The sequence below is a fragment of the Heteronotia binoei genome, chromosome 1 (assembly GCF_032191835.1).
Source record: "Heteronotia binoei isolate CCM8104 ecotype False Entrance Well chromosome 1, APGP_CSIRO_Hbin_v1, whole genome shotgun sequence".
Lineage (NCBI taxonomy): Eukaryota > Metazoa > Chordata > Lepidosauria > Squamata > Gekkonidae > Heteronotia > Heteronotia binoei.
Window position 1 is genome coordinate 243,944,042 of NC_083223.1, and position 144,179 is coordinate 244,088,220.

Consider the following 144,179-nt stretch of genomic DNA (forward strand, 5'->3'; position numbering starts at 1 on the left):
AACCCCTTCTTGAAGGTGGCTATGCTTGCGGACGCCACCACCTCCTGTGGCAGTGAATTCCACATGTTAATCAACCTTTGGGTGAAAAAGTACTTCCTTTTATCCGTTTTAACCTGTCTGCTCAGCAATTTCATCGAATGCCCACGAGTTCTCGTATTGTGAGAAAGGGAGAAAAGTACTTCTTTCTCTACTTTCTCCATCCCATGCATTATCTTGTAAACTTCTATCATGTCACCCCTCAGTCGACGTTTCTCCAAGCTAAAGAGCCCTAAGCGTTTCAACCTTTCTTCATAGGGAAGGTGTTCCAGCCCTTTAATCATTTTAGTTGCCCTTTTCTGAACTTTCTCCAATGCTATAATATCCTTTTTGAGGTGCGGCGACCAGAACTGCACACAGTACTCCAAATGAGACCGCACCATCGATTTATACAGAGGCATTATGATACTGGCTGATTTGTTTTCAATTCCCTTCCTAATAATTCCCAGCATGGCGTTGGCCTTTTTTATTGCAAACGCACACTGTCTTGACATTTTCAGTGAATTATCTACCATGACCCCAAGATCTCTCTCTTGGTCTGTCTCTGCCAGTTCACACTCCATCAACTTGTATTTGTAGCTGGGATTCTTGGCCCCAATGTGCATTACTTTGCACTTGGCCACATTGAACCGCATCTGCCACGTTGACGCCCACTCACCCAGCCTCAACAGATCCCTTTGGAGTTCCTCACAATCCTCTCTGGTTCTCACCACCCTGAACAATTTAGTGTCATCCGCAAATTTGGCCACTTCACTGCTCACTCCCAACTCTAAATCATTTATGAACAAGTTAAAGAGGATGGGACCCAGTACCGAGCCCTGCGGCACCCCACTGCTTACCGTCCTCCACTGCGAAGACTGCCCATTTATACTCACTCTCTGCTTCCTATTACTCAGCCAGTTTTTGATCCACAAGAGGACCTGTCCTTTTACTCCATGACTCTCAAGCTTTCTAAGGAGCCTTTGATGAGGAACTTTATCAAAAGCTTTCTGGAAGTCAAGGTAAACAACATCTATCGGGTCTCCTTTGTCCACATGTTTGTTCACCCCCTCAAAGAAATGTAACAGGTTAGTGAGGCAAGATCTTCCCTTGCAGAACCCATGCTGAGTCTTCCTCAATAACCCGTGTTCATCAATGTGCCTACTCATTCTGTCCTTGATAATGGTTTCTACCAACTTTCCCGGTATTGAAGTCAGACTGACTGGCCTGTAATTTCCCTCAGCTGCCTGCCTCTGCCCTCTATGGACCCGGATCCCGCTCCTGCCCACCATGTGATGCTTCTAGAGACTCTACCCAAGAGGCCACTCCACGCCAGTGAGGTTGCTCAGGCCATGGGCAGAGACCGCATCCTCGCACACATTTTAGACTGGGTGGGAAGGGGGTGGCCAGTGGGCAAACTGGACACAGAATTCAGGGCGTTCACATCTCGCAGAGAAGAACTGTCCATACACAAGGGGTGCATTCTCTGGGGTAGCAGGGTGGTGGTCCCCCCACCACTGCGGAAGCAAGTGCTGGAAGCCTTACACAAAACACACCCGGGGATAGTGCGTATGAAGGCCCTGGCACGTAGCTATGTATGGTGGCCAGGGATGGAAGGTGCCAACCCTGCCAAGAGTCCCGGCCATATCCGCCCAGTGCACCTGTCCACCACTGGGAGTCCAATAGGAGGCCGTGGTCCCGGCTACACCTAGATTTTGCAGGGCCATACCAGGGCCAAATATTCTTTATTCTAGTCGACGCGTACACTAAGTGGTTGGAGGTGATTCCCGTAGCATCAACCTCCACCGCGGTGGCGGTCAGAGCCTTGCGAAGGGTCTTTTGCACCCATGGGATCCCCGAGACCCTTATCACGGACAATGGTACCGCTTTCACCTCCTGGGAATTCCAGGAGTTCCTGAATAGGTACCTCATTTAGCACATTCGGTCCGCCCCTTTCCATCCATCCACCAACGGCCAAGCAGAGCTCATGGTGCGCACCACAAAAGAGGCCCTGGGTTGCATTGTACAGGGGGAGTGGGACCACCGCCTGGCAGCCTTCCTATTTGGGAATAGAATCACCCCCAACCCCGTCACTGGGTTAAGCCCTGCCGAGTTGCTAATGGAGAGGAAGTTGATCACTAGGTTAGACAGGTTGCACCCTGACCGGGCTACGGACCTCCGCAGTTCCCCCAAAACTCGGGAAGCCACTAGGGGATTCTTTCCAGGGGATCCGGTATACGCAAAGAACTTTGCAAGCAGGCCGGAGTGGGTAGCCGCACGGGTGCTGCAGGTCACCAGGTCCCATTCCTACGAGGTCTCGTCAGAGGGGGGGCCAGATCCTAAGGAGGCATATTGACCAGCTGCGCTGCCGCACCTTGCTGGAAGAACTAACAGCGTTAGGGGGAGCGGGAGAGAACTATCAGCAACACCCCCGGGAGCTACTCAGCCTATCCCGGCCACGCTGATTATGCGGGCAGAAGAGCACCACAGCGGAGGGAGCGACCCCCCCAGAGTGGAGGTTCCAAAACAGCAACAAGTGGCGGACAGCCCTCTTCCGCCATCACCTCACCACGAGGAACCAGCAGTCCTGCCAGCCATGGTGGCCGCTCCAACTCCCCAAACAACCCTGAGGGGTCGACCAGGGAACGCAGGGCGCCAGCTTACTTGAAAGACTTTGTGTCTTGAACTAAGGGGGGAGGAGTGTTGTGTCTTGCATTTCAGTCCTGAAATTACAACACTGGGATTCCACTGGTCACCGGACGTAGCTCGCAAATATGCTCCGCCAATCAAGATCTGTGGCAGGAGGTTTAACTGGCCAGGATTGGACCTGGCCAGGCAGAGGGTTGTTCCGGGTTGTGTACATAATTAGGGACCCGGCCTGCGTTCCCTCTCTTGTGATGTACTCGCTAATAAAGCATGCTGCCTTCAACACGTCTTGTCATTCAGTACATTACAACTCCTATGAGAGCTATGGCTGACCTAAGGCCATTCCAGCAGCAGCAAGTGGAGGAGTGGGAAATCAAACCCAATTCTCCCAGATAAGAGTCTGCGCACTTAACCACTACACCAAACTGGCTTTCTCTTGCTGGCACTCGGTGCTGCACTGCCTGCCCCCATCGCGCTCACCCTTGCCACCGCAGGCACAGAGGCAGGGCAGCTGTGGGGTGTCTAGAAACCTTGGTGCCGGCCCTGGTTGTATGCCTGACTTATAATTGTGTACCAAATACATTTTTAAAAGTTACAACGTATTCATCCCCCAAGGAAGGAGCTGTAGTTCAGTTGCGGACTGCACACACTGGATGTGCACACACTGGTTGACAAATCGTACCCAAAGAGTGCTTGTGAATGGTTCCTCATCCTTTTGGAGAGAAGTGGCAAGTGGAGTGCCTCAAGGATCTGTCCTGGGACCTGTTTTGTTCAGCATCTTTATAAATGATTTGGATGAAGGAATAGAGGGAATGCTTGTTAAATTTGAAGATGATAACTAAATTGGGAGGGGTAGCAAATACAGCAGAAGACAGAGTCAGGACACATGATGAGCCTGACAGGCTGAAAAACTAGGCTAAAACAAATTAAATTAATTTTAATAGGGACAAATGTAAAGTTCTGCATTTAGGTAGGAAAAATCCAATGCATCGTTATAGGATGGGGGAGACTTGTCTTGGCAGTAGTTTGTGCGGAAAGGATCTAGACGTCTTAGTAGCCCATACACCAAACCTGAATCAGCAGTGTGATGTGGTAAAGGTCAATGCAATTTTAGGCTGTATCAACAGAAGTACAGTGTCCAGATCATGTGATGTGATGTTATCACCATACTCTGCTCTGGTTAGACATCATCTAGAGTATTGTGTTCAGTTTTGGGCACCACAATTTAAAAAGGATATAGACAAGCTGGAATGTGACTATAGGAGGGCAACAAGAATGGTGAGGGGTCTGCAGACCAAGTTCTATGAGGAAAGGCTAAAGGAGCTGGGTATATTCAGCCTGGAGAGGAGGCAGCTGAGAGGTGATATGATCACCATCTTCAAGTACTTGAAGGGCTGTCATATCGAGGATGGTGTGGAGTTGTTTTTTGTTGCCCCAGGAGGTCAAACCAGAACCAACGAAATTAAATCAGAAGAGTTTCTGGCTAAGCATTAGGAAGAACTTCCTGACAGAGCAGTGGAACAGGCTTCCTCTGGAGGTGGTGGGCTCTTCTTTGGAGGTTTTCAAACAGAGGCTAAATGGCATTCTGACAGCAATGCTGATTCTGTGAACTTAGGCAGTTCATGAGAAGGAAGGCAAGGATAGGTTACATCAGTACTTTGTTCTCATGACCCTTTCTTACACGCCCAGGAAATTGCTGTTTACCACTTTGGGATCAGGCAGCCATTTTTTTCCAGGCCTGTTTGGCCAAGGCTCCTGGAAAGTTGTTTTGTTTTGTTTTTTTGCCATCTTTTGGGCTTGGAGCAGGGGTCAGTGTGTGTGTGTGGGGGGGAGGTACTTGTGAATTTCCTACATTGTGCAACAGATTAGACCAGATGACCATGGAGGTCCCTTCCAACTCTTATGATTCTATGTTGAAGGTCCAATTTACACATTACAATGTCATTGTGTCCCTCATGGGTCCTTTGGACAAATGTATGATGGGAGTTCTGTGCTTGAAACTTCAATCCTAGGCATGTGCAGATCAATTCTAGGTCAGACTCCTATGGATCTGGGAATTTAAGTTCCAAGCATGGAACTCCCAGAGCATGTCTGAGAACAAGAGGCATGGGGGACATCAGAGGGTCATGAGGACTTTCTTACTTATAAATTTTCCCTCAGTTTCCAAGTTAAATTTTTAGCTAGCCAAGAAAAAAAAGGATCTTCATTAGCACTAGGCTCCACCCTGAGATTTCAGAGAACCATTGCTAGCTGGAGTTGCTGTTGTGATACAGCAGCCAGGGAGATCTAGACTAATATCCTTGATGGTGGGGGAAAGTGCTGTCAAGTCATAGGTACCTTATGGTGACCTCATAGGGTTTTCAAGGCAAGAGACAAACAGCGGTGGTTCTGCTGTTGCCTGTGTTTGTGCAGCAACCCTTATTTGGAGGTCTCCTATCCAAGTACTAACCAGGCCCAGCCCTTCTTAGCTAGTGATATCTGATGAGATCACGCTAGCCTGGGCCATCCGGGTCAGGATACAAATTCTTACTTTGTGAATTTCTTGCATTGTGCAGGGGGTCAGACTAGATGACTCTGGAGATCCCTGGAGGTGCCTTCCAACTCTATGATCTTACTTTTCTATAGACCTCCATAGACCTTGTGCCAGCCATTCCCTCCCAGGCTAACGGGCTTTGTGAGGATAAGATGGAGGAGAGGAGAACTATATATGCCAGTTTGTTGGACAAAGGACTGAACAAATACGTGATATTACGTGGGCATGATGAGTCAGTGGAACGTATGAAAACATCTTCCTGTGTTAATATTTGATTTGGTATAGTGACATACTACGCTTCAGCCTCAAGGTCTTGAGGGACTTCCCAATCCAAACAACAAATAAAAACCATTCAAAGTATTACACAGTAAAAAGAGGATCAAATTAGAAAAGGGATGCTCCTTTGAGCTCCTTGGAAACAGGGTAGGATAAAAATGTTCTAGATAGATAACAGCCGCCCTAGCAATAAAAAAATTGAATAACAAAGAGTATCGAAGGAGGCAAAAAAAGAGAATCTGCAGAGAACAATAAAACCAGTAAATCCATTAGAATAATAACATGGGAAAGAAAGAAGCAAAGGGAAAACAAAGCATTTGTTGACCTCAAGTACATTGTTTCTAAGTCAGCGATTTCTGAAACGTGTTTTTCACAAACAACTCCAAAATCACTTAAAATTGTTTTCCCTGCAAAGCTTTTATAACATCACAACCACTCTAGCTGATTTGCATTACCTACATTCAGATCAGCGAAGCTTCAACCTCTGTAAAGGACACCACATACTTTTCATGTTCATGCATGACAATTGGTGGCTGTTTGTATGATCACCCCCCCTGCACTGCCGCCATTTCAGTCTTAACATTCTATTAATACTTACATGACTGAATCACCTTGAAGGTGCAGTCAAAATGCCAAATATAGTTTTGAGCAATGACATAATCTGGAGGTTATTTTTTATAAGTAATGGTAGATGGAAGACTAATGGTAGTGCTTCATGTATAGAACACATATTTAGAGGAGAAAGTACACAGAGGTTAAAACCAGCCAGGAGAGGCCATGGTACAGTGACAGAACAGGCACGTATGTTCTTCCCTGGAATTTCAGCTAACAGCTCTGGCTAGCTGAGACCCTGGAAAGTTGCTGCTGGTCAGAGCAGACAATACTGGGCTAGGTGGATCAATGATCTGACTGGGCATATGGTAGCTTTATATGCCTCTTTACATGTTCTGTCTTGGAGTAGCATGTCAGGGTGACTTTGATCAGCAAAACAAGAGTGGAGGTTAAAGGGTTAAGTCCTCTTTCCTTTCCCAGCATGGCACTGATGCCAATTGAGACTGTGGAAGGCTGCAATTTGCATAGATGGTTGGGAATGTGTTATTTGTGAATTCTACTTATCTTTTTTTTTTAGTTTATAATAGTTTTAAATCATCTTTGTTCAATACTGCTACTGGTAGAGAACAAAGGAGTCAGATATGAAATGGACACTGTTACTAAATTCATGTAGGGGTTTTTTTTTTTAATTCTGTGACCTCCCCCCTCCCCTCTTTGTCCTGTATCATCCCTGTGCTCTAAGTTCTACATGTTCCTTCCCTCTCTTTCTATAATGGGTTACTTGCCTTTGAAAAAACCTTTGCTTGAGAAACCTGCTCTTAATACTTGGACCCTCCCAGCTTTAGGACAATGGTGATTGATTAGGCCTTGGAAAGTATCCAAGATAACACTTTGTGAGAAATTAAAAACACCTCCTTGTCCACAGATCCTGGGGGAACTCATGTACCTGAACAGCAGGCATTTTAACTTTTGGAAGTAATTTCAATAACACAGCACCTGTTTGCCTCCCACTTTGTATCTGCCCCCTCCTGCAGCCCCTTTGCATGCTCTCTACCTGGCAATGCAGTTGAAAGGGAGCCAACTTGCTTTGACTTTTACAAAATCTTCAGTCATAGTCTTTACAGACTTTTCAATCCTAGCCCAAATGTCAGACAAACATCCCAATGACTTTGGAGAGGAGAAAATTCCTCACAGAACTTGGTTGGAGGCAAAACTTCTGCTTTGGGCACCTTTAGAGGACTGGCTTTTCCCCTTCCTATATTGGGGAGCCAGTTTGGTGTAGTGGTTAAGTGTGTGGACTCTTACCTGGGAGAATCCAGTTTGATTCCCCACTCCTCCACTTGCAGCTGCTGGAATGACCTTGGGTTAGCCATAGCTATCGCAGGAATTGTCCTTGAAAGGGCAGCTGCTGTGAGAGCCCTCTCAGCCCCACCCACCTCACAGGGTGTCTGTTGTGGGGGTAGAAGGTATATGAGATTGTAAGCTGCTCTGAGTCTCTGATTCAGAGAGAAGGGCAGGGTGTAAATCTGCAGTCTTCTTCTTCTTCTTCTAACAACAACAGCAACAACAACCGGAATACCCTCTCAGTTTGTTTCCAGGCCGAATACAAAATATTGTTTTTGTCAGGGAAAGCTGTTCTGTAATTTCAGTAGAATTGGCAGAAACTGCCAAACTGGAAGCCCTAACTACAGCCATGGGTGATGCTCATGCTTTACTAAGGTAGGTTGCTAGCATTGTCTTTTCTTCCCTGGATCTCCAGGTGTTACATGCCAGATATTATGCTGTGTGCTGTTTTTAGGCCCATGCTTCTATTTCTCTGGTTTTTTAAAATGCTGTTAGCTTTGTTGTTGTTAGCCTCCTAAATGTAGTGATGCATTTGTAAGGCTAATGGAGCAGATAGTCTATGAAGTATTTACAAACCAGGTTTGGAGAGGAGTGAGTGTGTGATTGAATGGATGTGTCTGGATTGTGTTTGTTTTGCAATTGCCTTGCAGGTAACTGGGATCAAGGTGGATCATACAGCAGACCCCATAGGGGCACTTGTCAGTTGCCAGGAGAGTAGTCTCTTCTCCCTAGAGGTTAAACACGCAATGGAGCATTAAAAATGGAAGTTTGCTAAGTAGATCCAGCCTGAAACCATGACATAGCTGACTGGGATGTGAATGATAACTTGGTGTCTAAACCATGCAACACAACGGGGGCATCTGTTGATCTGGGTCAAGTAGGCTGCCCACCTTGAAAGGGGATCCCTCCCCCAGAGATTAAAGACTTGGATGAGGGCATTTGCACAGTGAAAGTCCAGAGAGAGAAAGAGAGAGAGGGAGAGGGAGAGAGGTTATATGGCAAAAATGAGGGGGGAAAGGAAAAGATGCTATTTTTCTAGGAGCCTGGGATTGGTTCTTGGTGAGATATTGTACTTTAGAAAAGGGAAATAAGGAAGGATTCTATTCTGAAAAGAAGGCATGCAAACTGACTGGTGGGATACTCTATGTTTGGAAAATAAAGTGGAGGGATTCTGTTGAAGAGAAGAGGGTTTTGTTATGATAGTGTGATTTTTAAACTGGTACTATGGGAGGACTGTCAATTGATAATAATATTGATGTTATTATAGTGGGAGGGGCCCACAAAGGCAAAAGTCATAATGCGGCCCTGGCTGCATTATTCTGAACGGCCCCCAAACAAAAAGTTAGAAGCAGTCACTCACTTCTGGGAGGACCAGCATGAAGAGAAACACAAGAAAGCAGATCTCTCCACTAAGCTCATGGCTTTGCAAATTCAGGGATACAAAACAAAGCAAGGCTCTCAGAGAAATAATGGGCCCCAACAATGTCCACCATCACAACAGGGTGCACCGCAAACATTTCCTAACAGTAGACAGTTGCAAGACATGTGGAATTTTGGGCCATTTTGCTCATGATTGTAGGATGAAGAAAAGAGACCACCACCAGTGTCAGCCCAAACAGCCGGAGGCAGATATGCAACCTCTAGCACCTGCTTTCCTGGAGCCTGTTTACAACATGGCACTGCTGACTGACCTATTGTGACTTTATTAATTCTCATTATTTTCCTTGTCTAGTGGACACAGATGCCTCCTGCACTACAATTCATCAGCAGAAGGCATTACTTCTTGCACCAAATTTTTGGCATAGCATCTGGTGCCTCTCCTCAGCACTCCCCCCCCCTCAAAGTTTAAAAAAGTTTGGACCAGGGGGATCCAGTTCTATGAGCCCCAAAAGAAGGTGCCCTCATCCTCCATTATTTCCAATGAAGGGAAGGCATTTAAAAGGAGCGTGGTCCCTCCCTTTAAATATGATGGCCAAAATTCCCTTTGTAGTTCAGTTGCGCTTGTCACAGCCTTGATCCTGGCTCTACCCCCAAAGTCCCCAGATATTTCCTGAGTTAGACCTGGGAACCCTAGGTCTAGTCATCTCCCTATTCCTACGGCACCAGTTTCTGTTTCTTTAGAACCATACAAGGTAACAAGCCATGTCTTAATTTCCCTACTTCCCCTGTTAATTTGTGAGGTTGGGATTTGTTGTGCAAATCTGATGCCAGGTTGTAAACTGGATGGTTTGCTCAGTGTGGCCCTGCAACCATCTGATTTTGCTCAATGATTTTTTTTTTGCTGACTGCAGCAGAAGCAGAGGCTTCAGAGGAACCTAAGTATCTTATGAATACCTTGCCTGCCTCCTTGTGGGCTTCCAAACCTCATGATGTTGGAAGCTTGTGAGCAACCAACTCTGTTAGAATTATAATCTGGCCCACTGTGAATTTCCCCAAATATCCTTTATCAAAAGAACAGACTGAGGTAATCACTCTGTTGTTATAACAGGGAATACTGATTGAACTGCCTCATGGGTCTGCCCGTAATACTCCTATGGCCTCTCTCGCCTCTGCTCCTGCATTTATTTGTCAAACCATCCTCCCTTGATCCTCATGCATTTCTCTATGACCTGCAACAGTTTGCCCCCACCTGGGAAAAGGACTTTGGGGGTCCACACTGGCACAGACCTACATTCCTTTCCCATGTTTCTTGTGTCTGTTCTCTTGTCTGTGTTGCTTGATGGGTGTGCAGTCTGCCTACAAAGTTTTACAGTTTCAACCTGTCCTCTCAGACATTGCATGCCATGACATCCACCTTGGAGACTCCAGCTGAGTGAAGGTCTACAGAAAGAAAGCAGCCTTAGAGATTGTGGGAAGCCCCATACCAGGTCCTGCTGGCACCAACATAGCTATCCGAGTGGCAGAGAGAAGTTTCTGGATCCACACATAAAAGGCACCTGGCACAGAGCCAGAAGACCAGCACCTAATTTGAATGCAGGAGTGGGAAGTCGCAACAAGGGGAACAAGCAACATGATCCAGATGGATTCCTGGCCCTTCAAACCAGACGTTGTCCTGAGAAAGGGGGACAAGGAGCTCAGCACTCCCAGAATCCCAAAGTACACAGGTCCCAGAGGCCAAAACTGACAAGTCAAAGATCTTATACTCACATGCATCACTTTGAAACCCCATACAAATGACTGAGCCATAGACTCAGGATATGTGTGCTCAACTTCTGTTTCTTTCTATTTGCTGCCTCCCTATACTGTGTGGAACCTACAGCAATATTAATGAAACACCCAGCCGTTCCACAAATCAGATGTACATTAAGGCTCTTAGCAAAAAGATGCATTTTGTGATTATTATTTTTAAGAGCCAACCTTAGGCTCAAAGGGGCAAATGTTAAACATATTTTATTACATTGTTAAGAGTTAAGCAACTTTCGATTTGTGGAGGGCTTTTTTTTGTAGAAAAAGCCCAGCAGGAACTCATTTGCATATTAGGCCACACCCAACACCAAGCCAGCTGGAACTGCATTCCTGTGTGTTCCTGCTCAAAAAAAGGCCCTGGATTTGTGAGTCTAAGGCTGATCTTAAATACCTTTAGGATGCTTTTTCCTTTCTCCTATCATTGCTCAAAAAACAGTTATTTGATCTGCTGATTGCCAAGCAGCCTTGTCTCAATCAAGAGTATGTTCTATCCTTATCTCCCATGGAAAAAAAAAGGTGTAAAGAGTTTATTTTCCTTTTCTCCCTAAAAGGAATGCAAAGTGTACTTCGAGGGAGGGGGAAGTTAATTGTTTGGAATTTTAGACCCTGACCTTTTGTCTGTTTTATACTGTTAAAGAAGAACTTTGAATCTTGTTCAGTATGCCAGCTTGCTATCTTGTATGCTCTGATAAAACCTTAGGTGAATTTTTTGCTGTCCTAGATAGAACCCAGGAAAAAGGGGCTTATACTAGAGTTTTGAACACTCCTCTAACAGTTGTATTGTTGTGATTTGCCCTGACTAGTAAGTCAATAATAAACCTGCTGCTTCATGTTTGGAAGTTCACATGAGGCTAATCTTGAAGGACTGATAACAGATTAAAGTACAATTACATTTTTAAAAGCATATATTTGCCTGTTGGACTGCTGTGAATCATTGGCCTTGGTTTAATTTCTTGTGCAAATAATGCCTTGAAATATGCATTCTTTGGACAAAGAAGCATATTCTTTTTTAAAATTTTGAAGAAAAGAGTATATGGAGACTAATTAAATTATAGCACACAAAGCATTTGTCCTAGCCCAGGGGTGGCCAAACTGCGGCTCTCGAAGCCCCCATCACCTTGTTGGCTGCCTTGGAGAAGGGGGGGGGGGAGAGAGAGAGAGAGAGAGAGAGAAGGCAGTTGTTTCTTGAAATCACTTCTCCAAGTCAAAATAGCTGATGGCTTGGAGAAGTCATGTAAAATTAAATTTGTTTTCTTTCTACCTCTCCCTCATCTATATATGCTTTCTTCCCTCCTTCCTTGCGGCTCTCAAATATCTGATGTTCATGTCTTGTGGCTCTCAAACATCTGATGTTTATTCTATGTGGCTCTTACATTAAACAAGTTTGGCCACCCCTCCCCTAGCCTGTTACTGTCAGGCCATGCTTCATTGAAGTCTCTTTGCTTTATGAATGTATTTAATCCCTGCTTACTAATATTGTTATTGAATAAAATTCTATGCTACTAACCTATGTGTTCCGCAAGGAAAAGAGGAGGGCTGGGAATGGAGGCTGCCAAGACTCCAAAGGCCAGTAGGGCCTTTGAAGTGCAAAGCGCCCAGCTAGCCTCCCTGGCGCCTCGCGAGCAAAGCAAGGACATCACCAAGGGGGGGAATGTAACCATCACCGGTAAAAGATAAGCGGGCGTGTGAAAGTGTTACTTGCAGGAACAACTGTAGTTTTATTATGAGAAGTAGTTTAAAGCCCAAAGCCTTTGAAGTGTATTCATAAATGCCAATGGTTCAAGCTGTCTGTTATCAGTTTCAATGAATCCATGTAGAGAGTAACATTGTTGTAATCAATAAATGAAACTTAGTTTTTAACAAAGACAAGTCTTATCATTTTGAAACTTCAATGAACCCTTTGCTGACATTTTATGGCTGACATTTTATGGCCGTATTTAAACTTGTTTAATTTTACACTAATTTCTGTTAAGCAGAGTACAGCTTTCAAGCATCCACCAGCAATCCTTGACATGAGCATAGAGGTATTATCTATCAATTCACAAAATGCATAGTCCCCCTTTCTCACCTTGTCAGGGCCACAAAAGCAGTTTTTAGATTTTAAAAACACACATAATAAAAACACATCTGAAACATAATTGAAACCAAACAAAAACATGTCATTCAAACAATTAAGATGAAGATATAATATTAGTTAGTTAGTTCAATTTTTAGACAACCCTTCCTTGTAAAACAAGGCTCAGGGTGGTGTATCAGGAATCTTACATTATTAAAATCATAACTTAAAACTGTAAGAAATATACAACAATAAGTCACCAATGGATGGTGATAAACTGTTGGAGTGCCACTGCCTCGTTTTGGGGGGTCGGGGGGGGGAGGCAGGGAAAGCAGGAGTGCCAGCGAGATGGAAAAAACATCTAGTGGAACAACCAAATGCCTAGTGGAACATCTCTGCCTTACATGCCCTGTGGAACCTCACAGGTTCTGCAGGGCACAATCCAGATGTCATTCAGCAGAGAGTTCCATGAGGCCATGTGTAGAAAACACACGTTTAAAAAACTGGGTCAGGAGGGATCATTAAGGGAGAGCCAGACAAAACAGAAGATTCGTCACCAGAAGGAGGCAGGCACCAGTGTTCCCTCTAAGCTGAGTTAGCTTGAACTAGCTCACACATTTTTAGCCTCCAGCTTACAGATTTTTGTCTTAGCTCAGGAAGGATGACCCCAGAGCACACTAATTTATTTGGTAGCTCACAACTTTAATGCCAGTGGCTCACAAAGTAGAATTTTTGTTCACAAGACTCTGCAGCTTAGAGGGAACATTGGCAGGCACCATAGTTTTAGTGTTACGAATGAAAAAGCACTCTCCTAGATTCCTACCTGCCTAATCCGAGAATGTGGGGGCACCCAAAGCAGGATGACTGAAGATGACCGTAGCAGTCAGGTAGGTTCATAAAGTTGTAGACAGTCCTTTAGGTATGTTGGTGCCAGGCCATGTAGGGCTTTAAAAGTCAACACACAGACCAGGTGCCAGTGTTAGATGGACCAGCACTAGAGTAATATGGTCCCTATATGACTCACTCGGGTCAACATCCAGGCTGCAGCCTTGTGCACCAATTGAAGTTTCCAAAGACTTTTCAAGAACAGCCCCGCAAAGAGTGCATTGCAGTAATTAAATCTAGAGGTAACCAGGCCATGCATCACAGCAACCAGGTCTTTTCTGCCCAGGAAAGGCTGCAGCTGGCTAACCCACCAAAGGCAAAAAAAGGCACTCCTGGCCGCAGCTAACTCTTTCATATTCAGCTGTAGGTCTGGGTCCAGGAGAACTATAGACTTGTTCCTTCAAGGGGAGTGTAAACCCATTCAGAACAGGTGCAACTTTATATCCTAGTCAGACCAGCCCGCCAGTAGCTCTTCTATCTTATCAAGATTAAGCTTCAGTTTATTAGAGGTAGAGGTAGTCCCCCTGTGCAATCACCAGTCATTTCCAACTCTGGAGTAACGTTGCATCGTGATGTTTTCATGGCAGACTTTTTTTTACAGGGTGGTTTGCTATTGCCTTCCCCAGTCATCTACACTTTACCTCCAGCAAGCTGGGTACTCATTTTACCAACCTCAGAAGGATGGAAGGCTGTGTCAACTTTGAGCTGGCTACCTAAATCCAGCTTCCGCTGGAATCAAACTCAGGTTGTGAGCAGAGCTTGGACTGCAGTATTGCAGCTTACCATTCTGTGCCATGGAGCTTTTTCAGTTTATTAGCCTGCATCTACTGCAGGTGTCCCTGTTTTCATATGTGAAATACTAAAGAGTCTGCCTTGTATTTGGGGGGCATGGGTCTCAGAACTGAGTTTGGTTCAGTTGTTTACTGATTTTATTTTTAGACAAGCTCCTGCTCTGGTTGAGTTTCTTTCTCATGCAGAACTGAGCTGTACTGGAACAGCTCTTTCCAGTGCTGAAATCCCACTTACATCACATACTCCCCCATCCGTTTCTCTCTTGGATACGCATACAAAAGAACACTTTGGGAAGGATACATTTTGCATGTGTTTTTCCACCTCCACCAAACCTGTTGGTGTTATTTATCTTCCAAATGCCCAAAGTTTTAAAGGGAAGAACAATGACACACACACACACACACACACAAATCAATCTCTTTTTTTGGCTTGTTTTATTTTTGTAGTTTAAACATCTCTGCGAACAAAAATATACAGATAAAAAAAATAGCAAAACATGATTTAAAAAAAAATTCAAATAGAAGAGGAAATCCAAATTAAGGAGTATGCTTGAAAGAGAAGTGCCAGAGTTGGGGTGTGTGTGTGGATTGGAATCAGCCAGAAAGAGAAATAAACATCTTTAAAGGGGGATTAGATAGATTCATGGGGGATAGGTCTATCAGTGACTACTAGTCATGGTACTGAGGGAAACCTTCCACATTCAGAGGCACTAAACCTCTGAATCCCAGAGCCAGGAGGCAACCTGTGGGGAAGGTCTTGGTCTCTATGCCCTGTTGTTGGCCCTCCAGAGGAAGTGGCTGGACACTATGTGAGACAGGATGCTGGACCATTGGTCTGATCCAGCAGGGGTCTTCTTGTGTAAAGAGAGGCAGCAGTGATAAGCATTTTGAGGGTTGTTCAAACAGACCAGAATCTGCAGTTTTATAGAAGCAGGTAGAGCCCTATTGGTTCCTAGCGTCACCTCTTGATCACTGCAATACCACCAACTTCTGCAGTGGTGGAGGAGCTACCGCATTGGAAGGAGGCAGATAAGCAACAGTTTACCAGTTGCTGTGTGGTGAGTGAGGGAAGGTAAATGACATTATAGTCTGATGTTGTTGGCTCTTGGAAGCTAAGCAGCATTGCTACTTGAATGGGCGACTGTCAAGGAACACTCTGTAGAGGAAGGCAATGGCAAAACCACCTCTGCTTTGAAAGCTCTTTGCTGAGGTCATCATAAGTCAGTTGCATTTTGATGGCACTTACATACATGGGGTAGGTGGCATTTATAAATATGCTCTCTCTGAACATAACAGTTCTATTTTAGCTATTGTGGCTAATAGGAGAGAAAAAGAAAAAAAAAGAACAAAAAAGGCCTCAGGTACTTCTGGAAAGTTTTGGCCATAGATAGATCCAGGTGGGCAGCCGTGTTGATCTGAAGCAATAGAACAAAGTAGGAGTCCAATAGCGTCTTTAAGACCAACAAAGTTTTATTCAGAATGTAAGCTTTTGTGTGCATGCACACTTCTTCAGACGAGGAAAGAGGTACAGTGAGCAGAGCTACATATAGCTGGTGGGCAGTGGTTTAGAATGCAAAGTTAAAATCCAGTGGCAGAAAAGTAAAATTAACAAATTGAGAAAACCTTTGATCTGGGTAGCATTAGTGTGCAAAACCAATAAAGCAGTAACATGTCAGAATGTGAGAGTTCCTGACAATTCCTAGAGATACCCAGAAGTGACAAGGGTAGTTCTAGCAATCACCAAAACTCCATGGTAATCTTCAGGGGTCGTTTTGTAGGAAAAAAGGTGGTGGAGCTCAACCAGGGATTGTTATGCAGCTGCACCTACTACTCAATGGACAAGGTGGGAAGGAGGAGGTGGAACTCTCAGAAAGGTTCAGGAGCTGTGTTCCTGTGAGCTCCCACTGAATCCGAGGCCTGGTAATCTTACCTCTTTGTTTTTCACTAGCTGAAAAGCTGGTTGGATTCAGCTCACTGTATTATAGTCTTCATATTTTCTCTTATTCCTGTAATACATTTTCAGGTGAAGGGATAGAAAAGTCATAGCCCACAGTGCTTCCTTAATACGACCATTTAGGTTTGCAAACTGCTGGAGGAGATGAATTCCCTTAATAGGTGGAAATGGGCAGCTGAAACTTTTCAAGGCATTGGGCTAAAATAGCATCGTCTGGCAAATAACATCCCATTAAGCCCATATTAAAGGAGCAGGGCATTTTTCTCCAGGCCTCTTGATAACCCTGTGAATGTTCTATGACACAGCCTGGCAGTCAAGTCAAATGAGGCCCTTCTGCATCTCTTGTAGCATTCTTTAGCCACTTGGCATTTCCCAAGCCCTGGGGCACAGGCTACTCTTTGGGAAAACAGATGGAGAGATGCTTGTAACAGCCAGATATTCCCAAGGAAGATGCTACAGCTGTGGTTCAGGAGGAGTAGGGGAATCTAAAATAGTAGTAGCAGGTTGTGGCAGTGAATTCCAATTTTTCAGTTTGTGAAATTATTTCTTTTGTTTTAAAGTATTAGTAGCATTGATGCTACTGCCTCCTATTCCAGTTTGGCTTTTGCATTGGGCCATTAAACCCAGCTCATTAAACCAGTGAGATTATCCCATGGGTAGGTATGGTTGCATGTCTGGTATGGTTGGATGGCATATGGTACAGCAGCCTTGTAGAAGCTAAGCAGATATGGGGATATGGTCAGTACCTGAGATAGGGTGGCCAACTCTGGGTTGGAAAATTCCTGGAGATGTTTGGGTGGAGCCTGTGGAGGGCAGGGTTTGGGAAAGGAGAGGGACCTCATCAGGATATCACACTATAGAGTTCACCCTCCAAAGCAGCCATTTTTCCCCTGGGGAACTGATCTCTGCAGTGTAGAAATCAGTTGTAACATCAGGAAATCACTAGGCTCCATCAAGAGGTTGGCAAGCCAGAAACCCAAGAATGAGTTCCTGGATGGATGGATGAATGGTAGTCATTTCTCAGCACTTGCGGAATGTTGAAAGCAAGCTGCTAGATCAACTTTTCAATAAGGGTTGAAGAGAGAGCTGCCAATTCCAGGCTGATCCATAGGCAAATTAGCCACCTCTGTAGTTACTACACTTTAGAATGGTTTGCAATTTTTCTATAGCTTTTTGAATCATTCCTGGCTTGAGCAACCTAACAGTAAATGCTACTTGAGTAAAATGAAGGTTGGCCTGGATTTGGGGAGTTTTGAGCTGTGTGTAGGGTTGCCAGGTCCAACTCAGGAAATATCTAGGGATTTTTGAGGGTGGAGCCAGGTGCAAGACAAGCATGATTGAACTCTAAAGGGAGTTCTGGCCACCACATTTAAAGGGACCACATTCCTTTTAAATGCCTTCCCTCCACTGGAATAATGGAGGATAGGGGCACCTTCTTTAGAGGCTCATAGAATGGGACTCCCTCTTCCAATTTTTGAAATTTGGGGGGCTTTTTTGAGGAGAGGCACCAAATGCTATGCTGAAAATTTGGTGCCTCTACCTCAAAAAGAGCCCCTCCAGAGCCCCAGATACCCACAGATTGATTCTCCATTATATCCTATGGGAATTGGTCTCCATAGGGAATAATGGAGCGCCCAGCAGACATTTCCCTCTCCCCAGCTTTCTGACAACCCTGATGTGGGAGAAGGGCCTCTAAACTGCGGGAACCTCTGCCCCCAACTGGGGATTGTGTAACCCAAAAACAGAATCACAGCACAACAGGCAGGGAAAACTAAAGCAAAAAGCTCCCGTGAAATCCAGCCTCCAATAAATCAAGAAAAATAAGACAATAATCATAAATCAATGTAGAATATATTTAAGTCACCAGGAAATGAAATCAATCAATCCTATATAATCCAAGGAACGTGTCCACCACCAATGCCAGTTCCAACTTCTCAGCACATCAATGCAGCAATTCTTTGGGAAAGGTGGGAATAAAAATAATTCAAAGATCCATTTCACAAATGTGTACAGCCAGCAGTCCAAAAAGCAACAGGCTTGTACTATTGTTCCTGTTTTGCAAACGCTTCTTTGAGCCTTTCATAAAGCAATTAATATATCAGGTAAAAACGCCGTCAACTTTCAACTATGAATCATCATCCAGTTGAAAGTTAACGGCATTCTTACCTGATATAATTAATTAATTAATACCTGATCCCCTCTGATGAAGTGTGCTTAGAGAGCACATGAAAGCTTTTGTTCTAAATAAAACTTGGTTGGTCGTAAAGGTGCAACTTGACCCCTGCTTTGTTCAACTGCTTCAGACCAACACGGCTGCCCACCTGGATCTATTAAATAGTCAGTTCTCCACTGAACTAGAGCAATTTCCACAGCCTTCCCCACAGTGAGTTGAACAAACTGGCACGAAATGCAATTTTGGTAGGCCGTTTCTTTTAACTTGCTTCTCTGAATGCCTCTGATTCTCCATCTGCAAATCTTGTGTTATCAAGTCTACAAAGGTTTTAGTTTGGGTCATGTTCAGGGTGCTAATTGGGACAGTCCTTATTTGCCTTAGGGGCCTAAGGTTGGGGTTTGAGGGCCATTCTTTAATGAGATTTTGTCAGATACAAGGAATGAAAAGTCTGTCTTCCGTATCACCTCTAGAGGGAGCTACAACTGCTGTAATTTGAGTAAACTTTCATCTGCAAAACATTTCATATGTATTTGTATTTCATTAGGACATTTATGTGCCTTATGATATATAATAAATGGTCTGTGCAAAATCAGTGGCTGTGTGTGTGTGTGTGAAATAGTGCAAGAAATTATATCATGAGTCGCCCTACTGCTAAGCACTGAACCTAAGACCTTTTGCATGTGCCAAGCACGTGTCGGTGAATTGTAGCAATACACCCCCTAATCTCTGAACATAATATTTGCCCTCCTGGGTCAGTTGAAAGGTTCCTGCTATTTCCAGCCACCAGCCCTGAGATCATCACAGCCAGGTCTATTCTTACCTATTGACTTGAGTTGTCGGTTTGTCTGCAGAGAGGTCACTGCAACAATTATGCTTTGCAAAGACAAAAAATGGAGTCTTGTGTTATATAGTGAACAGATTTACTGAAGCATAAACTTTTAATAGGCTTAATCAGATGAATTAAGTGAATTATCTTTCAGTGTATGTACACTGCAAACATTCTGAGCAACCTATTGGAATGCATCAATAGGTTGAACTGTATTAACCAGAATTTAAACTGGGGCTGGGATGGTGGAATGGTATAGCCCGATTTCATCACATCTTGGAAGCTAAGCAGGGCCGGTATTTGAGCTGGAGACCACCAGGGAAGGCTTTGCAGAGGAAGCCAATGGCAAATAACTTCAGCTTCTCATTGAAAGCCCCTTGCTGGAGTTGACATGTCACTTTTGACTTGACAACACTAACACACCCAAACAGATATGACACTTTTCTTAGTTTTTGCTTAATGTGTTATTTATTTAGAGAATTTCTGTGCCGCCTCTGTAGTCATTGTATCCAGGGCTTTTTTTGTAGAAAAAGCCCAGCATGAACTTAGTTGCATATTAGGCCACACCCCCTGACACCAAGCCATCTGGAACGGCATTCCTGTGTGTTCTTGCTCAAAAAAAGCCCGGATTGTATCCAGTTACTCAAGGGGAACTGATCTCATAAGTCTGGAGGTGAGCTGTAATTCCAGGATCCTACCTGGAGGTTGGCATCCCTAGCCTCAAAGGGGAAACATTCCATTGATGAGGTGCCACTATAGCCCTGTTCCTGGCTGCCACCTGCCTCACCTCTCAAGGCAGGGACATAGTGAGCAGGACTTAAGAAACAGATCTTAACTGGTGGGCTGGACAGTATAAGGGGAGATGGCCCTTTAACTATCATGGCTCCAAGCAATTTAGTACCTTCAGGGTAAGAAATTATCACTTTAAATTGTACCCTGAAGCAGGTGGAGGGCCAGTATGGATCTTGCATTACCTGGGTGATACCATCCCTATATCCCACATCTGGCTGCCACATTTTAGACCAGCTGGAGTTTCTGCACTGTTTTCAAAGGCAGCCGTATGCAGAGTGAGTTACATTACTAATGTAATAAGTAGGTTGTGTTATCACCAACTACAGCTGTTGTGGTCACTGTGCTTATCTTGTATACTGGTTATATATTGAAATGTCACAAAGTTATCTGTATATCTATTGCATTTCATAGCCTTTTAACCTCACTGTCCTCAGTTCCCCGCCTTATTGTATATATATTTCCACTGAATTAGTTTTCACTTCATGCAGTTGATAAAGTAGTAGTCTCTAGCACAGAAACATTTCTGCTGTAATAAATGTATTAGTCTTTAAGTTGCCGCTAAACTCCTTGGGGGAAAGGGTGTTGTTGTTGTTGTTGGAAGTACCTGGTGCAATGTCCCTGTGTCTCAGACCTCCAGAAGCCAGTGACCACAGAGTAGGTAAGGTAGTCAGGCACATGCTAAGCTCCTTCCTGTTTACTCTCTATTGTCACAGTCTCCCCTTGAGATGCAGATGAGCACTCCTAAGGAAAAGCAACTTCCTTCCTGTTTTCTCTCTCTCTCTTTCCTTCTACCCACACATGGATACTCCCAGCCCCGTAGCCAGGATATGAAGAATTGGGGGGCCCGGATTTTTTTCAGGGGGCACATAGTGACCCCAACCTCCATGGCCTTCTCTGCTACCACCGCTGAGGAGGAAAGCTGCCAGCTCGCTGCCATACAGCCTCCCCCCTCCCCACAGCTGCCCCAAGGTGATCCCTTTCCACCCCTTTTCCAGCAGCTCTGATGGGGAGCCACTCAGAGGTTTAGATACGTGCCACACGGTCTCCTGCCCTTACCTGTAGCATGATCCAGCTAGCCAATCTCGGTGGGACAAGGGGGGTGGGGGTGGAAGGCACCACCAAGTCGCAGCTGACTTCTGGGGTTACAAGACCTCCAATTTGGTTTTCTTCCCATCAGAGGGCAAGCCGAGGCTGCCCAAGTGCAGCTCCCTCCCTCGCTCGGGTGGCCAGCGAGACCAGGCCAGAAAACCCCTGCAGGCGAACATCACCTCTCCACTGATCCCCAGCCCCAGACTGCAGCTGGGACCTCCGCTTGTGTGCGCCAGCCTACCCTGCCCTGTCTGGCAGAGAAAGCCTGTAATGAAGCCATCCGCTCCCTACCCCCGCCGCCCCGCTTGAGGGCCAGAATGGCTGCTGCTTCCAGGTGCCTTCTAGCCCAATGCAGAGCTTAACTTTCAGTTCTGGGCGCTGAAAGTGCCCTGTTGTTTCTACTTGCTGAGGGGTCAGAGATTTCTTCCGGCCCCTAAGCAAGCAGAAGCAACGCTGAGCATAACTTTCAGTCTTGGGCGCTGAAAGTACCCGTTGTTACTTTTTGCTGAGAGGTCAGAGAATTCTTCCGCCCTCTAAGCAAGCAGAAGCAATTGTGTATGATCACATCCCCTAAGCAAGCAAAAGCAACTGTGTATGATGACGGAAGAATGGAGAAGGATGCAGACGAGGCACTGGAGGCTGGTTAGGGGCCCCAAGTCAGGGGCCCCCCACCGAGTAGTCAGGGGGCTGTGCCCCCACAGGCCCCCTTGTAGCTACGGGCCTGGATACTCCTTTCTGCATCCATCCCCATCTGGCAGGTAGATAGCATAGGATCTTCCTCTATCTCTTATTCTTCACTGTTCTAGAATAAAGCAGGTATTATTTTGTTTCAACTTGAAAAAGTGGCTCTGTGTAACTTTGCGACCACATGGTCTGTTTTGCTTCAATACAAGCACCTCTGTACACTAAAGAAGGATCTGGACCAGATAGCAGCTGTAATACCTAACCTGGCAATTCCACTGGAATTTTGCAATGGCTTCTGCAACAACAGATCCCACTGAATGGTAAAAACTTACTTCTCTTGTCTAGGAACAAAATATCTGTAAGAAAACATTAATCTTACCTGCACTTCTGCTACCACTACACCTCAGTCGGAATAAACAGATAAATTGTAAATTGCTAAAGGACATAGAAAAATGTTGTGCCTTGCTAGTCCTGTTGATGTAACCAATGTCTTCAGACTTTTGTGTTTATGGTTTCTGACATATGTGGAAGTGCTTGTCAGACAGAAATAGGTAAAACTCATGTTAGGGTGTTATATCTAAACTGCTTCAATCAGTTCTGGCAACTGGCATTTCTAGTTTTTAAAAAAGAAGAATTTCTCTCTTATTTTTTATCCTGCCTTTTCTCTAAGGCCTTTTGAGCCTTTAAAGCTCCTTTGCAACTCTGATATAGCATGCTGGACACAACCACAAAATGGCTACTACAAAATGTCTTTCACAGAAGATGGAGCCAGCAGCAAAACAGCTGCATGAGTTACTTTCAGGCACACAGGGAAGTTCCTTGAACAGTGGTGAAAGCTGCTGCCAAAGCAATGTTTTTTGTTTTTTTTTAAATCTGCACAGTCAATCAAATCTCCAGTGGTCAATCAGAAGCCAAGCTTCACCTGGCCCCATTCTACTTTCTGGGGTACTAGAAAATGTGTTGGTGGGCTCCATGTTGGGGAACCCTGCTCTAAGAAGCTCAGGGCAAAATGCATGACCCTATTTGTCCCCCATTTACACTAATAACAAGCTTTTGAACAGGGCTTTTTTTGAGCAGGAATGCAGTTCCAGTGTAAGAAAAAGCCCCCTACTTTTCATACACGTGGACATTGTGATCACCAGTATGGTTGCCAGGATGCCTGGAGTTTTGACTCGCACACATCTGCTTTAAGAAGTGGACTTTGCCCACAGTTTCTAAGGGTTATGTGGATACTATAAGCCTCAGCTTTGCAGCAGCATTCTGCGTCTCTGAATGGCTGTTAGCCAGAACTACAGACAAGCCTCCAGCCACTCCTTGCATGCACAGTCTCGGCTGTTGCAGTGGAAGAAGCCACACCGCTATGAACTGTACAGGGAAACAGTTTCCAGCCTGTTTCCATGAACCAAAGGCTAACACCACCAGAACCCATCTTGTTTTCCTGACTCCATTACAGCAAAGCAAGAGACTCACGTATCCAACAGCTGCTTCAACTTCTGCATAAGGCAATCAAGCTTATCTTAGTTGTGGATCCTGCCAGACTGCCTAAACTTTTGTCCAACGGAACTCAAGACAAAGGATGGTGCCAGCAGAGGAGTAAAGAAGAGGAAGAACAGCTTTACTTAGAGCCAGAGTTCTTTGTATAGATCAGGTGTCACCTTAGGTAGCAATTTGGCCCTCTATTGTCACCTTTAGAAAAGTTTGATAGCTGTTTAATCACCTCCACCCATGCCCTGCCCTAACTGTCACACTGGAGCCTCCCCCTTGCCCATTGTTACCTGGAAGCCCAATCAGGTAACCAGGGCCAGGTCCACTCATTGGCCAGGTATGGGTATCCAATCAGGTGCCCCCAATAAACTGGCCATTGGCTACTGCACAAGTCCAGCCCTTATGGTCATTGCGGAGCCTCCCCTTTTTCTGAGGTCATGTACCAGCTGACCACCTGTCATCCATACCTGCGCCTCCTACCCCCTAAGGGTTCAAGGTAGTCCTTATAACCTCTGGCCCAACTCCCCACAGGTGTGCATCTAGCAGTACCCCAGTTCCGCTGTCTAGATACATCCCTGATTCCTGATCAGTTGAGGGTCCCTTCCCCATAGTCCTCGTTTGTCGCCATTGGAGCCTTCCTTGAAGACTACGATCGGTAATTATCACCCTGTTTGTCCATCCTGATGTTACCTCTATGCATTTCTCTCTATTTTTATTAGGACTGTATGGGTGTTGTACGTATTCATTACCTTGTATGTGTGTTCTATATTTTTCTGTAATAAATTCATGATTGTTTTACTTAATTAGTGTCCTTGGTAAATTTAGCAATAATTTCTTGAAGTGAAATCCTGTATACATAGATTCTAGATCCTTTTTTTAAGCCAAAGGTGCCCACCTGTCAATTCCCCAACCTCTTTTGAGGCTTGGCATCAGGGGTGTGTGGCCTAATATGCAAATGAGTTCCTGCTGGGCTTTTTCTACAAAAAAGCCCTATGGGAAACAATAGTGATGCCAGGGGGTATGGCCTAATATACAAATGAGTCCTTGCTGGGCTTTTTCTACAAAAAAGCCCTGCCTTTGCGGTAGGTTAGGCTAAGAGAATGAATAGCTATTGTGAGCTTCATGGTTGAATGGGGATTTGAAACCAGTTCCAGGTCTGATATTCTACTGACTACACCGCATTGGTTGTTTAGAAGTGAAAGCTGTAACTCCTTTCTCAAAAACTCCTCCATACATATACCACTGCCAGACCCTTAATATTCCAGCTCAGCATTTGCTTCTTCTGCAGTCCATTTCTCTTGTAGATCATTCCCAAAATGAAATGGTCCTTTAAATATACACGTTCATCTCTTCTTACTCTTGCTTCTCTCGCCTGCCTGATGTTACTCTGTAACTTTGGCATTCCAAGCTGCTTGGGGCAAGGAGCTGAGTTTTGTTCATGCCGCTCTGCAAAGCACCGCATACACCGGTTGTCCAATCAGAATGAACTGACAGCCAAAACTTTCTCTTTCAAAAAAAAGAAATATTTGAGCTTTATTTTATATTGACAGGCATTCATATGGACTGCGAATGAGTATAATTGGCGGCCCATCTAGTTGTAAGGGAAGAGTTAGCCCCCCCCCCCCCTTTTTATCAGTGTGTGTATGTACTTTGGTTATTATTATTTAACGAATGTTCAAGCAATATATACATGTAATCAGATTCATGCCTATGATACATGACTATAATGTATACAATAATTGTTGTTATTATAAAATAATAAACTTTAAGTTTTAAAAAAAATAGTATTGGAACTGGGCCCTTGACCTTGGGGAAATTTGGTCACGAAACTGCTTCTGAGAACTATTGCTCACACCCTTCTTTATAACTGCCGTGAAGCCTGGTAATGTAAACATGAGAAAACAACACCAGAAATATGCCAAGGTATTAAAATTTACTGTATAACACTGCTGGTATGAGAGCAGGAAATGAGCACTTCAACATGTGGGTAATTCCCACATTAGGACCAGAATACTTTTGCAGTGTTGTGGTCCTTTGAGGCATAGCAGCTCTCTTGGCTTGATATGGTGTGCTATAAACCCCCAACAAAGATACTCAGATGCTGGTGTCATTTCATAGAAAAAGAGGTGCCGGAGCTCATTAGTGCAACTCATTTGCATATGCCACGTACCCCTGACATTGCTGGATAGGGTTGCCAAGTCCAATTCAAGAAATATCTGGGGACTTTGGGGGTGGAGCCAGGAGACATTAGGGGTGGAGCCAAGATCAAGGCTGTGACAAGCATAATTGAACTCCAAAGGGCGTTCTGGCCATCACATTTAAAGGGACGGTACACCTTTTCAATTCCTTCCTTCCATAGGGAATAATGAAGGATAGGGACACCTTCTTTTGGGGCTCATAGAATTGGACCCCCTAGTCCAATCTTTTTGAAACTTGGGGGGTATCTTGGGGAGAGGCACTAGATGCTATACTGAAAATGTGGTACCTCTACCCCAAAAAACAGCCCCCCCAGAGCCCCAGATACCCGTGGATCAATTCTCCATGATTTTCTATGGGAATAAATCTCCATAGGGAATAACAGAGTTCCCAGCAGACATTTCCCTCCCCTCCCCCTGCTTTCTGACGACCCTGAAGCGGGGGGAGGGCCTCCAAACCGGGGGATCCCCTGCCCCCACCTGGGGATTGGCAACCCTATTGCTGGAAGGTATACTAAATTATAGCAGCTCAGCATCTACCTTAAAATGCTTCTTGAATTATAATAAAACCTTACTCCCATCATACTTTTTAAACTACTTTCTTTGTGGCCACAGTGGCATGATGAAGATTTCCATCTGTCTGCTTTATACATTTTGGTTATTTTCCAGTTTTTTGTGGGGGAAAATATTAGAAAGCTTGTCAAATCATAGAGTTCAGCGAAATTCTCACAGGGGGGCTGAACAGGGGGGCCAGAAGCAATTATTGGGGGGGGGGTGGGGTGGATAAGAAATAAAGAGCACAATAAAATGTAGAGGTTATGAAGCTCTGTTCCTGTGAACTCCTGCCCAAAATGAGGCCTGCTCAAGTGGCTTTTTCTCTCAAAGTGTTGGCTTTTCAGTCTGGTGCTTATCAGAGCTTGGACAGTGAAGGGAAGAATCCAATTTGCTTTTTTTAAAAAATTCCTCAGCAGAGTTGGCCAGGGTTTGCTCTCTGGTTCCCTGAAGTTCATCTTGTTTGGCAACATCCAGGTGTCATTAACTCAGCCTTAGGCCAACAGTTGCCGAGTCCATCATTAATTATTGTGCTTATTATTAATTCATTCCAGTCAGTCATTCAAGCTGCTCTTTAGAGAACTGTAAACATAAAAACCACATAGCAATGTGTGTCTCCAGGTGCTCTGGTGCCAGATAGAAACAGGGACTTGGTTGGAAGAGAACCAAAGAAGGTCCGATGTGTCACTTCTTTGCATGTATTTTTTAAAAAAATGTCTGAGGGCAAAAGAAGAGATTACATGCAGTTACGCGAACACCTCCCCCCTAATAGGCAATGCCATCCTAGCCAAAGTTACACCCTTCTAAATCCACCCAAGTCAATGGATATAAAAGGGTGTAATTCTGTTTAAGATCACACTGGAAGAGGAAGCATTTCACTCTTCTGTTTTCCCATCAACAATCAATGTCTCTAATCTGCTTTTCTATTCTTCCAGGGAAATATTGTAGGCTGTAGGTAGCAGTGGTCCACAGAGGGTGTGTGTGTGTGTGTGTGTGTGAAATCCAAAAGCAAAAGTTAGGTGATATTTTTGTTAAGTTCAGCTACAATATCAGGAAACACAGTACCAGCTTTTGTGTATCCCAGCATTCCTTACCAGGTGGGATGTTCAATGCAAAAAAAGAAGAGGGGTGTATTTGAAAAAATACTGAGGCATAGTGGGAAAGGTCTGCATCTGCAGATTATAGGAAGAGGCTTGCAGATGTGTCTCTTTCAGAGTTTTGCAGCAATCAGGGTGCCTTGTGCTACACTTGGGCCAGGTTTCAGCTTCATAGCTCATCTGATTATAACTTAGTCGTTTGGTGGCATCCTCTGAGTCCCTGGTTTTGAAACCGAGGCTGTGGTCACACTACAGGTTTGGTGCGATCTGGTCGTGCTTCTAATTACACCATTTTATTTTGTAAGAGAAAAATTTTGATCAGACATCCCAACCTGAACTGGCTTCACTGTGCATTCACCCCATGGTCAATTGTTCAGGTAGTTGTGGCATCCTTCCCCCGCCCCAGTCTTTCACCCATGCACATAAGCGTGTATCCAAAACTCCAGTTGCTTTTTGACTTCTCCACAATCCCTCTACCAAGCACTCTGGCGCCTCTCAGCCTCCTTCACTTCACCTCTCTTCCTTGGAATAAATGGGGGCGGGGAATGAAATGCAGATTTACATGAAAGTAGTCCCATTGACTTCAGTACATTTACCCTTGTCTTATTCGTGTGTAAATGTACTGAATCATGGATTCTCTCCAACAGCAGCTCTGACACAGAAACAGGGGAGGGGGTTGAGGGGGACTGTCGATCAAAAACAACTCCCCCAGGGAGTCCCAATCCAGAATGACTATTTGGCTGCAGTGATTGACAATGCCAGGGGCAATTCTGCACTTTTGCACACATTGCTACCTGATCCAAAAGGGAAAGAAGGGAGGCAGAAATGGAAAGGAAGGTTCAGACTTCTCACACAGCTTAACTTTGCAAGAGGGGAATTCAGACAACTGGAAATGTTGGGTGAAAGTGCTGGCATTCATAAAAATGGACTTTCCCTGGTATCTGTTAACTCCGCTTTGAAGACGAGGCAGAACGTTTTCAGAATGTCTTGACCAGCATAGCATCTTGGGATATGCAGCAGCCTAATGTCTGGTTGTCAAGAAAATTACACTTTGGAGACAGAGCTTGAATCACTGATAAAATATATAACATTTCCAAAGCTAATAAAACACACACACATTATATATTATTGACATAAATGGAAAATATTGACAATTTCTGATATTTAAAAGTAAAATCCAAGAAGTACCACCTACCTGTGGCTTGTTTAATTCAAATAGGTTTACTGCCTGTCATTGTTCAATGAGTGGCAAGAGAGATATTGCTTTCAAAAATGATTAGCCAAATTCATAGAGACTATTTTAATGGCTATTAGCTATGATAGTTTGTGTTCAGAGGTTCGGTTGTGTTTTGTGCTTCTGACTTATGGAAACCCTATGAATTAAAGTAATGGGGGAGGGATAAAAAAATAAGTAGTTTGCGGCTTTTGATCTTTGCTTTTGGAATTCTTGGTTGGTTAACCATTGTGGGAACAGGATGCTGGATTAGATGGACCTTTGGTCTGATCCAGCAAGACTTTTCTCATGAATGTGAATGGGGGGCTGAGGAGGAAATGGCTGAAAGACTGCTTGTGGGGGACGAAAATCAAGAATTTGATCACTCCTTTTAAAACAGCCAAAGTCACACCAAATGAATCCCTGAAGAACATCATGCATCCAATGGCCTGATTCAATAGCAGATCTACAGAGTTTCTGATATAGTAGGTGTTTGTGGGAAGGAACCATTTGCTCCCCCCTCTCTCTCTTAGAAAAGGGCAAAAAGAGGTGGATGGAGGGGGCAGCTCTTTCTTCTTCTTCTTGGCTCTGTGATTCATTAGCACATCTGGAAATACTTCCTTCTCCCTTCAGCTGTGAGTGGAACTGCGCAAATCTGTTTCAGATGCAGTTTGGAGTCAACAGTTATTTCCCCCCATCCCTTTCCCTCCCTCTTGTCTTCCTCATGAGAGAAATCACAATGTTGGCCGGGGTAAAAATGAACAGCGTTGTTTGAGGGAAAAATTGGAGGCTTCTCCTTGTTCAAACAAACTGCTCTGCTGTTAGAAGACCTGTGTTGGGATGGGATCAGGGAAGGGAGGGGGGGGTCTGTGGTATGAAAGAAACTGTGCCTTAGTTGCATTTTTATCATTTGCCCCTTGTGTAAACCTCAGTAGCACACTCTAATATGGGTATGTAATGGCAGGCACAGCCTCACTGTGTGGGGAGGGCAACTGCTGTGCTTTCCATCCCCTTACATTATGATTTTAAAAGGCATTACAATAAAAATACATAGAGCTATGATGAGCAAATGACAGGGCTGCCTCTGTTCAAGGTGCCATAAGACTTTCTGAAGCAAAGTGGGGGAGATCCTTGCCATGAGATCCTTGGAGAAAGTGTGGGAGGTGCATATGCATTTTGGCTCAGTAGCTTTTGCTAGCTTATCCCTTGAGCAGGAACATAAGAACATAAGAACATAAGAGAAGCCATGTTGGATCAGGCCAACGGCCCATCAAGTCCAACACTCTGTGTCACACAGTGGCAAAAAATGTTATATACACACATACACTGTGGCTAATAGCCACTGATGGACCTGTGCTCCATACACTGTGGCTAATAGCCACTGATGGACCTGTGCTCCATACACTGTGGCTAATAGCCACTGATGGACCTGTGCTCCATATTTTTATCTAAACCCCTCTTGAAGGTGGCTATACTTGTGGCCGCCACCACCTCCTGTGGCAGTGAATTCCACATGTTAATCACCCTTTGGGTGAAGAAGTACTTCCTTTTATCCGTCTTAACCTGTCTGCTCAGCAATTTCATCGAATGCCCACGAGTTCTTGTATTGTGAGAAAGGGAGAAAAGTACTTCTTTCTCTACTTTCTCCATTCCATGCATTATCTTGTAAGCTTAGGGATGGACTGTGACTTAGAGAGGGACTGCAGATAGGGTTGCCAGGTCTGACTCAGGATATATCTGGGGACTTTGGGGGTGGAGCCAGAAGCAAAGTTGTGACAAGCAGGGGTGGAATTCTAGCAGGAGCTCCTTTGCATATTAGGCCACACACCACTGATGTAGCCAATCCTCCAAGAGCGTACAGGGCCTACTGTAAGCACCAGAAGGATTAGCTGTATTAAGAGTGTGTGGCCTAATATGCAAAAGAGCTCCTGCTAGAATTCTGCCCCTGGTGACAAGCATGATTGAACTCCGAAGGGAGTTCTGGCCATCACAATTTAAGGGACTGTGATACTTTTAAATGCCTTCCCTCCATTGGAAATCATGGAGGATAGGGGCACCTTCTTTTGTGGCTCACAGAATTGGACCCCCTGGTCCAAACTTTTTGAAACTGGATGTGTGTGTGTGTTTGTGTGTGTGTGAGGAGAGGCACCAGATAACTATGTCAAAAATTTGGTGCCTCTACCTCAAAAAGCAGCCCCCTTGAACCCCAGATACCCATTAATTAATTCTCCATTATACCCTATGGGCCTGCTATCCATAAGGTATAATGGAGTGCTCAGCAGTCATTCCCCCCCCCCGCCCTGCTTTCTGATAACCATGAAGTGTGGGGGAGGGCCTCCAAACCAGGGGATCCCCTGCCCTCACCTGGGGATTATTAATAACAAAAAGAACTGTGTAGCAACCCAATCAGTGCCTGCTTTCTTATGAAATACTTATTTATACAAAGATTGGTTCCATATAACAATTCGTAATATACAGCACTATATAGTAAACAGCCTTTTGAATAAAAAAGGGTTCATGCCCTTCCAAATTATATACAAATAGTCCAGTTTCCTTGCTCCTATATTATTTTGGCAGAAGTTCTTAAAGTCCGCAAGTCGAATGTAGTTCTCCACTGGAAGCCCTCTGATGTGCACCTGAAAATGCCAATTCAAGAGGAACCAGTTTCTGTCCACAGTTCTAACATTCAAAAGGTAGTGTATACCAGCCTTGTGAATGTTAGAACCTTGGTTGACTTTATTCTGCACTGGTGCTCCCGGGGAATAATACTACAGAATACTACAGAATTTGGGCTGTGAAGCCATTAGCTGACAAAGGTCATAGGACTGAAAATGGTTCCTCTTGCATAGGCATTTTCAGGTGCACATTGGAAGGTTTCCAGTGAGAAAAACACTAGAACAAAAGTCTCTTAACATGAAGATTTACGTTACTATGAAAAGCTTAAGAAGCTCTCATTAGCCTGAAACATAAGAGCTAAAGTCTGAGCATGTGCTGATTTTACCTCAGAAATGTTCAACCCCTGATTTCACCTGACCTTTCCCCTCTATGTTGAATAATTTTTTTTGTTATTTTATCATTTCAAAACAACTCAAGTGCCATTTAAGTTGCTTAAGTTAAATGGGCGCCTGATCCTTCCCTTGGTTCCTAGGTTGAGCCAACAGTCAAAATATCATACTGTGACAGGGTGGAACAGCCAGAGTTCTCCAGCAAAGAAGAAAACACATTACTAGGGTGGCTCAGTCAGTAGAGGGAAAGAAAAATGGAGGGAAAATCTTGCCTCTGGGGGAGGGAAGAGGATGGAGCCATCATAGCTTACTTACAAATATATATTATACATTCTTTTTTCTTTTTCTAAAAGAGAAAGCTCCAAAAGTCTTCATGAAGTTCTAGGTGGTCTTTCCTTCACACTTTGATCAGAACCAAACTGGATTAAGTGCTGTCACATTGATGTTCCCAAATGCTTCACAGCTCTAGTCAGGGAAAGTTCTGCAAATGATTATAAATGAGAATTACTCATCGCTGCTTGTCTCATTTCTCCTCTACCTTTTCAGCATATTTTTGATTGATCCTCTTTTGGCAGGGCAAGGATGACTGGAAAGAAGCAAATATGTATTGCTTTTTAAAGGGGAGAAGGAATAAAAGAATCACGTCTGATTGGCATTGTTCCCATTTACAGAGTGAAATATTCCAGGGGGCTCACTGGATTAAGGGCCTGCCTGACTCTACATGTAACCAAGTAGTCATATTTCTATTAGTACCCAAGTATGCCCCAGAATTCCTTGCAATGTTTCAGAGGATGTCACTCAGAACTGCGAAGTCATCAAATGTTACATGGGGCTTGTGGCTCACTATTAGGGTTGCCAACCTCGAGGTGGTAAACAATCAATACCACTGTATAATATACAATTCCAATAAAGATTATAACAAACTACAGTGTTTCATCAAGTAATTATTGCAGTAACTCTCTTATATATATTATAATGTTATAGTAAAGACAATAGCCACAAGCCCATGAAACTGGTAACAAATTCTCCCCCAGTTTGGCTGTAACACAAGTGACAGTTCTTAAAGGTAAAGTCCCAACAGTTCCAATGTAAATCCAATAGTCATGAAGACTCAAAACTGTTCCAGAGGACTGTCTCCAAGGGCTCAGTAACATCCATAATGGTAGCAAGCAACCACATGTATCCAGACTTTAGACATGTTTTCTAAATCTTCTTCCCGGTCATGCTTGTTTCCCATATTATAATTGGAATTGCCAGGTGGTGAGTAGAGATTGCCCATTATTACAACTGATTTCCAGGTGACAGAGATCACCCATCAGTTTGCCTGGAGAAAATGACTGCTTTGGAAAGAGGACTCCATTGAAGTCCCTTCCCTTTCCCAACCCTACCATTCTCAGGCGGCTCCACCCCTAAAATCTCCAAGTATTTCCCAACCTGGAACTAGCAAACCTACCCACCATCCTCCTCTGTGTTGTACAAGTAATTTTGAGATAAATAGCTTGTATGACCTTGCATGGTCAAGGCAGAACAACAGCTCACCAGGGACTAAGACAGGGAAGCGTCTTTCCTGAAACCTGCTGCCGGATGTCCTAATTCGAGATGCTAGGAACTGCTAGGAACCGGGGAAATTTTACAGGCAAAAGAGATGCTCTACCACTGAGCCACAGCGCATCCTATTAGCAAAATGTGTTTGAGGGACAGTGGAACATATGAAGCTGCCTTCTCCATTCAGTTCTCTTTCTGTTCCTTTGTGATCAACCTATTTGATTATTTCCTGTTCTTTGGCAGCACTATGATATGGTGGAACCAGGGCTTTTTTTTTTTGAGCAGGAACGCACCGGCTGGCTTGGTGTCAGGGGGTGTGGCCTAATATGCAAATGAATTTCTGCTGAGCTTTTTCTACAAAATGCCCTGTGTTAAACAACGGTGACATCAAGGGGTGCAGCCTAATATACAAATGAGTCCCCGCTTTTTCTACCAAAAGAGCCCTGGGGGGAACAGATTTTGAGCACCACTGGACTCAGAATCTATTCTACTGCTTCAGACCAACACAGCTGCCCACATGGATCTATGATATGATGGGCCAGTCATCAGTTATTGTTCCCTTGGAGAAGTGGGGAGGGCAGGCTGAAGAACTGCTTTTTAATTTTTTTACTCAGTCAAAGTTATTTTTTTTATTAATTTCATTTATATCCCGCCCTCCCCCACCTTGGCAGGCTCAGGGCGGCTAGTTACTGCTCATATTTTAAAAAGAAATTATGACAGTAACAGCTTAACTATAAAACAAAGTCCATTGTTGTAAGTAGGATCATACTATGTAATTTTTTGCATTGGTTAACATGTCAGGTTAGTTTTGCATATTAGGCCACACACTCCTGATGTAGCCAATCCTCCTGGAGCTTACAGTAGGCCCTGTACTAAGTGCCCTGTAAGCTCCTGGAGGATTGACTACATCAGGGGTGTGTGGCCTAATATGCAAAAGAGTCCCTGCTACAAAATAGCCCTGGTTTTGTTTTGTGTTTCTGGTTGTTTCTAGTTTTTTACCAGCCAAACTGTATTGCACTATTTATTGGATGTTCCATCCTGTTGATTGTATTGATTTACTCTGCACAATCCACCTTGAGTCCCAGTGAGAAAGGTGGACTATACTTAACATAAATAAATAATCATAAACAGTAAAATAATGAGTAAAATATTGGACTAGATGACCCTGGGGGTCCCTTCCAACTCCCCTTCAGGGAGGGACGGTGGCTCAGTGGTAGAGCATCTGCTTGGGAAGCAGAAGATCCCAGGTTCAATCCCCGGTATCTCCAAAAAAGGGTCCAGGCAAATAGGTGTGAAAAACCTCAGCTTGAGACCCTGGAGAGCCGCTGCCAGTCTGAGAAGACAATACTGACTTTGATGGACCAAGGGTCTGATTCAGTATAAGGCAGCTTCATATGTTCATATGTTCATGTTCATGATTCCATGAATAGTGTCTAAATACTTCAATCCTTCCTGGGGAAAAAACCCCTGTGAAATAACATAGAAAACACTGAAATGCAGCAGGTTGCCGACAACATCACTTGTATTTTGCATTAAAACTGAATGAATAAATAATGTCAACACTAGACTAACCAGCTAATGTGGAACCACACCTATACTGATGGGAGCAGAAAATAATGACTGGGAATAGAAAACTTGGTATCAGCTTAGTGTGATATAGGTGTTAGTAAAGATAAGAACATAAGAGAAGCCATGTTGGATCAGGCCAATGGCTCATCCAGTCCAACACTCTGTGTCACACAGTGGCCAATATATATGTGTGTGTGTATACACACACACACACACACATATATATATACTGTGGCTAATAGCCACTGATGGACCTCTGCTCCATATTTTTATCCAATCCCCTCTTAAAGCTGGCTATGCTTGTAGCCGCCACCACCTCCTGTGGCAGTGAATTCCACATGTTAATCACCCTTTGGGTGAAGAAGTACTTCCTTTTATCCATTTTAACCTGACTGCTCAGCAATTTCATTGAATGCCCACAAGTTCTTGTATTGTGAGAAAGGGAGAAAAGTACTTTCTCTACTTTCTCCATCCCATGCATAATCTTGTAAACCTCTATCATGTCACCCCGCAGTCGACGTTTCTCCAGGCTAAAGAGCCCCAAGTATTTTAACCTTTCTTCATAGGGAAAATGTTCCAAACCTTTAATCATTCTAGTTGCCCTTTTCTGCACTTTTTCCAATGATATAATATCCTTTTTGAGGTTCGGTGACCAGAATTGTACACAGTATTCCAAATGAGACCGCACCATCGATTTATACAGGGGCATTATGATACTGGCTGATTTGTTTTCAGTTCCCTTCCTAATAATTCCCAGCTTGGCGTTGGCCTTTTTTATTGCAATCGCACACTGTCTTGACATTTTCAGTTAGTTATCTACCACGACCCCAAGATCTCTCTCTTGGTCAGTCTCTGCCAATTCATAACCCATCAACTTGTATTTGTAGCTGGGATTCTTGGCCCCAATGTGCATTACTTTGCACTTGGCCACATTGAACCTTATCTGCCACGTTGACGCTCACTCACCCAGTCTCAACAGATCCCTTTGGAGTGCCTCACAATCCCCTCTAGTTCTCACCACCCTGAACAATTTAGTGTCATCTGCAAACTTGGCCACTTCACTGCTTACTCCCAACTCCAGATCATTAATGAACAAGTTAAAGAGCATGGGATCCAGTACTGAGCCCTGCGGCACCCCACTGGTTACCGTCCTCCACTGTGAAGACTGCCCATTTATACTCACTCTCTGCTTCCTATTAATTAGTCAGTTTTTGATCCACAAGAGGACCTGTCCTTTTACTCCATGTCTCGAGCTTACTAAGGACCCTTTGATGAGGAACTTTATCAAAAGCTTTCTGGAAGTCAAGGTAAACAACATCTATTGAGTCCCCTTTGTTCACATGTTTGTTCACCCCCTCAAAGAACTGTAACAGGTTAGTGAGGCAAGATCTTCCCTTACAGAACCCATGCTGAGTATTCCTCAATAACTTGTGTTCATCAATGTGCCTACTCATGCTGTCCTTGATAATGCTTTCTACCAACGTTCCCGGTATTGAAGTCAGACTGACTGGCCTGTAATTTCCCGGATCTCCTCTGGAACCCTTTTTAAAGATGGGGTGACATTTACTACCTTCCAGTCTTCAGGAACGGAGGCAGACAACTGGGGGGAGGGCATTGGGGAATAGGCATATGGGTGACTCCAGGGGCAACTGCATGATGACACTTCTGGGGAGTAAATTGAAATGACTTCTGCTAGGAGTAATCAGAAATTCTGTTGTTTTACCAGAGATTGCTATAGTGCACTTGTCACTTCCAGGTTTTTCTGATAAAAATAAAGTTACATGGCCTTTGGCGGGGGAGGGCGGGATATAAAAATAAAGTTGTTGTTATTATTATTATTATTATTATTATTATTATTATTATTATTATTATTATTATTATTATTATAACAAAGCATTTTCTGATAACAAATGCAGGGAGACTAAAGTTGCACAGTGGGGAAATGTAATGGCTGGGCATGCCCCACCCCTAGAGTTGCCATATGCCTGCAGAGGTGGGTGGGTGAGAGATCTCCTGCCCCCAGTGGCTGCTGCCTACTGGCACTGCACAGCAGCCGGCCAGAGAAAAAGACAAAATTGCTATTTGCAACGCCAGTCCTTTCTAGGAATTGCCTGAAACTCAGAGGTAAAACCTAGACTTTTTGGTGATCCCTGATGTCTGATGTCACTTGCAAGGAAAACCTGGAAGTGACATAAGTGCACTATAGGAATCGCCTGAAATTCTGGTAAAACAACAGAATTTCTGATTACTCCCAGGAGGAGTCGTTTCAATTTACTCCCCAAAAGTGTCATCATGCAGTCCCCCATATTCCTGTTCCCCAATGCTCCCCCAGTTGTCAAGTATGGCCTGGCATCCCTGTCCACCCCTTAGTCATGCACACTGTGTACACTTTGTATGCTGATCGGGTCTGTTTGTGGTTGTTCCTGCCATACCATGCATGTGGGTTTCTTGGAGATCGCTAGCTGGTCACTGTTAGAAGCAAAATGCTGGAGTGGATAGATCCTTGGTGAGGTCCAGCAGGACTCAAAATAAGGTGACCAGAGATAAAGAAGACCAGAGCTTTGATAGATGCACAGACCAGCTTTTCCCAGCCTCGTATAACAAGCTGCATTTGTCAGAATTTCCTCTATTGCTTAAATGTTGAAGATACAGGATAGCGCCCTCTGCATGTGCTTCCCTGGCCTCTTCTGGGGCTTCCTTATACCAGTTTGACTTGGTTTCATAGTTTCATGGGTGTGGTGCCTCTATGTTCAGCTAATAAATAAACGTACATTATCAACACTTCTTGTTCCTCCTGCCATGCTACAAAGAACATGAAACTGCTTACTGTTTATTTGGATATAGCTAAGCATATTACGCCACCAAACTCACACCCAGTATAATGTGTTCAGTGCACAGCCATACAATATGTTCCTTCTGTTATCATTGGGATTGGTGGGCATGAGATCAAGACTGACACCTGATTTCAGATCATTTTAAATCACTCCATTGCCTGGCTTTTAACAGATTCACTGAATCGTTGTTCCATGAAGCTTAAGGCCCAAGGTTCTCATAAATGTATTTTATGGCTGAATAGGATTTGAACCTAGATTTCCCAAGTCCGGCCTGGTACTCTAACTACTATGTGTATTGACACCACTCAGCTTTCCCTTTCTCCATTTATCCTCACAGCAGTCTTGTGCAATGTTCCCTCTAAGCTGCAGAGTCTTGTCAGCAAAAATTTTACTTTGTGAGCCTCTGGTATTAAAAGTTGTGAGCTACTGCATAAATAAGTGTGTTCTGGGGCCATCCTTCTTGAGTTAAGACAAAAATGTGTGAGCTGGATGCTAAAAATCTGTGAGCTAGTTTACGTTAACTCATCTTAGAGGGAACACTGGTCTTGTGAGGTCTTTATGCCTAGTCTAGGCTCACCCAGTGAACTTCATGGCTGAGGCTGGATTTGAAACCAGGTGACCCTGATTCTATCACACTAGCTTTCATTCACATCACCTGGAGAGAGACAGAAACACTGGTGTGCTGTAGTGCTTATAGGACTAAGGTCTAGAAGACCCAGGTTTGAATTCCATGGAAGCTTGCTGGGTGACTTTGGGCCAGTCACATACTCTCAGCTGAATCTGCTTCACAGGGTTCTTGTGAGGAGAGGAAAACGATGAAAGCCTTTTTGGTTCCCCAGTGGGGAGAAAGCTGGCATAACTAAACAAACTAAGTTGGAAATATGAAATCTGCCAAACTGCTTATCAAGCATGATCAGCTTTAGAACCGCTGTGCTAGAAATTTTATGAAGGGGAGGGGGAAATGAAGATTTCTAAGCTGTTTCTGCCAGGGTAGCTTTAGCAACCGAGCCTGTAGTTGCCAACTCTGAGAAACGAGGGTTAACAGGCCATAAAATGCAAAAAGTATAATATCTGAAATGTCTATGGAAAACTCAAAAATGTTCAAAGTAAGCATGCTGGCTAACTCAATTACCCCACTAAAACCAGTTGCAATGTAACTCTCTAACAAGCAGGCATACTTAAGGTCTGTTTCTCTTTATGCCTGTGAGAGAGCTTGACTGCCTCTAGTTTCCTTTGCAGAGGCTCATTCCTTCTACCTACAGTACAAGAAAGTTCAGCCAGGGGCTCTTTTCCACCTGCCTGGAGAAAGGTGGATCTGAAAGCTGCTCAGAATGCAACCAGGAAGTACCTGCCAGGCTTAGCAGGCAGCATTAGCTGCCGCCCACACGCCTGCTTACAGCTTGCACCAGAAAGCTCTGAACCCTCTGCCCTTTAGGGGGAAAAGGCACTTTCTTTGCTTTCATTCCTAACCAGCTGAGGAGGCAGCCTCTGTAAAGAAACCCAGCAGCCTGAAGGATTTGTCTCCTCCTTTGTGGTGAGTGGGGTTGGTTGTCATTTTTCTTTACCCGCTTGGAATTTTTGTTTGGATTGGAATGAATGGGATCTCAGCCTTGGGCTCACCCTAGAGAATCAGGTGAGCGGTGAGACACTTTTCCAGAGGTAAATTCTCTGTTGCTGTATCCTTCCTCCCACGTCCTCTGGGGTTCCTCCGAGGGTTCTTACTAGATCAACACTCTACATGTTCTCCTGCTTTGTTGCTTCAATTCCTGACAAATTGTTGCAGTGTTTTCTGTATTTTGCTGTTTTATCTGGTGTGTGTGTTGCAGGTTACAACTGCAATTTGCCGTGGTCTACAAGATTAGATCAAGGGGCTTCCTAATCTGGAATTCTGTTTTCCACGGTGGCCAGCTAGTCAGTGACGTTCTCACAAGCAGACCGTGAGGCATGGGGTCTTGCACCTGTTAAGCCAAACAACAGCAGACTTGGATGTCAAATTTCTGAACTTGGAGGTTCTGTGATAGCCATTAAAAAATCTGATAATTTATTTGTTGAAGTTTTTTTTAAAGACACTTAAGACAGTGGTCATCACTTCATCATGTGGCAGAGAATTAATTATGCATTATGCATTTAATTATGCATTTATTTTTGTCAACCCTTCTTGCATGTTAACGGGTATTTTCATGGTTTTTGTTCGCTGTCTCTGCTTCCCATCCCCACATGGTCATCTGATGCCCTGTTAAGACCCTAAACTAGGGTTGCTAGGTCTGTTTTGGAAAATACCTGGAGACTTTGGGGGTAGATCCAGGAGACGGCGAGGTTTGGGTAGGGGAGGGGCCTTGGCATGGTGCAATGCCATAGAGTCTACCCTTCAAAGCAGCCATTTTCTCCAGGGGAGTTGATCTCTGCCAGCTGGAGATCAGTTGTAAAAGCGGGAGATCTCCAAGCCACACCTGGAGGCTGGCAATCCTACCCTAAACACATAGGATCTGATCGGAAGATTGGGCAAGAGTTCAGAGCAGAAGAGATTACAGTCCTAAAGCATCACCTTTGCCAAAGAAGTTTTCTGGGCCAGTCACTCTTTCCCAGCCTAACGTATCTAGTCATTGTGAGGAAAAATGGAGGAAAGTAAAATGATACAAACCACCTTGAGTCCCCAATTAGAGGAAGGTGAGATATAAATGACTAATCGGATGGAACACCTTCCCTGTGAAGAAAAGCTAAAGAGGTTAGGTCTCTTTAGTTTGGAGAAACAACAATTGAGGGGTGACATGATAGATGTGTACAGAGTTATGCTTAGAGTAGAGATAGGGATAGAGTAGGTGGAACAAGAATCGTGCCCCACTTTCTCACAATACAAGAACTCATGGGCACTCAATAAGACTAATGAGCAGTAAGCTTAGAACAGAGAAAAAGAAGAACTTCTTCACCCAAAGATTAATTAACACGTGGAATTCACTGTTGCAAGAAGCAGTGGCTACAGCTTTAAGAGGGGATTAGATAAACATATGGAGCAGAGGTCCATCAGTGGCATTAGCCACAAGATATAGATGGGGCACTATGTCTGGAGCGGTGATGCTCTGTATTCTTGGTGCTTGCAGGGGGGGGGGCAACAGAAGGATGACTTCTGAAGTTCTGGCCCCACTGGTGGCCCTTCTGATGGTACCTGTGGGTTTTGGCCACTGTGTGACATAAAGTGTTGGACTAGATGGGGCATTGACTTGAACCAACATGGCTTCTGTTATATTAATCTGATTATCTCAGTTGGCTACAATACCACAAACTTGAATGTTTCACTTAAAATTCAAGCTTAGACTTTGAAAATAATTTTTAAATAAAATTGTGAGGAATGTTTGCTCTTCCTAGTGGATATCCCTGGAACGAAGACTGTATTGCATCCTTGGGGTGTGTGTGTGTGGGAGAGAATAATTTGTACTTGCATTTCATTTGTGAGTTATCAAAAGTACTGTGTGGTGTTTTTTTCTACTGTCGCCTTTTGAACTTAGCTCATAGTACCAATTGAAGTTTCCATTTGAGTTAGGGCTCACTGATGCTCAGTTGCCCCCTTACTACTGATCCTGCTCTTGGGCCTTGAGGAAGCACTTGCACATTCACAAAATAATTTATTTATTTATTACTTTGCATTTATATCCCGCCCTCTCCGCAAGCGGACTCAGGGCGGCTTACAGTATCATAAAAACAATCAATTCCATAAAACATATAAAACCATAATACATTTATCAGTTTAAAACTATTACGCTATCTCAATCCAGTCTGGCGGTATTGGGTTCTGACTATGACCACCAGCTTCTGTAGGATGTCCGGTGGCAGCCCATTTTCAGTCAACCAGAAAAGCCTGTCTAAACAGTTTGGTCTTACAGGCCCTGCGGGACGCCGACAGATCCCGCAGCAGGGCCCTTATAGCTTCTGGGAGGGTTATTTACTTCATTTATACCCCCACCTTTATCCTTAATGGGGACCCAACAAGGGCAACTTCCCTAGGCCCCATATTGGCCCCAACCACGCATGGCCCTGCCCCCTTGAAAGGACTGCAAGCTCCTGTTGACTCTTATGCACGACTCATCTGGGGCTTGGGTGGTAGGCTAGTGGCAGCAGTTCCTCCCACCCCACACAGCAGTGGGCTCCAGCAAGGGGGTCAGTGATGGGTAGCACTGGTTTTGGGGCCCCATCCTGGACATTTCCCCCAGAACCCCTGGATCATGAAGACTGTCTCTGGGAGCTGAAGCAGCTGACATTATTCTCCTCTCCTCTGTTTTATCCTCACAGTGACTTCTTAAGGGTAGGAGAGGCTGAGAGTGTGTGACTGGCTCAAAGGAGTTCCCGCAGCAGAGTGAGAATTTGATCCTAGTCTGACACTCTAACCACTACACCACAGTGGCTCTCAATAGATTTTTTCCCCCCTGCTGTACAAAGGGTACGAAGTGATAAAACTCTGCTCTCCAAAGCAGTAATGATTTCCAGGGGAAACTGATCTCTGTGGTCTGGATACCAGTTGTAACTCTGGGGGCTCCTCCAGCCACTACCCAGAAACCGGCAATTCTATGATAGCGTGATGAGAAAGATTCCCATGCTAAAACTCTCTGAACTAGACGTGGCTCCAGTTAAAATGTCTTAATGATAAAAAAGAGAGAGGGAGAACCATGAGCTCTTTGGAGGAAGGATGGAACTAAAAATGTAAATGTAGATAATGTCACCTACTAAACGTCTATCTTGGGCTACTATTAAGCACAAGAAGAGCAGAGGCAATCTATCCATCTATTGTGGGTCTCCCCCCCTTCCCCCCACACATCCTCAGATGAGTGTAGTAGAGTCTGTGCATGGTGCTTCCCCTGCATTTTAGATTAGGTTAAGAGAGAATGACTAGCTCAAAGCCATCCAATGAACTCCATGGAGGAGTAGAGATTTGATCCCAGGTTTCCCCAGTTCTAGTCTAACATTCTAACCACCATACCATGTGGGCAAGCCTAGCTCAGCCCTATGGCATCAATATGCATAACTGTATCTATAATAATAATAATAATATAATAAATTTTATTTCTATCCCGCCCTCCCCACCTTAGCGGGCTCAGGGCGGCTAACAGCGTATTACAAAACATACAGTGATATTATATCTAGGGAAGGGATGGTGGCTCAATGGTAGAGCATCTGCTTGGTAAGCAGAAGGTCCCAGGTTCAATCCCCGGCATCTCCAACTAAAAAAGGTCGAGGCAAATAGATGTGAAAAACCTCACCTTGAGACCCTGGAGAGCTGCTGCCAGCCTGAGTAGACAATACTGACTTGGATGGACTGAGGGTCTGATTCAGTATAAGGCAGCTTCATATGTTCATATGTATTGAGTCCCTCCATGAAAGAAAAATGAGGCTGGATCTTGGTTTTTGTGAGGCCTAAGCAAAAGACCTAGAAGAGGTCTGTCTCCACATAGATGAAGCCATACTGGTAAAGTAGGGTCACCAGGTCCCTCCCGGCAACTGGTGGGAAATGGCAATGGGTCATTTCACTTCTGGCATGTGCTGGAAGTAACGTCATCAGGCCTTGAATTCAGCAGGAGCTCACAGGATTGCAGCTCCTGAACCTTTCTGATGGCCCACTTTCCTCCTCCCCACCTACCTTGTCCATTGAATAGTAGGTGCAGCTGCATAACAATCCCTGGATTAGGAGAGTGGGCAGCCAGCCAACCACCAGGAGCTTTGCCACACCCCCACTAGCCCTCATTAATCCCCTGGAGAAGACCACACCACCCTTTCTCCACTTCTTATGTGATTTTGAGTGGTGGGTGTCTTGCTGGCCTTTTGACTGGAGGGGGGTAACCCAGGAGAGCCCCAGGCGAGTGAGGCCTGCTTAGGCTGGCTGGATCTCTAGCCAGCCCAAGCAGGCCTTGCTCACTCAAGGCTCTCCTTTCTTGCATTGGGTTGCTTTTGGTTGGGGGTATATGCTAATGAGCCCCACCACCTATTTTCCAACAAAACGACCCCTGAACATCATCATGTTGTGACATCATGCCGATGTTCTGGTATTTGGTCAACTATGGTGGAAATGGTTTTTGCTTGAATACCAGAGCATCACACAGTGGTCGTCCATGTGATGGTGTCACTTCCGGTGCACACTACTAGTCACCATGTCACCAGAAACATCACCTGGGCCTCCCTCTCTCTCCTGGTAAGTCCCCCTGTTGTCCAGCGACGTGGAGCAGGATCTGGTGTGGGGACTGCTGCCTCCTCTGGGAGGCCTAGCAACCCTATGTTAAAGTCTTGTTTGGGTACTGGACTTGGGATCCAGCCCTGTGCAAAACGGAGAAGCTCTGAGCTACACTGTAGGCTGGCTGCACCAATCCAACCTTCTGTTTCCCTAACTGCCAGTCACTTTCACCTCCACCAACCACCAGGGAAAGGAGCAACGTGGATGCTAGTGGTCAGGATGCACAGGCTGGAGGCAATCCAGGTCCAAACCTCTCCTCTGTCTCATAACTTGAACAAAAAAAGGATAACTTGAAGGAGCAGTTGGTGATTTTAGTGTGCTCTGCTGGCTGTAGTAGACCTGTGGCCTGGCTGAACTTTGATGTCATGCCTAATAAGGGTTAGAGTTTGTGTTTTCCAGGGAGGCTTAAGTATCAAGGTGTTATAGAAATTTATTTTTAATGTATTAGCTGACAGAAAGGAAGGAGAACTGTTATTGAGGTCACCAACATAGGGCTTTGGAGAGGAATTGTCTATGGAAGTAGCACTCCAATGGCAAGCAGATGATGACTGTATGCTATACAAATAAAGTAGAGGTATGAAGGGGCACATTTCTGTGGCCACTGGAATGAGAGACAGATGTCAAAGGCAGAAAGGGCAGAAGTTTTGATAGAAGAAGGATGCAACAGTTCCATGTTCTTTTGGACTGCCCTTTCTATAGCAGTCCACGAGCAAGATACTTAGATGCTCTGCTCTTTGACCATCAAGGCCTCTCTGTCAATGCTAAAGTTCGCTTTCTACTCCACGGGAAACACAACTTTGTCACCACTCACGTGGCTTGCTTTTTACAGGTTGCGATCCAAATCAGAGAGGCTTTTACTCATGCATAGCCCATAGCTATTTTATGTCATTTAACTTTTGCTGGTTTTTCTAAGGTTTTACTATATTTTATAGTGTTACTATCGGTTTTAAAGTATACTGTACTCTTATATCAATGCCAATAAAGGTCTACTACTACTACAGTTCCAGAGGTCTGTGCATTCCCTTCTGGATTGTGAGCATTGCAAGGAACTGAATTCTAGACTCTAGAGACTTATTGGCACAGCAGATATCCTTGCTAATACTAAAAATGAGTCCAATAATAACCTTTATTGGCATTATATCCAACATGACAAGGAACCAATCCATCCATCAAAAGGCAATTTGCAAATACATTAAGCACCTCCTAGATGCTAAATATAAAAATTATATAGAGTTGAAAGTATTATATAAAAATGAGTTGGAAGTATAAGTGGAAGACTCTGCCTAGCTAATTTTAATCTGATGCCTCATCTGGTCTACTTGTAGTCAGGAAGGTGCCTTCCAAAAAGGTTAAGCATGGGCCCTTCTTACCCAGGAAACACCACAGGTTGACATCGTTGAATATATTTTATTTGGGTAGGCCTGGTGTATTGGAATGTTTTCCTGTACTCTGAAGTTGAGAAAGTTACCATGCCAAATGGTATGGTGAGCTTGGAAAAGTTGCAATTTGTATTATAAAATGGTGATGCAGATGCCGTTTTCTCCATGTGAGCTGATCTCTGTCACCTGGATATGAATTGTAATTCCAGGAGATCTCCAGATGCCACCTGGAGGTTGGCAACCCTATTGATGTAAATGATTAACCATTACAAATACTCAGGGGGAGGAGGAAGGCAGATCTTTCATGATCATGCAAATACAGAGACAGTTGATTGGTGGGTTGATGATGGCCCCGCTGCTGCTGTCTCAGCGGGTAATTTCTGTGAATTTGGAGAGCTTTCCTAACTGGAATAGGGTGCCTTCAGAAGAACAGTGGCCTGAGGTAAGGTATAAGGCCAAGTACCTCTAAGTCAAAAAAGTAGGACCCCCCCCCCCTCCATTCTTTTACATAGGACTGCGTTTTGCCCATTGCAGGAAGATACAGCAGCATGCCAAAAAGAACTAATGCCTGGAACTGCTTCACAAAAGATACTGTAATCATCTAAGGGCATCAGCTCTTAGTAAGAGATCCAGGACTGCCCCCTCCTTGTTGTAGGACTGCCTTTTCTCCCTGCATCTGCAACAGCCCCAGGGGAATCCTCTCCCTTCCCACAGCAGTTATAAAGTATTTTCATCTGTGGCCTAGCTAATGTGGATCCTGGCCACATAAGCTGTAGGCCTCTGGGGTGGCTCCTGTAGGGAATCCTTGGGAAAGGCTTCCACTGCTCTCTCCCTTGGCATCTTCTGGCATCACCTGCTTAGATCTGTAATTATTTTACAAATATTTGAACAAACCATGCTTGATCATGATGTTTGAAAGCAGCCCTGGTGTCTAAACCTGAACCTCAATGTTGATTTATTGATAAAGTTCCAAGCCAGCTGCCAATTAACCTGAGGCTGTTAGAGAGGCTCCTGCTAAGTAGGCTCAGCCATAGACTGTATTTGGATGGGAGACTACTAAGGAAGACTGTTGCTACAAAAAGGAAGGCAATGGCAAACTCTTCCTCTCTTGCCTTGAGGTCTCTTCCTCTCTTGCCTAGAACACACCATGGTTGTGGTCGCCATGAGTTGATTGTGATTTGATGGCACAGTTTTTGTCTTCTTCTGGAGCATGGCAAGACACTAGGCAGACCCATCCAGCATTTGGATGGGAGGCCATCATGGAAGACTGGGGTTGCTACACAGAAGGCAACAGCCAACTACCTCTGCTCTTCTCTTGCCTTGAACATCTCACAGTTGCAGTCACCACGAGTGAATTGCAGTTTGATGGTACATTTTTCTTCTGGAGTGTGTGGAAGGCACTAGGAAGACCCACCCAACTTTAATAAAATTGCTCTGGCAGCAAAGGAAGGCAGAGTTGGGTGGAATGTTCAAACACAGATTATACAAATTTGGGACTCGCCTGCAGGTGAGGTATATGGTGATAAAACAGGTAGTTGGAGGGAATAGTAATCCTTGTTTGCAGTTTAACAATTTGTCTCCAGGTCCTGCTGTTTGACAAAGTAATGTTACATGCTCTAATTTCTGTCTGTCTTTATTAATACCCACAATCCTGGCAAGCAGCAGGGGAAAGGCTGTCTTGTTCAGAATGTTCAATATAACGTTGGTGAGATAATTTAAAGTAATTACAAGCCTGTGAGGTAGGGCTTGACATCACAATTGCAACCTATTTGCTAGAAAGGCGTGCTTGTCCTGGCTTGCTTGGCTCTTGCAAGTGAGCTTTCTGAGCGTTTGTGTTGACAAGGGTCAGTGCTCCAACGGGACAACAGCTGGACCTTTTAAATTTAAGAAAAAGGCAGCTGATTTTTTTTTTTTACACAATCCCTCATGTACAAATCCAGAGAACACATCACAAGGTCAAGGGAATCCAGAACCCCTGGATAGATCAGGGGATTCTTGAACAGTTGAGTGAACATTCCAGAAATTTTCAACTATGGAAAATGTATTTTTCCCTAGATTTTTTTCTGGGGAATTTATTAATATTTAAACATTGATATCCCTCCTTTCCTCGTGGTTCAAGGCAGTCAATGAAATACATACAATACTTATTTATCAGTCCTAAATTATGTTACTTCTTTACCAACCTAAAACTTAAATTATTACTTACTTAGCCTATATGCATAAACACTATTTGGTGTAATTATTAAATTAAAAATATTAAGTGCTTTTGTGGGGTTAAACGGGAATAACTGTATAGAATTTCAATTTTTCTAAAAGAAACATTGCAAATATACAAAATTCTAGAGAGAGCAGGGTTGCCAGCTTCCATGTGTGACCTGGAGATCTCAGCTCCCCTGGAGAAAATGGCTGCTTTGAAGGGTGAACTCTGTGGCATTGTACCATGCTGAAGCCCCTCCATTCCACTCCCAACACAGACCCAGCAACCCTTTGTGCTAGGGTTGCCAAGTCCAATTCAAGAAATATCTGGGAACATTGGGGGTGGAGCCAGGAGATGTTGGGGGCTGAGCCAGGAGCAAGTCATGACAAGCATAATTGAACTCCAAAGTTAGTTCTGGCCATCACATTTAAAGAGACTAGTCACCTTTTAAATGTCTTCCCTCCATTGGAAATAATGAAGGATATGGGCACCTTCTTTTGGGGCTCATAAAATTGGACCCCTTGGTCTAATCCTTTTGAAACTTAGAAGGTATTTTGAGGAGAGGCATTGGATGCTACACTGAAAATTTGGTGCTTCTACCTCAAAAAACAGCCCCTCCAGATCCCCAGATACCCACTGATCAATTCTCCATTATACCCTATGGGAATCAGTCTGCATAGGGAATAATGGAGTGCCCAGCAGACATTCGCCCCCCCCCCCCGCTTTCTGATGACCCTGAAGCAGGGGGAGGGCCTCTAAAGTGGGGGATCCCCTGCCCCCACCTGGGGATTGGCAACCCTGCTATGTGCATCTGCCATTAGAGAGTCTGGAAAAAACAAAAGTTCTATACAAAGCTGAGAATAGAAGAGTCAGGCAAGAAAAACAAAAGTTCAATACAAGTTGAGAATAGAAGACAGAAACATTTTGTAATTTTAGACAGTATGTTATTTGGACAGAAACAGGATCATCATATACCATACTTAGTTGAATATGGGGACATGTAATTACATTTAAACACGAAAGTGTATTGAACCATGTTGTATATGTGGTAAAGCAGAACTGTTCAAGAGGGCACATCTTATAAAGGAAATAAGGCTGTAGTTTAAATTTGTGAAAGGTTTAAACAGTTTTCTTCTCTCCCCTCCCCCCATATTGCATCATTTATTGGACATATTATTCTGTAATTATACCATTGTTCCCCAACTGCATTATCCATTTTATCGTATGCCTCATTTATTATGTGTCATAGTGGTGTTTATTACATTTTTAAAATAATTTTTTAATTTGCCTTGAGAATTTGGCTCAACAAGAAAACAAAATAGCGTGAGTATATAAATAAGTATACAAAATAATGGTCAAAATAATTTATGTAAGATTGTCTCTTACATAAAGCTTTAAAGCAGGGGTGCCAAACTCATTTTGTTATGAGGGCTGAATCTGACACAAATGAGACCTTGTTGAACTGGGCCATGTAGGTAGATGAGGTAGCAGAGATATAAACTTTATAAAGGACCCAAACACAATTAAAGATTTTTTTAAAACTTAAAACGTTAGCATTCATTGGTCTTAAAGGTGCTTTCTTTGTATCTCTCCCATGGGATCCAGGGAACTGGGCAAAGGAAGCCCTGGCTTTTTCCTTCCTTTCTCAGGGGACCAGGAGGGGGAGGAGCCTCAGTCAATAGAAGGAACAGGGACTTGGATCAGTAGCTCTGCTTTGCGGTTGAAAGAGCCTGGCAAAGCAAGCTCTCCCTCCGCCACTTCCTCCCCAAGGGAGGAGCCTCAGCCAATGGAGAAAATAGAGGCTTTGCTCTGTAGCTCCTGTGTAATTGAGCAATCCTGGCAAAGCAAACTGTTATGCAGAAGGAAACAAGAGAGAGGGAGAAGAAAGCAGATGACAGCCAGATGCTTGGGGGCCTGATAGGAGCCTTCCAGGGACCTGATTCAGCCCCTGGACTGCATGTTTGACACCCCTGCCTTAAAGAGTAAAATCTAGTCTGAAGAAGCATTTCACTCATTCTAAAAGAGAAATCATTTCAGGGTATGAGTTTTTTAGTGCTTCCTAAATGTCCCACTTTTACTGCTAGAGAAAATGAGAAAAAAGTTCTCAGGAGGGGAAAATGCGCCCACTAAGTTCCTCTCTCCCCTCCTTTTAATTTACCTCTCTTTCATCTCTGGATATGTCATAATCTATACTGCTGTGAGGAGTGTTGTTACCTCTGCAGGATGCAGCTTGCAATTTGGCAGGGAAATGGGGTCAGTTTGTTGCCTGGTAGTGTCAGATGTGTGTATTCTGCTGTGTGCACTTATGGCAAAGTGCTGTGGCCAACTCTGGCTTCCTCCAGACATATGTGCTCATTTTTCTTCCTGTTACCCTTCTCTGCCCACACTTCTTTGCCTGATCCAGCTAAGGAAATCTGTATGCGGAAGCGGCTTTTTGCCACCTACTGCTTTCCAGATCACAAGCTACAGGCCTCCGTCAGATACACATCCAAACAGATGTGTTTGTGAGATTTTCCACATGGGTTATTATGCCCCAGGTTTGATGTGTTGGGAAGTGGGGCTTTCCCCCTTTCTTCCCCACAGCACCATGGTATATTATACCTTTCGAGATTTCCCTGTTTTTTTTCTGACTTTTCCTCAAACCTGCTCGGCTCTGAAGGGGTTTTTTGGGGGGGGGGGGAGACCATAGCATTGGTGGCTTTGGAAAGTCTGGCTTTTCCCATATGGGTGGAAAGTTTGGATTTTCTGGGTTCTATCCACACAGCAGCCATCTTGCCCACAGTAGCCAAGCCTTCTTCCTATTGCAATTTGTTTAAAAAACTGGCTATTTAGTTGCGTTATATCTATATAGCACTATGCCAAAATATACACCAGGTTGTCTGAATTCCCAGCTTTGATTTAATTTTAAAAAATAAAACCGTCTCTAGCCTTTTTCCTTGTATGCCAGTGGTTCTTCTGACTGCAATGCACAGGTGTAAGAAAAAGCCCCCTACTTTTCATACACATGGACATCGTGATCACCAGTATGGTTGCCAGGATGCCTGGAGTTTTGACTCGCACACATCTGCTGTAAGAAGTGGACTTTGCCCACGGTTTCTAAGGCTTATGTGGATACTATAAACCTCAGCTTTGCAGCAGCATTCCACATCTCTGAATGGGTGTTGGCCAGAACTACAGACGAGCCTCCAGCCGCTCCTTACGTGCACAATCTTGGCCGTTGCAGTGGAAGAAGCCACGCCGCCATGAACTGTACAGGCAAACAGTTTCCAGCCTGTTTCCATGAACCAAAGGCTAACACCACCAGAATCCATCTTGTTTTCCTGACTCCATTACAGCAAAGCAAGAGACTCACGTATCCAACAGCTGCTTCAACTTCTGCATAAGAGCCATCAAGCTTATCTTAGGCGTGGACCCTGTCAGATCGTCTAAGCCTTTGTCTAGCGGAACCTAAGACAAAGACTGGTGCCAAGAGAAGACTGAAGAAGAGGAAGACCATCTTCACCTAGAGCCAAATGTCATTGTATAGACCGGGTGTTACCTTAGGTAGCAATTTGGCCATCTATTGTCATCTTTTTAGATAAGTTTGGTAAACTCAAGCACACCTCCACCCAGTAATTTCCCCCATTCTTTCTCTTAACGGTCATCCTGGAGCCTCCCATCCTGGCCCATTGCTACCTGGAAGTCCAATCAGGTAACCAGGGCCCAAGCTTGTTCATTGGTCAGTTATGGGCACCCAATTAGGTGCCACCAATTATCTTGCTATTGGCTACTGCAGAAGTCCAGCCCTTATGGTCACTGCAGAGCCTCCCCTTTTTCTGAGGTCATGTACCAGCTGACCACCTTTCCTCCACCCCTGTACCTCCCATCCCCTGAGGGTCTAAGGTAGTCTATATAATCTCTGACCCAGCCCCACTCAGGTGTGCATCTAGCAGTACCCCAGTTCCGCTGTCTAGATCCATCCCCGATTCTGGTCACAGTTGAGGGTCCCATTTCCCCTGTCCTCTTTCGTCGCCATTGGAGCCTTCCTTGAAGTCTACGATTGGTAATTATCACCCTGTTTGTCTATCCATGTGTTGTCTCTCTCTCTCTCTCTATTTTTCCTAGGACTGTATGTATGTTTCATGAGCACATTGCCTTGTATGTATGCTTATATTTTTCTGGAATAAATTTTAATTGTTTTACTTAATTAGAGTCCTTGATAAATTTAAGCACTAATTTCTGGACGTGGATCCTGTATACATAGATAAAAGATCCTGATTAAGCCAGGTGCCCACCTGACAATTCCCCAACCTTGTTTTGAGGGCATTTTGGCTTACACAGGGGCCCTGAAGTGTGACCCCTTATCTGTGAAGGTGCAGGGCTTCTATTATCCCATAGAGTAGCAAATGGAGATCAGCGTCTCCTTAGCCTTTCTGGAGGAAAGGAAACTGCTTGCTTTCCTTAAACCTCAGTCCCAGAGCTGATACCTAAACACTGTCTTCTGCTCCCAGGTACACTGGCAATAGGCAGGCAGTGTGCAGGCCTTAGGCCTCTATGCTTTGGGCTGAGTCTGTGGGTGACGGGGCTTCCTTCCCCCCAAAAGGAATGTTCCTTTATGTCTTTGGGATACCTCACATCTGTTGGGACACTCTCCAGCCCTGTATTTCCTCCAATTCTGACACTTCACATGTGTCAACAGAGGGGCCATAGGGTAGTTGTTTTAAGCCAGGTTATCTACCCTGACTCAGATGAGGGCAGGCGAGAAATCTAATAATATCAAGGTCACACTCATGCCAGTAAATTCTTTAAGGTTCTTTTTTTTGCTCTTTCCTTCCTGTTTAAAGTAAAGCTTGCCTGTGAGCCAAAAGTGGAAGGGGTTAAAACAAGTCAAGGTTCTTGCTCCCTCACCTGGCTCACCCAAACCGGATCGTCCTGTTTGTTGTTTGTAGCCTAGGCCACTTGGATGACTCCAATGGCTTCTTTTTACTGACTCTTTGTGTCATCTGCCTTGCTGGCTTGGAGAATATGGAAGAAAAAATGCATTTTCTCTTTAAATCACGGATGGTCTCCCATGAATTCTGCTTGTATTAATGTGTTGCATCTGTGCCCCCTTGCCTCTGTTAGTTCTCCTTTTCCAATGTTGGTAAATTGCCTGTCATCTTTAAAGACAAATCCAACCATCACCCAGAGTATTGACTTCTTTCTTGGGAGAGGACCATGTGCCCTCTAGTGGTTTTGAAGTAGAGAGACAGCAGAACTTATTGCCTGCAGTTCTCTGAAGTCCTGGGCAGGCAAAGAAGAATCTTTCCCAACAACTGGTTATTGAGATCTTTTTGCTGCAGATGGTGGGGACTGAACCTGGGACTGTTTGCATTTCAAGCTTGCGCTCGATCTCTAAGCCACTGCTCCTTTCCAGACTTTGAGATCTTTTACCTCCAAAACCTTGATGGTAATATTATAGGATGTTATTACAATGTCTTACCTGAGTTGTTCCTGCTATCCCAAGTTCTGCATTTGAACTTTGTTTACATCTTCATTCCCCCACCGCCCCCAAAAAGCTTGGGTTTGAAGATGTATCTAAGCCTCTCTGGGTGAAAACAGAGTCGAGTAAATTGTTCTTATAAAACAAATGCACGTGCTTTATATCATTTGCATAGGACGATTCTAAGAGTTTCCAAGGTCCATCCTGAGGTGCCAGTCCCTGGTAAATCACTTGTACCTTTTCATTCTCCTTTGTGGTGAGATTATTGAAGAAGGATGCACATTAAAAATGCTGTTGCTAGTGTTTGGTCCCTTGCTCCTCATATCTCTAGAACTTAATCCTTTGGGAGGAACTGGAAGGAGGGTAGGAGCATGCTATCTCTAGTGTATATGTATAAAAATGCACATGCTTAAACATTAGTACCAAATTGTACATAACTCTGGGGATCTATATTTGGATCCCCCATATGTTTACTTTGGCTGCAAAAACAACCATTGGGGGGAGTGGATTAGAGCCAGAGAATTTGGAAAGGGTGTGTTATCTTGACTTCTGCCCCCACACACCAAAACTGCCTTCTGGTAACCTGACATTTCCAAAATATGGGTCTTCTATCCAGGGCTTTTTTTGATAACAGAAACTCATTTGTATATTAGGCCACACCCACCTGATGTAGCCAATCCTCTGAGCTTACAGAGTTCTTATTACAGGGCCTACTGTAAGCTCTTGGATGATTGGCTACATCAAGGGGGCTACAAAAAAAGCCCTGCTTCTATTCTTCCCTCGCAGCTTAACGAATGTTTGTAAGTTCTAACAAGGGGAATGGGAGGGGGGGTGGAATTAACCCCCTTTTCTCTCATGTCCTGAGTCTCATCCATATTAGGCCTTCCATGCGGCTTAGGTATATGTGTGGGGACCCAAACAAAGATTTCCAGCAACAGGTGTCTTTCAATCTTAAGGTTTTCCATATTGGTCAGGGTTCCATTTCATGTTCTGCAGCTGGTGAGGTTCATTTTCATATTGTAGAACAATTATGCTTTTCTAATATACTGTTACCAGAAAGAACAAGGACCCTGTTTTGCTTTTATATTGGCATAGGAGAAATGAATACGACTGACATTACAGTACGCAGAGAAAAACCTTCAGCTGTATGTAACAAGAGTCCTCCATGGAAGAATAGGAGTGCCAAGCACACAAGAATGTCTCAGCTTTCACCTGTGAAATCACAGAAGGAATACATTTGTGTGGATTTAAAGGCTTTCTCTAGCCTGTATTTCTATACAATTATCTTTTTTGCTTGTTTGTTTCAGCTTTGCTTCTCTTCCACCTGTGTCCCTGTGGATCGATGGCTCCCCCACTCACAGTGAGAGCCGAGACTGTCACTTCCCTCAGATTCTCTACCCCAGTTATGGGGAGTTTAGGATCCATCGCCCCCGTCATCATCATGATCCTTCTGCTGCTTCTCTGCTCCCCCTTCAGAAGGTGCAGGACTTATTTTGTGATATCTTGGTGGAGAAAGATCTTTCTGGGGGAAATTGGTATATTTGAAAGGATTTAAGCATATTTCACTGTGTTTTTGACTTGTTTAGGGGTCAGTTTCCTTCAGTGATCCCTTCCAGTATGAGAACAAGAGTAGATTAGTGATTAGGGTGTTGTAGTGATTTGGGGGACCTGCATTCAAATCCGCTCTCTACTAGGAAGTTTGCAGGGTGACCTTGGACCAGCCAGTCTTTCTCAGCTGAACCTACCTTGCAGGGTTGTTGTGATGAAATAATGGGAGGCGAGAATGATGTACACCACACTGAGCTTCTTGTAGGAAGGGTGGGATAGTAATGTACTATATATAATAAATAAATATAGATTCTTCAGTGCAAAACAACTGGACAATCTGAGGCGGCATTCAACATATTAGTGGATACTATGCTATCAGTAAATAAAGGTAAAGGTAGTCCCCTGTTGAGTCTGGGATGACGTCACATCACATCATGGCAGACTTTTTATGAGGTGGTTTGCTATTGCCTTCCCTAGTCATCTCTTATCTGGGAGAATCAGGTTTGATTCCCCAACTTGCAGCTGCTGGAATGGCCTTGGGTCAGCCATAGCTCTCACAGGAGCTGTCCTTGAAAGGGCAGCTGCTTGTAAGAGCCCTCTCAGCCCCACTTACCTCATAGGGTGTCTGTTGTGGGGCGAGAAGATATAGGAGATTGTAAGCCGCTCTGAATCTGTGATTCATAGAGAAGGGAGGGGTATAAATCTGCAGTCGTCGTCGTCGTCTTCTTCTTCTTCATCTACACTTTCCCCCCAGCAAACTGGGTACTCATTTTACCGCCCTCGGAAGGATGGAAGGCTGAGTCAACCGTGAGCTGGCTACCCGAATCAGCTTCCGCCGGGATCGAACTCAGGTTGGATTGCAGTACTGCAGCTTTACCACTCTATGCCACAGGGTGCCTATGCTATCAGTACTCTGTAGCAATAATTCACAGCTGGATATTTTTATTTTATTTTATTTATATTCTGCTCTCCCCACCAGAGCAGGCTCAGGGCAGCTCACAACATAGAAATCCACAATAGTAAAATATACCAGCTATAAAATAATCCATTCAATAAAATTATACATTCAGAATTAAAATCGGCATTACGTATCATTTGGTGCTAAGATCTAAGTATTTCAGTGTGGACAAGACAATCCAGCAGCAGATGATCACTGTAGTGCAAGAATACCAAAATGTCCAGCAATGTGTAGATGCAGCCTCTGTTGAAGTAGAGAACGAACCACCAAAAAGCAAAGTTCAGGATCTTAAACAAGAAGATATTAAAGAAAATGTTATGTGAAGCAGTCTTATACAGAATAGGGTCATTGGTCCACCTGTTTATGTACTACTCTAACTCACAGAGCAAACCCTTAAAATCTTGGGCATGGATATTTCCCAACTCTTCAAACTCAAGATGGCAATTATCAAAAGTGCTCTACTTTTTAATTTGGATATTTATGTCCTGCTTTCATCCCCAGTGAGCACCAAAAGCAGCTTACAGCATCGTTCTCCTCTCTTCTGTTTTCTGCTCACAACAACCCTGTGTGTTAGGCAGGGCTGAGATAAAGTGACACTCAAGATCATCCAGCAAGCTTCCATGGCACAGTTAGGATTCTAACCTGCGGGTCCCACATCCTAGACCAGCATTATAATTACTACTATAATTACTACAGGCTGGCTGCATATGACATTTTGGTCTGTGGCACAGGGGTCTTCCATCATTTTGAGCCTGAGGGCAGCTTTGGAATTCTGACACAGGATGGTAGGCACAACCACAAAATGCCTACCGCAGGAGGCTGTGCCAAAAACAAACCGGTTACAGCAGGAGGTGGAGCCAACAACACAACAGTTCAACATTTCACACAGAATGTAATATCGGTATCAATACAAATTAGTAGTATGCCCAAGTAAATAAGCTTTGAGGTATGTGTGAAAGTTGCTTCTGGGCTGGTGCTTCTATTCTCAACCCTGGTGAGTTTCAGCAGTTTCTGGGAAATGTAGTTAATGCAGCCAGAAACTGAATGAAGGAAGGTTCAGCGGAGAAGAGATGGAAGTAGTAACTGGGTTCCAAAGGTAAGTATTTAACTAGGCCTTTTGTGTTTGCCAGTTAAGGTGCAGGAATGCCCTCTCGGGTTCCAAGCCTTTCTTCTCAGGGTTCTCCTGGCACAGTCAATATAACAAGTCTATTATAAGACTGCCAACCTCCAGGTGGAACCTAGAGAAGATCTCCCAGAACTGCCACTATCTCTGTACTACAGATATCAATTCCTTGGGAGGAAATGGCTGCTTTAGAGGTTGGACTTTAGGGCACGGGTGTTGAACTGATTTGTTATGAGGGCCGAATCTGACATAAATGAGACCTTGTCAGGCCGGGCCATGTATGAAATAAAATGTAATGGCAGGTAAAAAGGTAAAGGTAGTCCCCTGTGCAAGCATCAGTCATTTCTGATTCTGGGGTGATGTCACTTTCACAATGTTTTCATGGCGGACTTTTTAATGGTGTGGTTTGCCATTGCCTTATGGCGCAGAGTGGTAAAGCTGCAGTCCAAACTCTCTGCTCATGACCTGAGTTCAATCCCGGTGGAAGCTGGGTTCAGATAGCCAGCTCAAGGTTGACTCAGACAGTGTAGATGGCTGGGGAAGGCAATGGCAAACCACCCTGTAAAAAGTCTGCCGTGAAAACGTTGTGATGCAACATCACCCCAGAGTCGGAAATGACTGGTGTTTGCACAGGGGACTACCTTTACCTTTTTGCCATTGCCTTTCCCAGTCATTTACACTTTACCCCTAGCGAGCTGGGAGATATAAACTTTATAAAGGACAAAGACAAACACAAAGATTTTTTTAAAAACTTAAAACATTAGCACTTTTTGGTCTTAAAGGTGCTTTGTTTTTATCTCTCCCATGCAATCCATGTTCTCTCTTTCGTACAGCATAGCTACTGAGCCAAGCTTCTCTTCCTTCTATTAGCTGAGGCTCCTCCCCCTCCTGGTCCCCATGGGGAAGGAAGGAAAGAGCCAGAGCTTCCTCTGAAGCAAGCTATCCCTCCACCCCTTCCTCCCCAAGGGAGGAGCACCTCAGCCAGTGAAGAAAATAGAGGCTTTCCTCTGCAGCTCCTGTGTGATTGAGCAAGCCTGGCAAATCAAGCCGTGATGCAGAAGGAAGGAAGAAAGAGGGAGGAGGAAGCATAAGGGGCCTGATAGGAGCCCTCCAGGGACCTGATTCACCCCCCTGCATGTTTGACACCCCTACTTTAGGGCATTATATTCCACTGAGGTCACTTCCCTTGCCCTCCTCAAACCTTTCCCGCCTCAAGTTCCACTCCCAAATGTTCAGAAATTTCCCAACTAGCAGTTGGAAACTCTCCTTAGAGTCTGACAGCAGGAGTACAGCTCCAAAGCTTCAAGCCCCGCATATTTCCATGCAGCTTTTCAGAGGCCTTTCTGTTTACCCTGTGGGACCTCTCCTCTCTACTTTCCCTCCCTTTTTCTCTGCCCTCTCCCTCCTTCTCTCAGGAAAAAGGGAACTGTTAGGTCAGAGTTAGGGCTCCTGGGAAGTGGAGTTCCTCAGTGATGCAATTACAAGAAACTCAAACAGAATGCCTTTTAAAACAAAGATTTTTTAAAAAAAATCTTATGTAGGGATGCCACTGCTAGCCTCCAGGTGGGACCTGAGGATCCCCCAGAATTCAGCTCATCTCCAGAGTACAGAGATCACTTTCCTTGGAGAAAATGGATGCTTTGGAGGGTGAACCCTATGGCATTGTGCCCCACTGAGGTCCCTGTCCTCCCCAGGTTCCACCCTGAACTGTTCCCCAATCTGCCAACCCTACCCCTCCCATCCCTTGCTGAGGACCCTATGCATAGATGCAGGTTGCCTTCAGTTGTGTAGTGAAAATCCTTGTGCTGTGATGGAAGCAGCTGTCAAAGCAAAATCCCTGCTGGATAAAAATCTCAAGCTGCTAGGGTTGCCAGTTCTGGAATGGGAAATACCTCGAGATTTGGGGAGGGGAGGGGCTTCAATTCCACAGACTCTCTTCCAAAAAGACTTGGCAGGCACCACATTCGGGAACCCTAGTCTGTGGTTCTTCTAGTGGTTGCTAATTATGCCACTGATTTTCTAGGATAGTATTGTCCCCATCCCCTTCCACAAAGACTTATTAGCTCTCACAGTAAAAAGGCTCCATGGCTTCCAGGCAGATCGTGGAATACAGAGCCTGTAGCCTGTTGCAGTGTGTGCATGTGTGTATGTGCATGCATGTGTGCATGTATAGCTCTACTAAATAAGCTTCAAAGATTTATTTCCATTCTTCTGATTACTTGAATGAAACCTTAGATGGCTCACAGTGCAATACTAAGCAGAGTTACAGACTTCTAACTCTGTTGAAGGCACCGGGCTTAGAAGGCTGTAACTCTGTCTAGGATTGCATTGTCAGATATTTCATTTCCTTTTGGCACAGATCTCCTCAAGACTGCTCTATAATTTTCTTTTGCCTTCTAAAAGCAGTGTCAGAGCTAGATACATTTCTAGTACTACTATTACTAGTATTTCAAACTGCAGATCCCATCACTTAGGGTATTGTACAGAAATCGAGCCAAAGCACTACTATTATAAAATATAGCCATAAAATAACACAATGAAACCAATTTAAAAACAAACAGGGACAGCAAAATCTGGGTTTTATTGTCACTTTTATGATGGTGATGAATATAGCACCATGAATGCACACAGAACTTTATAGGATCATATAAAACAGGTCCCTGCCTGAAGAAGTTGGCAGTGAAATTGTTTTCACTCACTGCTCTATGTTTTACAGACTGATGTTTTCAAGCTAATTATTGGCTTTAATTAGTTTTATGACTCTGAATATTTATTACTATAAGCTGCTTTGAATTAACTAGGAAAATCAGGGTGCAACTATGTTTAATAAAAATCCATAAATGTTGGAAGTAAGGGAGATGAGAGAGGAAAGGGAAAAAATGGAGTGGATATAAACAAATGTGGTTGCATGCACTTAGCTTGGGAAAGGGAGCAGGAAGGCTATCTGCCTAATCTTCCATGCTGCCTAATGTTGCCAGTTACTGATTGGGACATTCTTGAAGATTTGGGTATGGAGAGTGAAGTCTGAGGAGGGACGGAGGCTTTCAGGCATGTGATGCCAACCTCTAAAGCTGCCATTTTCTCATGGGGAACTGATGTCTCTAGTATGGGTAGTGAAGAGTGGAGTATAAAACCTCCTCTTCCTCCTCCTTTGTATGAATTGATCTGCTTGAGAGAGAATGACTTGCCTGAGTTCTCCCAATGTCTGAGTGGGGAATTTGAACTTGAGTATCACCAGTTCTGCCTGACACAGTAGCCATTAGAGCGTCCCTGCTAGATCTGAAAGATTTTGGCAGGATATGGGAGGAATCGGTTCTACAGTTGTAGGTCTTTATAGGTCATTCCAAGCAAGAGCAGAGTGCATGGCCCTGGAGCGGGTCAAGCTAAGTGGATGCCATGGAGCTACAAGTCAGTACTGCAGCAATCAGCTTGGTGGGGCCAACAGAGGACATTTTATCACTTATTGCAATGCAGGAGGAGACAATTGGTGACCTGATGCCAACTGCCATGATTGATGGGGGTCTGAGCCAAGTGGTCCCTGAGGCTCTGGCAGAGTTGCTGGGCTTGGGTCTGCTTGCTTCTGGCCTCTAGCAGCCCACCAGGAAATTTCCCTGCAAATTAAATGACCAGACCAGTCCACCCCAGATGCCAAGCATGTGCCCAGAAGCACGTTGACACCCAGTGCAAACATAAGTTATTGGTGCAGTTTGCTTGCAGCAAAAGATCCCCTGCACAGTTCCTTATTAGAAACAGCATATAATCTTGTGGCACCTAAAGACAAATAAATGTATTCATGAATCCATGCTCACTGCTGCACGATGGGCCCTCTTTCACAAAAATGTACGTTTCAATACATCAGTTTCTGCAACCACCTTAACGTGGCTATCCTTCTGAATTCTGCATTGGGTGACATGTCTGAACACTTCTGGGAGACTCCAGATGCTGTTTGTCGTGCTAGACCAGACTTATAAGTAGCCTCTTGCCTGGTTACTATATAGCCTCTGGTGATTTCCTGGTCAGCTTGCAGGGAAGCGTATAATAGAACTGAACAGGGGTAAATGGTGAAGTCCCAGGAATCCAAAGGCAAATAAATGACTCTCTCTGTCTTCCATCCAGGAAAAAAAGGCAATTATCAACCAGAACTTTCAAGAAGGACTCAGCTTCATCAGAACTCCTCAGTATAGTAAGTTATCTGGTGAAGGATTAAGAAATTTCAACTGGTACATAATATTGCTGCCTGCTTCCTAACACATACTTCCAAGAGCCTAACTACCCCATACCCTGTTCTTGGGTCCACTCTGGGGTAATATCAACTAGTCCACTGGGGAAACTTACATGTAGCTTGTCAGTATACATTTAGCCCAGTTTCTTCAATGGGGTAAATAGCAGCTCCCCATCTAATTAACTGAGCAATCACCTTCTGGTCTATATTTTGAGAAGGCTGCATAGTACGCTTTGGCTATTCTATAATGCCTTGAGACTGACTGACTGACTTTCTCTCATGTAGTTTACAGATATTATAAGGGAGGTGGACAGAGACAAGTCGGTGCTCGGCCCCCCTCCAGTCTGCGGCCCATCCCAAGGGTGACAGGTAGTAGGACCAGGAGTAACCCGCCTCCGTCATTGGTGTTATGCAACGCCAGGTCCATCAATAATAAGACCTCAACTCTTCGAGAGTTTATGCTTGAGCAGAATATGGACCTGGCTTGCGTGACCGAGACCTGGGTCCGGGAGGGCGATACAGTGGCCCTCTCGCAAACAGCTCCCCCAGGTTACTCGGTCTTCCACCAATCGCCGACTAGCGGGCGGGGGGGAGGAGTGGCACTATTTGCACGGGAGGCTTACTCCTTCAGGGCGCTCCCGTCCCCAAAGATTGAGGGCATTGAATGTGCCGGGCTGGCGTGGGGGGATGAAGAGGGGTTGGCGATTTGGCTGGTGTACCGTACGCCTAACGCACCGGCCAACGCCTTACCGTCCCTGCTCGAGGCGGCGACGGGCTGGGCGCTGGAGCACCCAAGGCTGATAATCCTGGGTGACTTCAACGTCCATGCTGATGACCCGTCCTCCAGTCAGGCGACGGACCTAGTGTCTTCCATGGCGACACTGGGACTCTCTCAATTTGTTGCAACCCCCACCCACCAGGCCGGACACATGTTAGACCTGATCTTCGCGGCTGGGATTGTAGTGAGCGATATAACCACAGAGGTAGTGCCATGGTCGGATCACTTCGCCCTCAAGGCCCGTGTAAATATGCCCCCCCGAACCTGTTTAGGCGAGGAGCCGATTATGGCTCGCCCGCGGAGCCAAATGGACCCGGAACGGTTCCAGATGGCTCTGCGGGACTCCTGGCCCTCTGGCGATTCCCTTGATGACCTGATTGAGACCTGGAACAGCCGGCTCTCTAGGGCCATCGAGGAGATCGCACCTCGGCGCCCTCTGCGACCTCGGACTAAGCTGGCTCCGTGGTATACCCCGGAATTACGCCAGCTGAAACAAGGCCTTAGACGGCTAGAGAGGCAATGGCGACGCACTCGTGACGAGGCGACTAGAACATCTTATAGGAAGTTTATGAAGTCCTATGAGATGGCAATCAAGGCCGCAAAGAAAACATACTTTGCGGCTAGGATTGCATCCGCAAATTCGCGCCCAGCCCAATTATTTAGAATAATTCGGAATCTGACTACATTGCCCCAAGGCAATTCTAAAGCTAAGGAATTGGAAATTGGCTGCGAGGCTTTTGCGAAATTCTTTGCGGATAAGGTCCAATCGCTCCGCCAGGACTGCCCCGCCAATTTGGAGGCAGTAAGTGGACTCGAAGCCCAATGCGTGTCTTCTGATTCAACTCTGGATTGCTTTGACCCGCTCAGCTTGGAGGAAGTCGACAGAATTCTTGCCACTGCACGTTCCACGACTTGCGATCTGGACCCTTGCCCCTCCTGGCTAATTAAGGCCTGCCAGGAGGAACTAAGATATCCTATACGGGATATTATAAATCGATCTCTTTCAGAAGGTGTTTTTCCAACACCCCTGAAAGAGGCATTGGTCCGCCCTCTCCTGAAAAAACCGTCATCAGACCCGGCCGAATTGGCACACTACCGGCCGGTCTCAAATTTGCCCTTTTTAGGCAAAATTATCGAGAGGGCCGTGGCGGTGCAGTTACAGGAATTTCTGGAGGACGCTTCCGTCCTCGACCCATGCCAGTCCGGCTTCCGCCCGGGCCATGGGACAGAAACAGTCCTGGTCGCCCTCATGGATGACCTCCGACGACAACTGGATCGAGGCGGCTCGGCAGTATTGCTGTTGTTAGACCTATCGGCGGCGTTTGATATGGTCGACCACCGGCTGCTGACCCGCCGCCTCGCCGACGCAGGAATTCGGGGGCTAGCCTTACAGTGGCTCTCCTCCTTTCTTGAGGGTCGGGGACAAAGGGTGGCAATTGGGGGGGAACTGTCTCAGAGGTACCCACTTCATTGTGGAGTGCCTCAGGGAGCAGTCCTCTCCCCGATGCTGTTTAACATCTTTATGCGCCCCCTTGCCCAGATTGCACGGAGGTATGGGCTGGGTTGCCATCAATATGCAGATGACACCCAGCTCTATCTATTGATGGGCGACCGGGCTGGTGATGTCCCAGCAAATTTGGACCGGGCATTACAAGCCGTGGCTGACTGGCTCAGGCTGAGCGGGCTGAAGTTGAATCCGGCGAAGACCGAGGTCCTTTGCGTGGGCCGCGGCGGGCCGGGAGGGGAGACTACTCTACCGGCCTTTGACGGTGCGCCACTGGTACCGGTGCGCAAAGTCAAGAGCCTGGGAGTGCTACTGGAGTCCTCCCTATCAATGGAGGCCCAAGTAGCTGCCACTGCTAGATCCGCCTTCTTCCATCTTAAGAGGGCGAGGCAGTTGGCTCCCTTCCTGGAACGCGTCGACCTAGCAACTGTGATCCACGCAACGGTCACTTCGAGGTTAGACTACTGCAATGCCCTCTACATGGGGCTGCCCTTGTACCGAACACGGAGACTCCAGGTAGTCCAGAACGCGGCGGCCAGGCTGTTGGAGGGACTACCACGGTGGGAGCCTGCACGGCCTGGGCTGCGTAATCTGCATTGGCTGCTGGTTGTCTACCGTGTTCGCTATAAGGTGCTGGTTATTACCTTTAAAGCCCTATATGGCCGAGGACCTGCCTACCTAAAGGACCGCCTCTCCCCATATGTTCCCCGGAGAGCACTGAGGTCTGGTTCCCAGAATTTATTAACAATCCCTGGGCCAAGAGAAGTTAGGTTGAAGGCCACTAGGGAGCTGGCCTTCTCGGTGATAGCCCCCCGCTGGTGGAATGATCTTCCAGAGATGGTGCGAGCCCTGCGGGACCTGAACCAATTCCGCAGGGCTTGCAAAACATTTCTTTTTCAGTTGGCATTTGAGACAGAACCTGATTAATTAACGAACAGACGCCTAGCCATCTTATGTACATCAGGATTACATCATTTTAGCACCTATTTTATATGTTTTATCTATTTTAAATAATTTATCTGTAATTGATATTTAAACTGTTATGTTTTTATGTGAATCATGGGACTCCCATGTCTGTTATACTGTTTAATGTGAATCATGGGACGCCCATGTCTGTTAGCCGCCCTGAGCCCGCCTGGCGGGGAGGGCGGGATATAAAAATAAATTATTATTATTATTATTATTATTATTATTATTATTATTATTATTATTATTATTAAGACCAATGAAGAGTTCTGGGGAGCTTGAAAGCTTGCTCCCCACTTTGGGACAGTCTATTTGATCTTAATAAAAAAGAATTTTACTGCTGGTTTTTTTTTGGGGGGGGGGGGATGCTCTAGAATACTGACATAGCTTCTTACAAACTTGTTTATCTACTTATGATGTGTAATTGGATCTCCGTGGAGTTTATTTAATGTGAGGGTCTGATTCATTCAGTCTTTCCAAAGTAAGGAGCTGATCATATACTACCAAGAAAACTGCACACAGTCCTTTGCCTCAGCAGGGGGTGCTTCCATCTGTTCTGCTCCCTGCTAGCTCACACAGGGCCAACCCAAGGTTTTGGCCCAAGAGGTATTTCCCAGAATCCCTTGTAGCATGTGATGGGAAGCTGGGAAGCAGCTGTCTTACACCCTCCTCCTCATGGCTATGCTTGGCCTCCTGCCCCTTCCAGTGATATCTAATCGATTGATAAAAGCTGTAGCTCACTAAGATTCTGTACATAAAAGCCATGTAATATATTTTCATAAGACCAAACCAACCAACACATTGTGCAGTTTTCCAGTGCTCCAAACCACCTGGGGAACCCAAAAGACCCCAGCAGGTTTCATTCCCGCAGCCTTTGACAGGCTAGAGCCAAATTTGTCAGATGTGTGTGGGAAGCTCACCAGGCATATGTGAGGCCGTGAAAGGGCAACATATGTAAACAACAGTGCCAAAAGGCACATGAATGCAGGCTGAGATGTATTCCTGAATTTAATAGTTCTTTGTTGTCTTGGTTGTGTGTGTATGCCTGCCTAATAAGGACTCACTACATGCATCTGACAAAGCAGGCTGTGGTTCATGAAACCTTATGCTCTAGTAAAAACCAGTTTTTCTTCAAGGTACTACCACAAGCTTCCTCTTCCTGCAACAGCAAAAAACGGCAACTCCTCTGGAACAATAGTTTCCTTTATTCCTGAGAAAGTCTTAAAATATTTTTGACTCTAGGTGGCAGCAGATACTCAACAGTATTTTTTTTTTTTTTTTTTTGAGAACATGTCAACTTGATCACAGCTAATTTATGGTGACCTCTCATAGGAATTTCAAGGCACAAGATGTTCAGAAGTGGTCTGCCGTTGCCTGCCTCCACATCACAACCCTGGTATTCCTTGGAGGCCTCCCATCCAAATACTAGTCAAGGATGTCCCTGGTTAACTTCCAAGATCTAACCAGATCAGGCTAGTCTGCCTTGGCTTTCCCCCATACTTGCCACTGCTGGAGAAGGCAGCTGACTGAAGCCCTAACTAACAAATGGATATCCCTTGACCTCAGAACCAAACGTGTAAACTGGCTCAATTATGTTTGAGTGAACCTTGGATACAGTGAACATTCTGTTTCTGGCAAAGACACTTCCTGTGTAAACAAGCAACTGAGGACCAAATTAGACATGATGGTGTCCATGGGTCCAAGCTGCAGATGTCACTACCATTTTATAGCCTAATTAGGTGATTTTAAAATGCCTAGGCTCTTTTGGCACTTGAAAAGTCACTGGGAGGAAGGGGGAAACATAGGAGTGACTCCTCCCACCATGCTGCAGACTCTCACATTTTTAAACTACCTCATTGGGGTTTAAAATGGTGGCAGTGTCTATTGTTTGGGCCTATGGACACTGTCGCATCTAATTTGACTCTGAGACACTTTGTCTCAAGTGGCAACTCAAACCAAGGGGCAGTTTGAGGTAATTTAGTTTAATTTATTTTTGCTTGAGCTCTTTGTGGAACTCCAGGACAATGTCTAATATGAAGCTCTTATGATTTATTATATCTTCTTTTTAAAAAATGTGCTAGCTGCCTTCCTTGAAGGAAAGAATGTTCGGATCTATATTGCTTGAATGAAAAAGTAAAATTCTGGACAGTTCATGTTGGATGTGCCTGTGTCTTAACTGAGGTGCTGAGGTACCTTGCTTTGAATATCACGACTCAGTCCATGACACAGTGGTAGACTTTGTGCGTGGCATGGAGACAATCCAGGTTCTTTTCCAAACCTCTCTCATTAAATGATTTAAGGTAGGAGGGGTTAGGAAAGATCCTTCTCTGTTTGAGATCCTGGAGTCAGAGTCGATGATACTGTATTATGGTATCATGAGCCCGTTACAGGAAAAGGAGGAATATAAGCTTACGAAATAAATAGGAACCAGTGGTTGGCCTCATGTTTAATCTTTTTTTTCCCTTTATGCAGACTAAATTAGAGGATGGGCAGAGTCTGCAAGAGATACCTCTTGAAGATGGATCATTGCACAAAGGTGAGTCAACACTATGTGTACTGCATTGAATGCTTGGGAAATGTGCCATACGATCTAAGTGTGTTGCTTATGAATGGCCTCTTTCTGCAGTGTTTGCTGCCAAGGGAGATCCCATAACAATCTAACATTCACTTCCGTGTTGTGGCTAATGCTTAGGGAGCATGCCACCTTCTCTTTATCTCTCCCCCCGCACCCTGCCCCATGCCAAGTATGTAGATTTTTCAAAGGGACTGAACTTTCTTCAGGGGTTTATAAGTCTACAGGAATTCTCAGCTTGCATCACACTGTGGCATACCCAAGAAACAGAACCCAGGATGGGGCGGGGATATGCAGATAGCTTGTTTGATTCTTATTGGCTACAGGGCGCAAGATCAGCCCCCAAGCCTCAGCATTGGCTGGCATCTGGCTGTCATTCCTTCCTAGGGGGGAAAACATTTTGTGAAATATTTACCAGGTAAAAGTAAAAACTTGCTCTCTACTCAAACACTCAATAATAGAAAACATTCATTTTAAAAGCTCCTCATTGTTCTCTTTCAGTAGGGCTGTAAAAAATTCTGCTTTGGAAAGAGGGTTTCCTTGTGATTAGATGAATAACTGATTTCTGGGCTGCTGCTCTTTTATTGTTGGAATATGATATTTTAGCAACATGTTTGACAAGGAAAGGCAGATTGTGAATGTTTTTAAAATATTCTGAGGGTTGGGAATGGGACGGTGTGTCTCTGGGTGCTTAGCATGCAGAGACCCCCTGCACCTCTGCCAGGACATGAGCAGGCTCTCCCTCCGTGCTCCATCCATCACAATGACGAATCTTGTAATTTTATATATTGTCCCTCAAACATCTGTTTGTGAATACAGCCACTCCAGCCTCTAGAAACTCTAAGGTTGCCTCATACAGAATTCATGTATTTTACGTCAGTACAAACAAGATCAGAAAAATATCATGTTGCTTGCCATTTATTATTATTTATTGAATTGATTGAATTAAAGTTATACTCCTCCTTTCTCTTCAGTGGGTAAGGTGGAGTACAACATTTTTCTCTCCACCATTTTATCCTCACAACAACCCTGTGAGGTCAGTTAAGCTGAGGGTGTGAAAGTGGCCCAAGGTCACCCAGCAAGCTTCCATGGCTGAGTGGGAATTCATACCTGTGTCTCCCAGACCCTAGTCTGGCCCTCTAACCACTGGACCACACTGGCTGTCATTGTTTGGGATTGGATGAAAGCTCTTGTCTTGTCTTCTAGATACCCCAGAAGATGGGCAATGGTAGCCTTCAAGGGGTTATCTGCCTCTCTGTAATGGAAGCCATTTTTTAAGTTTCTGTTAGTAGAGATTGCTCCATCCAAGCAATTGATCCATTTCTCCCAAGCATTTCCTGGCAGATTATCTTTCTTTCCATGTTGAGATGAGTCTCTTGAAAGGGTGACAACAAGAGCCTGATTGTGTAGCTAGCAGGCTGTGTGATCGGGTGAGCCTTTTATCCCGCATGCTGCCAAGCGGAGGGTAATCAGGCTAGGCCAGCGGGTCAGGATTTATCATATCAGGCTGCCGCTTGGCAAGCACCTGACCTCTCCTACTACTAAACTTGCATAATCCCTTTAGAAAGGCACTATAAACATTCATACTGCTTGTGGTGTCTGTTTGCATTTTGCTGTAATTAGGACTTCCTCCAAATGAACTCTGGAGTGGAGGGAAATGGCAGGGGGAAGGAAAGAGCAAAGTGTGATCTTTTGGCCTTGAGTCTGAGATGGCTTAGGCAGCATTTGTTTGTGATCCCCAAACAAAAACTGTTTCAGTTTGTAGGTGGATATGAACATATGAAGCTGCCTTATACTGAATCAGACCCTTGGTCCATCAAAGTCAGTATTGTCTACTCAGACTGGCAGCGGCTCTCCATGGTCTCAAGCTGAGATTTTTCTCACCAATTTGCCTGGACTCTTTTTTGGAGATGCCAGGGATTGAACCTGGGACCTTCTGCTTACCAAGCAGATGCTCTACCACTGAGCTACCGTCCCTTCTCCGGTCACACAACCTGCTAGCTACACAGTCAGGCTCTTGTTTCAAGAGACTCATCTCAACATGGAATTGTTGTGTCTTTGTTTTCACTCTCTGGCTTGGTTGGCTTACTCAAAAAAAGCCATCTGAAGTAATGTACAGTTTTATTCTTCTTTCTTTGGTTGCTGTTCCAGAGTTTAAATCTGAGTGGAGGCATCCCAGGGCCCCTTTCTTTTCCAAGGACATTTTGGTGCCTGAAGTGAAAAATCCAAATAGTAGATTGGATCCCACCTAAAATTACTGTTTGTGCAGGATGGTACAGAATTGTTTTCTGTTGTCCCAGAAAGTAGGACCAGAACCAATGAGTTGAAATTAAATCAAAAGAGTTTCCGACTCAACATTTGGAAGAACTTCCTGACCGTTAGAGCATTGTGCAGGGGGTTGGACTAGATGACCTTGGGGGGTACCTTCCAACTGTATGATTCTAAGAGGCCATGGCTCAGTGGTAGAGCATCTGCTTAGCATGCAGAATGTCCTAGGTTCAATCCCTGACATTTCCAGTTGAAAGAGTCAGGTAGTGGGTGATGTGAATGACTTCAGCCAGAGACCCTGGCAAGCTGCTCCCAGTCTGAGTAGACTTTGATGGATGAATGGTCTAATTCAGTATAAGGCAGCATCATGTGTTCAAGTTATTTTTCTGTACAAGTCTCATTGAAAAAAGCTGTGGATGGCTCTTGTTCGTTTCACTGGGGCTTGAGAACTTCCCATATTGTGCTGAGTTAGATGGACCAGTGGTCTGACTAAGGGTAAGACAGCTTTGCATGTTCCTAACTGTTGCTGCACAAATGTCTGGTGATCTAGAGGAGTGCATAGTGCTGGCCCCAAAGATATTGAATTTTAGTGGGGTCCTGAATTAAGCTCATCCATCTTGGAGTTGCGTGATGCCCCCCTCCCCCACGGGAGCGTGAGAAAGTGGCATGGCTTTTCCCCTAGCCTTCGGCCAGGACTCCAGGGCATCAATAAAGGGGAAAGCCTGCTTTCCTGTTGGAACAATAGATTCCCATCTGTGAATAGTTTTGTGCCTTGCAGGCAGTGCTCTGTGGAGATATATACTTCCTTTCCAGCTTCAGTGTGGGTGTGCAAAGTGCAACTGGCCAACTCTGGAAGATTGGGGAAAAATGAGATTGAAACTATGCCCCTGAGTCTACTTCTTGGCCCATGAGTCAAGTGAAAACAAGAAAAACTAAGATCTGGTGAGCCCATTGCTTAGGTCTCCCCCACCCCCAGTTTACATGTAAATTTGGAGGACTTTTTTCTCTCCTCTTGACAGCAGGTCCCAGATATTTCAGGGAAGGAGGGTGGATTCCAAACCACTTTGTGTGTGTGTGGGGTGGTGGTGGTGGTGGTGGTGGTTCTGATTAGACCTGAGTATTGTTGGCCTTCCTTGCCCTGATTTTCTGTTGATGTTTCTCTTAATTGTATAAGTCTCTTTCTAACAAACCTTATTTTTAAAGTTCATATCCTAGTAAATTTCCAGCTTTTTAAATTGTGGGGTGATACGTATGTAAAATGTATTAAATAACCCTTTTTGGAAGAAAAGGGAGGGGGGATGAAGATCTGTGTTTTAATCCTTATACAACTTTAATAGATCACAAAAGCCCAACACATCAAGACTCTTATATTGTGATGTAAAAGAGCCCCGTGGTGCAGAGTGGTAAAGCTGCAGTACTGCAGTCCTAAGCTCTGCTCACAACCTGAGTTTGATGCCGGCAGAAGCTGGGTTCAGGTAGCCAGCTTGAGGTTGACTCAGCCTTCCATCCTTCCGAGGTCGGTAAAATGAATACCCAGCTTGCTGGAAGGAAAGTGTAGATGACTGGGGAAGGCAATGGCAAACCACCCCTTAAAAAGTCTGCCATGAAAACGGTGTGAAAGCAATGTCACCCCAGAGTCGAAAACGACTAGTGCTTGCACAGGGGACAACCTTTATCTTTTAAAAGCTGAATGGCTTCTTTACATCTAGGAATAACTTAGTGGAGCCTAAGGGAAGCATCTCCTATTTATCGTGCTAGCAAAAGAGTTAATTGGGTGTTAGAGATTGCTACACCTCAGCTACAAATGATCTAAAATCAAGCAAACAAACAGATCTTAGCTACTGAGTAGTTCAGGTTTAGCAGTACGTTTTTCTCCAGCCACTCTTACCTTTTGGGCTTTCTGATGCTGCCATAAGCCAACTCCTTAGACAGGCTGACAAAATTGTCCTATGGCAGGATCAGCTCTGGCAGTAGAACACATTTTATTTAAAACATTTCTATTCTCCCTTTCTACCCAAATAGGGTCCTTTAGCATTCTTTACCAAATGAAGCTTCTGGTCAGTCTTCAAACACAGTCCCATGTATATCACATTGCAGTAATCTAAGCTAGATGTTACCAGGGCTTCTACACAGGAAGTCGCCAGATGCTTGTTTGGCCATTAGTCGATGGAGATTTCTAGTATTGTCTATATTCTAACTGGCAGCAGCTCTCCAAGATCTCAAGTCAAGGTTTTTTATATCACCTCCTACCTGATCCTTTTAACTGGAGATGCTGGGGACTGAACCTGGGACCTTTGGCATGCATTATCAGATATACTGTCATTGAGCCATTAGCCTAGCACTGTAGCTGTAATTAAAATGGGTAGTGGTTTATTTATTTACTTTAAATTTCTATCCCACTCTCTCCGCATGCGTACTCAGGGTGGCTAACGACATTCATATTTACAAGTTAAAACTAATAAAACATAGTTACAATTTAAAACCATTTCATGGTGCTGTACCACTGCAATATAAGCGAGTTCTTTTCTGATGGTGATCACATAGTAACTCTATAATGATGTGGGGTGGCAGTTCTCTCCCGACTAGATATCAAAGGCCTGTTGGAACAGTTCGGTCTTACAGGCCCTGCGGAAAGTAGAAAAATCCTGCAGAGCCCTTATGGCCTCCGGGAGAGCTTTCCACAGTTCTGGTGCTGCCACCGAGAAGGCCCTAGCCCGTGTCAAACGCAACCTAGCCTCCTTTGGTTCAGGGATGGACAGTAGATTTTTTGTCCTGAATGCAGTGCTCTCTGGGGAACATGTGGAGAAAGGCGGTCCCGCAGATAGACAGGTCCCTGTCCATAGAGGACCATAGTGGTCTGTAGCAGCAGAAAAGAGTAAGAGTCCACTAGCACCTTAAAGACTAACAAAATTTGTGGTAGTGTCAGGGCTTTTTTGTAGAAAAAGCTCAGCAGGAACTCATTTGCATATTAGGCCACACCCCCTGATGGCACAATTGTTCCACACAGGGCTTTTTTGTAGAAAAAGTCCAGCAGGAACTCATTTGTATATTAGGCCACACCCCCTGATGCCAAGCTAGTCGGAATTGTGTTTCTGTATGTTCCTGATAAAAAAAAGCCGTAGGTAGGGTATGACTTTCATGAGTCAATGCTCATTTCTTCAGATATAGCTGTACTCTTCAGATACTCCTGGACTCTTATTCTTTTCTACAGCTGTAATTAAATAACTGACAATTTGCTGCCATTTATTGGTACTCAAAATTAGATGCCAGAGGCAACCACTCCATTCTGCTGGAACGGCTGGAATAAGACTGGCTTTGACCATGGGAAAGATGCCAGGGCAAATTGTAGCCCTGCATTATCTATGAAGCATGATGCTTGGAATGCTATGGTGATGACGACTCTTGTGTAGCCCCGAGGCTGACTAGTCTTGACTATTTATATCTGGATCCCAGCAGGGATCCAAAGCAGCTTACAGTGTCATTCTCCTCTTCCCCCATTTAGTCCTCATAGCAACAATCCTGCGAGGTAGGTGACGGTGAGAAAATGACTGTCACACGAATACCCAGCAAGCTTCCATGGCAGAGTGGGCATCTAGCTTTGGGTCTCCCAGATTCTAGTTCAAATCTATATCATGTCCATTATGCCATTTGAAATCTTCAATCCATCCTGGTAATTTCAGTGATTGTTCCTTTCTGATTCTGCTGACACAGCGCTGATGGCATCAAGCCAAATGTGGTGTTCCCCACCGAGTTAATGACCTTTTGAACATTAAAGCTAGGGACAGAAAGGGTTCCCCCCTCTCCAAGGGTCTCCTTAGCCTAAGTCCTGAAATACCACTGTCCGCCACTTCTATAAGGCGATTGGTGTCTATTTAACATGGATTATCCTCTAGATGGAGAAGCCGGTTTAAAGGTGACATCTGTCAGATTCCGGCTGTGCTGGTTCTGTGGCAGAAGCTACAGGCTTGAGGGGGAGGGGGTGGGGAAGGAGGTCCCTCGAAACGAGAAAGGGATTTCTTTTCATATTTCCTCCTCCCCTCCCCTTCCCTTCCCCCCCTGTGTAGAATGTTCAGACTTGGATGATCTTTATCCCTCTGTTTGCAGAGGAAGTCTGGGGTGGGGGTGGGGAATCACTTAACTCCTCTGCCTCACAATGCCACAAAAGGCTTTAGTGTCCAGAGAAAATGGGCTCATGGAAGAAGTCAGTTCCAGCTTGAGGCAGGTCTTATATGACATTACTACTTGATGAGTTGCAACTTTTAGAGTTGCCAACTCTATCTAGGCTGGGAAATTCTTGGAGATTTGTGGGGGGGGGGGGGGGTGGTGGAGCCTGGGGAGGGTGGAGTTTAAGGGAAGGGAAGGGAAGGACCTCAGCAGGGTATAATGCTCCACTCTCCACTTCATCCAGGGGAACTGATCCTTGTAGCCAGGAATGCCCCAGAGAAATACAAGTACCTACCTCATATTTCTTAGCAGTTAGCTTTCCAATCCAAGCACAGCAATGTCATCAGAATGTAGATAAAAATAGGCTGTCCCATCTCTTTGTACTCCGGACTTGGAGTAACTATACATTATCTCATTCTCATGGTCTCCTTGAGTTCATTGCAAGGACTTTTGATCAGATGGGTCTTACAGGTTCTGTGTAGTTCCCCTGTGCATGCAGGCCTGATTCAGATAGGGGACTATGGCATATGTGCAGAAACAGTCTAAGCCTTCTCACCTGCAAAGTTTTTCTGACAGGCTGCCCTGGGAAGCCATTATTTGCCCCACTAGGAATCTTTCAAGGACTTATTGCTACACATACATTTCCCCAGTGGGGCAAATAGCAGGTCTATGGGGCTATGTCAGATCAGGAAGGAAGCACTGGAGAGGGCTTAAGCCCCTCACCCCTGTTCCTGTTCCTCACTCACCATGGTCTTCGCTTAAATTGGTCCTCTGTGCCCTTGGGAATTGAGGTCTGGGCATGGAACTCACTAGGTTCATCTGCTCAAAAGTCCTTGTAGTTGACCCAACAAAGCCACAAGGATAATGTAATGTTTCGCTAAGCCCAGTCAGAAGCTTCTTTGGGTGCACATTTCCAGTATCAGCCCTATTTGTAGGCAAATAGCAAGAGGCCTGTTATAAACACCAGGAAACCCTATCTCCCTTTTGCCTTCCTGAACTAGGACTTTTCTACATCCTCAACTTAACTCCTGATTTTCTTGGGAGTTGCTCCACAAGCCTTGGAATCAGTTTGGGCACAGTTTTTCTGTATGTCTGCCCTTCCTGTGCATTTTCACAGTTGTGAAGTCAGTTTAATTTCTCCTACACATGCCTTCAGTAATGAAGATTTTCAGGAGAGAGTGCTGTGATCATTGATGGTGTCATTGGTGGTATCTTTTTTTTTTAAAAAAAGAACACTAAAATATCACTATATTGCTGGAACATTGTTCTCTGAATTCTCAGCTTTCATTTTAAGTTTCCTCCTTCACATAGAAATAACTGTCTCTGCAAAGGAAGAATCTGGAGACTTACTTTTTTCTTTTAATGAAAGCTGGGAATTCAGAGAACCTCCTAAGCCTATTGTTACCACACTTCAGCAATATAATTATATTTTAGTGCTGTTTAAAAGAAAAAGAAATGAAACATCTTCAAGGTGGGGTGGAAAAGAGGGAGTGGTTTGACCATGACAGCCCAATCCTCAAATGGTGGACTGGAGGTGAGTGGGAGTGGGTGGGGCAAAGAAAACCAACAGAAACATTCCTCACAAGGAAAAAGCTGATTCAAAATCAGCTTCCAGAAAAACACTGGGGTAAGTGGTCTCAAAAGAGCAGGGGGGGGGAACTGGGGGGGAAAACCAAAATGAAAAGGAAAGGCACAAAAATATGTGCAAAAATCAGGGGACTAACTAAAGTTGTATGGGGATAGAACTGACAAAAAATGCAGAAAAGCCCCAAAAGAGCATTATTCTCTGAAAGTCTCAAGATCCCAACTTGTGTTTAATTTTCCTTGTGCTGAAGTTTCAGGTCTCGTTGGATCTTGGCTTTCCTCCTTCCCCAGCCTTAGTGTCTCCGTGTTCTAATTCTTTTTGTCCTGCCAGGTTTTTGTATAATTGATTTACTTGCTTATTATATGCCTTTCTGTCCCAGTGCCCCAGAGTGTATTCACAGCAGTTTTTTCTCCAGAAAAATTTCTCTCCCCCCAAGGGCTTCACAGTCTGATTTGCAAAAATTATTATTATTATTATTATTAGTGTGCCATCAAGTCACAACCAGTTTATGGCGACCCTCATGAGGTTTTCAAAGAAAGAGGTGGTGGTTTGCCATTGCTTTTCTCTGCAGATCAGCCCTGGTTTTCTTTGATGGTCTCCCGTCCAAATACTAACCATGGCCTGTTTAGTTTCCAAGCTTGAGGCTAATCTCAGCTATTCGGGCAACTGAATATAACACAAACCAGAGCTCAGTCCCAAATGTAGTGATGACACTGAGGGCGTTTTCGCACTGACCTTCAAGTAGCGCGACCACCCTCTTCACACCGGAGGATCTGCCCGGATTTCGCACAAGAAGCGCCAGCGCACCCAAAAGAGCCGGCTACTTCCGTCGCGAAACCCGCTCAAACGGAAACCGCCAAGAAGCAGGAAAACGTTTGAGCGGGTTTCGCGACGGAAGTAGCCGGCTCTTTTGGGTGCGCCGGCGCTTCTTGTGCGAAATCCGGGCAGATCCTCCGGTGTGAAGAGGGTGGTCGCGCCACTTGAAGGTCAGTGCGAAAACGCCCTGAGTGTCTGAAGCTGTGCTGAGGAGATAGTTGGGTCTTCCTTCCCAACTCTTGGAATAGCCTTCTTTTCCTTCTGGCTGCTGGATTGTCCTACTGGCTTTGGCCAGTGTTTCAGTTCACTCTCAGGAGGCTTACTTTAACCTTCCCTTTGCTTCATAGATCTTCCACATAGTAACCCTGGAACAGGGAACTCTTAAAACCTGGTTCTGCTTTGACCCTTACCCGATCTTGCATTGAGTGAAAGCAGATGACAGCCATTGCTTCGAAAAAGAGCACTTTGCCTGGCTCTTTCAGTTGCAGAGTTTGTTGCAGCAGCAGACACTCTTAGAGGAAGAGTTAACTGTTCCCCAGTACTGACCGCATTTCTTTCTTTGCAGCTGATTTTTCCCTCGGGGCAGTGGATTATTCCGGCAGTAACTTAACACCAAACCGCTGTCGGCCAAGAAGGAGCCCTGCTGCAACAGCAGGGTCATGGCCAGCTGTATTTCCAGCACTAAACTGGCGGTGTGAATACACACTTAGCACCCTGGTTTATTTCCCCAGCTCCTTGGGAATGTGAGCCACAGCAGAGAATAGAAGAGGAAATGGGAGACTGGGGTTGTGGTGTTTGCTTGGGGCAGGGAGGGGGTGTGTGTGCACAGACATGGGCTGTGTGCAGATTCGGGCACCCAAACAGCAGAGTTCTGCTGAGTCGGATGAGTCATTGTGGTTTCCTTGTGAACGGCCTGAGCCGCTGAGAAGGTGCCAGGACAGTTTGAGAGTTACAACAGCAGCCAGTTCATGGCAAACTACTCTGGCCAGGACAGAGCACTCTATGTTGACATGACTTCCCACTCTGGCTGCAGGGAAGGATAGAAGACTCTGAGCAATAATGTTTTGTTGTTGTTCAGTCACACAGTCGAGTCAACTCTTTGCGACCCCATGGACAAAATAATGTTTTGGGGCTGGAGAAAAGCAGCCCTTTCCTTCTGCAAGAATCATGGTCCTTTTTTGGGGGGGGGGGGGACACAATGGGGTTTGGAAATAATTTTCCTCCAGGCCAGACTGGTTTGGGGATCCTGGAGAGTTTCTTTGCCTTCCTTTGGGCATAGAGCAGGGGTCACTGGGGGAGGGGCGGGGAGGTAGCTGTGAATTTCCTGCATTGTGCAAGGGGTTGGACTAGATGACCTTTCTAGCTTGATGGTTTCTATGTTTCTTGTTCCAACAGAGGTAGTAGTCATTGTTCTTGTTGTTTGTTTCACCCACTTCAACATACATGACAGTCTACAGAAGAGTAGAAGTGAAAGAATGAGGTTTCTGCTCAACGAGTTTACAGCATCACTTCTGATAATCTGGGAGGGGAAGAAAGAGAGTAGAAGGAAGGAAGAGGTAAGGGAAGGGAGGAGGAGATTGGATTTATGCCCCACCATTCACTCAGAGTGGCTTACAACCACCTTCCCTTCTTCTCCCCACAACAGGCACTCTGTGAGGTAGGTGGGGCTGAGAGAACTCTGACAGAAACTGCTTTTGAGAGGAACAGCTCTGACAGAACTGTGGCCAACTCAAGGTTGCCCAGTAGCTGCAGGTGGAGGAGTGGGGAATCAAACCTGGTTCTTCAGATTAGAGTCTGCCACTCTTAAACACTACACCAAGCTGGCTCTCAGCTGGGAGTGAATGCATGCATATGGGATTAGGTTTCATTTCAATTGTGGTGGTTATAAAGATGGAGGAGTTAAAGGCTCTGCAGAAAAGTGAGGAATTAGGGTGTTCCAGGCAGAGAAGATTCTTGAGTACTATGTGAGCCAATTCTGATGGGGGATTGTGGTACACAGAAAGAAGGGGCTTCAGCCTAGCCCCACCCAGCACTGTTTTCCCCAACTGAAAGAGCCCCAGGGAACTGCCACACTGGAGAAACCTATTTGCACTGGTGGGAATGGACCCAGGAACAATGTGTCATATAGATTGGAGAGAACATGTAGGCCTTCTGTTCTGGCAGGGTGTTCCCATGCACAGGGAAAACATTTTTTGATATGAACAGAAGGAGAAAGGTGACTTAGGAATCCTAAGCAGGTCTACTCTGAATTCTACTACAGTTTATTCAATGGGTCTTACTCCCAAGAAAATGTCATTAGGATTGCACTGAAGAACAGCAAAGTTAGAGATCTTCAGGCTCTGGTGGAGTCTTAGACCATGTAATGTACTGAGTGACGAGACAGGTTGAAGGCAACATGCTTTATTCGGTGGTACATTACAAGAGAGAGAGCACGTGGGCCGGGTCCCGCTTATATACATTCCCTGGAACTGCCCCCAGTCTGACCAGTCCAATCCTGGCCATTTAAGCTTCCCGCCACAGATCTTGGTGGGCGGGGCGTCTAGCGAGCTACATCTGGGGACCAGTGGGTTTCCCCCTGGTTGCCTCTGTAGCGATCGCCATGCGGTGCATTAGCTTTCGTCTCAAGACATAACACTCCCTGCCCTAGTTCAGGACACAGTCTTGCAAGTATACTGGGGCCTTGCGTTCCCTGGTCGACCTCCTTGTAGTTACCACCGGGTCAGACAAGGCTGCGGCTGCTGTGGCGGATGGGGCGGCGGTTTCCCCGCGTGGGGGTACCGCCGGCATAGGGCGGTCTGCCACCTGTTGGTCTTCTGGTGCCCCTACTCCTGGGGGGTTGCCCCCAGCATGGTGCTGCACTTCTGCCCGTGCTGTTGGAGCGGTCGGCATGGATGGGGTATCTCTCGGTGTGAGTGCGGCTGTTGGTTCATCCCTGTTCCTTACTATGGCCAGCTCTTCTGGCAAGGTGCGGTGGCACATCTGATTTATATGCCTCTGCAGGATTTGACCCCCCTCCGTTGAGACGTCGTAGTGGCAGGACCCGGTCACTCACAGCACCCGGCCCGCTACCCACTCGGGGCCATGTGCATAGTTCATTGTGTACACCGGATCGCCAGGGAAGAACCCCCTAGCGGCCTCCCTGATCTCGGGGGAGTTGCGGAGGTCGGTGGCCTGGTCTGGATGCAGCCAGTCTAACCTTGTGATCAGCTTCCTCCCCATTAACAACTCGGCTGGGCTCACCCCGGTGACTGGGTTGGGGGTGATTCTATTGTTAAATAAGAAGGCAGCCAGGAGGTGGTCCCAGTCCCCCTGCACTATGCATCCCAGGGCCTCTTTTGTGGTGCGCATCATCCGCTCCGCTTGGCTGTTGGTGGCCGGATGGAAGGGGGCGGACCGTATGTATTGTATTAGATACCTCTGCAAGAACTCCCGGAATTCCCGGGAGATGAACGCGGTCCCATTATCCGAGACGATGGTGTCGGGAATTTTGTGCATGCAAAGGACCCTGCGCAACGCCCGGACCGCCGCCGCTGTTGAGGTTGAAGCTATGGGGATAACCTCCAGCCACTTGGTGTAAGTGTCCACCAGAATGAAAAATGTTTGGCCCTGAAATGGCCCCGCAAAGTCAATGTGTAACCTAGACCACAGCCTCCTATGTGCTTCCCATTGGTGGACAGGGGCGCTGGGTGGTTCGGGCCTGGACTCCTGGCAGGCCTGGCACCTTCGAACCCACCCCTTGATCTCTTCGTCCATCCCCGGCCACCATACATAGCTGCGTGCTAGGGCCTTCATCCGTACAATCCCTGGATGAGTTTCGTGTAGGGCCTCCAGCACTTGTTTCCGCAACGGGGGGGAGGGGAACCACCACCCTGCTTCCCCAGAGAAGACAATCCTTGTGAGTGGACAGTTCTTCCCTGTGTGTTGTGAATCCCCTGAATTCTTCGCCCTGTTTTCCCTCGGGCCATCCCCTCCCCACCCAGTCAAGAACCCACGCGAGTATTTTGTCCTGTCCCGTGGCCTTTGCTACCTCGGCGGCGTGGAGGGGTCTCTCCGGTAGCGTTTCAATGAGCATCACATGGTGGGCTGGGGCCGGATCCATGGAGGGCAGCGGCAGGCGACTGAGGGCGTCTGCATTTCCCATCGCTTTGCCCGGGCGGTGGACCAGGGCATACGTATAAGAGTTTAGGAACTGATTCCACTGCAAGACGCACTGCGACAGAATCTGTGGCGTCTGGCGGTCTGCGGCGAGGAGTCCCAGGAGCGGCTTGTGGTCAGTGGCGATAGTAAAACGTCTACCGTACAAGTAGTCATTGAATTTCTGCACCCCCACCACGATTGCTAATGCCTCCTTATCAATCTGGGCATAGTTGTGCTCTGCGGGGGTCATGGTCCTGGAGTAATAGGCTACCGGGACCTCCCTCCCATCCAGGAGTTGGTTACCCAGGACGGTGCCCACCCCATACGGTGATGCATCACATGCTAAGATCACCGGCAGGGCTTCATCAAAATGGTGGAGCACGTTATTGAATACGAGGAGCCCCTTGACCGCCTGAAAAGCGGCTGCCTGCTTTTTTCCCTAGACCCACGGGGCGTTTTTGTCAAGGAGCCTATGGAGGGGTTCTGCTATGGCTGCTTTGTGGGGCAAAAATGAATGATAAAAATTTAATAACCCCAAGAAACTTTGTAGCTCCACCTTGCACATGGGGGCCGGGGCATCCACTATGGCCTTGGTCTTGTTGGCCATTGGGTGGATCCCTGCACCACAAACCCCAAGAACTCCACCCTCGGCACCCTGAGGGAACACTTTTCCCACTTAATTTTCAGTCCGGCTGCCTGGAATTGGCGGAGTACCTCCCGCAGACGGTTGCTGAACTCCTTCGCGTCTGGTGCGGCGATCAAAACGTCATCGAAAAATGGTTGCACCCAGGGGATCCCTTTGAGGAGAGAATCCATCAGGCTCTGAAAGACCCCCAGAGCCACACTCACCCCAAATTGCAACCGCCGCACCCTAAACGCTCCCCTGTGGGTCACTGTGGTCTGGGCTTCCGCCATCTTGGCGTCCACTGGGAGCTGCTGGTACGCCTGGGCCAAGTCCAGCTTCCCAAAAATTTTAGACCCCGCTAGTGCTGCCAAAATGTGGCTGACTACTGGAACGGGGTATGGGTTGTCTTGTAGTGCCTTGTTTATGGTGCACTTGTAATCGGCACATATGCGCATGTCCCCATTTGGCTTCACCGGGGTAACTATCGGGGTTTCCCATGTGGCGTAGGAAACCGGCCTGTGAGACAGTCCAGCTCTGTTTCAGTTTTGGGCTTCAGAGCGAACGGGACCCGGCTGGCCTTCAGCCGTATCAGTCGCACATGGGGGTCAAGGGGTAAGGATATGGGAGGGCCCTTGTAGCACCCTAGGGCCCCATCAAACACCTCTGGGAATTCCCGGCACACGTGCTCGAACCCCTGCGTCCCCAGCTACTGCACCCCCATGATCTGAATCCCCAATGGTCGAAACCAGGCCAGGCCCAGCAGTGTGGTGAGCTGGTGTTTGACCACAAGTATATCCAGATTCCTCCTAAAGCTCTTAAACTCCACCCTCACTGTGGCCCATCCCAGAATCTGTACGGGGTTCTTTTGGAAGTCCCGTAGTATGAACAAACAACGTGGGCACAGTTTTCTTAGACACTCCTCCCAAATTATGGAGATGGAGGAGCTCGAGTCCAGTTCCATCAGGCAGAGGCTGCCCTCGATCCTGATCGATACTTTGACCTTGTCGGGGGTATTGCTGGGCAAGTAAATTACCTGCAGGCTGGTCGAGGCGGTCGAGTAGTCCTCGGTCGAGTCTTGGTTGATGGACTGGCGTCTGTGGGTGGCCTTGGCCCGGCAAGCCCGCGCGATGTGGCCCATTTTCCCACAGTTCCTGCAGTCCACGTTGTGATGGGGCAGTCCTGACGCTCGTGTGGGTCCCCGCAGCTGGCGCACTTGGTGGTGGCTGGTTTCTCGGTCGCTTGTGGCCACTGGGTCGCTCTCAGCCCCATCCCTGGTTGGTGGCGTAGCTGGTGTGTCTCCTCTTCCTCTGGGTGGCTCTGCGCCATCTCCTCCTGGTGGACGGCTTCTGTCCGCGGGTTGTGGAAAGCTTTAGCGGCTCTCTGAAACGCGGTGGCCTCGTTGAAGGCGCCTTGGAGGGTGAGCTCTTCCTTTGCAAAGAGCTTTTGTTGTAGTCTTTCGTCCCTCAGGCCCCAGGCGAAACGGTCCCTCAGGGCCTCCTCTAGCTTCTCGAAGCTACAGTTTCCCGCAATTTGGTGGAGAGCGGCCAGGTATTTGGCTGCCGTCTCTCTCACCTCTTGGCCCCTCTTGTGGAAGATGAATCGGCGGGCGATGATTGAGGCTTGGGGCAAGAAGTGCCTAGTGAGGAGTCATACTATCTTCTCGTACGTCTTCTCCGTGATCCTCGCGGGGGCCGAGAGACCCTTGGCGATCTCGAATGTGGCCTCACTGCAGACGCTCAGGAGCACATCTCTCTTACGGCTGTCATCCGTTATCATGTTTGCTCAAAGGTAGCAATCGACCCGCTCCGTGTAGGTCTCCCACCTCTCCAGTTTAGCGGGGTTGAACTCTTTGAGATAACCTGTTGTTCTGCCCGGGTTAGCCATGGTGGCTGGGGCGGCGGGTGCTTCCGTCTCCCTAGACGGTGTGCCTTCCTCGTCTCCGGCCAGGTCCGCGAAGTCCCTCTTTGGGAGTTACCTGGCTAGGATCCCATCCTTGTCGCCACTGTAATGTACTGAGTGACGAGACGGGTTGAAGGCAACATGCTTTAATCGGTGGTACATTACAAGAGAGAGAGCACACGGGCCGGGTCCCGCTTATATACATTCCCCGGAACTGCCCCCAGTCTGACCTGTCCAATCCTGGCCATTTAAGCTTCCCGCCACAGATCTTGGTGGGCGGGGCGTCTAGCGAGCTACATCCGGGGACCAGTGGGTTTCCCCCTGGTCGCCTCTGTAGCGATCGCTATGCGATGCATTAGCTTTCGTCTCAAGACATAACAGACCAATTCCCCACTGGGCTTGTTCTGGTGACGGAACTCTTTTACCCCCGATGTTTCCATCCGATTTTGCACAAGTTGCCACAGGGCTGCAACTGTGGCAGGCAGAAACCAGCTTTCAAAGGATCTTGCTTGCTGTGGGAAAGAGGCAGAGCAAGTTGCAGCCCTGTGGCAGCTTGTGTGAAATTGGACAGAAGCGTCTGGGGGAAAAGTGCTCTGATGCTGGAATAAGCCTAGTGGGGAATATAGTGTGGCCCTGTGGAAGAGTTGAGGAGGGGTTGTGGCTCAGTGGCAGAGCATCTGTTTGGCATGCAGCAGGCCCCCAAAGGCCCCAGGTTCAGTCCCCAGCATCTTCAGCTGAAAGGACTGAGCAGCAGGTGATGTGAAAGACCTCAGCCTGAGACCCTGGAGAGCTGCTGCCAGTCTGAGTCAGCAATACTGACCTCAATGGACTGATGCTCTGATTCAGTACAAGGCAGCTTCATGTGCCCTTACATCCCCTCAAAACTTGAAAAAAATCAGTATTTTTAAAAATTCAAGTGTCATAGAAACATAGAGTTGGAAGGGACCTTCAGGGTCACCTAGTCCAAACCCATGTACAATGTAGGAACTTCACAAATACTTCCCCCACTCACCAGACAAACTTCCAAGGGCATCAGTACTGTTCTCTATCATTCAGGTCCCCTGGTACTGTTTCAGAATTCTGAATCTAGGTTGTTTTGTGTTTTTGGAGGGAATTCTGAAATGCGTCCATTATTCCCTGTGGGGGATTATTTCCAGAAGGCTGGAGTCGCTATTTTCTAGCAATGACACCAAATTTTCAGAGAACCCACTCTTGCCTGTCTACTAAGGACCTCAAGTGTCAAGATAATTGGACCAAGGTGCCCAGCTCTTTAGGCCCCCAGTCACCCAGCTTGTTTCTCCATTGTTTCCTATGGAGAAAAATGGCATGTATTCTCCAGGACAACAAAGCTAATAGCCAAACACACAGGAACCAACCACTGGCCAAAAGTCTCCAGATGCAGACAGAACCAACAAGCCCAATGCAACCAATGTCAAACCAGAGAATTCAGGCCAAACCAACTTAACCAAGGGATGCTGTTGCAAGACCAACAGAACCAATGTCAAACTGAGAATCCAAGCCAACCCAACCTGGCAAGCCAGTACTAAAGCAGCCAGCCAGACCTGGCAAAAGACTAACACAAACCCACTATAAAATTGAAGAAAAACCTTAATATGCTAGTCTCAAATATTCTTGGATGTTCCGAAAAATTTCTGGAATTTTGGGGGGACCCAGTTTTTGGTATTCCAAGAAATCCTGAATATTGTCTGAAATATTTGAAAAAATGTCAATAGGATCCCCCCCCCGCCCAGCTCTATATTTGCACTGGAAATCTCCAAGCGCATATCCCTTCTCAAAGTGCTGGCAGGCCACTGCTTCCTTTCAACTGGATGCAACGCAGTCCAAGCCAGCTGAAACTTAAGTTAAGCCATTCCAAAACATCACATACTGCTGTGGTCTGCTGTGCACATCACTGCAACAGATTCTGCCCCCCCCCCCATGTGCACACACTGCATTGAGAGCAGCACATAAAGAGCAGTGGTGTAAAGGTTAGAGTGTTGGACTAGCATCTGGGACTGGGAGGCCCCAGTTTGAATCTGCAGTCTGCCAGGGAAGCTTGCTGGGTGACCTTGGGCCAGTTAAACACTCAGCCAACCCATTTCATAGGGTTATTGTGAGGGTAAAGTGGAGGAGACAAGACCAGGGAAGCCACTTTTGGTAGAAAGGCAAAGTATCAATGCAGTAAATGAATACATAAAATTAGGGGTCGTTTTGTAGAAAAAAAGGTGGTGGAGCTCATCCAGGGACTGTTATGCAGCTGCACCTACTATTCATTGGACAAGGTGGGAAGGAGGAGGTAGAACTGTCAGAAAGGTTCAAGAGCTGTGCTCCTGTAAGCTCCCGCTGAATCTGAGGCCTGCATAAAATACATATGCTGGCAGGGGCCTTAATTCAATGGTTAAATTTTAATTGAGCTGTCTGAGTTTTCATTGCCCCAGTTAGAAGCCAGCCAGTGCTGTGAAAAAGTCATAGGTGAAAAGAGAATGACACAAGATCACCTGGTGATCTCCTGGGACAGAGTGAGAATTTGAATCCTGGTCTCACAGATCCTTATCTGACACTCTAACCATTACACCATACTGCCTCTCAAGAAAGAACAGACAAAAATTGTCCCTGAATAGGTGCAGGGTACATGTCTTTCACTGCTGAATTAACCACAGAGAGTCTTTCCTATTTCAAGGAGTAAAGAAAGGATTTTCTGAGTTGTGGGTATTGGTTTCCCAGTCTTCCTGAGCCCTGGAAGAGTCTGGCTCCATATAAGGCTGGTTCATATGTTCCACAGCTGCTATACCTCACGGCTTTACGTATAAAGCTTTCCATTGATTTATGCAGTTTCCCAAGGGAAGAGCCTCTCTGCTTTCCTGATGCTCCCCCACATCCCACACCCCAGCTGCTTCTGCAACAGGCAGAATGGAGGCGGTGGGTCTTCTGACTGATAGGCCCATCTTGCCTGCTGACAGTCTCTTGAAGACCTCTGGCTGCCTCTGGAGTACTTTGTACTGTGGGGAAGGCTGAAGTTCTGGGGCAGAGAATTGAAGATGCTTGTCAGGGCTATAATAAGAAAACTGGTGAGGGATAGTATCACTGTTATTGCAGGGCTTTTTTTTTTGTAGCAGGAACTCCTTTCATATTAGGCCACACACCCCTGATGTAGCCAATACTCCAAGAGCTTACAGTAGGCCCTGTAAGAAGAGCTCTGTAAGTTCCAGGATGATTGGTTACATCAGGGGGGTGTAGCCTAATATGCAAAGGAGTTCCTGCTACAAAAAAGCCCTGTGTTTCTGCACAACAGTTGTGCACTCCTATAACCCAGGTTGGTTTACCAGCTGTGTGGTCAGGGCTGCCAAGTTAGTCTGTCACAGCAAAATCAGTCCTGTGGCACCTTAAAGACCAACCATTTTTGATTCCAGCAGTAGTACTTCCCTTTCCCAGATATGACACTACAGAATACTGCAGTTCTCTATGGGGATCTTTTTAATTATTTCATTTTTTTTTCATAATGCTTTCAAACTAGAAGTTCCTGTAGAAGAACAACAGATTAGTCTCTTCCCCAACAATACACAAACAAAATATAGTTACAGCCACCGGTTAACCACTTCTTTGTTGATGAGCTGTGATTAATAACGTAATATGGTAGGCCAATAGGGCACAAATGAGAACGAAAGGCTAGGAGATGGTGTCACAATAGCTGGGGATCTCTGTTCAGAATAGGATCTTGAGGAAGCAGAGGAACAGCTAGCTTACAGTTTTCGACAGGTGGACAGATGGAAGCTGAGAGAGCATATTGTTGTTAAGTGCAATTTTATTTATTTATTTAATGTATTTATATCCTGGCGTTCCTCCAGAGCAAATATGGGTCTTCCCTCCTCCCTTTTATCTTCACAACAATCCAATGAGGAAGGCTAGGATATGACTGAATGCCTGGTGCAAGGTCACCTAGTAAGTTTCGTGGTAATTAGGGGGTTTGCACATGGGTCTCCTCAGCCCGGAGCTTTTGCATATTAGGCCACACTCCCTGATGTCACAGGGCCTTTTTGTAGAAAAATCCCAGCAGGAACTAATTTGCATATTAGGCCACCCCCCCTGGCACCACTATTGTTTCTCACAGGACTTTTTTTGTAGAAAAAGCCCAGCAGGAACTAATTTGCATATTAGGCCACACACACCTCCCCCCCCACCCGATGCCAAGCCAGCTGGAACTGCATTCCTGCTCCAAAAAAGCCCTGCCTCAGCCCAACTAGTTTAACAACTGTTCCACACTGAAACTGGGGTTCACCTTTAGGATGCGGCAGAAATAGCTCTCCAGTGCTCTACTGGGATCTTACAGCATGGGTTCTGTAAGGGAAGATCTTGCCTCACTAACCTGTTAACTTCTTTGAGGGGGTGAACAAACATGTGGACAAAGGAGATCCGATAGATATTGTTTACCTTGACTTACAGAAAACTTTTGATAAAGTTCCTCATCAAAGGCTCCTTAGTAAGCTTGAGAGTCATGGAGTAAAAGGACAGGTCCTCTTGTGGATCAAAAACTGACTAATTAATAGAAAGCAGAGAGTGAGTATAAATGGGCAGTCTTCGCAGTGGAGGACAGTAAGCAGTGGAGTGTCGCAGGGCTCAGTACTGGGCCCCATGCTCTTTAACTTGTTCATAAATGATTTGGAGTTGAGAGTGAGCAGTGAAGTGGCCAAGTTTGCAGATGACACTAAATTGTTCAGGGTGGTAAGAACCAGAGAGGATTGTGAGGAACTCCAAAGGGATCTGTTGAGGCTGGGTGAGTGGGCGTCAACGTGGCAGATGAGGTTCATTGTGGCCAAGTGCAAAGTAATGCACATTGGGGCCAAGAATCCCAGCTACAAATACAAGTTGATGGGGTGTGAACTGGCAGAGACTGACCAAGAGAGAGATCTTGGGGTCGTGGTAGATAACTCACTGAAAATGTCAAGACAGTTTGCGATTGCAATAAAAAAGGCCAACGCCATGCTGGGAATTATTAGGAAGGGAACTGAAAACAAATCAGCCAGTATCATAATGCCCCTGTATAAATCGATGGTGCAGTCTCATTTGGAATACTGTGTGCAATTCTGGTCACCGCACCACAAAAAGAATATTATAGCATTGGAAGAAGTCCAGAAAAGGGCAACTAGAATGATTAAAGGGTTGGAACACTTTTCCTATGAAGAAAGGTTAAAACACTTGGGGCTCTTTAGCTTGGAGAAACGTCGACTGTGGGGTGACATGACAGAGGTTTACAAGATTATGCATGGGATGGAGAAGGTAGAGAAAGAAGTACTTTTCTCCCATTCTCACAATACGAGAACTCATGGGCACTCAATGAAATTGCTGAGCAGTTGGGTTAGAACGGATAAAAGGAAGTACTTCTTCACCCAAAGGGTGATTAACACATGAATTCACTGCCACAGGAGGTGGTGGCAGCTACAAGCATAGCCAGCTTCAAGAGGGGGTTAGATAAAAATATGGAGCAGCGGTCCATCAGTAGCTATTAGCCACAGTTTGTGTGGCCACTGTGTGACACAGAGTGTTGGACTGGATGGGCCATTGGCCTGATCCATCATGGCTTCTCTTATGTTCTTATGCTTGCTTTAGGAATGTCTGTTTTGTTTCTACTATTTTACGCTTTGTGAAATAATATTTGTAAGTAAAGTAAATAATACAAAGACATCATGACAAATCAGGATTTGTTTTGGCAGAGGGTGACGCAACATACTCTGATCACTATATCATAGTGGTCTTGAAACTTTCCAGACCCCAGACCTACCTGTAACTTTGGACATCAGCAGAGGATCCATGCAAGCATGTGGCAGGATGCTACCACATGACATGTGACAGGAAGAGGAGGAGCTGGATAGTCCTACTTCCTGAATTATGAGTTCCTATTGAGTTAACTTTTTTATTCTTGCTGTTTTCAAGGTCACTGGGTCCCATGTTGATGCCTGGGTGTTAAAGGTGTGTCCCGGGTATAGAAAGCTTGAATACTCCTGTACTAGACCACAGTGGTGCTCTTATTTGATCATTAAGAGCAAGAACCTGCTTGACAGGTATCCTTGGCAGACCAGACAACTGACGTCTCCTCTGCAAACAGAACTGGAACCTGCTTAGCTTCAATGCTTAACAAAAGCAACAACTTTATTGCGTGAATTGGCATTTGACCAAATGCACCTGGATGCTGGGGAGTTGGGAGCTACAGAAATGTCCCAAACTCAGCCCCATAAGTAAATCTCACCTGTGCTGCGTGCAGCATGAATTACTAGGCAAGGAAACAAACAGGGTGTGGGAACGCTGTCTAATTTGGGAGGGGCAGGCTGCCTGTCACTTGGTGGAATCTGCTAACAATAGTTTGCTTTGCAGAAAATGCGAATGGGAACCGAGGGGATCAAAAGCAGCTTTCCTTCTTGTGATGGTTAGAGATGGCTATTTTTGCAGACACTAGCTGATTTTCTGTCCCTCCCTTTCCCACAACTATGCCTCCTAGCCCTTCCAGTGATCACTGTAGCCATTCAGATTGCTCCTGCAATGCTAGTATGCTCTTTTCCCCCCAGAACCTCCTGCATGTACCCCCCCCCCCACTTTAATGCTAGTCTTAGATGGTTGCACAGCTACAAAAAAAATCAGAACAACACACACACACCACTCTGAACTGCAGCTCATGATTTAAAGACAGCATGCTGAGGTGGACCTTGGGAGGGTCAGGAAAAGTGCACTCCCAGATTCATGTAAAGACTCTACCACCACCCATTACCCCAGGGTTGCTAGACTATCATTAAGCAGGATTCATCATTTACAGATGTTAATTAGTTCTGCTTATTGTCTTCCATAGCACATTTGATTCTGTGTTTATTCCACTTTGCCCATCCTCATCCACCCTGAATGGATTGAATTCTCTTTGGTTATTGTTTCAAACTGATCTCTGTATACAATCTCCTCCTCACTCCTGACTTTCTGTTGCTTGCAGCCTTGAATATAAACATATCTGCTATTGAGGTGTACTTCATGTATCTGATGAAGTGAGTTCTGACTCACAAAAACTTATGCTTAATTAGAAACTTAAATTTGGTACATCTTAAAAGTGCCACTGGATTTCTGTCTGGTTCTGTTTTTTGGTGTGATGCTATCGTGCTTGAAATAGTGGTAGAATTCAGAGGTGGTCAGAGGTGACTCTGCTACTTCAGGTGGTTACTATCTTAGAATGATTCCCCATGCCTATATATATATTTCCACCAGTTCTTAGAGAGGCATAACATCCCTTTGGGGTTTCCCCAGAAGTGACATCACACTTTCACTGACAGCCACTTCCCCACCCCACTTGGTTTCCTGCTGGTTGCTAGACAACCCTATTTGACAAGGCCCTTGGCGGCTGGTGGTCTGTAGTTTGGAACCAACCTTTGATCATAGCTGTAAGAGCAGGGTTAGCCCTTCTGCCTCACTTTTGGAAGGCTTCAGTAGTGTATTGCTGGCTGTTGTTTTATCCTGGGAAATAGATGGATATTATTTGTTGCAGAGGCATATTTGGTGTAGTGGTTAAGAGCATGGTGTAGTGGTTACGAGCCTCTGGGAGAACCAGGTTTGATTTCCCACTCCTCCACATGCAGCTGCTGGTGTGACCTTGGGTCAATCATAAGTCCTGTCAGAGCTGTTCTCTCAAGAGTGGTTTGTATTAGAGCTCTCTGAGCCCCATCTACCTCACAGGGTGTCTGTTGTGGGAAGAGGAAGGGAAAGAAGATTGTAAACTGCTCTAAGACTCCAAGTGAAGGGCAGGGTATAGAAAAACCTATAGGTCACCATCTGAGTTTTATAATTTTAATTAAGTTATATGCTGTTTTAATTGTATATTAATTTGTATGTTTATATATGTTGTAAATCACTCAGAGCCTGGCGTGAGCCGGGGTGGGCGATCAATTTATTAATTTAACAGCTTGCTTTTTTGAAGGGGTGTGTGTGCCTTTAAATCTGTAGGAGACAGGCATTTTATTTATAAAATACCTTTAGGGTTTATAAAATTGGAGTCACATTTCCCAAATCTATTTTCCCCACCAAGAGCTCAAACTAACACACAGTTAAAATGAAGTTTTTCTCAACAGGTCATTCTTTGTCCAGTAACTCAGGTGAGAGCCAAACAAATGGTTGCATCGCATACTCTCTGCCAGAAAACTCTCCAAAACATCCAGGCATGACAAACCCAAATCACCAAAAGAGAGGGAACCCCGAAATGACAGATCTAGAACATCCGATAAGTTTGGGTCTGCAAGCATTATGTTTGAATGCAACCGTCCCAGGCTCCTTGCAGTTCAGGAAGCTCCCCATGATTCCACGGGAGGAAGAAGACATATCCAGAACAGAGCCTCTGAATCCATGCATGGATGGCCAAGTTTATGAAAGCATCACAGATGAAGAAAGGAAATTGTTTTCTGAGGACTGGTCAAAAGGGCAGGAAAGCTCTGGCTTGCTATCCAAGAGCTCAAGCTGTGCTACAGTGGGGTTAGCAGAATCTGGCGGGAAAGAGAGCAGAACTGCAGAGGTAAAGGGCATGCATTCACAGTCTGGTGATGCATCAGTACTATTGACAGTGACCCTCGAGAACAATGAGTCACATCTGCAGCTGCAGGAATTGACATGTGAACGAGATGCTCCTACTGAATCTGACTCTGAAATAGAAAAGAAGCTACGGGCAATGTATGCTCGAGTGTGCAAAAAACCCAAGACAGAGCAGCAGTGTCAGCCGGCAAACCATGACAAGCCTACAGAAGAAGGAGAGGAAGAACCGCCACCCATCCCGGAAAAACATTTTGATGATCTCTATGAAAGCATTGAACTGGAGATGCAGGTAGGCTGATTAGCTGTCATGCTGGACCCCCAAGGGAGCTGGTTCACACATGCACGTTGGTTACAGGGGAGAAGGGGCATCATCAAGCAATCTGTTACTTATGTAAATTGCCATCACAGATAGGAAGCTTCCTATCTCTTTACACTAAGTCAAAATGTAATGCTTTTCTTTGGAGACAGTTCACACATTCAGCTTCCATTGATTTACTGTAGAGATGATGTAAATACATGTGTGAATTTTGTCACAGCTACTCTAACAAGGCCCCACGTATATTATAAACTTTTAGCTATCACCACTTACCCAGAAATAACAGTCAGCACTGTAGATTCACTGGAGGTAGTGGTGGAAAATGCCATTGTTGCAACCAACTTTGGGTGACCCTTTTAGAGCTTTCAAGGCAAGAGATGATCAGAAGTGGTTTGCCATTACCTGCCACTGTGTTGCAACCCTGGACTTCCTTAGTGGTCTCCCATCCAAATACAAACCAGAGCTGATCCTGTTTAGCTTCTGAGATCTGATGAGGATCAGGCTAGCTTGCACCATCTAGTTTCACTAAGTATGGGAAATTCTGTTAGGGATTCTTAACTTCTTCCCCGAACTCCAGTTTTGTGGGAAAGAGGGTGTCACATAGCTGGGGACCAGGAAGGGCCTTCTACTGGCTGCCACCACTCTGGTAAGGGTCTGTCTGGGAGGGTCCAGAGCTCACCCCCCCCCCCATGTCTTCCTTCTTAAAAAACACCTATCCATGACCAAAGAGACATGAGGACCCAGGTGCTGTAACAATATCAAGTTTATTGTAAGTGCTCAAAACAACAAGTGATTTGTAAAAACTTTTAGTGCAACAGTGAAAACAGTAAAGGTTGGTGCAAAGAAATAAAAGCCCTGAGGTGACTAGCTATACATTCCCTTCCTCTAATCCCCAAATAGACTCACCATCCCTTGGGTAAGGGATCCCTCCTGCTGCAGCCTGTCTCCAGTTTAGCCTTTCCAAAGAAAACCCACTTCCCTCTGTAGCTGGCCTTTTATTGTTTCTTCCCAGGCCCCACCCCTCTGGGCAAGTTTTCCCTCCAAAACTGCTGCCCACCCAATCAGAGGGACAGAAGCAATCCTGGGAAACATAGGCCCTGTAGCTACTTTAATACAGGCTTTCCTGGAAGCTGGAGGCTGCACTTGGCCTAGGATCAATACAAAGGGAATGACTATTTAAATCAGTTAAAGGTTGTAGTGTGCATATATACCTGCTTTGCCTTTGGAGAACAATCCCTGAACTGATTTCTCCTCATTTGATTGGTATTCAATATGTGATCCAAAGGTTAAAGTGAACCAAAGGGGTTAAAGTGAGCTGTTGCAATCAGGAGCTCTTCATTCATCACCTGTCTTTCATTTTAGAATTAAGTTATTATTGAGGAAGTAGAAGGGGGATTGTTGTCTGTGCTGGGTAGGGCTCATCAGCCCAGTGAGCTGTGAAGGATATAAGCCTGTCCCCACCCTTCACATGGATGGGGTGCTTGGGAACTCCCTTGTGTTTACTTTTGGTGGTTAGAGATGGTCTGGGGGGGAGACCGAGTTTCACATTCTGGTTCAAAGCTCACTGTGTGATACTGGTCAAGTCACTCTCTCTCAGCCAAACCTAGCTCACAGTATTGTGTGAGGATAAAAAGGTGAAAACCATGTGCATCACCATGAGCTCCTTGGACGAAGGAGGGCAAGATAAAAAGGTGTTCAACAGCTGATCCATCTAGTTCAGTAGGATGGCAGTGAATCTCTAGCAAATAGTAGGTCTTTCCAGTCTCTAAGATCTTTTTGATTGGAGGTAGCAGCAACTGAAACTGGGACCTTCGTTCACCGCTGAATTTATGTATCAGTTTGTGTCTGTACACTTGCATAGAGGTCAACACTGATTATACATTCCACATGGCTTGGTTCCAAGGACACCCACCAGACAACATGGGTGGGTGCTGTAAGAGAAGCTGCTGTACAGCTCCCAATTAAAGCATGACATGGTAGTCAGTGTTGTACTAAGATCTAGAAGGCCCAGGTTTGAGTTGCCACACTGCCATGAAAGCTTGCTAAGGGACCTTGGGTCAGATACTTTCTGTTGACCCAATGTACTTAACCAGGGGGAGGTGTTGTTATGAGATAAAATTAGGCTTGCCAATTCCTGGGTCCCAACAGTGGACCTCCCAGTTTTGCAGGCTCTTTCTTGCCCCCAGCCAGCAGGCCAGCAGGGCAGAGAAGCCCCACCCCAACAACCTCCACGTGACTTTCCACCTGGGAAGCCTTAAGAAGACACATAGGAACAGCTTGCTTTTTTAAGGGGTGCGTGTGCCTTTAAATCTGTAGGAGAGAGAGATGCTGGAACTCTTTAGTACAATTCATTTGAATAACTCATTTGCATATGCCACACACCCCTGACATCACCGGAAGGTGATACTAAATTATATCAACTCAGCATCTACCTTAAAATACTTCTTGAAATATAATTGTCATAATAAAACCTTACTCCCATCATACTTTCTAAATTACTTTCTCCTATGTGGTCACAGTGGCATGATGAAGATTTCCATCTGACTGCTTCATATGTTTTGGTTATCTTACCATTTTTTGTGGGGGAAGATATTAGAAAGTTTGTCAAATTGTAGAGTTCAGCAAAATTCTCACAGGGGGTTTGAACAATGGAGCCCAGAAGCAAGTATTGGGGGGGTGGGAATAAGAAATAAAGAGCACAATAAAATTGAGAGGTTCTGTCTGCAGTGCCCTAGTGGAGAACCATCAACAGGCATGATAGGAAGCTTCACACCACACTTTTCTCATTGCCTTTCTTGCTCTCTTTCCACAGGGAAGTGAAACGCCAAGCATCATAACCCCACCAGATGCATGAACCAAGGCACGGGGAAACTGACAAAGTTCAACCCTAGGTCAAGGCTTTTTCTAGGCCTTGCAGGGGGGCACAGAGCCTTATTTGGTGCAAAAAAAAAGCATCCCAGGAGCCAGACTCTTTTCTGTTGCTGGTCCCTGAGGGGCTCCGGTGACCATTCTAGAAAGGCGGTGGTGCATCGGATCCTGGCAGCTCTGCAAAATGATGCAACATAGTGACTCTTCTGTGTTTACAGAAGTACCCCCTTCTTCTGCCAGAATCAAATACACACCTAGCATGTGATAATTGCTTTGAGATGGGGCAATGTTGTGCATTCTGCTCGTCTTGAGGGGATAAGGCTATTCCTGGCTGCAGGCGGGAGCCAGCTCGGCAGCAATTCCTTGAGAGAGCAGCACATCTGAAGCAAATTAGGGAAAACAAGAAGAAATATGACTTTCTGACATGCTCAGATCACTGGAGTACACTGTCTCCCTGCACCTGTAACTTCATTGTTCTCTAAAAGTTGTGACTTATTAATGGGAGACATTCATATCTGCCAGATTTTCCTTGTCCCCTCTCTGTCTTTCCTGCAGTGGATTTGGAACAAATTACCTTTGTGGGATCCACTTTTGAACTTGATTCAGATAGATCATTGCAGAATGCTTTGTAAATTTAGAAGTGTTGAAGTCTGGGGATATTATTGAAGTATTCAGGAGAGTAAAATGTAAAGCAGACTGAATTCCAGAAGGTTTCTCTCCCTTCGCCTGAGTGCCTACATTAGAGAATGGCCAATAAGATTCATGCACATTTGGGGAAAATAATTCTAGGTATGATCTTCAGGAGGTAGAAAGCACTGAAGACATCAACTTCTTATCTTGCCATAAAAATAGCAAATAAAGTGATAGGAAGAAGTACTGAAAACAGTAACTTTCAGTACATTTTCAGGTTGTATGTGTGTGTATGCAATTCTGCTTGGTCCACCACTTGAGGGGGCAAAGATAAAACTGGAGAAAGTGGAAAACGAAGAATCATTGGCCACTAAAGTGATCCAAAGAATGAAGTGCCTTTCTTTTCAAGAGGGGAGGCATGGGAAAGAGTCAGGATCCATGAGCTTTGTCCAGTGGGAGTTCTCTTCAAGCTTATATTTCCATGCTCTCAAACTTTGCCTCACAGTCACAAGGTCTGCACATTTTCCATTTAAAAGAAACTGATTATCAGCAATGTTATTGGTATGTATTTGCCCAATATATATATATTCTTAATCATGAGGCTTTGTATGAAGTGAACACAGATATAGAGTTGGTGCAGCAATATTTGGTACAGTGCTGGAGATCGGAACTCTAGTCTCATTTGAACCACATTCTTAACCTCTGTTCCCATCTGTAAAATGGGCAGTCTGGAAACCTGCCTTGCAGCACTGTTCTGGACACACATGGCTTTGTTTTTGCATCTCTGCCATTTGTTTTCAGTGACCCAGGCTCAGGAGAACTTCCTGGTGGATTTTGCCAATGGTGAGAAAATAGATGTTACAAGAGGGCCCGAGCTTGTAGATCTCAGTAAACTACACACACAATCATCCTTTCTGCATCACGATGATCCTTCCTTGGTGTTGTGTCCACTATCAGCCATAAGCAGAATTATATTGGTCTTTCTGGAGATGGCATTCTTAAAGCTGCCTCATCTTAGCATACTGAGATAAGATGTGTATGAAACTCTTAACATTTTGGGGTTCAATGTTATCCTTTTTCATAATAAAAAAATCAGTTTCAACTGTTGCAATGAGTGCCTTTTAGAAATCGAATATAAACCCATTAAGTTCCTACCCCCTGCATTGCCCTTCCCTCCCCTAATAGACAAAATATCAATGAGGGCATTGTCTTCTGCCCCAATTTCCCCGTGCACACACTGCACACTTTGCTGAATGCTGGCTACTATCTCTCTGGTACAGAAACAAAGGGGAAGCTATGCTAATGTGCTGTTGGCCGGGCCTTGGGGCTGGAAACAAAAGAAGACCATTCAGAGTTAGAGCCTCAGGGTAGCCCATCGGTTGCAATGCTTTCTGGGAGCTTGGCTGTTGTGGAGCAATGGATATGGTAGTTAGAGACCAGACAGGTTATGAGAAAGTTAAAAGGAAACAGCGGATGGTTGCTTTTTGGTAACCAGTAAGGTTTTTTGTTCTCTTGTTGCCTTGGGATGTTTTGAAACCACTCAAAACCTGGGATATCCTTATACAATATACAATAACACAGGCCTTAAGGGACGATGGTGGGTGGGCCTTCAAGCCACAGGCATGTAGGCCTCAGCCACCTCCATGGACATTCTGAATGTCTGACTTGGGCTTGACATAGTCCTGAGTTGTGCTCAGAGAGCTGCTTCTGTCTGCAACCACACTAGGATCACAGTTAGGGTAGGCATTAGCATACCCTGAAGTGGGGAAGCTGCTGGGGCCCAGGGCTTCTGGTGTGGCCCACTGCCACTGACATGCAACTCCCCTCCTCCTAATTGCACACTTACAAGCACACGGCAATCCATGTTCCCAGCTGTGTGCACTGCCCAGTAGTGTAAGCATCTATGAGAGTAGGTGGTGAGAGGGCTCATGAGGGGGTGGGGAAAGTATGCACAGGCACTGCAGCTTAGGGTTGCCAGCTCTGGATTGGGAAATACCTGGAGATTTTGTGGGGTGGAGCCTGAGGAGGGCAGGGTTTGGAGTGGGGAGGGACTTCAATGCAGTATAATGCCACAGAGTCCACCTTCCAAAGCAGCCATTTTCCCCAGGAGAACCAAACTGTTGCCTGGAGATCAGTTGTAATCCCAGGAGACCTTCAGCCACCACCTTGGGGCTGGCAACCTTACTTATGGGTTACCTTGGGGCTCTAATTGTGGGAAGGGAGCAGGGGAGGCGGGTCTGGTAGTAGGTAGAGGAGAGGAGCCCCCCAAAATCTGGAACTGGCCCTGGTCAGAATGCATTAGGCAAGCCTCACTGAAATGGGGGTGGGTGGGGGTGGGGAGTCTGCATATACAATAACACAGACTTAAGGGGTTGTTAGGATGAAGGTAAATTATGTGAAGTGCTCTAAACACCCACAAATGGTGACGAAATAACAATAGTATGATTATTACTGGTTATTTATTTCCAGGTGGTCCATTAAAGACTTCTGTGAGCCCAAAGTGCCCATCTACCATGGTTGTGGCCTGCTACATCCATGTTTCTGTGCTCCCATCCAGCTTTCTGGACCAGCTTTCCTGGTTTGGAGCCCCCCCCCCCACTTCAGGATTATTAGAAAGCTGGGGGGGGGGGAGGGAAATGTTGGTTGGACACACCATTATACCCTATGGTGACTGGTTCCTATAGGATATAATGGAGAATCAATCTGTGGGTATCTGAGGCTCTGGGGGCTGTTTTTTTGAGGTAGAGGCATCATTTTTTCAGCATAGTATCTGGTGTCTCTCCTCAAAATACCCCCCCAAGTTTCAAAAAGATTGGACCAAGGGGTCCAATTCTATGAAACCCAGAAGGAGGTGCACCTATCCTTCATTATTTCCAAATGGAGGGAAGGCATTTAAAAGGCATGCAGTCCCTTTAAATGTGATGTCCAGAACTCCCTTCAGAGTTCAATCATGCTTGTTATACCCTTGCTCCTGGCTCCACCCCCAAAGTCCCCAAATATTTCTTGAGTCAGACATGGTAACCCTAAATCTGCAAAGATTAATAATAATACTGAGAGTTTGCATGAGAATATTTCTGTCCTGTGGCGCAGAGTGGTAAACCTGCAGTATTGCAGTCCAGGCTCTGCTCACAACCTATGTTCAATCCTAGCAGAAGCTGGGTTCAGGTAGCCGGCTCAGGTTGACTCAGCCTTCCATCCTTCTGAGATCCCCCCCAGCTTGCTGGGGGAAAGTGTAGCTGACTGGGGAAGGTAATGGCAAACCACTCCGTAAAAAGTCTGCTGTGAAAACGTCATGATGCTACATCACCCCAGAGTTGGAAATGACTGGTGCTTGCACAGGGGACTGCCTTTACTTTTTTATTTCTATCAAGTCCCTTCCAATGCAGAGTGACAGTAGCAATACTTATCCTCAGGGAAGGCTCCCTGTTGCGCCTCTATATGAAGTCTTGCTCTAGTCTTGCTGCCTTTCAACCAGGAAATGTGTCCAAATCATGTAGAAATGCAGAGAATAAGCTCCTCTGAGGGCCGATTATATGTTCTTTAAAAGTAAAATGGGGAGTTAGTTCAACAACGTAAAATGGGTAGGCTATCACTATATCTCCAATTTGAATACAGGAGGGGGAAAGCATGCCTCTGCTTTCTGAACTTTTGAAATACTGTCCTATATACTGCTGGAAACTGGATGATGGTGCCAAATGCAGCCTCTTTGTCTCTGAGAAGCAGCCACATGGCGAGGCTGCAATGGCAGTTGCTAACAGATGCCCTCAGCAATTCCCTCCACAGTTCACTGCCTTGAACTCCAGCCCAAATCTGCTCTGTTGTGCTTTAATACTTGAAGTAACCAAAGAGAGGTCACAGAGATTGGTAAATAGAAAGCAAATAATAACAACTGTGATATGTTTACAAAAAACTAAGTCAATTTTTCAAGTGTTTGATAAATATTAATACATCTCTGTTTATTCACATCAGCATAAATATCAACAAGTCACTCAACAATGTTAACCAGCACAGTCCAGTCGTCTGATGCTCTTCTCTGTTGCAGGAGTCTGCTTGGTCCTCTTCACCTCAAGTCTCACCCAGGGCAAATCAAGTGCAATAGCCAATAAAATGTTCTTTGTGTCTTTCTTACTCTTGTACTATGTTGTAGACAAATAGCATAAGAGGTCACAATTCTGCAGACAGGCTCACTCAAACACTTGTTTCAATAGGCTTCCACACAGCAGAAGACGTGTAGACTCTGCAAAATCTCTTCCCACTCTCTTTCTCATAGGCATAAATATCAGACAACTCTCAGAGCTATCTAGGCAGAATCGTGACCTTCTTATGCTATTTGTTTACAACATTATACAAGAGTAAGAAAGACACAAAGAATGTTTTATTGGCTATTGCACTTGATTTGTCCTGGGTGACACATGAGGTGAAGAGGACCAAGCAGACTCCTGCAACAGAGAAGAGGGGGGTGCGTGGCGACGCGGAAGATGGCGGACACTTGAAGCAGCAGCTCCCGACACACAGTCCCTTTCTGCTCCTCCCGCTCCCGTTCTTCTGTTATATTCTTACCTGGCATGGGCAAACGAACAGCAGGAAACTCCAAGGCAGCCAAGAAAACCCCCGCGAAAGCCGCACCGACGCAGCAGGTACTCAATTTCCTTCCAACGAGCCCCGGGCCCTTACTCCACTCTGAAATGGCATCCAGCCCTTCCCCCGGCCCCGCTTCGGAAGAGGGCTCTTTATTGACTACCCAAACCTTCCAAGCAGTGATCTCACGTTTGGAGGACGCAATAGGGGATAAAATTTGTAAAGCTATTGCACCCATACAATCAGAACTGAAGAAAATAAACGAAACACTAACAGCAGTCACCCAAACTGCAGATTCTTTATTGCGCCATGGCTTGCTTCAGCCCTTCACCTCCAAGATGGTGTCACCCCCCTCATTGATTCTGCCTATCGTCTGGGGGCAATGCAGCCTAAGTCAAAGGACTTCTCAAGGGACACATTAGCCACGATTCCAGACTCCAGGACCAGAACCCTGATCCTACATAGAGCCCGTTCCGAAGAGGGCCTACTCTACAAGGGGAAGAAGATCCTGGTCCTGGCCAATCTTTCACCGGAAACCTTGCAGCACAGAAAGGAAATGAAACCGATTCTAAATCTACTAACTGAACATAAAATTCACTTCCGCTGGGCTTCTCCTACCCAAATCCTGGTTGTTCACCAGGGCCTTCGACTGACAGCTTTTGATTTCACCTCCGGCTGTGATCTTCTTAAGCATCTGGACATTGATTCTCCTTCATCTCCTGACTCAAGCATGGCTACTTCATTCCGCTCAACCAACTTACCATTCTCTTTCAAGCCAAGAAGACGACGCTAAGTCCACTACACATGTTCACTTCACTTCCTGCTATTTCTATCTCCTGCTACTGAACTGTTGTATTTACAACACCCGTGCCATACTGTTCTAGTTTAAGGGAGCAGGTTTTTCTCTTCTTATATTTTGTTATATCTACAAAGGGACAGTCGGGATGTTCCTTCTTTTTGCTCCCCTCATATTAAATTGCATATTTCTTAAATACGGAGTAAAGTTGCATTGTTCCCTGTTTGGAAACAATGAACAGTTTAGTAAGATTTATGTTGTTAATATTGTTGATTTGTTTTTTTAGGGGGGAAAGTTACCTCTTACTGTTGCCCATGGACGGCCTTTTTCAAAAGGCATTCTTTAATCAGTATTGGTCTATTTTGGTATGCTCTGGCCATAACCCACGAAATCAGTGGATCTTTTCAGTGGTGTTTGGGTTTTTGGAATCTTTTATTTTTATACTGAAAAGTGGTTTGTGTTTTCTTAATTTTGGTCAGACAAATATGGTGTCCCAGACCGTTCCCCCGGGATACTCGGTCTTCCACCAGTCACGGACTAGCGGGCGGGCAGGAGGGGTGGCACTCCTCATACGAAAGGCTTACTCCTTTAGGGCTCTTCCGGCTCCAGAGATTCCAGGCATAGAATGTGTTGGCCTGATGTGGGATGTTGGGGAGGGGTTGGCGATCTGGCTGGTCTACAGACCGCCTAACGCACCGGCCGGCGCCTTACCATCCCTGGTGGAGGCCGCGGCGGGCTGGGCGTTGGAGCACCCAAGGCTTTTGGTCTTGGGTGACTTCAATGTCCATGCCGACAACGCGGCCTCCAGCCAGGCGATGGACCTGGTGTCATCCATGGCGACACTGGGACTCTCCCAGGTTGTTACAACGCCCACTCATCAGGCGGGACACATGTTAGACCTGGTCTTTGCGGCCGGAATATCAGTGACTGATATTGCAATGGAAGCAGTGCCATGGTCAGATCACTTTGCCCTTAAGGCTCGTATGGAGGTGTCACCCAAAACCTGTTTAGGCGGAGAGCGTATTTTAGCTCACCCGCGGAGCCTGATGGACCCGGAACGGTTCCTAACGGCTCTACGGGACACCTGGCCCACTGGCGATTCCCTGGATGATCTGGTAGAGTCCTGGAACGATGGGCTCTCCAGGGCCATCGAGGAGATCGCACCCAAGCGCCCTCTGCGCCCCCGCTCGAAGCCGTCGCCTTGGTTTAACCAGGAGCTGCGGCAACAAAAGCGGGGACTCAGACGACTGGAGAGGCAATGGCAGCGTACTCGAGACGAAGTGACCCGAACATCTTATAGAGAGAGTTTGAAGGCCTATGAGATGGCAATCAAATCCGCAAAGAAAGCATTCTTTGCGGCTAAGATTGCGTCCGCAACTTCGCGCCCGGCACAACTGTTCGACATAATTAGAGGACTTACTACGCTGCCGCAAGGCAGACCAAATTCTATTGAATTGGAAATAGGCTGTGAGGCTTTTGCGAAATTTTTTGCGGATAAAATCGCGTCACTCCGCCCCGACCCCCCTGCCAGTTTTGAGACAGTTAGCGAAACCGAGGCCCCGAGCCTGTCTTCAGATTATACTCTGGATGGCTTTAGCCCCCTCAGCCTGGAGGAAGTTGACAGGATTCTCTTATCGGCTCGCCCAACAACTTGTAAATTGGACCCATGCCCTTCCTGGCTTATTAAATCCTGCCAGGGGGATCTCAGATATCCTGTACGGGATATCATAAATAGATCCCTGACGGAAGGGCATTTTCCAACGCCGCTCAAAGAGGCTGTGGTCCGTCCCCTCCTAAAAAACCATCTTTAGATCCGGCCCAATTGGCACATTATTGGCCGGTCTCAAATCTGCCCTTTTTGGGCAAACTTATTGAGAGGGCAGTGGTGATGCAGTTACAGACTTTCCTGGAGGACGCTTCCATCCTTGACCCATTTCAGTCCGGCTTTCGCCCGGGACATGGGACGGAGACGGTGTTGGTTGCCCTAGTGGATGACCTTCAACGGCATCTGGATCGGGGTGGCTCGGCGGTGCTGATGCTGTTAGACCTGTCGGCTGCGTTCAACACGGTCGACCATTGGCTACTGACGTGTTGCCTCGCCGACGCGGGGATTCAGGGGTTGGCCCTACAGTGGCTTTCCTCTTTCCTTGAAGGTCGGGGACAAAGGGTCGCAATTGGGGGGGAGCTATCCCGTAGGGCACACTCGATTGTGGTGTGCCCCAGGGGGCGGTTCTCTCCCCGATGTTATTTAACATCTATATGCAGCCTCTTGCCCAGATTGCCCGAAGGTTTGGGCTAGGATGTCACCAGTACGCTGATGACACCCAGCTCTATCTACTGATGGACGGCCAGCCGGTCTGTGCCCCGGAAAACCTAGATCGGGCACTACATGCCGTGGCTGAGTGGCTCAGACTGAGTGGGCTGAGGCTAAATCCTGCGAAGACAGAGGTCCTTTGCTTGGGTCGCCGCGGCCCGGGAGGGGGAATTCCCCTACCAGTTTTTGACGGTGCGCCGCTGACAGCGGCGAACAGGGTCAGGAGCTTGGGGGTGCTATTGGAGCCTTCCCTAAAGATGGAGGCTCAGATAGCAGCCGCTGCCAAGTCCGCGTTTTTTCACCTTAGGCGGGCAAGGCAGCTGGCCCCCTTCCTGGAGCGCGATGACCTAGCAACAGTGATCCATGCTACGGTCACCTCGAGGTTGGACTACTGTAATGTCCTCTACATGGGGCTGCCCCTGACCCGAACTCGGAAATTGCAGCTGGTGCAGAATGCCGCGGCCCGGCTGTTACTGGGTCTCCCAAAGTGGGAACACATTCGGCCGGGTCTTTGGACCCTGCACTGGCTTCCAGTAATATACCGAGTCCGGTACAAGGTGCTGGTTATTACCTTTAAAGCCCTATATGGCCTGGGACCTGTCTACCTGAAGGACCGTCTCTCCCCACATGTTCCCCAGAGAGTATTGAGGTCGGGAACACAAAATCTCCTTACTATCCCTGGGCCAAAAGAAGCCCGCTTGAAATCCACCAGAGAAAGGGCTTTCTCTGTTATGGCCCCTACATGGTGGAATCAGCTGCCGGAGGAGGTGAGGGCCCTGCGGGACCTTGTTCAGTTCCGCAGGGCCTCTAAGACGACCCTCTTCCGGCTAGCTTACACCTAGCTAAGATGAGAACTCAATGTAGCTTGCCAGACTTCTGTTTTATATATATTTGGATCGTTTATTAGTTTTTAAGGTTTTATCTGTTTAAAATGTTTAATTGTTTACATATTTAAATATTGTTCAATTTTTATGTTCGACTAATTGTTGAAAGCCGCCCTGAGCCACTTCCCAGCCAGGCACGCAGGCGCGGGAGAAGCGCTGGGATCAGAGGGAGGAGGGAGCAATCCTGGCGCTTGCTGTAAGCATCAGCTGAAGCCAGGCAGACAGGCACGGAGGAAGCACCTGCCCCCTCCGCAAACCCAGCGCTTCGCGAGCACCGGCTGTGGAGGGGGCGGTGTGCTTCCCCCGCACCTGCATGCCTGGTTGGGAGACAGCGGCGAGATCGCTGCCTCCGCCCCCATCGCAAACCCAGCACTTCGCAGGGAGCGATCTCGCCGCTTGTCTCCCAGCCAGGCACGCAGGTGCCGGCGTGCTTCCCCCGCGCCTGTGTGCCTGGCTGGGAGACAAGCGGGAGATCGCTCCCTCTGCCCCCATCGCAAACCCAGCACTTTGCAGGGAGCGATCTCGCCGCTTGTCTCCCAGCCAGGTACGCTGGCGCCGGCGTGCTTCTCCCGCGCCTGCGTGCCTGGCTGGGAGACAAGCGGCGAGATCGCTCCCTGCAAAGTGCTGGGTTTGTGGTGGGGGCGGAGGGAGCGATCTCGCCGCTTGTCTCCCAGCCAGGCACCTGAGTCTAATGGTCTGGAGTGTCTAATGGACCGAAAAATACGGTAATTAAAGCCACTGTGCAACTGAAATCTTCCACATGCAAAACAAATGCTCTATCACTCAGCCACAGCCCTGTCCTGTTCGTGTATTGTATGCCACATGTGGGAGATCAGGAACTGTTATGCTTTCAGTGGCCTGAAATCAGAAGCTTTGCCCTAGGTGTGAATCACCCACTGAGCTGGAAAACCTCTTCCCCCAGCAAAATGCTTCTATCTTTGTGCACAGCCACCCAATGCACTCCCACTTCCCTGTAGAGCTCTGAGTTTGCTTAGAATTGGAGGCATTTTTGGAATCTCTACTGCCATGGGCTTTTTGCCAGCAGCAATCCCAGCATGTCTGCGGCCATGGGCAACCTGACTGGAACTGGAATTCCAAACCTTCATTGTGGCAGCTCAGTGGTAAATAATAATGCCTGATAAGGTAGTTAATAAGAAACTCTGGCCTTTTCTGTATATTAACCCCACAACAACCCCGTGAAACAGGTAAAGGCCTAACTAACATAACGTATTCCCTCATGACACTTTCCTGACATGAAATGGCCCCAGGAGGTGCTGTTTGCAGAAGTGATGGGGTGTGCCCAGGGCTTTTTTTAAGCAGGATTGCACAGGAATGCAATTCCGGCTGGCTTGGCATTGGGATGTGTGGCCTAATATGCAAATGAGTGGCTGCTGGTCCTTTTCTTTTTAAAAGTCCTGTGTGAAACTATGGTGATGTTGGGGGTGTGGCCTAATATGCAAATGAGTTCCTGCTGGCTTCACTCGTGAGGGCAACCACTTTAAAATTTCTCCCCAGTCACCTTCCCTCCATCCCTCAGTAACACTCCCAGAAATCCTGTCAGAACTATTAATAATTGGCACCAGACGGTTCTAAAGTTAAAAACCACAAAATATTTATTAAGGAACAAAAGGCAAGGGAGAGGGATGAAATAATATTGATTATAACTGTTCAATATTAAAAAGGTAAATCAGTTGGCAGCTGGTTGGCAGAATAATTCAATTACAGAGAGTAGAGACTAATCAGGCTGAGGTAAAATATAACACTACTTTGGCAGAATATCTCTAAAATAAACAATAAACCAGGCAGTTTTCAGAGTCCCACTAGACTCTACTTCACACAGGCTGTCTGTGCCTTCTGGGCACTCAAAATGCTGTGACATCAGATGTTTCCTCTAACTTTGGCAGTGCCAAATCATAAAAATAACAAACCTCAATTACTCTTACTCTTACACACACATAGAGAACTCCTGACTGGTGTCAGTATTCTCCCTCACAGACCTTTTCACACTAGCTATCTTCCAGGACTTGCACCCCTCAATACTGATGCGTCTCAGCCCCACAGCTAGTCCTCTGGTCTGAATCTTGGGTAACCCTGCTGACCACTAGAATCCAGTTCACCCCTCAGTGTGTATTTATGTGATCTTGTTTGTAGTTGGAGATTGCCTGATGCGCTGGCAAAATCTCCCACAGATTGTTTCAAACCGCTTGAAAACTCCCTTTTTCAGACAGAGTCCACTCAGCTCTGTCTCCCACAAGGAGCCCAGTCACCCTGGCTGCTCTCAGCCCCTCATCCAGTTGATTTTACAACTGCCCGGCCTCAGTCCACTGTCTTCACTTCAAACTGGTATACTGAAGACTTCTCTCGAAGACTCCCTAGCTCAGACTAAAATCCTGAGGTGTTTTTCTCCTAAGCAAACCTCAAATGGATACCTTTCCGTTGCTTGGGCAACATTCCAGCCAATTGCTGCAAGCCTGTTTCTCAGCTACTCTGGCTAAGTGCCTGAGTCCGTCACCCCCCCCCCCCCCAATTACTTCCCCAAATAGGCAAGAAGCTGGAAATAAATGTGATGTGCCTACATCATCCGGAAGTGGCATAGCCATGTCAGTGATGTGGAGGGGGGATGTTCCGGTTTTTGCCCAAAAATCTGTGGAAGAAACTAATTCTACCATAGAGGTTTTGCCCACAAACCAAAGCGTCGCCCCAACATCACTTCAAGGTGACGTAGCCGTGTTGTGTTTATTTACGGCTTCTTCCTTCCCTACTCCAGGTAAGTGTACCCTCATCCCCCATGGGCTGGACTGACAGATCTGGCAACCCTAATTTACATCTCACTTACAGTAGGGGGAAATGTGGCACGAGAGGAGCAAAATATCTTCTGTGTTTCACACTTCCTCTTTCAGAGTGCCATTTTGCTTGTATTCGTTGTTACCAGTTTATTCATTAGAAATGAGCTGATGCAGTAATAAAAACAATTAGAATTTGTTGTTGGCCCCTAGAAGACGAGTGTCACCTCCCCACCACCAGTTTCTCCATTTCCAAGATCAGTGGCTATTGCATCCAAGGGAGGTACTGCTGCCAACCCAGAGAAGCAGTCATGAAAAATAGCGTTATAGGATACAGTCCAGACCCTGAGACTGGAATTAGTTTGCCTTGAAATGTCTAAAATATGGCCTTTCCTTCCAAGTGGGAGTTACATTGCAAGTTCTCTCATGTTTCCTATAGCAGCTACACAACGAGACTAGTTATTTTGGATGCTACCCTGTTATTCTACAGGAGTGCAAAAAAGCTGCACAACGCTAGCCTCAAAATGTTGCTTTCCCTTCCCTTTGCAATAAAAGCACATTTTCATCTAGCCATGGTGAAGGCAATGCTTGAAGCATGGGCAGATCCTGCCCAATTCTCAGTGACATTCAGATTACACTGCAATACTGTTTTCTAGATGAGTCCACCTTTGAAAAAGGTTCTGGACATTGCAGTTGCTTCAGGATGCAGCAATAAAAATCCTAGCAAAGGGTCTGTTATTGGGGAATATTTAATTGCAGCACTGTATCATCCACCGTTTTCCATTTCATTTTGAGGCCCAGTTGAAAGTGCTAGTAAGGACCTTTAATTTAATTTAATTTTTCAATTTATACCCAACGGACTCAGGGCAGCTTACAACATTAAAACGACAATTAAAACAACATCAAAATGAATCACTTCAAAACATCATCACCACAAAAATGTCGATCAGATTCGAGAGCAGTAGTCAGTACAACAAACCACACAACATCGTGTAGGCTGGAAGCTTTCAACACAGCTTGCGCACCTTGATGGCAGGTGCTACCTTTCATGCCCCATGGCCCTTTTCAGTGGGTGGTTCTTAGGCTCCTATGCTTTTCTAATGCCTATGCTTTACTTCTTATGTGTTTATGTTTTCAATATGAATAATTTAGTTATTTGTACTCTGATCTTGTCTCCAACAGGGATCCAAAAACACTTACAGCATCATACTCCCCTCCTCCACTTTATCATCACAACATAGGGTTCCTAACCTCCCAATCTCAGTTCCAACCCACTGGGCACAAGATTGGCCGGTGGGAGGAGCCCCACCCCTAAAGAGCTCCAATGCACCCAGCACAATGATGTTATCCAGAAGTGACGTAATTGCTCTGGGCACATCAGGCAGGAACGCTCTAGCATTTTGATATAAAACTCTATGACACCATGTGGGAAGTCCCACCCTCCAGCAGCAAAGCAGGACCTTGGAACCCTATCACAACAACAACCTTTTGAGGTAGGTTGGTGGAGAGAATGATTGTCCAAAGATCACTCAGCAAGCTTCCATGGCAGAGGACAGATTTGAACCTGAGTCTCCCAGATCCTAGTCTGACATTCTAACCAGTAGACCATGTTAGGGTTGCAAACTCCAGGTTTGGGAATTCCTGGAGATTTGGGGCTGGTGCTGGGGAGGGCAGAGTTTCAGGAAGAGAGGGAGCTCAGCAGGGAGGTGATATCATAGAGTCCGCCCTCCAAAGCTGCCATTTTCTCCCAGGAAACTGATCTCCGTAGTCTGGCGATGAGTTATAATTCCAGGGGATCTCCAGAACCTACCTGAAGATGGCAACCCTACGCCACATTGGTTCTCACCACATCTGAAAAAGAAAGCTCTGATTTGCTTGAATACATTTTGTTAGGCACTGAATTGCCACTGGACTCCTGTTTAAATTTGCAGCAATAAAACAAAGTTTCCAAACGCCAAGTGGGGCCGGGAGATCTCCCAGAATTATAACTGATCTCCATTTGGAGGGTAGACTCAACAGCACTGAAACCCACTGAGGCCCCTTCCCTCTCCAAGCCCTGCCTTGCCAAGATCTGCTCCCAAATATCCAGGATTTTCCCTACCTGGAGCTGGCAACCCTACAAGTGGTGTCCCTTCTGGAATGATCATTTGGGTCATAAGCAAATGTCAAGCTCCATGTTGGACCTGGGGATCCCCTGGAATTACAGCTTATCTGCTAACTACAGAGATCAGTTCTCCTGGAGAAAAGGAATGCTTTGGAGGGTGGACTCTGTGGCATTGTACCCCACTGAGGTCCCTCTCTTCTCCAGGTATCATCCTCAAATCTCCAGGAGTTTCCCACCCTGTAACTGGCAACTCTACCCACCCCCTCCCCACTGATCCTGCTCTGGTGCGGGGGGGGGGGGGGCGGGGTGGACCTGGCATACCCAAATGCAAATTGATTTAATTAACTGGTTAAAAGGCAAGACTTTGATTTTTCTACTTTGCCCTGTTTGTGTTCTATAGGCTTGGCCCTTCTGCTCTAGGCACTTGCACTATAGGAAAGGAAGGGATCTGCAGCTAGAAGGGCCTTAACTGCAGTCCCCACTCCTACCCTGCCCCAAACTGTGGAACAGCTTCCCTGTTGAGGTTTGAAGTAGTTCCTTTTTTTTTTTAACCTTCCAGAGAAGGTGTCCAATTGACCCCTTTTTGAGCATTGAGGCAAATTTTTCTGTTGCTGTTCCTGGAGTTTGTGGCTGTGTCAGTTGCTATCTGATTTGGTCACTGTCACTGTTGGATCTTGAGCTTTTATGACAAATGGCTCCTATAAATCAACTTCACATCTTTTTTGGCAGTATCTCTCTATAACAGCATAAATGGCTTTTCAGTTACTGTGTCTGGTTGGAAACCTAGAGTCTCATGGCCATAGTGACTCCTCTTCATTCTGTGTGAAACTGGCTGTGTGCTGAGAGAAAGATAGAAAGTTTTCACAGAGAATTGCCTTAGCTGTCCCTGACTTCTGAGAGCCTGGGTGCTAATCAGCCAAAAGTCATGTATCTGCTCTGTAGACATGGCACAAGTGATTGGGAATCAGCCGTTTCCCTGATCCCGTATCCTGATATCATAGGTTGTTTGGTCTCTGCTAGGCTTGTGCATGCCTCAACATCTGCAGACATTAAAGTAACTCTCAATGAATTGCAATTCTCTGCACGGAAGGAACTTGAACCCTCACACACACACGCGCGCGCACACACACATTTATTCTGGGATGTTCCATAGTTATGAGAGGAAGTTGGGCTCTTGAGTCAGCAAAAAACAAGTCAAAGAACATCACGACTGCCAACTTGAAGACACTTCTGAGCCCTGGACTTACGTGACAAGTTGCAAGCTTTGGACTTACGTGACAAGTTGCAAGCCGAGACAGCAGAGAGTGATGTAATCTGAGAGCCTCACGCCCTCTCCCCTACATGTACTGCTGGAGAATTTGTAAGATGGGTTCCAAAGAAGATGCACAGTCATAGAAATCATGAGACTATTCTGAACCAGTCAGCCTGAATGAAAGGACATGAGAAGGCCAGTCATACAGGGTTAGATCCAGTAAACACCCATACCCCACTGAAGTTCTGTTTACAACAGATAGTACTATGTTAGCACCAAAGTACTTGTTTTAATTACTTACTTCACGTATACCCTGACTTCTTCCCCAATGGAGACTAAAAAACAGTTAACATAGTTCTCCTTCCTCAATTTTTAAGAGCCCTTTGGCACAGAGTGGTAAAGCTGCAGTATTGCAGTCAGAACCCTCTGCTAACGACCTGAGTTCGATTCCAGCGGAAGCTGGTTCAGGTTGCCGGTTCGAGGTTGACTCAGCCTTCCATCTTTCCGAGGTCAGTAAAATGAGTACCCAGCTTGCTGGGGGGAAAGTGTAATGACCCGGGAAGGCAATGGCAAACCACCCCGTAAAAAGGTCTGCTGTGAAAAAGTTGTGAAAGCAACATCACCCCAGGGTCGGAAACGACTGGTGCTTGCACAGGGGACCTTTCCTTTCCTTTCCTTCCTCAATTTTACCCTCCCAAGTGCCAACAACCCTGTGTGGTGGGTTAGGCTGAGAGAATGTGACTGGCCCAAGGTGGCCCAGCAAACTTCCATCTTAGAGTGGGGATTCAAACCTGACTGTCCAAGATCATAGATGTGTTGTAACTACTACAGCCACCCTCTGGGTATCATGTAGGGTTGCCAGTTCCCTCTTGGCCATCTGCAGGGGTGGGGACATAGGAATGCCAGCTCCAGATCGGTAAACTCCTGGAGATTTGCTGGTGGATCCTGGAAAGGACCTCAGTGGGGTACAATGCCATAGAATCCACCCTCTAAAGCATCCAGTTTCTCTATGTAAGGTTGTCTGCTCTAGGTTGGAAAATACCTGGAGATTTGGGGGTGTAGAGCCTGAGGAGAATGGGGTTTTGGGAGGAGAGGGACCAATGCCATAGGGTCCACCTTTCAAAGTGGCCATTTTCTCCAGGTAAACTGATTTTGATTGCCTGGAGATCATTTGTAATCCTGGGAGATCTCCAGCTACCACCTGGAGATTGGCCACCCTATGTGCTCAGAGAGGTGTGCAGAGTGGCTGCTCCCGCTATCATCTTGTCCTTGGTGTTCAATCCGAGACAGGTTGAGTCATTTGCTACACGTGCTAGTTCTAGAGAGCTGAAGCTAAACTGGCTGGGGAGAGGATTCTGAGAGCTCACATTAATCTCTTTTTAATAACACCTGTATTTCAATCAACAGATAACACATAAAAGTTTCAACTTGCCCGAACTTCTAAGCAGCTCACAGTAACAGCCACCTAAAGCCACACACATATAGAAATCAAGGAAAACATTAGTTAAAATGAATAGGAAGGATATGTTACTCACCTACAGTTTATTTACAAAATCTATGCCCTGCCTTCCTGCCCTTACCGGAGCCACCAAGAGAGTTAGCAGATCAAAAACATTCATAATAAAAACACAAGTTTAAAACTATTTAAATCAAACAAAGATATCATTAAAACAATTAAAACCAACCTAAAATGCACATAAAGGTAAAGGTAGTCACCTGTGCAAGCACCAGTCGTTTCCAACTCTGAGGTGATGTCACACTGTGACGTTTTCACGGCAGACTTTTTATGGGGTGGTTTGCCATTGCCTTCCCCAGTCATCTATACTTTACCCCCAGCAAGCTGGGTACTCATTTTACCGACCTCGGAAGGATGGAAGGCTGCGTCAACCTTGAGTTGGCTACCTGAACCCAGCTTCCACTGCAGGTTACCACTCTGCGCCACATACTCTACTACTAAAATGCACATACTGTACAATAAAATACACATTCATAAAAACAACAATTAAAACATAGGCAGGAAGAAGGGATGACTGTGGGAAGCCAGACAAAACAAAAGAGGGGACAGGTGAGTATCTCTGAGGAGACAGTTCATGTGCCATGACTGGAAAGCCCTCTCCCAGGTTGCCTTCTGCCTAATCTCACAGGGCAGGGGCACCAGAAGCACAGTCTCAGAAGATTATTGTAGTGGTTGGGTAGATTCATAAGGGAACAGGTACTTCTTCATATATGCTAGTTCCAATCCACAGTAGAACTTTAAAGGTTAACCGTGGCAGCTTAAATTGGACCCAGAAACAGATCGGGAGCCTGTGTAAATCAGCCAAGACAGGAGTGATGTGGTCCCTGCAACCTATGTCATTCAACATTCTGGCTGCAGCATTCTGTACCAACTGAAATTTCCAAACACTTTTCAATAACTGCCCCATATAGAGTACATTGAAGTAATCTGACCTAGATGTAGCCAGGGCATACACTACGGTAGTTGGATCTTTTCTGTCCAGGAATAGCAGCCAGCTAACTTGTTGAAGCTGGTAAAAGGCACTGCTGGCCACAGCTGCCACCCACTTTTCCAGCAGTAAGCCCAGTGGGCCCCCAAACCACAGGCCTGTTCCGTCAAGGGGATTCCACAATCCCACCCAGAATGAGTGACAGTTTAAATCCTGGATCAGACCTGTAATTTACCAGTAGCACTTCTGCCTCCTTAGGATTAAGCTTCAGTTTATTAGCCTGTGTTCACTCCAAAACCTTGCATTCACTCCAGCCTCCCTGGAATGGGTTGGTGAAGGAGAGCCCCTGAATAATTAATTAATATCTCTGTAATATAATAATGAATATAATGCTTTGCCCCCCAAAATTAAAATGTCTGATGTAACTTTTCTGTTGAAATGCTGACCACCGCACAGTGGGTGCAGGCCCCAGCTGGCCAGCTAAGATAAGAAAAACGGCCTCTGAGAGGCGTCTTGCTATAGTAGATAAGTAAAGGAACGATGTCATGGAATGTTACTGGGAAGGACTCTGTGAAGGAGGGATCTTGAAATCAGATAAGCCTGTGTGCCTGTTAAGAAAACTGTCTATATGCAGAATGATTTTAACGCGTTTTCGCACAGGGCTTACCCCGGAGCGATGTCCCTCTTCACTGCGCAGCGTCTGCACGGATTTCGCACCAACTGCTCCGCAGAACCCGGAACAGCCGCAAAGTCCCGCGGCTTTTGCGTCACAAATGTAAACTGGTTTTTGGTGGTTTACATTTGCGATGCAAAAGCCGCGGGACTTTGCGGCTCTTCCGGGTTCTGCGGAGCAGTTGGTGCGAAATCCGCACAGACGCTGCGCGGTGAAGAGGGACATCGCTCCGGGGTAAGCCCTGTGCGAAAACGCCCAGTCTCTGGGGCAGCCAAGCCTGACTGGGTCCTACTTTTGGTACCAGAAGTAAACCTCACTTCAAACCAGAGATTCTGTGCGGACCTCGTTATTTTTCTGCTACATTGGAAGCACAATATTCAGTTGCCAGCCTCTGGGTGGGAGCTAGAATTCTTCCAGAATTACAACTAATTTCCAGACTACAGAGATCCTTTCCCAAGGAGAAAAAAATGGCAGCTTAAGAGGGCAGACTCTATGGTATACCATAGATGCTAGGTGAAACCCCTCGCCCAATCCCCCCCTCTACAGGCCCCACCCCCAATCTCCAGGAATTCCCCAAACAGAGTTGGCAAACCTAGTGGGCAGAGCTGAGCATCATCTGCATATTGGAGGCAACTCAGTCCATATCTCTGGATGACTTCATCCAGCGGTTTCATGTAGGTGTTGACCACAGGGCACAAAGACAAAGATAGTGGGACCCCACAGGCCAAGAAGGCACCACTCTAGGGTAGCCAGGTCTTCCCAAGTTGCCAGATCTGGGTTGGGAAACTCCTGAAGATTTGGGGATGGAGCCTAGAGAGGACAAGGACCTCAGAGGGGTACAATATGACAGAATCCATCCTCCAATGTGTCCATTTTCTTTAGGAAAACTGATCTCTGCAGCCTGGAGATGAGTTGTAATTCCAGGGGATGATCCCCACCTGGATGCTGGAATCCCCACACTCAAGTAGATTTTAAAGAGGAAAAATGTTTGTGTAGCTAATGACAGTAAATAGCAGGGCTTTTTTCTTTTCTGGAAAAAGAGGTGCTGCAACTCTCAAGAGGGAAATGAAGAAGAAACACATGGGGTGGCCCTCATGAACTTTTAAAACATTTTTTGAGAATTTTGCTTCCACTAAGGAGGTTCTGGAACTCCATTCTGCTGCATTCCCCCAGGGGGGGGGGGGAAACCTGGTAAATAGTATAGGTGCTTGTTTTGTACTTCAAAACCAGAGTACAAAACCTATCATAAGAAGTGTATGGGGGAAAGTCTCCCTTTCCTAAAATGTGCCCAGTTGCGGCACTAGAATAAACTCTGTCCAGCATTTTCGTGATAGCTGTTTAAATCTTGTCTGGAAATCTGCATGGCTCTTGTCTCCCACAACTATTCTACACAGACTCTTCCAAGCTCAGGCAAAAAGTAGTAGATGAGGGAGGTCGCTGGACTGGTAGTGTAGCATTCCAGGAACAGGGCCAGAGGGAAAGTTTCCAGTGCCACGGAGAGAACTCGCGAAAGAGAAACTGGGAAGCCTGGGCTCGTTTTTCACTCCCCATTGCTAGCAATCCAAAGGAAGGAAGGAAGGAAGGAATGCAGTTCCTGGGCCATAGGGGAGGGACTCCGTTCAACAACTTAATCGGCTGTGTTTTTGAAATCCAAGACACACTCAGGGTGTGAGTGTGTGAGTGTGTGTTTGTAAAACTGAGTCAGTGACTGTAGGTTAATTTAGCCTCTGGAGAGAGATCAATTTAGCATGTGGCAAACAAATGTCCCCGAGCAAGAACCGCAAGGGAAGATTTGGGAAGGAGGCCAGGAAACTGGGATGGAGGTGGGGGGCGGGGGGGAACTCCACCAAGATTGCTCAAGCTGGGACAGCCGAAGAAGGGCGGGGGATGGGGGGGATGGGTACGAAGGAGTTAGCAAGTCCACCCTTGCTCTGCCAGCGCTGGGCTCTTCAGCTGACACAAAGTGGAGCACCTCATACTTCAAAGCTCCGGTATTTTTTGCACATTCAGCATTTGGAAACAGGAGGCCCAGCAGAGAGGCTTTGTTGGGGGAGAGGAATTCATGCACCAGTCTAGTGCATCAAATCTGTATATGCCGCAAAGTATCTGCATTTTTTTTACACCAAGTTGAAACTGACATATGGCAGCCCCATGGGGTTTTCTAGGCAAGAGGAATTCAGTTGGTTTGCCACTGACTGCCTCTGCATATCAACCGTGGACTTCCTTGGTGGTCTCCCAACCAAATACTAACTAGGGCTGACCCTGCTCAGCTTCTGAGATCTGATAAGACTGGGCTAGCCTGGGCCGTCTCAGTCAGGGCAAGTATCTGCATACAGCACATAAATTCTCTGGAGTCCAAAGAGCAGCCTAAAGACAACTGTGTGTGTGTGTGAGAGAGAAAGAGAGAACAGGCAGTAGTTAGAAATTAGTAGTAAAAGTCAGTTAGTGATGTGGCTTAGTAGAGAAGCACATGGTGTGCAGCATCCTGAGTTCAATACCTGCTGTCTCTAGATTTAAAAGGGAGCAAGAATTGAATAATAATTGTTGCTTCCATGGCAGAGAAGGCAAAAACAAAACAGTGTATAGGTCAGCAGGGGGAAAAACCCCAGAACCGCTGTTAAGGCCACTGTTTTCACCCAATAAAATCTGTCTCAACAGTTTATATTCAATCTCCTTTTTTTTAGTTCATATCAAATGCTTTGTGATCCAAAACCAATAGGCAATATACAATATTCTCATATATCCAAAGTGAAACAAAACAATATGTGCATGTATCCAAAAGTCCCAAGTATCAAACTCTCAAAGTATCTGAAATCCACAAGTATGTTGGTCTCCTGCAAAAATGATTTCTTCTTCAATCAATATCTATACTTTCAAAGTTCCTTAAGGAGTTTAGACTGTTGTTCATGGAAAGTTCCAAAAGCTAAAAGATGACACGTTTCCAGGTATTGTATCATGTTTCAATTGAATTTTTATCTAAATTATATTGGCTTCTAAGTGGGACTTGATCCCAACAGCATTTCAGATAGACAAAGGTTCATGACGTAAGGTGGGATCAATAGGTCCTGTATACATGCACATATTGTTTTGTTTGTTTCACTTTGGATATGTCAGAGAAGGCGGCACTGAGCTACGTGGACCAGCGGTCTGACTTGGCATAAGGCAGCTTCAGATGGTGTGTGCAATTATGTTGATAAGGCAATTCTCAAATGGAACTAGCTTCCTAAAAGCTTGCTATAGTTCCTTAAGAAGTTTCTGCTGGTGGGCTAATCTTTTCCTAATTAATCTATTTTGTTTTTAATTTTTTGTGTGCAGTTATGACATAAAGCAAGCTTTATATAAACAATACGTTGAAATAAATGTTTCTTTTCAGAATGCAGGACCTGTTTTCAAGTATGATAGATTATAGAACAATGCAGACGTCAGCTTGGTCAGAGGCACTGTAGAGGTGCTGCAGAGTGAAGATTCTTAGTTTTGTTTCACTGGTGCTGCAAATGCAGAGCAGGTGCATTAGCAATGGAGCTTCCCGCATGTGTTCCTCTATCTTTTCTCCAGTTTTTCTCTCTGTGCATGAGCTTTGCTGTGACTACACTAGAGTTCTTGAGGATGTGGTCATTACAGCTGTCATGGGAACTCACTGACATTTGGGGAGAGGTTCTTTTCTTCCTACATGTGTTACAGCACTATAATTGTTCTATTAAACTTAGAAACAAATAAGTGACAATTTATTGTTATAGTGCGATACTGCTATGACACACTACTGCTGTTTACATATTTCAAATGTTGATAGAGCTTTTACAGTGTTAAAGCAATAGGTGGTCATTGCTATATTGATCTGTTGCCAGTTATCTATTTTATACTGTCATTGCATTATTACAGCAATATATGGTTATAGTGTTATAGCACTATAGCAATTACTGATTTAAAAACTCAAAAAGCTCTCTGGTGGTAAGATTGGGGGGTCAGGAGGAAATTCTAGGAAATGATGCCTGTGGTGGTCTGTTGGTAATGCCAATGCTAGCAGGATCTTTGCAGGGGAGGAAAATTAACCCCATTCTTTCCAGGCGGTTTAAAAATGCTTTTTGATAGTCTTCTTTTCAAAAAGACCAGAGTAAAGGAAGTCTAGGGGAAAAGTGTATTGAGCATAGGGGAAACCTGGAAAGAGGGTGATTACAGCACAAAGTCATGTGGAAGATACAAAGGAAAGGCACTCCAGTTTGGAATCCAAAGTGCAGAAAAACCTCCAAGTGGAAGCAGTCTAAGTTGGAAATAAATGTGAATCTGGAGTGTGGCATGATTAAGGGCTACTATCCTAGTGGATATTTTTGAATTGCTTTGGTACTGGCTTTTGGCACAGACATATATAGATGGGATAGCTGTCCCATGCTTAGTTACAGCACTATCACAAAATTATTCTGCGAACCACTGACACATCTCCTTTTTCTCATCAAGAAATAAAGATGTCCTATAAAATCTCCTTCCTGTGGATGTGGAACATTTTAAACAACAAGTAGATAACATGTAATCCCTGAGTTGCTGCGCAAACTAGCAAAGATTCCAGTTAGGCTCCCCAACATGTGACCACAGGGACCCAAAGGCTCACCAAAAAACATGTCACCATTGGAAGGTTTTGCTTTCTCAGTGCCATACAAACAACTCCTTGTTCACTTAATACGAAACATATTTTCTTCTTCTGAACTCTGGAGGAGATCATGAGAGCACTGGAGTCGTGTGGTCTCTTGCTTGGCTTCTCCCTGAATCAAGGAAGCTCTTAAGTCTTGATGGGGCTGTTATTGTCAGGAAACACAACCTGATGACTGTGTGACTCCGGCCAGCTTTCCCGGTTCAAAAGCAAAGCCAGGAGGAAGCCGTGGGATGTGGTGAAGGCTTGAAAATGTGAATGCTTCCAGCTAAACACAGCTCAAGTCCTTGACATCATCCTGAAGCCGAGTCTGTGTTTACAGAGATCCCTTTTCCAGCTTCCCTTTACGGCTCCGGGGCACTGTCTCTTTAAGGGAAGAAAACTCCAGCCTCTCTTTTGGCTTCCTTGTGGGCGTCTCTGCAGCGGAGAGAGCCAAGTCAAACAACCTAGACCCCCTCCCTGCTCTCTCTCCTCACGTTTATATATCCAGCCTGCTGAGACTGGATCTCTCTGGCTCAGGAAATATTTGGCAGCTGTGGAGAAAGAAAAAAGAAAAAAAAAACGGGAGGAGGGCGGTGTGGGTTTGGTTCCTATTCCCCTTGTTAACCACAGTGGTGGTGAAAGTTCTCAAGACACATTACAGAACACTTGCTTTTTTAAGAGAAAGGCTCTCACAAAAAAAGGAAAAAGAGAAAAGAAAGGCAATTCAAAGAGAATTAAAGACAAAAAATGCCATCTTAATCTCTAATAACAATCTTGTCTCTGGCACACACAGGCTTGACTATTGTGCAGGGTTTCTTTGGTTTTTTTTTAAACTTTTTCTCATTTTTAAAATATCTATTGTAAAGGTGAATAGAATACAGCAAGTCAAACATATAGACTTTACTTATACAGATAGGCATCATTACAATTAAAAATAAAATTGACATAAATTAATTCCAATAAGAAGAGTAAAACCAGATTAACTGTCTTAATTTTCTACCATAAACAAAGTTCTTCTATTATATTGGGTATCTAGTCTTGATCTACTAAATACCCCATTACAGGATACCAAACTGGAATAAAATGGGGTGAAAAAAACCATCAGAAAGGTTAAATTTTAATTTTGCCGTTATGAATAAATTCCAAAGTTTCTTTTGTTATTGTATTAGTGGGCCTGCAGTTCTTTAAATTGTGTGGCCTATGGGCTAGGCTGGCCTCCACGATTTAAATATATTCAGCTGAATGGACTATTATAAGCTGCTACATCTTATCATGAGCTGGTTAATAATAAAATGTATTTGTATGATGAGGTATCTGAAGTACTTTGACCAATTAGGGACAGTGGTGTTTGTAAATACTAGAGACAGTGTGGTGTTGGGCAGGGAAATTGCGTTTAAAAGACCTAGGCCGTTTTCCCACTTACCTTACCCCGGAGCGACGTCCCTCTTCACCGCGCTGCGTCTGCGCGGATTTCGCACAAACTGCTGCGCAGCACCAGGAAGAGCCGCGTAGTCCCAGGGCTTTTGCGTCGCAAATGTAAACCGCCAAAAAGCAGTTTACATTTGCGATGCAAAAGCCCTGGGACTACGCGGCTCTTCCTGGTGCTGCGCAGCAGTTTGTGCGAAATCCGCGCAGACGCACCGCGGTGAAGAGGGACGTCGCTCCGGGGTAAGGTAAATGGGAAAACGGCCCTAGTTTGTAACCTCTTCTCAACTCTCAATCTGGCCCTGGTAAAGTATTGCCTTATAGTCTAACCTACCTCACTGAATTTGAACGAGGCAAAGTATAGGCCATAGGTGGCCAAACCGCAGCTCGGGAGCCACATGTGACTCTTTCAAGCATATTACGTGGCTCTCCAAGCCCCCACTGCCCCGTTGGCCAGTTTGGAGAAGGCATTTATCTCTTTAAATCACTTATCCAAGACAAGCCATTGAAAGTTTCCTTCCTTCCTTCCTGTCTTGTGGCTCTCAAGCATCTGATGTTCATGCTTTGCAGATCTTAGACATCTGACATTCATGTCTTGTGGCTCTTATATTAAGGAAGTTTAACCACCCCTAGTATAGCCCAATCTTGTCAGATCTTGGAAACTAAGCAGAGTTGGTGCTTGGAAGTGTGACCACCAAGGAAGACTCTGCAGAGGAAGGCAATGGTGAACCACCTCTGCTTCCTGCTTGCATTGAAAGCCCCTTGGCTGGGGTCTTCATTAAGTTGGCTGTGAGCTGACAGCATTTTACACACTCACACAAAAATGCCTGAGCTCTTTAGAGATTGATGAGCTATGAACAAATGGGGAGGCTCGCTAATCTTGCAACACCTTATTTATTTCATTTATTTACCTTATTTATAGTCCACCTTTCTCACAGGTCTCAAGGCAGATTACTCATAGTGAGTCAGTACAATCAACAAAATTGGACATTCAGTAACGAGTTGTCATGGTGGAGTATAGGGAGAGAGGCAGTCCCACAAATACAATAGGCCAAGGCTATGTATGTTATAGCCTGTACCTTAAACTGAGCCCAGTAACAGATGGAGTGTCTGTAGAATGGGAGTAATATGCATGCTCTGTCTAGCTCCCATTAATAGCTGAAAGGCAGCATTTTGGAACAGCTGGAGTTTCTGAGCTGAGTTTGAAAGGAAACGAATGTACAGTACATTAAAGTAGTCCAGCCTTAGTGTTACTGTGGTGTGGATCTAGGTGGCCAGTTTTTTTATCCTAGTATAAGCCTTTGTGGATCTGGACCCAGATGCCTACGGAAGACCATTATTTGTCTGTTTATATATTTCATCCTAGAACTCAGAATGGTACAGATGGGGTTTTTCAGGAGATCTTCCTGCCAGACCCTGTACACAGATACACTTGCTTAACTTTGATAAGGCAGCTACATTTTCTTCTCACTATATGCTTAGGATCCATATGTCTTGGGCTAGTTCACTTAGGAACTGAAACTAGGGTTGCCAAGTCCAATTCAAGAAATATCTGGGGACTTTGGGGGTGGAGCCAGGAGACCTTAGGGGTGGAGTCAAGATCAAGGCTGTGATAAGCATAATTGAACTCCAAAGGGAGTTCTGGCCATCACATTTAAAGGGACGGCACACCTTTTCAATTCCTTTCTTCCATAGGAAATAATGAAGGATAGGGGCACCTTCTTTTGGGGCTCATAGAATTGGACCCCCTGGTCCAATCTTTTTGAAACTTGGTAGGTATTTTGAGGGAAGGCACTAGATGCTATATTGAAAATTTGGTGCCTCAACCCTCAAAAACAGCCCCCCCCCCAGAGCTCCAGATACCCGTGGATCAATTCTCCATGATTTTCTATGGGAATAAATCTCTATAGGGAATAACAGAGTTCCCAGCAGACATTTCCCTCCCCTCCCCTCGCTTTCTGACGACCCTGAAGCGGGAGGTGGGCCTCCAAACTGGGGGATCCCCTGCCCCCACCTGGGGATTGGCAAACCTAACTGAAACTGCCTTGGCAACTTTCACCCTATCATGTGGATTGTCTCCAGTGAAAAATACTGGTTTTGTATGAATCTTTGAGCTATAGCAGTTAATTTGGAATGCCTGACATGTATCAAGATGCTACAGTTAACAGCTAAGGCATAGGTGCATGTAAACAAGCCATGTCTTAATATGCACCAGCAGTGTGCCTGGCATGGCAAAGAACATGTAAATAATATAGGCCATGTGCCCAGTCCTCACACACAATGCTGCCTTATACTGAATCAGAACTTTGGTCCATCAAGGTCTGTATTGTCTACTCAGACCGGCATTGGCTCTCCAGGATCCGAGCTGGAGGTCTTTCTTACTATCTACTGCCTGATCTTTTGAACTGGAGATGCTGGGGATTGAGCATGGGACTTTCTGCATACCAAGCAGGTGCTCTACTACTGAGCCACACAGCCCCTCCTTGCTTTTAGAAAGCTGTTTCTAGGATATTCTACATCAAGACAGCTATAGTGGTATGAAACATGCCCTTGAGACCTGCACAAAACATGTGCCCAAAACATTCATGCATTATAAATGTGGGGTTGAAAAATCAGTCAGTTTCCAAACCACCCTGATAAAGAGTTTTTATTCTGTTGAGTCTACCCCAAAGAACTCTGTTCTTGACACACATGTTCCACCCTGGTCCCATCTTACCCCACCCATAATGAAGCCCTAGGAACCAGTATTTTATGTCAGAAGCTGGCAACCTCAGAACACACATGTATTGCATTTACCAAACATACTTTTTGAAATGAGGTGTTGGAGGAGAGGTTTATGGATACTAGATTCGATTCTTGATCAAGTCATGCCTGAACTCTCTCTGGAAGCTAAAATGACTAAACTGATGCTATCTTACTGGAAAAGATAATAATGGAAAAGATAATAACTGGAAAAGATAATAATGCTACAAAAAGTTGAAGGCAGCAGGAAAAGAGGAAGATCTGAGATGAGATGGATTGACTCTGTCAAGGAAGCCACGGTCCTCAGTTTGCAAGACCTGAGCAAGGCTGTTTTGGAGGTAATTAATTCATAAAGTCACCATAAGTTGGAAGCAAATTGATGACATTAAACACACAACCACCCCGTAAAAAAGTCTGCCATGAAAACGTTGTGATGCGACATCACCCCAGAGTCGGAAATGACTGGTGCACTGCTTGCACAGGGGACTCCCTTTACCTTTTAACACACACTCACTGTACTTTTATTCCACACTTCTTCCTCCACAGAACCCAAGGGCTACATGCATAGCTCTTCCCTCTTCTATTCTGCCTTCACAACAAATCTATGAAGTATTTATATCAAGGGAGAAAGAGAGTGATTTAAACACATGAAACTGTCTTCTATTGAGTCAGACTGTCAAGGTCAATACCGTCTACTCTGACTGGCAGCAGCTGTCCAGAGCCTCAGGCAGAAGTCTTTCACATCACAGACTTCTTTTAAGTGGTGATGCAGGAAGGCGGGATTGAACCTGGGACCTTCTGCAAGCAAAGCAAGTGCCCTCCCACTGAGCCACGTCCCTCCAAGGTCTAATCCAAGGTTATTCATTTAACTGCTTGTCTGAGAGGGACTTGAATGTGGATTTCTCTAGTTCCAGTCTAACAGTCTAAATTACTACACTGTGCTGGCTCAGGAAAGTTGAGATGTGAGTGTACCATTCCAAATGTTAAAGTACTTGTTACTGTCAATCAGCCTCCCTGCCTGGTTATCAATTGACTCAGAAATGCGCAGTGAAAGCCTCCTTTCTTTTCACACAAGCACAGCAATAGCAGAAGAGCTAGCTGAAATGTGCTTTTAAATATGAGTTGGTCTGGTGCTGTCAAAGCTTCTAAAGGAACATCTTTGAGCTGAATGTGTATAGAGACTGCTATTCAGACCTTTTAAAGGTTCTGAAAACCATCAAAACAAGTGGCTGCTTTCCCTTTTTTCAACCCCCCTTCCCCCTTCCTCTTGTTAGCTGGGGTTAAAGGGGAAGGTGGCACCAGGGACTTCATGTAACAGGACATCTGCTCGGCAAAAAGCAGAGTGCATTGGCTGAAAAGTACAAGCAGAAAACTGTGACCCAGAACATTTTGTCTGCACAGGCAAACACACCCCGCCCGCCCGTGTGAATTTATGCCTTGGCCTTTTTTTGAATGAAACATCGAAGGCTTTCTATCTGTCATGTGGAATGGAAGGGAGCCTCAGGGTGTTTTGGAGAACGCTGCAAACAGCCGTTATGTAACTGGCTGCAGCCACATCCTCTCCAAACTGCCTCTTGCGTTGTCAATAAATGTGTAGTTAATACATACCTCTGGGAATATGGGTTGGGTAAATTGGGGACCGAGATCAATTGACACGGATTAGCCATCCCTGTGAAATAACTTTGCCTTACTTATGACCCTCGGGTGGTTAAACATGTTAAAAAGGAAAGAATTTCTCCATCTGTTTAGGCGTACTGAACTAAGGTTGCCAGCTGGCCACGAGGAAGGGGGGGGGAGAGGGATGTCCTAATCCTCTGACAGAGGTTTGATATGCTGAAGTAGGTAGCTGAAGCTTGTCATGGCCTGGAACTAAATAGCATCACCTGATGATTACTGCAGATCAAGCTGATATTAAAGGGACAGCTAGATGGACCAGATTGACAGTTCGCAGACAGCCTTATGTATCTAGTCTAGAATCTGGGAGTGGTAACTATTCCTGTTGCGCTCACATAGAGGATGTGTGTGTGCGTGTAGTATTTACTATTATTTATTTATTTATTTATTTATTTATTATTATAAATTTATTTATTTAAATACTATCACTATTTAAGACAGATGTTCTCCCTCCCCCATTAAAATGCTTGAGGTGGCTCATAACATCAATTAAAACAAATACTAATAGCTAAAAAACATAAAAACAATTAGACAAAAGCTGTGATACAGTAAACAGCATTAAATATCTAACATCCAATTTAAGGTAGGATTAATTCTAAGCAGCCAGTGTAGCATCCCTTTCTGCTTCTTACCGTGGGGACTTCTAATCAGACAAGCACTCAGAGTTCTGAGTTCAGAACTAATACCTGGACGTGTGTGCCTGATTCAGATTGGAACAATGACATAGGAATCAGAGTTGGAAGGAACCTCTAGGGTCATCTTGTTAGCCCCCTGAACAATGCAGCAAATTTTTAAAAATGCCTCCACACCCCCAGTGACCCCTGCTCCATACCCAGACGTTGGCAAAACAACAACAGAATCCCTGGCCAAAATGGCCTGAAGAAAATTGCTTCCTGGCCCCAGAGTGGTGATCAGCATTTCCCTGGGCATATAAGAAATGAACACAAGAACTAAGCACTGATACTTAGGGGAGGAACAGTGGCTCAGTGGTAAAGCATCTGCTTGGTAAGTAGAAGGTCCCAGGTTCAATCTCCGGCATCTCCAACTTAAAGGGTCTGGGCAAATAGGTGTGAAAAACCTCAGTTTGGGAGCCTGGAGAGCCGCTGCCAGTCTGAGTAGATAATACTGACTTTGATGGACCGAGGGTCTGATTCAGTATAAAGCAGCTTCATATGTTCATATGCAACTCTTCCTGCCCTCCCTCTCATGAATTGCCTAAGTTCACAGTTGCTGTCAGATGGCCATCAAGCCTTTGTGTGAAAAACTCCAAAGAAGGAGAGTCTCAAGGAAGCCTGTTCCATTGAGGAACCACTCTGTCAGAAAGTTCTTCCTAACATTTATTCAAAACCTCTTTTGATTTAATTTCAGACTGTTGGTTCTGGTCTGACCCATTGGAGCAACAGAAAACAACTCTACATCATTCTCTGTATGACAGCCCTTCAAGTACTTCAAGATGGTTATCATATCACCTCTCAGTCATCTCTTCTCCAGGCTAAACATCCCGAGCTTCTTCAGCCTTTCCTCATAGGATTTGGTCTCTAGATCCCTCACCATCTTTTTATCCTCCTCTGGACATATTCCAGCTTGTCTATATCCTTCTTAAATTGTGGTGCCCCAAACTGAACACAATACTCTAGGTGTGGTTTAACCAGAGCAGAGTAAAGCAATACCATCACTGTATGATCTGGACGCTATACTTCTGTTGATATAGCTCAAAATCACATTTGCCTTTTTAGCTACCACATCACACTCCTAACTCATATACATTGTATGGTCTACTATGACTCCTAGATCTTTTTTGCATATGCTACCGCCAAGACAAGTCTCCACCACCATATAAATATGCATTTGATTTTTCCTACCGAAATGCAGAATTTGACATTTATCCCTGTTAAAATTCATTTATTTTTTAGCCCAGTTTTCCAGTCTGTCAAGATTATTCTGTATCCTGTCTTCTACCATATCCTTTCTGCTACCCCTCCCAATTTAGTATCATCTGCAAATTTAATAAGCATTTCCTCTATTCCTTCATCCAAATCATTTATAAAGATGTTGAACAAAACAGGACGCAGGACAGATCCTTGAGGCACTCCACTTGTCACTCCTCTCCAAGAGGGTGAGGAACCATTCACAAGCGCTCTTTGGGTGTGATTTGTCAACTAGGTACAAATCCACCTAACAGTGATAGGATCCAAACCACATTTCACCAACTTCTCAACAAGCATATTATGTGGAACCTCATCAAATGCCTTACTGAAATCGAGAAAATCTATGTCTCCAGCATTCCCCTGATCCAGCAACGTAGTAACTTTCTTGAAAAAAGAGAGAAAGTTAGTATGAGATGACTTGTCTTGAGAAACCCATGCTGGCTCTTAGTGATCACAGCCATCCTTTCTAAATGGTCAAGGTTAAGAATGTACGGTATGTGTTTGAAAATTGGACATTGTGGCATGCCGTTTGGAATTTTGTATGAATAATGTTTTATTATGAATTAAGTACTGAAGACAGGAGAGAAAATTATGAAATAGTTCATGTTTATTGATTAATATGTATTAATTAATTATGCTGCTATTGTTTCACATTGAATGAATTTTAATATTTTGCACTTAGTACTTCTGTTGCAAGTTTTTTTCCCCAAGGCAACATGTGCAGCCAGGAATATTGGTGGCAAAGCCGTCACAAATGAGTGGGCTGGAGAAGAGCAGGTGGAGGGGTAGTGCCAGTGGGTCCCACCTGGAGTGCTAGGCCCTAGTGGCTGTCCCACCTCAGGGGATGTATAAAATGGCTTTAGGGTTCTGTTTTTGTTTTACAGAAAATTGAGCATGCCAGGGAGAGGAACTAAACCCTGCCTCCTTCCCTCTTTGTGCTACATTGCTTTAAGCATTTTCCCTCCAGCTCACAGCCGCTATAAAAGTTAGAGGAAGGGGGAAATGTTTCAAATAAAGGCATGCATCACGGTATGGAAAGAGAAGGATTGGGGTCTAGCTTCTTCCATCAATAGCCTCCACCTGCTGTAAAAAGAATACTCCTTATCTCCTCTTTACATGTGAATGGGTGGACATATGAATAAATACATGTGGACAGTTTACATAAATGATAAAAACTGCTCAGTTGCAGTTAATTTCTAGATTGGCAAACAACCAAGAGGGTGATGCCCTGGCTGTGCCTGTCAATTCTGCTTCATAGGAAATTACTTTGACTTTCTAAGTCTCCCTCCTTCCTTTTCCTCCTGTTCTCTGTAAATGGCTATTTCCAAATTTGCAATTTACCCATGCTACAGAAAGCTTTGCTGGCTATGTATGGCGACAGGCTCTCATTTTCTTTTGCTTAGCGCAGAGAGATGATTCTGGGCATGCAAAGTACAAGGGGGAGTATCTGTGACAAACACCTTTGTCTTTCTGTAGAGATCTTTGTAGAGATCTTCTGTGCAAGGTGTGCCAGCATCTTTTCTGTTGTACCTAAATTAAGCTTTACAATGCATCTAATCTGACAATCTGACTAAACATGTCTCATTGGGACAGCAAACAGGATATTGCAGGTTACTAGAACAAGACCCTCAGCCCCACCAGCTGCAGTTAAAGCAAACTGCAGTTAAAATAGTACTATTGAAAGGCTTTGTGTCATTTTTGAGTAATAGTAATTGTTTAAATCCCTTTCATTCCCTAGGCAGCTCTTGGCAGAAGGCTGACTCCACACTTATATCCCAGCCAACAACGTCCAGTGTTCTGTTTATCAGTGGTCTTAAACTTTTTTTTTGCCATAGGTTGTACACAAGTTGTGACTGAGATGCATTGCACGTGCTGGCTTTGTTACTTTAGAGCACAGCATGCTGGCAGAGAAGCAGTTTCTCAATGAAAAGCACAAGGGGAAGCTGATCATTGAACTGGTACTAGAATGTGATGATTCTTGGATAAAAAGGGAGGCTTGGATCATTTTTTCCTGTTTTCAAATGTTGCAAAACTAGCCCCAAATTAGCTGTCTTGTAAAGAAGTACAGAGCAGCTCTGGGTTGATTGTCCTTCTGTTCAAAATCCTTCTCACTACGATGAAAAAAAGGTGTCAGCTGATCACTGAGTCTGTTCAACTCAGCACCAAACAACTCAGATGCCTGCTGAACAGGTTTGCATTGAATTTCCGCTCACAAAAAACTGCATGCGCAAAAATGCTGCCAGTCCAAATAGGTCAACATGCATTACTATTGCTAATGAAACACCAAATGATAACCTATTTTAAAAACTCAGTATAGTTTTTCTGGTAAAAAAAGCCCAGCAGGAACTTGTTTGCATATTAGGCCACACCCCCTGACACCATTGTTTCACACAGGGGTTTTTTTTGTAGAAAAAGCCCAGTCAGAACTCGTTTGCATATTAGGCCACATCGTTGATGCCAAGCCAGCTGGAACTGGATTTCTGTGTGTTCTTGCTTTAAAAAAATGCCCTGAAACTCAGTATTAAATTATCACTGATTTATATGATTTCTGATTGATTTCACTGTCTATTTAAACAATTGTTTTCCAAGTGAAACAGCACAGTAGCCAAGGGGCAGAGAGAGAGTAGTGTTCAATGGGGCAATGTGAGAATGCACATGCACAGAAAAGTCAATTGCACTTACATTTGCACTCTGCCAAATAGCTATGAACTGGCTGGAAAACAGTCAGTCAACAAACTGGTTCCCCTGTTCATGACTGGCAAACAGGTGAACCAAAACAGCAGATCTACGAACATCCCTACTGGGCAAAGCCAGTTGACCCCTCCTGTCACTAGCAGCTCCTTCTCGCCTATTAATCACAGCCACCTTTTCTCCAGTTGTGTCTCTATTCTGCCATTGTAGAAACCTTGCTAAATGACACCTTCTTCCTCCATTTGCCAATTGTGGCTATGCCGGGGAGTCTGAAATATGACTCTTTTGCACTCATTTTAGCCCCATCAGTGCTCCCACTGCCTTTCAATTAATCACTGTGTTTTTATCACAGAGATTTAGGAAATTCTTAGAGTTTTGCTGATGCTGTGGCATCGCTTCTCAAGTGCTCAACTGGAAATGACATCATGACATCACACACACCACTACAGTGTCTTGTTTCTGTAATGCTCCTGGGGGTTGCCAGCAGAGGGCTGGCAATCCCAGGCTGAGAGTAGCAAGAAACTGCAGTTTTATTGAGGGTTCTGGGATGAATGGAAAGCATACCAGGAAAAGGCACCAAAGTGCAAGAGAACTACATTTTGGTACTTTTCCCATTGGGAAACAGCAAATCTCCAGTTTGGGGTGGGACCTCTGCAACAAATGTCCAGCCATGCTTACCCCTGCATTTTACCAAGATAGACTTCTGTGTTGGAGACGTGAATGCGAAGTGGTGAAAAGTGAGACCCACAGATGATGTTTTCTTCCAGACACTACCCAGGAACACCATGCAAAAGCATTATGGAGCATGTTGGTTATTCCTGATAGAACAACACAGAGCAAATGGTATAGTTCTGTGTATAGGATACTAATAGACTACCTGGGGGTAAAAACTAGTGGATGAAATGATACCGTTATTGGTTTGATGCAGTATTATCTGACTCTCATGCAAATCCTCCTATCCTGTGTCATATAGCTGTGGTGAAAACACAGATTGCCACCTAAATGTGAGGCTGGTGGATTAATAGTAACTCAGCATGTCCATCACCCCAATGCTGCTTATGTGGCAGCATCTATAGCTAGGGGTGTGCATTTGGTTCAGCCGAACCGAATCAACCGCTGAATCACCCCTGATTCGGCTGTATATGGAATTGCATACAGGAATTGGGGCCCATTATGTGGGAGCCGAGTATGGCTCCCCGTATACTTCTGTATAGATATTCGGAAGTATACGGAATTCAATGCAAAAGGCAGGAAAGAGGCTTCTGCAGCCTCAGGAGAGCTGCTCGCCTCCTTTCCCGCCTTTGGTAGCCTTTTCCCGCCTCTCCCATAGCCTCCCTGGGATCGGGGAGGTGGGGAGGGGGAAGAGGAGCCCCAGCAGCCAATCCAAAGCATGCATTTGCAAAATGCATTGCAAATGCATGCTTTGCGGGGCTGTTGTGTAGCTGATCCCCCAGCCATCAGCAACATTGTTGTTCTTTTGATCTTTTGCTTACTTGGGTATCCAAGTAAGCACTGTTGTCTGGCCAATCACAGAGCAGTGCTATTTTTTGAAACTGCTCTCTGTAGGGCCAGAGAACCTTTTTATGGAGTCTGCCTGGCTGGACTCCTCCATTGCCGCTGTGTTGGTGTGTGTTGGTGTGAGAGATTGTGCTGTGCTGGCCCTTGGCCTCAGCTGCTGCTGCTCTCTCTCAGCCTTACCAGACTTGCCTGGAGTAGAGAAGACGTCTAAGGTAAGAGTCTTGGGGTTCTTGTTTTTATTTTAGTTGGTAAAAGGACTTTTTAAGACTCAGAGTCCCTTTACTTATCCAGATTTGGGTGGTGGGTAGCTTATTTGGGGTTAGGGGGTTCTGCTGGGGGAGGGGGGCTGAGGTGTGTGGGCCCATATCTTACTTTAGTGAGAGGACTTTTAAAAGTGCAGTGTCCTTTTACTTTTCCTGATTTGGGTGGCTTGGATTTCTTGAGGTTAGGGCGAAGGGTTTTTTTTGGGGGGGGAGGGGTTGGTAAAGTTCCTGTATTGTTAAAAGTTAAGGGTTTTTTTACTGTTTTAAAAGGATTGATTTGTTGCTGCTGTGTTGTGCTGCTGTTGTTCCTTTTCTCTTCTGGTTCTGGTTCTTGGGGGGGGGGGCTGTTTGGCCTAATTTTCATTGTTTAAAAGGCCACTTTTTTAACAGTTGAGTTTCTTGGCCTTCTCCTGTTGTCCCTTTTCCTGGTTCTGGTTTTGGGGGGAAGAAGCTGGCATCTGGGTGAGAGACCCAGAACCAGCAGGCTTGTTGTGCTTGGCCAGCTCTCCTCGCATTCTTTGGGGCAGGGCTGGAGAGCTGGCATCTGGGTTTGCTGTAGCCAAGTCTGCAGAGCAGACCTTGAGCAGATTGTGTTTTGTGTGGCAGGGTTCATAGAGTAGATAGATGTATATAGTGCATTTGGGTCCTATAGAGATTCTCTGATGTGAAGTTAGGTTTGGCTTTGGGTGCCCCAGGAATTGGACCTCCTCGCCCAATCTTTTTGGGACTTGGGGGGGTTTGTAGGGGAGAGTCCCCTGCAGGTCCCCTGCAAATTTGGGGGCTCTCCCTCAAACCCCCTCCCCTCCAGGCGGTTTCAAATATACCCTATTTGCCATTGATTTCAATGGCCCATAGGGTATAATGAGGCCGTATATTCGGAAATAGCTGCACATCTACCGTATATGCGGCTATTCCGACTACGGAATTCAGAAATATACAGGATTCCATATCCCCCCCCCCCGTATATTTCCGAATCCATGTACTACCGAATTTTTTTTTTTTTGCACATCCCTATCTACAGTGATTTGCTCCAGAACACTCATTTGGGGTCCATTCCAGTATAATGTGTACAATCTGAACCAAAATATTTAAGTTGTTGTAGGTGATATTTCTTTTGGCTCTTGCTTTGTAGGCAAAACTTACTTGATATTTATATGGATCTGTTTGAAGAAGAAGAAGAAGATATTGGATTTATATCCAGCCCTCCACTCCGAAGAGTCTCAGAGCGGCTCACAATCTCCTTTACCTTCCTTCCCCACGACAGACACACTGTGAGGTGGGTGGGGCTGGAGAGGGCTCTCACAGCAGCTGCCCTTTCAAGGACAACCTCTGCCAGAGCTATGGCTGACCCAAGGCCATTCCAGCAGGTGCAAGTGGAGGAGTGGAGAATCAAACCCGGTTCTACCCAGATAAGAGTCCGCACACTTAACCATTACACCAAACTGGCTCTCCATCGAACCATCAAAGTTCAAATGTTTTAAGAACTGTTAATTTCTTAGTAATGGTGCCTAACTACCAGAATTTGTTAGGCTAAGAATAACTTATTTGCTTGTGTTAGTGATATTCTACATTAAATTGCAGGTATATTTAAAGGAAAACAAAACAAAGGTTTAAATGGAAGTAAATGTCATTGTCACCATAGGAGGATGGATTTACATGGAAGCATGGAGAAGCTGCAGGGGTGTTGCCCATGGTCTTTGACCCATTGGTCAGGACCCTCTGGTGGGTTGTTGGAACTTGACCAATCAGTTACAAGCTTCTATAGAGCTGCCATTTTAATTGCCTCTTGGAAGGAGTTGGCTGCTTTTGGACAATGTGTAGACAGCAAGGGAACCAATATCTCTAGCTCTCCTTGCAGGTGCAATGAGAAAAAGAACAGGATGGCAAGATGAAGTTATTCATCAGTGGGAAGGATTCCTTTTTAGCATAGATATGTCCAGACAGTGCTCTTCCAGCCCCTGCAAAAGCTCTGGCTTGCCTTCTTTCTCTTCCTCCAGTCTATGCCTCACAGAACTGTACACAGAATTCCAAATGAGGCTGCACCATAGGTACATACAGGGGCATTATGATATTGACCACTTTATTCTCAATCCCTTTCCTAATAATCCCTAACACAAAGTTTTCCTTCTTCACTGCTGCAGCACACTGGGTTGACACTTTTATTGAGCTATCCTCTACAACTCCAAGATCTTCTTCCCTCTCAGTCTCAGCAAGTGCAGGCCCCATTAGCCTATACTTGAAGTTGGGATTTTTTTGTCCCACTGTGCATCAGTTCACACTTAACAACACTGAATTTCATTTGCTACATTGTCACCCACTCACCCAGTTTGTGAAGATCCTCTTGGAGCTCTTCATAGTCAGACTTGGGTTTCACCCTCCGGAATATTTTGTGGCATCTGTAAACTTGGCCACAACAGTACTCACCCCTAGTTCCAGATCACTGATGAATAAACAGTACTGGTTCCACTGCTTACTTCCCTCCATTGTGAGAACTGTCCATTGATTCCTACACTTTTCTGCTTAAGGCAATAGTGATATAAGCCATACTAGATATTTTCTACTCTTTGCTTCCTGCTAAATTGGTAATTTAACCAATTTTTAATCCATAAGATAACCCAACCTCTTATCCCATGACTGCTGAGTTTACTCAGGAGCCTTTGGAGAGGTACTTTGTCAAAACGCTTTTGAAAGGTCAACTATGTATGTCTACCAGGTCACCATTGTCTACATGCTTGTTCATTTTCTCAAAGAACTCCAAAAGGTTATTGAGGCAGGACTTCCCTTTGCAGAAGCCATGCTGAGTTTTCTTCAACAGGCTTTCTCCCTTTATATGCCTAAAGATTCTTATTACAGTTTCTACTAATTTTCCAGGGACAGATTTTAGATCAACTGGCTTGTAATTACGTGGTCTAGAACTTTATCTCTGGTCCCCTCAATTTGTCTCAGTTCTTCAGACTCCTTTCCTGAAAATAGTGGTTGTGGTATAGGTACATGCCCCACACTTCCCACAGTGAACAAATAAATCAATTCTGAACATGTATATAACTGTCTTCCCAGTGTGATCTTTTTATGTATATGTATTATGAAATGTATATAATTGCCTTCCCAGTGTGAACTTTTAAAAGAAAACACAATTGAAGCTTGAAAATTTATTGATGCATTTTATTTGAAACTGTATTATATTTTAAAATGTTGCAATGGTTGGTTTGATGGTTAGCAGTATGTTTTGTCTTTAGATAAGAATTACTGATGATCAACTCAAAACAGGAAAGGAGCTGGCAACCCACCTCATTTTATCTGAGAGTGGGGTTAGGAACTGGATTTATTACTGCTTTATTAATCTGGTTTGAACATGGAATTATGAATTGAATTGTTACGGCCTTAGGGTTGTGATGTGTTATGCTTGAGGAGGGGAACCTTCAAATTTTTATGGAGACATGTATACTATTGTTTGTTACTTTACAGTAAATATTTATATGTATTAATAAATTACTAGCACCCTACAGCCATCTTTTTGAGGTTGTGACTGTAGCTCTGTGGTAGATTACCTGGTTTTCATGTAGAAAGCCTCATTTTCCAGCATCTCCAGTTAAAGGCATCAGGAAGCACGAAGTGTGAAAAACCTTGATCTGAGGCCCTGCAGAGCTACTATCAGACAGGCTAGACAATACGGACTTTGATAGATCAATAATCTATCTTACTGTAAAGTAGCTTCTTGTGTTCACCCTAAACTCCTTGAAGAAAAGCGTATGCAATCAAAATGTTACAGCCATGGGATGACCATCCTTTGTTAACCTGATTGCTCGCAAATCAATTGACAGGTATGATCAATTAAAGCAATTTAGTAATTTAGACTTGAAGCAAGAAATAAATCGCTCAGCTGCCTGAAGGTCAAAACAAATTGGGGTGCATTGGCTCAGACTTCGGTGCAGGATTACTGGCTGCACAGCTTGTTTTCTTTCGAATAATGCCACTTAACAGCACTTTCAAGAGGTCAGACCTCTTCACATACCAACACCCGCGTAATGTGTTGACAAAGTGGGCTTTGCCCCGCAATCTGAAGTAATACAGGAACGGGGTTGCACCCTTCCAGTGAGAAACAGATCTACATGGAGATTTACTCCTGTGTAAACAATCAGCCTGTCAGCAGCATGCTTAATGTGAGCGAAACGGCGAGGAGCACCTGAAATTGTAAAGCGTTGCTAGGCGCGTGTAAGGAAGAGAGCAGGGAAGAGGAACCACTTCTAGCCTCCCTCAGGAGGGTTTTTTCAGGGTGCGGAGCCCCATCGCCGCTAAGGCTCGCGCTATGACAAGAATAACAAACCCACCCTTTCTGGTGAGAAAAGGGCACATGCCATTACTGCCGCCTCAGCAGCTTCGATAACAGCGCGCTTTCGCAGAGTGACGCATCTTAACCTGCCCGCCATCTATTCCCCACCTCTTTTGCTGTAAAGCGATGGGGTTGGTTCTTCACAGTTTCCACTCTGAGCGATTCTCTTTGCTGATTGGTTCTTGGTCTCCTTGCCCGTCCACATCCCTCCTGCCAATCCCGCCTTCCATTCTACTTCCCTCTGTTTCTCCAAGGCCCGCTTGTAGCCCACCAGAGCGAATCTTTTCCCGGTTTGTGTCCGGATAGGCTACTTTGCCTCCCAACCTACTGCTGCGTGTCCCGATTGGGTGCGCTCTCCAGGCGGTTCGCTCCCTGATTGGCTGTCACTCCCTCCCGTTCGTAAGCCCGAACGTGCAGCTCTGGCTGTTCTCTGTGGATGGCAGTGGGGTGCGCAGGTTCCACGTGGGGAGCTGCACGTAGTCAATTTTTTAACCCAGCCTGGAGAGGGAGGGAGCTTAAAGAGTGTGTGGGGGGAGGGGGGAGGGGGAGGTGAGCTTCCACCATCACGTGGTGTGGGGAAAACCCAGAGCAAATCTGAGTGGGGTTGCTCTGAGATTTCGCAATTGGATGAACGTATTGCATGGTATAAACTGAAGGGGGGAGAGTCTCCAACGCACGTTCTGTTTCCTCCTCGCTTCTGTCAGTTGCAAGCCCATCTGCCTCCTGCACACCCCCATATGTCTTAACCTTGTGGCTGCTGCACGTGCTTGTCCTCTGTCTGACTTAAACGCATGAACTGGCAGGCGCAGAATGCATGTTTCCCCCGTATTACTTGCAGAGCCCAAAAATGAATGGAATTTTATATTGGGAGGTGGGGGGAGTATTCCGTGGAAGAGAGGTGAATCTAAAATACAAACGCAGTATTCTGTTGAATTGTGATATTCTGGAAGGATCCCTTTAAGGTGCCACAAGTTTTTTTGGTCCATCAGCGGCTATTAGCCACAAGGTATAGATGGAATTCTCTGTGTCTGGGGTAAGTGATGCTCTGTATTTTTAGTGCTTGAGGAAGCAACACTGGGAGGGCTTCTAGCGTCCTGGTTCCACTGGTGGACCTTCTGATGGCACCTGGTTTTTTTGGCCATTGTGACAGAGTGCTGGACTGGATGGGCCATTGGCCTGATCCAAAATAGCCTTTCTTATGTTTTTATGGTGACAGCAGATAAATATTTTTGAGAGAGGCATTATATTATTAGGGAGGGAAGGAAGGAGGCATGGCATGGCATAACCCAATCTTGTCACCTCTTGGAATTTAAGAAGGGTCAGTACTTGGAAGGGAGACTACCAAGGATGACAAAGGCAAACAGTTTCTGCTTCTTGCTTGCCTTGAAAGCCCCTTGCTGTGGTTGCCATAAGTTGGCTGTGATTTGATGGCATTTTAAACACACATCATTAATGGTTGCCTTAATGAAAGCTGATGTTTGTTACATTGGAAATTACCCACATATTGCCAAAAAAGCACCTTTGCTGAGGTTTTGGTAAAATGTAAGGTTATTTGCTCAACAGAGCTACCCACCTAAATCCACATTTTTACATTGTTTGCTTGCCTTAAGTGAAACCTGTGCACAGGTCACTTTCTTCATCCTCTGCCACCTAATATAAGAGCCCTGCTGGATCTGGCCAATGGCCCATCTAGTTAAGCATCTTTCTCCCCACTGTGGCTAGCCAGATAACCCCAAGCTGGGAAGCCCACAGGTAAATTATGAAAGAAACAACCTCTCCTTTGTAGCTGTTTTTCCCATGCAGCTCATGCTGGTATGGCTGTAACATTATCCACATTGCTGATAGCCATGGCTAGTTCCGTATTCTGTGAATTTGTGTTTTCTAAGCTACTGGCTATAGCTACATCTTGTGGCAGTGAGTTCCATAATTATCTTAAATTCTACCTTCACAAGTTCCAGCAGCTACCCAAGAACAACAGTAATATTTTAAGAAGCATTAGTGAACCATCTTGACCTATAACATACCTCAAGATGTTCTGGAATGCTCCAGGTGATCCAAGGGTTATGCTGTAGTATCTACTGTGACAGCAGTGTGAGAAAGAAGTGCATGAAGTACTAAAATTTGTAACATCTTTAACATTTTTGGGGCAAAACCTCAAAAAGTGTTCTGTGTGGTTTAAAACCACTTTTTTAGCCCAATTAAGGAGACACATTTTTTTTTTTGTTTTTCCTACCTTTCTCACTACATCTTAAGGATGATTACATGGTATAAATCAAAGCAGTCCAACAACAGGAGATGTCTAATGAACAATGCTCAAGACTAGGATTGCCAGTTAGAAACAATGCAGAATTTATATGTCAAAAATGCAGAAATTACATTTTTAAACTGTAAACATTTTTATGCCACAGTAAATCCACAGGCTTAAACATGTAATATATATGTGCAAGTATCTACAAGCTGACATTGACTAGAACATGGATGCATGCTTTCCTTTAAAAATGCATCTAGGATAAAGAAAGCACTATTGAGCGAAGGCAACTTTTGGGAAAGAAAATTCTGCTTTAGTAAGGGATTGAACTAAACCTTTCTGAGTCGTCATTGGGGACAAAGGTAAAGTATAAATAAAGTAAATAAATAAATGATTATTTTGTTTGCATTATTTGTAGTCCACCGTTCTCAGTTGGATTTAAGGTGGATTACAGAGTGAGCCAATACAGCCAACAGGATGGTACATTCAGTAAACAATACAATAAGATTAGGGTTGTAGAACCAACCACAAGTCTAGAAACAGAATTGCAGCAAAGCATGAGAGAATCCATGTATATTTGTTTGCCTTCATGTTCACATGTTAAACGGGGGAGGGAATTAGCCCCCTTAAAAACTGTATATCTTGTGTATGGGGCAGAGGAGCAAAACCCTGCTCCATCCCCACTTCAATTTGCAGCATCCTGTTCCTTTCAGCATTTCTCTGCTGAAATTGTTCTTCTTTCTCCAGATGCTGCATTTTCAGTTATAATAATTATAATAATAACTTTTTATTTATATCCCTCCCTCCCCGCCAAGGCAGGCTCAGGGCGGCTCACAACACATAAATACAATATACAATAAAACCATAATACACAGTAATTACAATTAGATAAAACCATCATTTAAATTGACTTATATTAAATTAACATTATGGTGCTATAACTCAGATCTTCTATAAAATTCAGTGGCTAAAAACATCTTCAGCGAATCTATCTTGGCTCAGCATTAAGTGAAGGCCATTTTAAAGAGAAAAGTCTTGCAGGCCCTGCGGAATTGGTCCAAACGCCGCAGAGCCCGCACTTCCTCTGGGAGCTGGTTCCACAGTAGTGGAGCTGCAATAGAGAAGGCCTGTTCCCGAGTAGGCTTCAATTTGGCCTCCCTTGGCCCAGGATATTCAGCTGGTTCTTTCCAGCTGACCTCAGCACTCTCTGGGGTTCATATGGGGAGAGACGGTCTCTCAGGTAGGCAGGTCCTCGGCCATATAGGGCTTTAAAGGTAATAACCAGCACTTTGTAACGAACCCAGTACACCACTGGCAGCCAGTGCAGCCCCCGCAGCCCTGGCTGTATGTGCTCCCACCTCGGGAGTCCCAACAACAGCCTAGCCGCTGCATTCTGCGCCAGCTGCAGCCGCCGGGTTCGGCACAAAAGCAGCCCCATGTAGAGGGCATTACAGTAATCCAGTCTCGAGGTGACCGTTGCATGGATCACCGTTGCTAGGTCCCGGCGCTCAAGGAAGGGGGCCAACTGCTTCGCCCGTCGAAGATGAAAAAATGCGGACTTGGCAGTGGCCGCTATCTGTGCCTCCATTGACAGTGAAGGCTCCAGAAAAACCCCCAAGCTCTTGATCCGCTGAAAGCGGCACACCGTCAAAAACCGGAAGAGGGATTTCCCTTCCCGGGGCACCACGGCCCAAGCAAAGGACCTCTTTCTTCGTTGGATTCAACTTCAACCTGCTCAGCCTGAACCAACCTGCCATGGCCTGCAATGCTAGGTCCAGATTTTTTGGGACGCAGTCAGGCCGACCGTCCATTAGTAGATAGAGCTGGGTGTCATCTGCATATTGATGGCACCCAAGCCCAAACCTCCGGGCAATTTGGCAAGGGGGTGCATGTAGATGTTAAATAACATCGGAGAGAGAACTGCCCCCTGTGGCACCCCAAACACTAGTGAGTGCCTCTGGGACAGCTCTCCCCCAATTGCCACCCTTTGTCCCCGTCTATCAAGGAAGGAGGAAAGCCACTGCAAGGCCGACCCCCTAATCCCTGCGTCGGTGAGCCGGTGGGTCAGCAACCTATGGTCGGCCATGTCGAACGCAGCCGACAGATCTAACAACATCAGCACCACCACGCCGCCTCGATCCAGATGCCGCTGGAGGTCATCCACCAAGGCGACCAGCACTGTCTTTGTCCCATGACCTGGACAGAACTTCTCTACCTCACTTTAAAAATGAATAGGAAGACATTTATTTATTTATTTATTTATTTATTTGGGATTTATATCCCGCCCTTCCCACGGATGGCTCAGGGCGGCTTCCAACAATTCATCAAACTTAAAAGTAAACAATTTCAAATGTAAAACAATTAAATAATTTAAGCAGTTAAAACATTAAAACAGAGTAATTCAGTTTCCTGTGAACAGATGGCTGGCCAGTTTCCTCCGGTTGTTATCCTAGCTATCCTAGGATAATTTATCCTAGCTATCCATGCAAATTCTCCCTTGAGTTTGATTTGATCCTCAGCCCTCACTTGGCATATTCAGTTGAGTGCCTGACTGATCAGTTCCTGAGGTTCCTCTTTTCCATTGTCTCACAATTGCTTGTGGTAATAATGTTATCAGTGTCCCTGCTTATTTGCTGAACTTATTTACCAGATGTCATTATGTGTTTCCACATAACAATCAAATGATAAGTATTTATGTTTGAGATCAGGCTCAGTTCCAATGTCCACAGTTTTTGACTACCAAATTGCCACATAACGGTTCACCACCAAACAATTCTACTTCAGTTATCCAGAATATCTCTAGAAAACATGGAACAACATAACTTGGTATCTTGTGGAATACACTGCCAGAAGATGTAGTGATGACCACAAGCGTAGACTACTTTAAAGGAGGATTAGACAGATTCATGGAGAATAGATCCATCAGTGGCTGCTAGCCATGATGACTAAGCACTCCTTTTTGGGGGGCTTTTTTAATTTTTCATGTGTGTGTGTATCTGCACCTGGAAGTTATGTTGACCTCTGGTGACTGTCCCCTACTGGGAGCCTGGAAAATATTCACAAAGGTGGCTGAATAGGCCTACCCCGCCTCTCAGACTGGCTATTTCAAGGACAGTTTCCCATCCAAGTACTAACCACAGTCAACCCTACTTAACTTCCGAGATCTGATGAGATTAAGCTTGCCTGGGCTATCCACATCAGGGCAAGGGAACCACCATATTCAGAGGAAGCAACGTTGGGGAAAGGCCTTGGCCTCCATGCCCTGTTGTTTGTCCTCCAAAGTGTGAGACAGGATGCTGGACTAGATGAACCACTGGTCTGATCCAGCAGGGTTCTTCCCTTATAATCCAACACCCAAAAGAAAAACTTCAAGAAATTAAAAGGCAATTTAGACTCATAAAAGAAGGCAGGCAGGAACTAGACAAAACCCTTAAATTTAAGAATGTCACTACAGACCGAGAGCAAGATAATTCAGACTATGGCATCCCTCATTACTATGAATGGCTGTAAAAGTAGGACAGTAAAGCAAGATGACCCAATGAAAATGGATTCATTTGAAATTTGTTGGAGGAGTTTTAGAAATACCATGGACTACAAAAAAGACAAGTGAATTCTAGATCTAATCAAGCCTGATTTCACCTTAGAAGCTAAAATGACTACACTGAGGCTATCATACTTTGGTCACGTCATAAGACAAGAGTCACTGGAAAAGATAGTAATGCTGGGCAGAGTTGAAGGCAGCTAGAAGAACAGGAAGACCCAGCATGAGAGGGATTGACTGAAGAAAGGTTGTCACACCCTTCAGTATGCAAGACAAGGATGTTGATAGGAGGCAATTTTGGAGGTCATGAATTGAAAGGGTTGGCATAAGTCAGAATCAACTTGAATGGCACACAAACATGGACAGTTTTGGTAACTCAATCTCAGTGCATGTAAAACTCTTCCCACAATGTGGATTTCACCAAATTAACAGCAATCAGTGACAAATAAGTAGTTTAGATAATCAGACAAGGATAGGTAGGTAGTCTAATAATGGAACAAATACAATTGTGTTAATTATTATTGAAATTGGCAAGAATTTGTGAGGGCTTTTGACTTGGACAAAAAAAGATAATTTTTTGGAGGGATGTGGCAAGTGGTAAATATTTAGGAAAAAATCTATAGAAAGGCTAAATGTTACATGTTTTTTCATAGATTGTTTTCTTTTAAGGGAGCAAAGAGGTTGGGGGGTTTCAGTGAAAAAATGACCACACAGGAGAAAGGATAAACCAGCCCACTCCCACCAGTGTTCCTTGCTCCAGCTCTGAAGGATTACATTGTTTAAAAACTCCAAATGACTCACCCCTTAACAATACTAGGGAGGAAATACACGTGATTGCATGCTGTTTCTGGTTTATGCTAGGGTCATTTAGACCAGGAGTGGCCAACGGTAGCTCTCCAGATATTTTTTTTTGCCTACAACTCCCATCAGCCCCAGCCATTGGCCATGCTGGCTGGGGTTGATGGGAGTTGTAGGCAAAAAACATCTGGAGAGCTACCGTTGGCCACCCCTGATTTGGACAGTCAATCCCAGCACAAAATGCAAGAAAGAGCAAAAATCAACCACTGCTCAAGAAGGAGTAACTAGGATCAAAAGAGAGAGAGAGAGCAGTAAGCATGTAATGGTTCCATGGGAGTAAAATGGTATGTAATACATTCAGAAAAGAGTTACACACAAATATGCCCCAAGCCACAATGCTAAATCATTAAAAACGAGGAAGTATGTGTACAAGTAATATGGGATCTGTAATTAAGTTATTATTAAAGTTAGATAACACAGCACTAATGAAAGCTGTCTTGGATAGAGACTTGGCTTGGAGTATTTGCCTCGCTTGATTGAATGGCAGCATGTCTCCATGCTTTTTAATTTGGGGTACAATTCATCTGTTTCATCTCTGATATGGAATTGCATCCTCACAGAGCAAAACAGGATCTTATTAATTTCATAAAGGCGGTAATACTGGTGGAGGATCACAGTTATATCTTTCAGTTAACTTGCTTTCTCTTGAGATAAGCAGGAACACAATTTGTTTTTCACAAAATGTTACATTAAGGAGAATGGAACAACAACTCCTTTTTAAAATCCATAGGCCTACTGTTCCTAAACATGGGTGTCCAAAGTGGATTGTGGCTCTCTTATTGGGGGGAGGAGCCAGGAGGTAGATTAGGGAGAGTAAGAAAGAGAAGCAGGCTCAAAGAGGCTCAGTGGTAAATTTGAGTTTACTGTTGAATAATTTGTGAATTCTCAGTGTGATGCATGCTATCAAGGGTCAACAATGCCTTTCTCTACATACTACAAACTGGTCAGTCCACAGGCAAAAGAATAACTAAGGTATGCGTCTGATATAAATGTTAATATTCATCAGTAGTACAACATTGCAGTCTCTCCCAGGACTAGGACTGTCAGCCTTCAGGTCATGGCTGGAGATCTCTTGGAGCTCTCCTGGGAACTGCACTGGCTACCAGTAATATACCGGATTCGCTACAAGGTACTACTTATCACCTTTAAAGCCCTATATGGCCTAGGACCTGCCTACCTTAGGGACTGTCTCTCTTCACACATTCCCCAGAGGGTACTTAGATCTGGATTTCAAAATCTATTAGCAATCCCTCAGCCAAGGGAGGCCAAACTATAGACCACTAGAGAGAGAGCCTTCTCGATAGCAGCCCCCTACTGGTGGAACCAACTGCCAGAGGACTTTGCGGGACCTCGCCCAGTTTCACAAGGCCTGCAAGACCACTCTCTTCCAGTTGGCTTGTAACTGACGCTGAGCCTTGTACTGTAGGGAAATTGAAGAAATATTGTTGCCATTGAAACTATATAACATCAAAGTCAATCCCAAATCACCAAACCATTTTTTGACTGTTTTAATTATTGAATGTGCAATTTTATAATATTGTATGGATTTTAATTGTTGTGGTTTTATGCTGTGAGCCGCCCTGAGCCTGCCTCGGTGGGGAGGGCGGGATATAAATCAAATAAAGTATGTAAGGGATTACAACTGATCTCCAGACAACAGAGATCAGTTCACCTGGGAAAATGGCTGTTTTGGAAGGTGGACTATTTGGCATTATACCACACTGAAGTCCTTACCTTTCCAAAACCCTGCCCTACTCAGGCTCCACCCCCCTCCCCAAAATCTCCAGGTATTTCCCAACCCGGAACAGGCAACCGTAGCCAGGACACTGTTGCTAATCTAGTAAATATTCTCCAGCAAAAGAATGTCAAAGGCAGACTCCTCAATGAAACTGCTCAATTAGAATTCCTCAAGAGGTCTGATACTGCCTCCTAACACCAAAAACTAGGGATTCATCATTTATTTGAGGTGTTAACCATTTTACGGAAACTAAGGAGATTGTGTTGCCACCAGGTATTGGTTAGATTTGAATTTTACATGATTATCTCACCATTTACATTCTGCCTTTCTTGGTTGGTTTTTTTCTTTTTGGCTTTTATAACTTTTTATATTACATACACCTGTGAATCTGACAAAGTGGAATCTAGGGTTACTGACTTTCATGTGGGGCCTGGAGATCAACCAGAATTATAGCTGATTTCCAGACAGGATCACTGCCCCTGAGTGGAAAAAAATGGCTGCTTTTGATGGTGGACCTTATGGCATGATATCCCTCTGAGGTCCTTTCCCTCCTCAAACTCTGCCCTCACCAGGTTCCACCCCGAAATCTCCAGGAATTTCCCAAGTGAGAGTTGGCAATAAGATCATGAAGGTTTATGTTAGAATGTTTTAAAAAAACCTTGTTACCCTTTATTTTATCTGTTGCGATCCCAGTTTGTGTGTGTATTGGAACACAAAGCATGTCATCTTCAAAATGCAGCGGAAAATTATACATATTGGGGAATTCCATGGAGCCCTTTGCCAAGAGCTTCTGAAGGTAATTGCTTCATAGCTGTTTTGCCAGATATATTTTTCTATAAACGAAAGTTTTCAACAATATAAAGTTAAATTGGAAGTCTAGATGTGCTGTTAGCCCTATTATGACTACATGTTTCTGTCTAAATAACACACTTTTATAGTTTACTACAAAATTACTCTTTTTTCAACTTTTATTTCTTCCTCTGAGGGCAAAAATTAAAATATATGTGCATCTTGTGGTTTGCTTTTTCTTGAGTACTGTGTACAGTTTTGCTTGTAGAAAGTGATGGCATTTATACTTTTAAATTTCACGAAAATCCCAAATATTACAATTCCCATGGGCTAAGATATAAATGATGCATTTTATGTTGTTAAAGAGTACAGTAAGTTTAGGCTCATACCAAAGTTTTGTACCCAGCCTCAATAAAGAAATGGCAAACTTTCTGCAACTTTTAAGTCTGTACCTTTAAAAAAAAAAAACTAACATGTCCATGAAGTCTAGACTATGTGTAAGAAAAATTTTTTACCCAGAGAGGAGGGAGGAGCATTCAAAAATGCAGCAATCTGGTACAGCCTAGAACAAATCTTGACTTCTGCTGTTTGAACAGGCCCTAAATTCTTGACATTCATAGGGTTTGTCATCTGTTGACAAGAATTTCAGCCTGAATAAGCTGGAAGGAACCTTGAATGCCATCTAGTCTACCCTGCCCCATTCACAATGACTTTCATCTTCACTGGAGAAACACACTGTTAAAGTCCTAAGCAGTTATATTCTTCAAAATCCATACAAGAAGAAGAGATTGGATTTATACCCTGTCCTTCACTCAGAATCTCAGAGCAGTTTACAATCGCCTTCTGTTTCTCTCTCCGTTTCATTTATTTATCTCCCCATATCATTTATTTGAGCAGGTGGGGCTGAGAGAGCTCTTCAAGAACTGCTCTTGAGATAACAGCTCTGAGAGAACTGTGACTGACCCAGGGTCATCCAGCAGCTGCAGGCGAAGTGGGGAATCAAACCCCATTCTCCAGATTAGAATCTGCAGCTCTTAACCACTGCACCAAACTGATTCTCACTTAAGTCAGTGGGTTTACAAGGGCATAACTCTGCTCTGGCAAAGCTTCAGCCACCCTGTGGAACAGAAGAAAACTCCAGCCTTGACTTCAGCTGCAGATTCAGTCCTGTAGAATCCTGCTGCTGTTTTGATCTTTGATTATAGCCAGGAGGAAACATCTGCTGGTCTGACACCCATTTGTAGATCTTTGTGGTTTGGGCATGCATTGCTCAGCCATGTGTGTTCATGTTCTCCTCCTTGTCCATAGCTAAAGCAAGACAATGATCAATGTGGGTGTCTTACAACTGGAATCTGTTTATAGTTCACTAACGGTTTTCCAGGACTATGGCCCTCCAGATGAGGGCTAACAGCATTTGATGCAATTGCTGAAACTATGAAGTCTCTCCAAAACTGAAGTGCTTTACAGAGGGATTTGCGCTTGTGGGGAATGCACTCATTTCACTTTGGCCTCTGCCAAACAGGTTTTGTGTTGCTTCAAAAATCTACTGAACCTGACATCTCTTTTGAACCATTTCCTCAGGCAGCTTCCCCAGGTAGGTTTTGCTCTGCTTTGATATCCAAACTGAAGCATGGTTTCTAAGGGGGGGAGCATCCACCCAGTGACACCCTTCCAGGGGTGGAATTCTAGCAGGAGCTCCTTTGCATATTAGGCCACACACCCCTGATGTAGCCAATCCTCCAAGAGCTTACAAAAAAAAACCTTGTAAGCTCTTGGACGATTGCCTACATCAGGGTGTGAGTGGCCTAATATGCAAAGGAGCTCCTGCTAGAATTCCACCCCACTTCCCATTGTCCACTTCCTGGGTTTTCCCCAGTTTGATGAGAACTTCCCCAATCTTTTGGG

General features: G+C 45.3%; 1 protein-coding gene across 1 annotated transcript; it reads left to right on the forward strand.

The window, feature by feature from the left end:
• Window positions 1-20,158: 20,158 nt before the first annotated feature.
• Window positions 20,159-95,179, forward strand: LOC132579740 (uncharacterized). The gene is made up of 6 exons (XM_060250373.1): window positions 20,159-20,304; window positions 53,856-54,027; window positions 60,294-60,360; window positions 66,120-66,183; window positions 89,810-90,552; window positions 93,392-95,179. Exons 1-6 carry the CDS (start codon window positions 20,298-20,300, stop codon window positions 93,431-93,433), a joined length of 1,095 nt encoding a protein of 364 aa, XP_060106356.1. The 5' UTR covers window positions 20,159-20,297; the 3' UTR covers window positions 93,434-95,179.
• The last annotated feature ends 49,000 nt before the right edge of the window (window positions 95,180-144,179 follow it).

What these genes read in the sequence shown, in the direction of transcription:
- LOC132579740 (XM_060250373.1), top strand. An exon ending in CTCTGCTCCCCCTTCAGAAG is followed by an intron (nt 54,028 to 60,293) that starts GTGCAGGACTTA and finishes TCTTCCATCCAG; the next exon opens with GAAAAAAAGGCAATTATCAA. An exon ending in CATCAGAACTCCTCAGTATA is followed by an intron (nt 60,361 to 66,119) that starts GTAAGTTATCTG and finishes CCCTTTATGCAG; the next exon opens with ACTAAATTAGAGGATGGGCA.